Source organism: Oryza sativa, chromosome 3, assembly GCF_034140825.1.
Source record: "Oryza sativa Japonica Group chromosome 3, ASM3414082v1".
NCBI classification, from domain to species: Eukaryota; Viridiplantae; Streptophyta; class Magnoliopsida; order Poales; family Poaceae; genus Oryza; species Oryza sativa.
This window is the reverse complement of record NC_089037.1, coordinates 13,171,868-13,282,653: the sequence shown is the minus strand read 5'-3', so window position 1 is coordinate 13,282,653 and position 110,786 is coordinate 13,171,868. Positions and strand designations below refer to the sequence as shown.

General features: G+C 44.6%; 12 protein-coding genes, 1 long non-coding RNA gene and 1 other non-coding gene across 20 annotated transcripts; 8 read left to right on the top strand and 6 right to left on the bottom strand.

Annotated features, from left to right (window-relative positions):
- Positions 1 to 1,395: 1,395 nt before the first annotated feature.
- LOC4332851 (nucleolar protein 56) lies at positions 1,396 to 4,282 on the top strand. The gene is made up of 8 exons (XM_015775884.2): positions 1,396 to 1,639; positions 1,742 to 1,956; positions 2,208 to 2,365; positions 2,580 to 2,767; positions 2,865 to 3,117; positions 3,240 to 3,388; positions 3,476 to 3,628; positions 3,710 to 4,282. The coding sequence occupies exons 1-8, from the start codon at positions 1,435 to 1,437 to the stop codon at positions 4,045 to 4,047; spliced, it is 1,659 nt and encodes a 552-aa protein (XP_015631370.1). The 5' UTR covers positions 1,396 to 1,434; the 3' UTR covers positions 4,048 to 4,282.
- A 362-nt stretch (positions 4,283 to 4,644) lies between these two features.
- Positions 4,645 to 8,771, bottom strand: LOC4332850 (SAC3 family protein C). The gene is made up of 8 exons (XM_015775885.3): positions 8,457 to 8,771; positions 8,167 to 8,267; positions 6,889 to 7,110; positions 6,116 to 6,337; positions 5,912 to 5,997; positions 5,623 to 5,719; positions 5,140 to 5,232; positions 4,645 to 5,018 (listed from the first exon to the last, which is right to left on the bottom strand). The coding sequence occupies exons 1-8, from the start codon at positions 8,698 to 8,700 to the stop codon at positions 4,863 to 4,865; spliced, it is 1,221 nt and encodes a 406-aa protein (XP_015631371.1). The 5' UTR covers positions 8,701 to 8,771; the 3' UTR covers positions 4,645 to 4,862.
- A 16,746-nt stretch (positions 8,772 to 25,517) lies between these two features.
- LOC4332849 (probable E3 ubiquitin-protein ligase RHC1A) lies at positions 25,518 to 28,916 on the top strand. Of its 3 annotated transcripts, XR_010740037.1 has the most exons (3): positions 25,518 to 25,652; positions 26,509 to 28,286; positions 28,458 to 28,916. XR_010740037.1 is itself a non-coding variant. In XM_015777516.3 (2 exons), the coding sequence occupies exon 2, from the start codon at positions 26,568 to 26,570 to the stop codon at positions 27,417 to 27,419; it is 852 nt and encodes a 283-aa protein (XP_015633002.1). In that variant the 5' UTR covers positions 25,518 to 25,652; positions 26,509 to 26,567; the 3' UTR covers positions 27,420 to 27,815. The 3 variants fall into 3 exon arrangements, 2 of the variants coding, with proteins under 2 accessions (XP_015633002.1, XP_015633003.1); XM_015777516.3 differs by lacking the exon at positions 28,458 to 28,916 and having other exon boundaries at positions 26,509 to 27,815; XM_015777517.3 differs by lacking the exon at positions 28,458 to 28,916 and having other exon boundaries at positions 25,518 to 25,687; positions 26,509 to 27,815.
- Positions 28,917 to 36,415: 7,499 nt separating this feature from the next.
- Positions 36,416 to 37,570, bottom strand: LOC4332848 (uncharacterized). Its single transcript, XM_015774440.3, has one exon. It carries the CDS (start codon positions 37,275 to 37,277, stop codon positions 36,738 to 36,740), a length of 540 nt encoding a protein of 179 aa, XP_015629926.1. The 5' UTR covers positions 37,278 to 37,570; the 3' UTR covers positions 36,416 to 36,737.
- Positions 37,571 to 41,754: 4,184 nt separating this feature from the next.
- On the top strand, positions 41,755 to 41,826 carry TRNAP-UGG (transfer RNA proline (anticodon UGG)). Its single transcript has one exon. It is a non-coding gene; the product is annotated as a tRNA-Pro (tRNA).
- A 410-nt stretch (positions 41,827 to 42,236) lies between these two features.
- Positions 42,237 to 45,472, bottom strand: LOC4332846 (superoxide dismutase [Cu-Zn] 1-like). Of its 2 annotated transcripts, none has more exons than NM_001402155.1 (8): positions 45,341 to 45,472; positions 44,172 to 44,259; positions 43,978 to 44,079; positions 43,758 to 43,853; positions 43,472 to 43,503; positions 43,248 to 43,323; positions 42,733 to 42,786; positions 42,237 to 42,619 (listed from the first exon to the last, which is right to left on the bottom strand). In NM_001402155.1, exons 2-8 carry the CDS (start codon positions 44,245 to 44,247, stop codon positions 42,597 to 42,599), a joined length of 459 nt encoding a protein of 152 aa, NP_001389084.1. In that variant the 5' UTR covers positions 44,248 to 44,259; positions 45,341 to 45,472; the 3' UTR covers positions 42,237 to 42,596. The 2 variants fall into 2 exon arrangements, with proteins under 2 accessions (NP_001389084.1, XP_015632608.1); XM_015777122.3 differs by having other exon boundaries at positions 42,314 to 42,619; positions 45,247 to 45,432.
- Positions 45,473 to 57,731: 12,259 nt separating this feature from the next.
- Positions 57,732 to 62,329, top strand: LOC4332845 (tubby-like F-box protein 6). Of its 2 annotated transcripts, none has more exons than NM_001417784.1 (7): positions 57,732 to 58,205; positions 58,326 to 58,734; positions 59,312 to 59,399; positions 59,499 to 59,628; positions 60,000 to 60,179; positions 60,583 to 61,057; positions 61,829 to 62,329. In NM_001417784.1, exons 2-6 carry the CDS (start codon positions 58,390 to 58,392, stop codon positions 61,049 to 61,051), a joined length of 1,212 nt encoding a protein of 403 aa, NP_001404713.1. In that variant the 5' UTR covers positions 57,732 to 58,205; positions 58,326 to 58,389; the 3' UTR covers positions 61,052 to 61,057; positions 61,829 to 62,329. The 2 variants fall into 2 exon arrangements, with proteins under 2 accessions (NP_001404713.1, NP_001404714.1); NM_001417785.1 differs by having other exon boundaries at positions 57,732 to 58,214.
- A 494-nt stretch (positions 62,330 to 62,823) lies between these two features.
- Positions 62,824 to 64,913, bottom strand: LOC4332844 (inactive beta-amylase 9). Its single transcript, XM_015775964.3, has 2 exons — positions 64,079 to 64,913; positions 62,824 to 63,998 (listed from the first exon to the last, which is right to left on the bottom strand). Exons 1-2 carry the CDS (start codon positions 64,787 to 64,789, stop codon positions 63,135 to 63,137), a joined length of 1,575 nt encoding a protein of 524 aa, XP_015631450.1. The 5' UTR covers positions 64,790 to 64,913; the 3' UTR covers positions 62,824 to 63,134.
- A 4,365-nt stretch (positions 64,914 to 69,278) lies between these two features.
- On the top strand, positions 69,279 to 71,029 carry LOC4332843 (divinyl chlorophyllide a 8-vinyl-reductase, chloroplastic). The gene has a single exon (NM_001417767.1). It carries the CDS (start codon positions 69,582 to 69,584, stop codon positions 70,797 to 70,799), a length of 1,218 nt encoding a protein of 405 aa, NP_001404696.1. The 5' UTR covers positions 69,279 to 69,581; the 3' UTR covers positions 70,800 to 71,029.
- Positions 71,030 to 71,281: 252 nt separating this feature from the next.
- On the bottom strand, positions 71,282 to 73,857 carry LOC4332842 (zinc finger protein CONSTANS-LIKE 13). 2 transcript variants are annotated; one of them, NM_001417779.1, is made up of 4 exons: positions 73,056 to 73,837; positions 72,704 to 72,934; positions 71,768 to 72,057; positions 71,282 to 71,645 (listed from the first exon to the last, which is right to left on the bottom strand). In NM_001417779.1, the coding sequence occupies exons 1-4, from the start codon at positions 73,650 to 73,652 to the stop codon at positions 71,552 to 71,554; spliced, it is 1,212 nt and encodes a 403-aa protein (NP_001404708.1). In that variant the 5' UTR covers positions 73,653 to 73,837; the 3' UTR covers positions 71,282 to 71,551. The 2 variants fall into 2 exon arrangements, with proteins under 2 accessions (NP_001404708.1, XP_015632325.1); XM_015776839.3 differs by having other exon boundaries at positions 71,333 to 71,645; positions 72,704 to 72,928; positions 73,056 to 73,857.
- A 10,884-nt stretch (positions 73,858 to 84,741) lies between these two features.
- On the bottom strand, positions 84,742 to 86,138 carry LOC136355578 (uncharacterized). The gene is made up of 2 exons (XM_066308310.1): positions 85,478 to 86,138; positions 84,742 to 85,434 (listed from the first exon to the last, which is right to left on the bottom strand). The coding sequence occupies exons 1-2, from the start codon at positions 86,136 to 86,138 to the stop codon at positions 84,878 to 84,880; spliced, it is 1,218 nt and encodes a 405-aa protein (XP_066164407.1). The 3' UTR covers positions 84,742 to 84,877.
- A 3,199-nt stretch (positions 86,139 to 89,337) lies between these two features.
- On the top strand, positions 89,338 to 93,244 carry LOC4332841 (probable nucleolar protein 5-2). The gene is made up of 10 exons (XM_015775274.3): positions 89,338 to 89,511; positions 89,618 to 89,723; positions 89,838 to 89,879; positions 90,387 to 90,566; positions 90,640 to 90,804; positions 91,086 to 91,286; positions 91,377 to 91,676; positions 91,917 to 92,117; positions 92,200 to 92,334; positions 92,616 to 93,244. Exons 2-10 carry the CDS (start codon positions 89,646 to 89,648, stop codon positions 93,018 to 93,020), a joined length of 1,707 nt encoding a protein of 568 aa, XP_015630760.1. The 5' UTR covers positions 89,338 to 89,511; positions 89,618 to 89,645; the 3' UTR covers positions 93,021 to 93,244.
- A 3,359-nt stretch (positions 93,245 to 96,603) lies between these two features.
- On the top strand, positions 96,604 to 100,610 carry LOC4332840 (probable nucleolar protein 5-2). Of its 2 annotated transcripts, none has more exons than XM_015775273.3 (10): positions 96,604 to 96,787; positions 96,909 to 97,011; positions 97,114 to 97,155; positions 97,702 to 97,881; positions 97,955 to 98,119; positions 98,402 to 98,602; positions 98,692 to 98,991; positions 99,329 to 99,529; positions 99,610 to 99,744; positions 99,972 to 100,610. In XM_015775273.3, the coding sequence occupies exons 2-10, from the start codon at positions 96,934 to 96,936 to the stop codon at positions 100,374 to 100,376; spliced, it is 1,707 nt and encodes a 568-aa protein (XP_015630759.1). In that variant the 5' UTR covers positions 96,604 to 96,787; positions 96,909 to 96,933; the 3' UTR covers positions 100,377 to 100,610. The 2 variants fall into 2 exon arrangements, with proteins under 2 accessions (XP_015630759.1, XP_015630758.1); XM_015775272.3 differs by having other exon boundaries at positions 96,906 to 97,011.
- A 1,747-nt stretch (positions 100,611 to 102,357) lies between these two features.
- On the top strand, positions 102,358 to 104,153 carry LOC9271082 (uncharacterized). The gene is made up of 2 exons (XR_010740282.1): positions 102,358 to 103,254; positions 103,672 to 104,153. It is a non-coding gene; the product is annotated as an uncharacterized lncRNA (long non-coding RNA).
- Positions 104,154 to 110,786: the final 6,633 nt, after the last annotated feature.

Genomic DNA, 110,786 nt, shown 5'->3' with positions numbered 1-110,786 from the left:
TACTTTGGACCGTGTAACTTTACTATTTACTATGTGTTTCACTCAAGACCACATCCTCATATTTTCCAAATCTGGTAACACATCATGGCATCACCCATGCACCTACACCATTGCGTGTGTGCTCTCTCTCGCGTGCACACATTGCCATCACCAAGCATGACTATCGGTGTTGTGCAGCCCAATCAATGTGTAACTTGGATCTAACCGAGAGAGGAGAGTGGTGATGGTGGCAACCTGATCTACAAGGGAGCAGGAGTAGGGCAGCAGCGAGCGTCCCCAGTCCCAATGGGCGATGGTTTGTGTCCTGATTTGGAGGACGGAGTAGAGATAGTGGTTCATTATATCGGGCGCCCTATTTGGAGATAGGAGCATCAACGTATGGGATTAGCAACATTGGAGGGGTTTTAGCTCGAGTGTTGGCATACCAGAGGTGCTAGTGATGAACCTTGGGCTAGGCAATAGGGCAAGCAATGTTGAGCTCCTTGCCATATCTGCACAAGAACAAGTAGTGGGCTGACTCCTAATGTCGCACTACACATATATTCCCTTGTGTTCACCTCTTTCTTCTTCTATGGATGGACCAAATAGCCATGGTAGAAACTCAAGCAATAACTCAACTCAGTACCCTATTCGAAGCTACTATGTTTTGGTAAGATTAGATGGTATTATTAAGTGAAAAATTTATAAATTCTTATTTCATCGTGTAACTAGGGTAATATAAAGTGATGGAAGATGAAATTTACTCAATTTTTAGAGTAAATTTTACTTTGGACCACCTTTTTATTACTGGTGTTTCGCTTTGGACCACCCTTTAACCGGTGTTTTCACTTTCAACCAGGTAATCTTACCTTTGTTATACTTTGGACTACTCTAACTCTTATCTCAAGCATATGAATGATTTCAAGTACGCCGGCTCAAATTCATCAGTAAACCCACACCGCTTTATATAGACAATTTATTTGAAATACGACAAGTTTGATGTAAATAGAAAAAGAAGTTAAGGGTGGTCCAAAATAACATAAATGCAAAATTACCCGGATCAAAGTAAAAACATTAGTTAAAATGTGGTCCAAAACAAAACACCAGTAGTAATAAAAGGTGACCAAAGTGAAAATTACTCTATTTGTTACTATCCAACCAACCACTTTCTCATCAATAATTCAAATCATTGTAAAAAAAAATGCAATAATAAGGAAAAAGAAGGACCCTCATCAAACAAAAAGGAAAAAGAGGAAGAGAAATGAGAAAAAAAAGGGGCAATAATCACCTAATGGCTTGATCGCGATCCAACGGCTGCGGAGAACCCAGCGTGAGCCATAAATCATCCACCCCCGCGCCGTTGTCCGCCTCCCCTCGCTCCCCTAAAACCCTAACCCCCCTTCCGCCGCCGCCCCCAAACCTCAACCCGCCGCCGCCGCCGACGCCGCCGGCGAGATGGCGCTGTACCTGCTCTTCGAGTCGGCGTCCGGCTACGGCCTCTTCCACGCCTACGGCATCGACGAGATCGGGCAGAGCGTGGACGCCGTCCGCGCCTCCGTCGTCGACCTCGACCGCTTCGGCAAGGCCGTCAAGCTCGCCGCCTTCACCCCCTTCTCCTCCGCCGTGGACGCCCTCAACCAGTGCAACGCCATCTCCGAAGGTCCTCTCGCGTTCTTGCGCCGCCGCCGCCGCCAGCTCAGGCGGGATTCGTGCTTCTTCTCCTTTTTTTTGTTTTTTTTTTCTGACGCCATTCCGCGTGCAGGGATCATGACCGACGAGCTGAGGAGCTTCCTGGAGCTGAACCTGCCCAAGCCCAAGGAGGGGAAGAAGGCCAAGTACAGCCTCGGCGTCGTCGAGCCCAAGGTCGGCTCCCACATCTCCGAGGTCACCGGCATCCCGTGCCAGAGCAACGAGTTCGTCCAGGAGCTTCTCCGCGGCGTCCGCCTCCACTTCGACCGCTTCATCAGCGAGCTCAAGGTGATAAACGATTCCGCTTTATCACCACAAACCCTCTTACTAGTAGCATATAACGATTTATTTGCTTCGTTTGCTTGATAGCATAGCGACTAGAATGCATATGTGGGCGTTTGTTTGTTCAAAGAAAAATGCATGCGTTGGGCATAAGTTACAAAGAAAAATCTTGTATGTGTGCTTAAGTTCAAAATCTCGTAAAGAAAAAATGTATGTACACCCGTTTGCTTATTCTGGTTTTGTGTGATTTACTTTAGAAATCGGACTTGGAGAAGGCGCAGCTTGGCCTGGGTCATAGCTACAGCAGGGCGAAGGTGAAGTTCAATGTGAACCGCGTTGACAACATGGTGATTCAGGCTATCTTCCTGTTGGATACACTTGACAAGGACATCAATTCTTTCTCCATGAGAGTGAGGTCTGGTTTCTTCTTCCGTGTTTTGGGTTAATATGATGCATTTTTTTTTGTTGTGGACATGCATGATTGTTCTATTGATTCACCACACAATGGTGTTTGGGCCATCTGTTCTGATTGAGACATTGGGTACTTTAGGGCATATTACTGGGTACCTTGGTAGTAGCTTAATGCTCCGGTGAATATTGATTGCTCTCTTACCTTGTCCATTTTACAGGGAATGGTTTGGATGGCATTTTCCTGAGTTGGTCAAAATTGTCAATGACAACTACATCTATGCTAAGCTTGCTGATTATATAAAGGACAAATCTGAGTTGGCGGAAAAAGATATTTCGAAGTTAGCTGATCTGATTGGAGATGAAGATAAGGCAAAAGAAGTTGTCGAAGCAGCAAAGGCTTCAATGGGTAATGAGATATGATTACATTTAACTTCCGTTGTAATATAAATCTAGTAGTTTCTTTGTAGTAGTTTTTGTGGTTTATTGATCCTTTTGCTTTTCAGGTCAGGATCTGTCAGAAGTTGATTTGATGAATGTGAAGCAGTTTGCTCAAAGAGTCATGAATCTGTCTGAATATCGTAAAAACCTTTATGAGTATCTTGTTACCAAGATGAATGATATTGCACCGAATCTAACATCATTAATTGGTGAAGTTGTTGGAGCACGCCTTATCTCTCATGCTGGCAGTCTTTCAAACCTTGCTAAGTGTCCTGCCTCCACTCTCCAGATACTTGGTGCTGAAAAGGCACTTTTCAGGTTGTTAAAACTGACTGATTTCTTGGTAGCTCTCAAATTCCAAGTAACTGTATGGAAAGTTGTTTCAAAGTACTGATCATAGAGTATACGTCAACTTCTTATGCTTCTTTACTTTCTCCCAGGGCATTGAAAACTAGGGGGAATACGCCAAAGTATGGCCTTATATTCCACTCATCCTTCATTGGCCGTGCTTCAACCAAGAACAAAGGCAGAATGGCTAGATATCTGGCGAACAAGTGCTCCATTGCATCACGCATTGATTGTTATTCAGGTTAGTTGCATAGTTCTGTTTCCAATTTGTATGTCCACTAGTTACTGCTTTTGCTGAAAGAACTTGCTGCCATATTTTGGAATTCAGAGTCAGCTACCGCAGTCTTTGGGCAAAAGCTTCGTGAGCAAGTTGAGGAGCGGTTAGACTTCTATGACAAGGGTGTTGCACCTCGTAAAAACCTTGATGTGATGAAAGCTGCGATAGACAGCATGGTTAATGATGCCACAAATGATGTTGATGGTAAGTTGGCTAACTTCGGTTGCCAGAAATGCTAACATTGAGCTACATGTTACTATCATTTATAAACTGTGCATTGTGCAGATGGCGAGAAGGTCGATGCATCTGCCAAGAAAAGTAAGAAAAAGAAGTCTAAAGCTGAAGCTGACGGCGAAGCAATGGACCTGGACAAGCCTTCCAATGTGGCTGATGAAGCTGAGCCTGGAACTGAGAAGAAGAAAAAGAAGAAGAAGCACAAGCTGGAGGAGGAGCCACAGGAGCAGGAGAAGAGCGTGGCGCATGCCAATGGCGACGCCGAGGAGAACGGTACTCCCAAGAAGAAGAAGAAGAAGAACCGTGAAGTCTCGGAGGACGCTGAGCCTAAGACGGCCACTGAAGGGAAGAAGAAAAAGAAGAAGTCCAAGACGGAGGACAGCGACTGAGTGATCGGTTTGCCTACTTGCATGGCTGATCTTTCTGATTAGTGTTGTTGGAAGCAGAGTTAAAAAAAACACCTAGATTCCTAGTTCCTGAAGACAAGAGCAGTCCTGAACTATGAAATTGCCCTCCCATCCTCTTTCCCTCATTCGATGTTATCAATTTTGTGTGTGATAGATGCTCCGGAATTATTGGGAGCGAAGTATCGCTGCCGTTATAACAAAACTTCACTTGATATCTTATCGCTCTTGAACTTCCCCGGCGCCGTGAGCTTGTCCGAGCTCCAGGCCGCCGGCGTCCAGGTCCTCTATCTCCCTCGCCTCGCCGCCGGCAAGTGCTAGCAGAATCGTATCTCCCTCGCCGGCGGCAAGGGCTATCAGAATCGCACGAACTTTGTCAGGTTAAAGTGACAGGTTATCTCTGGTTTCTCTTGATTCAAACATTAGTTCGGGGTGTTAGAATCGATTGGAAATTTGGAATCGACAAATCCACTGTTACTTTTGCATAGCAGAAAGCAAAATTCTGGTAATGGCATTAGATGCGATCGAATTGCAAAATAGACGAGAATCAAATCACCAACAATACCAGCAACCATTAGCATATTGTGAGAACATCAGAAGAGAATACTGAACTACTCATCGAAGCTCACAAAATACACTTTGTTGGAGAGAATACAAGAAAATGTACTGTTATCATTCGTAATTTTCTTTTACTGGGATCAATTGCTTTCCGTATTGGATACTTGGAAGTATAGGTGCTTTAGCACACAACTGAACAAGTGAAGAATGGAGTACATTTTACATTCGCTACAATATTTTTTTCACCTTTGATTCTCCCTTGATATGTAAATGCCATTAATTTGAGGAATTGATGCTGGTACGCAGAAACTCGCCTGTTTAGGAGCAAAAGCTTTCGTATCTTCGTTGTTGCTAATTTCAAGTCCACATAATCTACAAAGAGTTTCCAGGTCCAGCTCCTAAAGAAGTTCCAAAACAAGAATCAACATCCAGCTGATGATTTTAGAACTGTTCACTAAAGCTGCAACTAAAATGCACAACTGCAGTAAAAATATATGTCGAAGGGTGGTGTCCGCGTACCTCGATCATTAGGATTTCTGATAAATGTGTCAAAGGGTGGTGTTGAAGTTTGTAGCCACTATGATTGAAGTACATTAATGCTCTAACACGAGCCTTTGGCAGCAAAGCAGGCAAAAAAAATTGATATGTCAGAACGAAATATATCCAGCAATATTAAAGCTTGTGAATAAAGAAATGTGCTGGTAACAACCACTAGCATAACACAAACTTGAGATAATTCTCATTCATACTGAAAGGATCAGAACACAATTTTAAAACGGGTGAGGAAAATTTAACTAACAATTGCAGCAATTCGTTTTTTTGCACAAACAATTAAACACTTCAGCAGTATGTGGGCAACTGGGCACCTACTTTACACTTAACAACTATGTTTGTAAAAGCTAGATAACAGATACCATATGGATATAACAGGCTCAAATGTACATACAGAAGGCAAGGATATCACCTTATCATTAAAAGGGTCAAAATTGCTGTTCGGCTTACCTCATTGAGAAAAGGTTCTAACAGACGCAGCTGAAGATCGGTTCCTTCAGCTGCTATGGCGCAGAAGAAACGCTTGAAGTTTCCTAGGTGGTAGAATCTGCAGAAAGAAGATCAGAACATATATATATCAATTAAGTTTAAAATGATGTGTCTCAATAGTTAGCACTTCTGAGTTGTCCCAAATCATACTGCTGTGCACAAAGAAGACTCAAGAAGCATGATGGCTCTTAGAGCATGACAAAAATGAAGGCTCTATGTATGTTGATACAAATAATATGCATAAAGTTACCTTAATATAGATCTAGCAAATACCATTTCCTTTGATTGTATAATTGAAGCAGATAGATGGCCATACCACAAAGAGAGTGAATCTACCTGGAGATAAACAGGAAATTAGGCTACTATTCACTAGCTGGAGTAAGAAGAAAGTATTGGGAACAAGAGAATAACATAAATTAGATTATTTAGAAGGCAATAAAAATTGGGGGCAAACCATTTTGGGTATCTTGCAGCCCAAATGTAGAAGCACGTAGAAGGAATAATATTCAGTCTCTTTACTACTCTGTGAATTGTTCTTGTGAATTACATCATACATATCAAACAGAGAAAGAAGGCACTTCATTAGCTGCTCCATGTTTAGGTAACACAGGGAAGAAGCATCAGAATCCTGGGAAGACCTAGAAAGCTTCTGATGGGATAGAATATGAAACTTTATCTGCAGAAGGCAGGGGCATGCATCAGATAAAGCTGTGAAAGAGGAATAATCTACCCTATATGCTTGCACTTGAAGCAAATATGTTCCTCCACCTTAACAAAATGACATCCGGCAGCATAACATCAAAAGATAACAGCATCTAACGAACAAAAAGGACCACTTAGTGGCTAACACAGATGCCAAGTAGAAAATGCCTGAAAGAACTAATTCATGCATAATCGGAAAAGAAACATACTTTCTCCCAAACCAATTAGAGAGAAAAGGCGAGAACCTCAACAACATTTTATGCATATCGAGTATTACTCTATCTAACAAGAGTTTGGATGAGTGAATTTTCTGGCCTCAACTACTTAAAAAGGATGGAACATAACCTTACAAGGAAAACAAAGAGAAAGTTGTTGAGTAGTAGTTCTGTGATAGAGTATAAGGATGCTCAATTCTATAATGTTAAAAGTTAGATTCCAGACACAACAATCTAAACCAGACAAATAAGTACCCTAAAATTCAGAGGTCTATACAATAAGATAAAAACATGGATGATATGAGTGTACCACATCCTCGTATATTTGAATTGCTTGGGCATTCACTATGTTCTGAATACTGAGGTCTTGCCTCACAGACCTTGTCCTATCAAATATAAAATCATGAACTATCTCAAACTGATGCTCTGAGGAATCCAATAAATGCAAAAGATAATCCATTGTTTCTCGCAGGACTGGGAGAGGGCGTATATCTGATGCCTGTACACTCGTGGAAGAGATAGTTCTGCAAAACTAGCAGGAAACCAAGTGTTAGAAAAGGAACGGAGATACACAGAATTCTCAAATAGCTACCTGATTCTCTTAAAACACACGCGGTTCATGAAATCTTTCAGACCACATGAAACTGTAGTGCAAATTTGTAATTATAACAGTGTTTTCAGGTGGCAAATTGGCTATTCTATGTGGTTGGTAAAGATTCATTATCTTACACACCTTTTATGATTTTTCAGTGGCATTTTTACTCAAGTTTGCAGTGGCAAGTAAATGAATTCCGACAGTTTCACCTCAAGTGTGCAGAACATGATATCTCATTGTATAACTATTATTTTCGTTGATACAAGCTCTTTTTACCTAATAACAATGGCATGCTAAATAAATAATGTAAAAAAAATCATAATCTGCTTTTGCACATTGCTTTCTTTTATCTGCAAACATGACCACATATTCAAGATAAAAATAAGTATTAAATGAATTGATAATCCTGTCCTTTCATCATATCTTCACCCCTGCAAAAATACTAGTACAAGGTAAGTACTAAGTAGGGTTATATTTCATCCAATAAACTATAAAAAGAAATCAAACAAAATAAATATAAATCTGACACTATCGTACATTCAATCTCTTGAAGGCTAGGCTACCCGAATAGCTTCCTTACACTCTGGCAGTGATTGGACAAGACAAGCGTAGATCAGATTTAGTGCTGCATTGCTGTTATTGCATTATTGGTGGCATATGTAACTATATAGCTACATCTAACATAAAGTGTTGATTGTTCCAACACATGCTTAACGGCAACTGATCACCCTTTTAAGCAAAAATACATGCACAGTTGCATGCACAAAAAAAAGCTTCCAGCTCCATATCAAATCCAATCAAAACAGACTAAACCACCACATGGAATGGAACCAAGCTATAGCCTGTCCATTTGCATGGAGAGAACAATCCAAGCAGATACGCACCAAAAATGACCAGCAGTGAAGCATCACCACGACCCAACCGCAAGTTCAAAAAGAAAAAAAAAATCAGGAATGGCCTCCACATGAGTACGGAGAAAAATGGATGGCTCACCTTCTTCACGGCGAGGGAAGGGGACGTGCGCGCGGGGTCGCCGCCCACCCGCTCGAACACCGCCAGGTCCCTCAGCCGCTCCCTCTGCGCCCTCTCCCTCGCTGCAGCAGGAAAAAAAACAGTAGCATCCATGAGCTAAAACGCGCCAACCAAATCCATCCAATTAGGGGCCAACTGATCGCGCAATTTCGTCGAACAGGTGGGGGGCAATTCGCCCCGCCAAACGGGGGTCAGGTCAGGTCAGCCAGCGTCGGCGTGAGCGCACGGGAGGCTTGGACGAAGCGCGTTACCTGGGCACATGTCGGGGCAGCTGCCCACGATCGGCGGGGCGTCGCCGCCGGTACCAGCCGCGGTGGCGCTGGCCGCCGCCGGGAAGGAAGAGGTGGAGGAGGAAGGAGGAGGTGGCGGTGAGGGGCCGGCGCCGCGGCTGAGACCAAGGCCGCGGCCTTCTCCCCGACCTCGCCAGCCTCGGCCCCATCCGTGGCCACGAGTGGAACTCCGGCCGCGGTGGCTCGCCATGTCCCGGCGATCCATGGCGGCCCTTGGCCTCGAGCTCCGAGGGGTAGTCTGGTAATTTGGTGGTTAGTTGAACCGTGGAGTGGAACAATGGAGCTTCAAACGAACATGCTTTTTTAGTGGAGAGAGAGAGGGGGGGAGGCCAAGATTTTTTTTTAACCTTTTAAAATTTTAATTTTAAAGTAATGTCCTGTTTTCCAATTTTTTTTTCAAATTTCTAACTTTTCCGTCACATCGAACTTTCCTACACCCACAAACTTCCAATTATTCCGTCATATCGTTCTAATTTTTTTAAACTTCCAATTTTAGAGTGGAACTAAACACAGCCTAAATCATAACAAAACTTATTTTTAAACTGAATCTTTCGACCACGTCAGCAAGAGTGGTGTCATGAAATACCGTTGCCATGTCATCTAGAACAATACTACTCCCTCCGTCCTCTAATATAAGGGATTTTGACTTTTTGCTTATACTGTTTGACCACTCGTCGTATTAAAAATTTTTTGGAATTATTATTTATTTTTTACTTACTTTTTGCTTGCACCGTTTGAACATTCGTCGTATTAAATTTTTTTTGGAATTATTAATTATTTTTTTGACTTACTTTATTATCTGAAGTACTTTACGCACAACTTTTCGCTTTTTTATATTTTCACAAAATTTTTGAATAAGACGAGTGATCAAACAGTGCAAGCAAAATATCAAAATCCCTTATATTATGGGACGGAGAGAGTATCACACTACCCTGGCTAGTGTGACGGTGTTATTTTGCCACACGCACTCTGGCTGACGTGGGCACGTGGCAACGTTCTCTTGCCAAGCCATTCATATTGACATGACAAAGCAAAATTTTCACATCAATAAATCGATTATTGATGGTGTGACAATATTATTTCGTCACGCACAGACGAAGTGGCGTGGCAACAAATATTCAGGTTTAGAAATAAGTAAAGAGATGATTTATGTTTAGAATTAAAAGATTAAGAATCATAAAAATTCAAAAACCTAAAGGCAAGACGGTGTACCGGTGTTTGAGGTTCAAACTGAGATGTGGGAACTTTTTTTTTCAATTACACAAAAAAATGTATATTCACGTTATATAGTCTACGCACTTGTGAATGCATCATCTATAAAACACTTGCCGAGACGGGGGCATAAATAAATACAAGAAATATAATTGGAAGAATGAGCAGTTCTTTTTGAAAGCTCTGCATTTCTGTCAGGGTTACGGGTAAAGTATACCCTCTACTTTTTGATATACGTCACATATCGATATGGTATACTTGCGCGTATACGGATGTTTTTGGCATACGTTAAGGAAATTCATTATGGAGTTCACAGATGGAAGGAATCCTACTCGGATTGAACTGGGTCGTCATTATATCGTATCGGGTCCGATGTCTCCGAGTCCTACTTGGAGACCAGTTGACCTGCGGTATAAAAGGGACCCCCCGGAGAGGACCTAGGGCATCGAATCTTACCGCCAACACATCCACCACAGCCTACGAAGCCGGAGCCTACAGGAGCCAAGTCGCCGGGTGATCTAGTCGAATCAACTCGACTACGATCTCGTCGGTATCGTCGAGTTCCACTATTCCCTTTGTAATCTGTGGTTTCCATCATATAATCCCATATCAACTAGATTAGGGCTATTACCTATCAAGGGGCCTGAACCAGTATAATCTTTGTTTTCTGCCTACTCGATGTCGTATTACGTAGATCCTCGTACCAGTGTACCCTAATACCCTCTATATCCGGTCTACGGGTATCCCCCGTCGACAGTGGCGCGCCAGGTAGGGGCACTTGGTGCTCAAGGTTCTACTACTATGACATCCAGCTTCGTCGACAACGGCGTCAACACCAACCTCAACCAAGGAGTTCCTACTTCAACAACACTGGTGTGGACTCAAGTCGGCGAAATCGTCTTCCCGGTTTACACCACAGTGCCGATCTCAGCTGGTCCGTCAATGGCCGGAAACGAGAACGCAGTGGCTATAACCCAGGACGACTACATGTTGAAGGATCCTCCCGCCGAAGCGGAGATCGGAACGTCGACGACATCCGAGCCTGAGAAGGATCCTAGTGCGGCCAAACCTTGTCTTTCCGACAAGAATCACGAGCCGACGAGGATGACTTCCGAGGTGACAAGGTCCTGGTGTCCTATCCACAAAACCAGAAAACACACCTCGCAAGCCTGCTGGGTTTTTCTCAACGTCCACGCTGAAATTCATGCCTGCAAAGAGCGTGGAATTCAGCGTACTTTACCAACTCGTGATGTCTATTGTCCTATTCACAAAACAAAGAATCACGACCTCTCAAGCTGCAAGGTCTTTCTCAGCGCCATGAAAACGTCACCTTCTAAGGTCCAGCAGTCACACATCCCCCTCAGGGATGAGGACAAGGAAAAAGGAGCGACGCTAATTTTAGATCGATTTGTTGGAGTAATCGACATCGATCCCCACGAACCATCAGTCTTGCACCTGCTCGAAGACTATGGCTCATCGTCAACGAATACGCCGCGCGAGGTATTGGTTATCGACGAGACCAGCACGTCAGCGCGCGCCAATGCGGAAGCAGGGAATCAAGTGACCACCGGCCCAGCACATCAGGGTTGTCAATGCAATACTGGGAGAAACCACCTACGATCCCGTTCTGAACGACGATCTCGCACGATGGACAGAACGGTTACGGGAATCAGTGACCAACCTCAGCAACGCGTTCGAAGAGGCCGCTGCTGCAGCACACCCGGAACAGCCACCAACTGGCGATGCTAATGGTGAAAACCCTGAACAGCGGGAATCGCCTCATCGAGCCACCCCTCCACCTCGCAGCACCGGTGATCTCCGCGATCACCTGAATGGCTGCCGAGAGGCGCTACGCACACGAGACAATGAGAACCATTCCTGACATCGCGTCTCTTCACGGCGTCACGATAACGAAGAACGAGGAGGCCATTCGAGCGAAGACCGAGACCGTGATAACCGCCACAACCGCCACGATTACGACGATCGCGAACGGCGGGTGCTGGGTGATACTGGTCGAGGACGTCGCCATAATGACGACGATGATGGAGATCGGCGCCGAAACAACAACGGGAGACGACGACAGGATTCTCGAGAACCCAGCCGATGTCCTCGTAATCGTACGCCGGAACCAAGCGACCCATCGTCATCGTTGTCATCTTCCTCATCCTCAACATCAGATAGACATCCACGAAGGATGTACGATCGCCGACAACCCACCGCCCCCAGCGATGGGTGTAGAGCTTTCGGTCGTTCACTTCGAGATGTCCGATGGCCTGAAAGATTCTGACCAGGAGCAATAGTGAAATATGATGGGAGCAATTGTCGATCGATGCGCTTACGCGGACGACGCACTAAGACGCAAGAACGACAAACCGAAGACCGGAGGAGAGAAGAAACCAGTCAAAGACGCACCTGAGTCGAGCAAGAAGTAAAATTGCAAGAGTAGGAAAAGTTAAGCTCAAGCGGATGTTCTCACAACAGAATACGCGGACTCTCCCAAGCGCGTAGACCCACAAGACAGCGACACGAAGAAAACATGGTGCCCTATACACAAGTCAGATAGACACTCTCTATAAGATTGCCTCGTCTTCAAAAAAGTCGCTCGCAATACACATGGCATTGGAAAAAGGCAAGCGAGTGCATGTGGTCGAGAAGGACGCTGAAGCGGCTACTCTAGAATCGGACTCAGCATACCCAGACTCTGATCTCCATGTCTCGCACATCTTTGGAGGTTCCACGACATACTCCTCAAAGCGAGAATATAAGAAGGTGGAACGTGAAGTCTGTTCGACGTGGCAGGGAGCTGCGCCCAAGATGAAGTAGTCTGAGCAGAAGATAGAATTCTCTGAAGAGGACCACCTCAAGACTGCTGTCATCCCAGGGCGATATCCGATCGTGGTCGAACCCACTATTCGGAATATCAAGGTCGCACGAGTTCTGATTGACGGCAGCAACTCAATCAACCTTCTCTTCGCCAGCACCTTGGATACAATGGGGATCCCACGAAGCGAGTTGACACCCACCGATCAACCCTTCCATGGAATCACACCCCAGTCATCGTCCAAACCATTGGGTAAAATTACATTGCCTGTGACTTTCGGCCAAGCAAATAAGTTCCGAACGGAACAGATCAACTTTGATGTCGCTGAATTCGATGCAGCATACAATGCCATCATTAGGAGAACTGCACTCGCGAAGTTCATGGTCGCATCTCACTAGCGTATCAAGTGCTCAAGATGCCGGGACCGAAGGGAACAATCACTATTCAAGGGAATGCTAAGTTGGTAGTGCAATGCGACAAGCGGAGCCTCAACATGGTCAAGCACACACCCAGCCCACCCGCCACAGCTGAGCCACCCAAGAAAGTGAGCAAAACAAACAAGACACTGAAACCGGATGGCGCAATCAAAATCTTTCCACTCTCCAGTGCCAACCCCGACAAGACCGTCAAGATCGGGGCATTACTAGGCCAAAAATAGGAACTCGCGCTCATCACCTTCCTCCACGACAATGCTGACGTGTTCGTTTGGCAGCCGTCCGACATGCCGGGGGTACCCAGGGAGGTGATTGAGCACAAACTCATGGTGCGACCCGACGCCAAGCCAGTAAAGCAAAAACTGCGGAGATTTGCACTAGATCGAAAACAAGCCATACGAGAAGAGCTCGACAAGCTTCTCAAAGTTGGCTTCATCAGAGAGGTACTCCATCCAGAGTGGCTAGCCAACCCTGTCATGGTGCGGAACGCCAACGAGAAATGGAGAATGTGTGTCGATTTCACCGACCTCAACAAGGCGTGTCCCAAGGATCACTTCCCTCTTCCTCGAATAGACCAACTGGTGGACTCAACAGCCGGTTGTGAGTTGTTGAGCTTCCTCGACGCTTACTCCGGCTACCACCAAATCAGTATGGCGAAAGAGGACGAGGAGAAGACAGCATTCATCACGCCGTTCGGAGTATTCTGCTACGTTAAGATGCCGTTCGGACTAATAACCGCAGGAAACACTTTCCAGCGCACGGTCCAGGGCTCACTTAGCGACCAACTCGGAAACAATGTCGAGGCCTACGTCGACGACATTGTTGTCAAGACCAAGTCAAGCGACTCATTGATTGATGATTTGCGGGAAACGTTTGACAGCCTCCGACGATATCGCCTCATGCTCAATCCAGAGAAGTGCACGTTCAGAGTACCATCAGGCAAGCTGCTCGGCTTCCTCGGCTCTGGCAGAGGAATAGAAGCAAATCCCGAGAAGATCAAGGCAATCGAGAACATGAAGTCGCCTACAAGACTCAAGGAAGTACAGAAGCTAACCGGATGCATGGCGGCACTAAGCAGGTTCGTCGCTAGGATGGGAGAGCGAGGACAACCTTTCTTCGCTCTGCTGAAAAAGCAAGACAAATTTGTATGGACACAGAAAGCCGAAGAGGCATTCATTGCACTCAAGCGCTACCTATCAAATCCACCTGTACTTGTTGCCCCCTAACCTATTGAAGAATTATTTCTCTATATTGCCGCCACGCCATATTTCATTAGCACTGTCATTGTTGTCGAGAGAGAGAAGGTGCAACGACCAGTCTACTATGTCAGCGAAGCTCTCCACGACGCAAAGACAAGATATCAACAGATCCAAAAACTGCTCTACGCGGTAATCATGACATTAAGAAAGCTACGCCACTACTTTCAAGCCCACAGGGTCACAGTTGTATCCTCCTTCCCTCTCGGTGAAGTAGTGAGAAACAAAGACGTTGTCGGCCGCATTACGAAATGGGTAGTCGAGCTAAGCCAGTTTGATGTCCACTTTGTGCCACGAACAGTCATCAAGTCCCAGGTACTTGCCGACTTTGTAGCCGATTGGACTATGCCTGATAACAGGTCAGACAACCAAATAGACAACGAAACGTGGACAATGGCGTTCGACGGCGCACTCAATAGCCAAGGAGCAGGGGGCAAGATTCATCTTGACATCACCTTTAGGAGATCAATTCAAGCATGCAATTCACCTCAACTTCAGGGCGACTAATAACACAGCCGAGTACGAAGGACTACTCGCCGGGATAAGAGCTGCAGCTGCACTCGGAGTCAGGCGACTAATCATGAAAGGAGATTCCGAACTAGTCACGAACCAGGTGCATAAAGATTACAAGTGCTCTAACCCCGAGTTATCTGTCACACCCCGAAGTTTTCCTCCCAAGCCAAAAATTGAATTTACAAATGACCCCAAGAAAATGCAGGTGAAATCAGGAGAAAACCCTAATAAAGTAATGCAAATAATAATCGGATTGGACATGTGGAATTTTTCTTGAGTTCTACATGTCAAAATTCATTAACAGGATTTTTAGTGGAATTTTCAGAGCTCTAGAAATAATTTTAACCAATTAAAATTGAGCAAGCAATATTGTTAATTCCAGGGAAAATCCTTTTTCTTTTTCTTTTTCTTTTTTCCTCTCTTTTTCCTCCTTCTTGTCAAATGGGCCGTCGGCCCATTTCCCTTTTCCTTCCCCCCCCTCTCTGTTGGGCCGGCCGCAGGCCGAGGCCCAGCCCGGTAGCCGGCTGCCCGCCTCCCTCCTCTCGGGGTCGCCGACAGGTGGGGCCCACCTGTCGGGCCCGTCTCCCTCCTCCCGCCGATCCCGGCGCGCCGCCGCGCCCGAAACCGCCGCCGCGCCCACGTCTCCGCCTTCCCCGGGCCACGTCGACCACGCCCGCGCGTGCGCCGCGTTTCCCGCGCCCGTTCCCCTCTCTCTCCCGCTCGCGCCCGCGCCCGAGATGGCCGGGATTCGAAAACCGAATCCCGCCTCTCTCTCCTCCCCACTCCCCCACGTCGGCCGGCGAATCCCGCCTCTTCCGGCCACGTCCGGCCCTCTCTTCCCCTATTTAAGCATCGCCGGCACCCCCTCTCGCTTTTTCCCCATTTCGCCGACCCCTCCCGAGCTCCCAATCGTCCCCGCGCCTTGCAACCACCCGCCGCCGCCGTTTTTGCTACTTCGGCCGCCGCTAGCCGCCGCTAGGCTCGCCGCCGTCTTGCGCCGTCGCCGCCGTTAGATTCGCGGGGTCGAGATCTACCTCGGCCGCCTCTTCCCCGTTGAGGTTCGCCGCCGGAGACCCGTCCCCGTCGTGCGCCGGTGAGTGACGCCATGGCCGCGGCCTTCGGCCGGCGCTCTCGCTCTCTCGCGCTCTTTCCTCTCCCTCTAATCCCTCTCCTTTTGTTCGTTAGGAGGTTCCGGAGCTCGTCCCGCCGTCGCCATCGTCCTCCGTCGCCCGCCGTCGTCGACCGTTGTCGGTGAGGCCCTCCTCCTCGTTTTCTCTCTCTCCCGCACCGTTTAGCCGCCGCGTCGCCGCCTAGCTGCGTAGCCGCCGCTCCTCCTCTAGCCGCCGCTCTCCGCCGCCGGTCGGTCGCCGTCGGCCGTCGCCTTGCGCCGCTGCCGCATGCGCACCGCCGCCGCGTGAGCGCTGCGCCGCCGGCGCCATGGTCGCCGGTTCGGCTTGCGCCGTGCCCGCGCGCCCGGCCGCGAGCTCCCACCGCCGTCCGATCTACCCTTGGGTAGATCGGGGCCGTCGGTTCGGCCGCCACGTGGAGCCGCCGCCCCTTCCATCTCCCGTGCCGCTGACAGTGGGCCCGCGAGCCGCCGCCCCTTTCTCTCTCTCCCGGGTCGCTGACCGGTGGGTCCCGCATGTCGGCGCCGCACCCCTCCGTGCTGACGTCAGCCCTGGTTAATATTGCGCAATAAATGATTTAAGGTTTTTCTTTTATAGTAATAAACACAGTGAATCTTCTAAAATTCATAACTAATTCATCCGAGCTCCGTTTAATCCCATTCAAGTCTCAGTAAATCAAGAAAAATGTGTAGAATCCATTAAAAATGGTTTTGTTCTCTGTTTCAGTAGTCTTATAGCCTGTTTGCAATGTTTGCTTTGTATGTCGCTAGATTCCGGTTCTTTCGACGCTCCGGTGTACTTCGAGATAGTCGCCGAGGTTCCTCCAGCAGCAGAGCAAGGCAAGTCATGCTTGTCACTTGATCATATTGATCCTATATTGCAAATGTCCTAATGTTTTCTTTCAAATATCGCATTTGTTTTGCAATTATACTATGGGATGGTTACCTTTTGTTACAGCCATGTTATTTTGATACCATGCTCCTTTGTTAGCTTGGGTTATAACATGATTAGAGTTAGGACTAGGGTTTGCTTAGCCATGCTTAGTTCAACTAGCACACAATGGGGAGATCTCATTTAAAACCTAGACTATAGGTTTTTATGATAATGTTGGATTAGCGGCACCGCTTTGGTGTTGGTTAATTAAAATGAATCACATGGTGGGCTGTGGGTGCATGGTTTTGCTGGTCGCACCCATGGCAGTTAAGGACCGGTTCGCGGGATGCCCTGGAAGAATTTATCGTACTTACCACAAGCCAGCGTGGGCAACGGCTGGGCTTGTAGTGTAGCTTTCCTCTAGCCGACGCATCCAGGCAAGGGTGGGCGTGATGGAGTTTGGATGGGCCCTGCGACGGCCTATGCGGCTTCCGGATTCACCTAGGCACGAGAGGGGACTGCCCGCTGCCTTGCGAGCAGTGGGGGTGAAACCTGAGGTGTGGTGTGCTTGGTTAGAGGGGGTTATGTGAAGGGTCCTGTCACGGCCTCTTTCCGGTATGTCGTGGTGGCATGTCGGCGCACGGAAACGTGTCGTGGGGCTGTGTCCTGTGGGTACAGTTGTACACCTCTGATCAGAGTAAAACTATTCGAATAGCCGTGCCCGCGGTTATGGGCGGTCAACCAGATTCACCGTGATTAGTCTCACCCTAGTGTAATTTGTTGAACTTGGATAGTTTAGGTGGAAGGTTGGGCCTGTCGCAACGTGGGTTAGCGTTGGACAGCGGATGTTTAATACTGCTTAATTATTACAACTGTTTTCGCATTAAATTCCTGTTTATAAATGCCAGTATTTATGCAAATGAACCACTTTAGCTCTTCTTTGTTAATTCCCTGCATCATACCCCTATTCCGGTATGACTTGCTGAGTACAGTGGGTAGTACTCAGTCTTGCTCTACTTTTCCCAACCCCAGAGGACGGGTATGTGTCAGATGAAGGTTTCCCCGAGGAGTAGGCTTCGTCCGTGCCGTCGAGGATGCCTGTGGAGTGGTGTTCCCGCTGCAGTTTAGTCAAGGCTTAGCTCCAGTTTCTTTTGTTTTCCGCTGCATTTCTGTAAGACTTTTATGATGTTTGTAAGACGTGGATCTGAATGTCAACATTGTCGTTTGTGTACCCCGGCTGGTCCTGGACGGGGAGTTTAATGCACATTCTGCTTGGAATTCTATTCGGGAATTTCTGGGCGTGACATTATCCAAGTATCTCGCAGAAGTCAGAAAGCTAGAAAAAAGGTTCGATGGGATCGAGGTCCGACATGTATACCGCAAGGACAACATTGAACCAGATGATATAGCACGGCGTGCGTCCAGACGAGAGCCACTCGAACCTGGCACCTTTCTAGACGTCCTGACAAGGCCATCAGTGAAAGACGCAAGCGGTGAAGATAGCCCGGTCTCCCTCAACAACAGCTCGGGGGCTACAGAGGTAGAGCGCGTCGTTGCCGATATCGAGACCACAGACGACTGGCGCACCCCACTCATCAAATTCATAGGCAGCAAAGAGTTGCCCGAGGACGACGCAGAAGCTGAGAAAATATCCTGTAAAGCAAAGGTCTACTATATGATCGGCAATGATCTATACAAGAAGGCATCAAATGGGGTACTCCTAAAATGCGTCTCGTCCGACGACGGCAGACATCTCCTCCTCGACATACATGAAGGGATCTGTGGGTCACATGCCGCCCGGTCGGACATTAGTCGGAAAAGCTTTTCGACAAGGGTTCTTCTGGCCAACCGCCCTCAAAGACTCCTGCGACATGGTTCAGCGGTGTGAAGCCTGTCAATTTCACAGTAAACACACAAGGCTACCAGCGCAAGCACTCAAGACTATCCCTCTCACTTGGCCGTTCTCGTGCTGGGGGCTAGATATACTCGGGCCATTCCCACGAGGACAGGACGGCTACAGGTTCCTATTCGTGGCGATCGACAAATTCACTAAGTGGATTGAAGCGACACCCACGGGGGAAATCAAGGCCGACAACGCCATCAAATTCATCAAAGGGATATTCTGCAGATTCGGATTGCCCCACCGTATCATAACGGACAACGGCTCCCAGTTCATCAGTGCCGTTTTCTAGGATTACTGCATCAGGCTGGGAGTCAAGATCTGCTTCGCCTCGGTTTCTCACCCTCAGAGCAATGGACAAGTCGAGAGGGCAAACGGCATAGTACTACAAGGAATCAAGACCCGCGTCTATGACAAGCTCATGTCACATGACAAGAAGTAGGACGAAGAACTTCCATCAGTACTATGGGCCGTGCGTACCACACCGACAACATCCAACAAGGAGACACCCTTCTTCCTTGTGTACGGCTCAGAGGCCATGCTCCCCACCGAGCTACGACATCAAAGTACACGAGTACAGAAATATTCCGATGAGGATCAGGAGGAGCAGCGAAATGACGATGTGAATCTGTTTGAGGAACATCGCGAACGAGTTACCGTTCGAGCAGCCAGCTACCAACAGGCCCTTCACCGTTACCACGAGAAGCGCATCCGAGCACGCACGCTTTCGATCGGCGACTACGTCCTCCGACGTGTTCAAAGCCAAGCAGGGCGAAACAAGCTCTCACCCAAATGGGAAGGACCGTACACGATCACACAAGTTCTGCGGCCAGGCGCATTCAAAATTGCAGATGGCGATTGTCGCGAGTTGGCAAATTCCTGGAACATTCATCAATTACGTAAATTCTATGTATAAGTCAATAGTATCCATACTTGTAAGACATCTTACAGCTTCAATAAAGCCTATTTTTCAGGTCCAGACCAAAATCAAAGTGTTCCTTCCCGATGATCCCTTACCTAGATGACACCTAGCGTTGAAACCTACCCTCATGTCCCTTTACGCTGTCTTAACAAGGCCTCCGAGGAACCTAAGGGAACTTCAGCTGGGGCCGCCCAGAGCCGATAAGACCTTGTCGGATCCTGTAGAGACAAAAGACCATGTAAGATCTGGTCGTGTAAGAGTTCTCGCCATGCGTATTAACCAAGCCGTGTAATCGGAAATAAACTTTCCAACTTCACGGCTGGGGGCTAGGATCAGTGCTTGTTCAACCGAGGCAGGTCAAAGGTCCAAGAGCCTTATCTTCCGAGAAGAATTCTCCGATGACAATGCTGGGGGCTAGGGAGAGTGTATAACTCAAACGACTAATCGAAGTCGCGAAGTGAGAAGACACTCATACACAATACATCCAGAGTAAGAAAGCTTAGTTGGATAGATTTCTTTTCTATTTCACAAGTACTTCTTACAATTCTATAAAAATCCAAAATTATATTACACTCTTCCCCTAGGACATTTGTCATAGGACACGGAGACTACCAGGAAGGCCAATGCTAGTCCATAGACTGGAAGACCTTTTCCGCCAGCGGCGCCATCGACTTCGCCAGGCCATCTATCTCCGTAGGAGTTCTCCGAGAACGAGAAAACCCTTCATGGAGGAACTCGAGGTGCAGCTGCGGACGATGATCTCATATACAGGCCAATACATGCCCCCGGCATATTGGCTCGATCGACGACACTCCTGCTTCAGGGCCTCGTCGATACGCTGGCTGATGCCCTCAAGCTGGGCGCAGGCCCCATTCAGCCACGGGATGTATCCAGTCGCCGATTTCTCGGGATCCCCACGGGGTACCCGGAGCTCTCTACAGACCCTTGACATGGAGGTGCAGAAACTCTTCAGATACGAGTTGAACCACACCTCGCGGCCCCGGAGTGTCTCCACGGCCTGGTCCTTCTTCACTTCCAGCATAGTCCTCTCGAGTTCCGCGACCTCAAACTTCGTCCTCCAATACTGGATGCGACGATCCTGGTCAGCAAGCGCACTCTCGAGGTCTGCTCAGCATGGAAACGACTAAGTCAAACTGCTCTTCTCTCACGAGAATACAACAAATCAAGTCGATCCAGACGGAAGAGTAAAGGAGATGAAAACAAAGATAACCAACCTAAGGGAGTCGTCGCCATGCTCGTTTCCACAGGCGAATTTTGAGCTACATCGCCCTCCGGCACATGTGGCTCGAACGCAAGTGCCGGAACGATCACTGGCAACTCAGGCTGCCCGCGCTGCTGGACATCCTCGACATCAACATCTCTACAGACGACAACAAAGTACTCAAGATCAAAATGCTAAAGAAAGCTAAGGCGATGACTGCATACACAAAGGCGGTTGGAACCAATGAAAGTTTTACAAAGCATGACTAAGGAGTACAAGAGAGTCAAAATCCTACTCTTCAAAAAGTGGGAGAACAGACTCCCCCAGATCGCCGACTTCTTCCATCACATCCTTGCGCGCGTCGCTAGCCGCCCCCTGATCCAAGATTTTCCGCAGATCGAGTTTAGGGTGCGCCAGTCTCACACACGCAAGGACATGGCACGCCCCGGTATAGATCCCGTTGGACGTCTCCTCTCCAATCCTAGCCGCGTGCTTGGAGGGGATCTCCTCCATCGCCGTCGCCAGCTCCGCAAGAGAAGTCGTCGGCGAGAACTCATCGGGATTCGCCGGGATGGTAGACTTGATACCGCACTCCCCGGCGAGCTGGTGCAGACCAGTATAGGTGACTCGCAACGAGCCACGGATTTCCGACAAGTTGTTCTCGCGCTCCGACATGCGGTGCTCGAGTCCCTGCCGTTGTCGCTTATTGCCGGCCACCAGCTCCCGCATCTTCTGGAGGTCCTCGCGAACCTCCGCCAAATCATGCGCCAGCCGGTCGGCGCGCTCATTCGCCGACGCCGCCGCCGCCGCCCTCGCCTCCGCGATCTCGCGGCTAATGCCGCGAGCACCAGCCTCAAGGAGGCACCCCATCTCAACCTGGAGCTCCTCCCAGGTGAGGATGGCAGCCGGCAGACCTCGACCAGTGGCGAGATTGCTAGCTGGGCCGCTAGGTGTTGCCTCGCGGCTCCTGGGCACGACCACGACATCCGTCGAGGCCACGATAGGAGACGCGCTGGAGGTCCCTCCAGACCCGTCTTGCGCCGCCTTCGCCCACGCCGCCCTGCGAAAAGCTGCAACTGAGACAGGCTGCAACAGTTTGACGAAGTGACAAAACCTCAAAGTCATCCACTTGCTTCTCGCCAAGCGTCACTAGCCGTTGCCGACGTGGAGGCGGGGGAGACGCGTCCGAGGCCTGGAGTATAACGGATATGATGTGAGGTGGAAGTTTTCTGACTACGTGATGAAAGAACAGGAGAACTTACCGAGGGGGTGGGTGTCTTCCGACGATGTCCGACCACAGAAGAGAATTTCCTCCCCTTTTTCAGAACGTTGCCGCCACTCGTTGTGGCAGCAGCAGCAACAGCGTCAGACACCTCCTTGGCGACTTTCTTCTTCAGCGACGCCGCCACCTGATGGTCCACGAGCGGCCCGATGATATCAGTCAGAGGGAGAGCCTACGCTTCATGAAGTCATAATGCGATCCCGGAAGAAAAATGCAAAAGGACCGCTGAGTACACTTACATTGATGGCAACGTCGCGCTCGGCTGCCCCTTTCTCGCAAAGGGGGACTTGGACGTTGCTCGCCGTTGTCGGGCCAGTGATCATCAGTTGGCCGACACGGCGCTCCACGGTTGCGCTGTCCAAGCCTGTAGATCGAGACCAGAATCCGATAAGTCGGGAAGAACACGCACATAAGGGAGCCAATTTAACTAAAAAGAAAAATACCCCGAGGAGAAACCCGGGTCGCGTCCTCCGGCCCAGAATAATCAAAGGCTGGATGGGCTCGAGCCTGGAGCGGCTAGATCCGCCTACCAATGAAGTCGGCAGCGACTTCATACCCCGACAATCCCCGTACTCGGAGGTCATCAATGATATCGATGAAAGATTGGAGGGATGGGGTCAAGGCGAGTTTGGCGGTCCAAGATGAAATCTTGTCTAGTTGCTCCTCAGGAACAATAAAAACCGGATCCGAATCTTCTATCTGAAGATAGAACCACCTCCCCCGCCATTTGCTGCGAGATGAGGGGCACTGGAAGAGGATGTATCGCGACTTCAGGCCATCCCGAAGTCGGAAACCGACACATCCAGACACCTTTTTGGGTTCCATCCAACTCAACTCATAGTAAAAGCGGAAGAGGTCAAGAAACGGCTCTACCCCAATGTAGGCCTCACAAAGATGCGAAAAGATACTCATGAAGGCGATGGAATTGGGGTTCAAATGGAGCAAGGAAAGACTGTAGAAATTCAAGACCAAGAGAAGAAATTCAGAAGGCGGAGGAAGAAAACCACAGAGAATAAAGTCCTCGATCACAACCATGCGACCTAGGACAGGTTGGGGTTCAGTACCTCCTACTTCTCTCTCCGCGGTCCCGCGACCGGGAAGGGCGCCATCCTCCTGCAACTTCTTTAGCGACGTGCTGGTGGAGGTAGACTTGTCGAGATCCATTGCCGCCGGGGATCGCCGGAGAAAGGACCGAGATGAGCTAGCTAGGGTTTTTTGCGGGAGCGGAGAAGACGAGGGACGCTTGGGGGCTGGAGAGTTTTTTCACAACAGGCGGACTTCAAATTGGATCCCCAAAACTCCCTTAAATAGACGCACTTCCGACGGTGCGAATTCCAAGGAAAGGAGAGAGATGGCCGTCGGAAATTTCTGGGTCCGTTACGCGCGGCAGTTTTTCGGACTTCAATTTAAATTCACTCATGACCGTTGAGCTTCACCTGGCGTTGTCGATCACTCCTTGTCTCTCAGTCCTCACACCGAGAACGACGACAACTTCGACATCAGAAGTCGCGATCGGTTTCACGAGTTCATATAAGCAGAAGTCGGGGGCTACTGTCAGGGTTACGGGTAAGGTATACCCTTTACCCTTCGATATACGTCACATATTGATATGGTATACTTGCGCGTATACGGACGTTTTCGGCATACGTTAAGGAAATTCATTATGGAGTTCACAGATGGAAGGAGTCCTACTCGGATAGAACTGGGTCGTCATTGTATCGTATCGGGTCCGATGTCTCCGAGTCTTACTTGGAGACCAGTTGACCTGTGGTACAAAAGGGACCCCCCGGGGAGGACCTTGGGCATCGAATCTTACCGCCAACACATCCACCACAGCCTACGAAGCCGGAGCCTACAGGAGCCAAGTCGCCGGGTGATCTAGTCGAATCAACTCGACTACGATCTCGTCGGTATCGTCGAGTTCCACTATTCCCTTTGTAATCTGTGGTTTCCATCATATAATCCCATATCAACTGGATTATGGCTATTACCTATCAAGGGGCCTGAACCAGTATAATCTTTGTTTTCTGCCTACTCGATGTCGTATTACGTAGATCCTCGTACCAGCGTACCCCAATACCCTCTATATCCGGTCTACTGGTAACCCCCGTCGACAATTTCAATTATAACAAAAATGTTGCAAGAATTGAGAACGTTGATTATCTAAAAAAAATTGAGAACGTTGATATTTAGAGCCGGCTTTTGGCATACCTTTATCCTAAAAGCTATATATCTTAATTTTGAATTTAAAATTACATTTTGGTTGCCGGCCTTATTTCCATTTTTACAAGAGAATGACTTAAATTTAAAACTGATATATAATTGTTATAAAAAACATATTTTACAATTTTAGATATTAAAAATAACTATAAAAACAAAGATATTTAAAGACCCCGATGAAATTGACACTTGTCTTTGCTTTAATTTGGACTCATTGTGACAAACTGAATTGAATTGTTTGAGAAGCGATACTTTTTAAAAGCCACCAAATAGGACTTGGACACCCTACTCCCTACTAAGGGTGGACAAAAAAAAATCAAGACCGAAGACCGACAATGAAAAAACCGTATCACGATTAAAAAAAACAGATAAATTAGTCACTGGTCTCCTGTTCGGTCTTAGCTGTGAGAAGACCAATCAAATTCTCGGTTCTTAGCTCTTATTTATTGGTTACCCGGATGGCCGAATAAGACCGCAGTTGGTCCAATGCAAGGGAAACATATCATTTGCAGTACTATCCTTTGACTTTGAGTGACTGACATATAGACCCATGCTCATTAGGCCCACGTGTCATTGACCCAAGTCAGAGGTTAATACCGCAGAGGAGATTCACCCCAATGCGAGATCTGCCACAGTGCCACTGCGCGGTCAGCTTGGTTTAGACCGAAGATCAAACTGCGGTTCGGTTAACCGGAACATGGTTTTTTAGATAAGTTCGGTTTTTCCCATTTGCGCGATTGCCCGGACCGATTTCTCGGTGAGGACCGAAATGGCCGCCCTCGACAGCTTGACGAGGCAACCACGTGACGGGACATCCCATCCGGGCCGTCCATTCCTCCCACCGACGGCCGATCTAGCCTCGTATTCCGTGGCTCCGAATATTTTAAAATTCCCCCGCTCCACATCGTCCCCGACGCAAAATCCCACCCCCACCATGTCCAAAGCCCACACTGACACGTGGGCCCGAAGCGCACTCTGGCCCCACATGCCAGTCACTGCGCTGGCCCCGGGCAGGCCGTGGGCTACGGGGCGAGGAGGCATCTTTCTCGCGGCGGAAAGCGAGGGGGACGACGCGGCTCAGGAATCGAGGCCTGTGGGGCCCACCTCCCCCCTGACGCCACTGCCATGTGGGCCCGGGAGGACAGCGTGGGCGCCACCGCAGCACTGAGAAGGGGAGGAGAGTGGGGCTCTCGGCGACTCGAGTGGGTATAAAATATGGTCTCTCTGGATCCATCCCCTCCTCTTCTTCCAATATTATTTTTTCGCCTTTTCTGTTCGTGTGTTCGTGGTGGAGTTCATCTCGCCTTCCCCTCTTCCGGTCCTCCCACCGCTCCTCGCCACCACAAACCGCCGCCGCCTCCTCCTCTCCTATCTGGTATCGTAATCGAACCAGCGGAAACCGCTATTCGTGTGCGTGTTTTTTTTCTATTCAATTTGTTTGCTCGGGCCGCGTAATCTTGGGAGTTATCTGCAATCAGTTTTCTTTTCTTTCTTTTTCTTTTTTTTTTTCATTTTGAATGGAGTGAATCGTGTGGAAAAGGTGGCTGTTGTAGAGTTTTTAGTCTTACCATGAACTGATTGATCTACGGGCGAGTGGGAATTTAGCCTGTTCTTGGATTTTAGCCTGGTTGCAGCATCTAGTGTAATTGATCCAGTTTGATTTCTTTTTTTTTTTTGGGAATAAATCAGTGTGAGGCAGCCTATGAACCGAACATAAGTATCTAGTATTAGTCTGTGAGACAAACTATCCCTGGCTCTATAAGAGGGAAACCTGATGTGTCTGAAAGAAGTTGCGAGTTCAAGAATTCCTATCTGAAAAAAGCAAAGATCAGGCAAAGATCATCAGTTTGGATCATGTATAAATTTCCCATGTTGCAGTATGTCTTAATTAGGAGGATTATTCATTAACAAATGTCATGCGAAAAATTTATATCTTCGGAAACAATCGCTTTATCATTCATGAGCGAATTATTACTTCGATTAGGCGGATTTGTGATAATTGATGAATAATTCTAAGTAATCCTTGACAGTTCAGTGATTTGGACTGGTACTGGATGGTAGGTGCCCATCTGTGTGCCTTTTTGACTTGTCTATATGCCTTGGTACCATTGTGAAACTTCATGTATTCAGTCTTGTTGGATTTTGTAAGTTGCATTGGAATGATATGCTTATGTAACATTACTAGTGGAGCTGTTGCCCTGATATGTTAGAAATTGTGCCATTTTTTGCAGTGCGGAGGAGGTATACCACACCTTTGGATTTTGGGGAAGCAGTACGTTGATTGGAAGAAATGTCAGGAGGTAGGCAATCATACTGGTGCTACCAATGTAGACAGCGGGTGAGGCCCCGCGGCCAGGATATGGAGTGTCCCTATTGTGATTCCGGTTTTGTGTCTGAAATGGATGATGTTGATGCTCTCATGCGCCACTTTGTTGGGATGGATCCTGATTTCCATCGTGATCCAAGATTCGGTATCATGGAGGCAATCTCTGCTGTGATGAGGCATGGCATGGCGGGAACGAACCGGGAAGTTGATGTGAGAGGAAGGCCAAACATATTTTCTGACCTGGAGATGGAGTTTGGCTCAGGGCCATGGTTGCTCTTCCGTGGCCAGCTTCCTGGTCATCTCTCAGAAGACAATGGTTTTGATGTATTCATCAATGGACGCCGTGGTGTTGGCATGCGCAGAGCAAACATTGCAGACTACTTTGTTGGACCTGGACTGGATGATCTGATTGAGCAATTAACTCAGAATGATCGACGAGGGCCGCCACCTGCCACTCAATCATCGATTGATGCTATGCCTACTGTGAAGATTACACAGAGGCATCTCAGTGGAGACTCACATTGCCCTGTCTGCAAGGACAAGTTTGAGCTGGGATCAGAAGCAAGGGAGATGCCATGCAAGCATTTATACCACTCTGATTGCATAGTTCCTTGGCTGGAACAGCACAATTCCTGCCCTGTTTGCCGATATGAGTTGCCACCACAGAGCTCTACTGGTGCTAGCTGCTCGCGCACAAGATCAACCAACCAAAGTCAGAGTTCAAGTAGCAATGGGAGAACCAATGGACGTCAAAGGAGAAGGAATCCGTTCTCGTTCCTATGGCCTTTCCGATCATCAAGCTCTAGCTCTCGTTAGATTAGCCTGGTAATCTGGTTGGAGTCCTCAAGACTGTTTAATCGAAGATGCTCATAAAATGGGTGTTATGCATGGCATCTTATCGTCCAATCTGTAATGTATGGCTTGTTATGATCACCACGGAATGCTTTTCCTTGCAAGTATATCCTTCCACAGCTTCATATCAGATACTTCTTTTACTATTCTGTTTACATAAAAGGTTAACGATAGTATGATACTTGTTTAGATAGCTAGAGAAGGTTATTTTCTTAATGTTGTATTACTTAATGTTCTACAGCAGAATATACTTCTGTCAACTGTCATTAAGACGTTTTTTTAGCTGTAAATCTCAAGGGATCAATGGTAGCAAGCATGATGATATAATATAGAAGCAAGTTGCCTGAAATTTCAGTTAAATAAGTACTAGTTAATGCTAGGTTGTGTCCTTGTGTCATCCATGTTGGCATATTCTGCCTGATTACTATTTGCCTGTGCGTTTTATAAGGTTGAATTGAACTGCTTACAATCCTGTTTTCTCTTAAACCTGTCTATTTGAAAAAAAAAATGCCATCTTCATACTGATTTCTCAATGTATAGGCATGAATTGATTTTTATACAAAGTTTCCCAAGAACAGTTGCGCTGTTGTGCTATGGCATGTTATTGGTTCTTGTATAGTATTGACCACTGGCGTCTAAATGATTTGCCAGACCACTTGTGCTGTGCCCTGGAATCTCTCGTTAATTAAGTAGGATTTCCTTTTTAAGTCATGGTAAACTATATATTACCCTTGTTATCTTGTTGACTCCACTAACCAATAGGGTCACTGCCTCATGTGAAGAACCAGTCAATGATGCAGGCAGCATTGGATAGTTATCCAAAAGAATAAGGTAGGCTCTGTGACAATACTGTTATGTCAAGTGTTCATCAGATTTTTGCAGCTGGAAACTTGACCTGCAGCTCAAAAACTCTCAGCTGATGCAGTTGATGTTCTCTTGATTACTGCTACTCCATATGCTTTTGCTACCTAGATTAAGATAACTATATTCTCCTCTTGATAGTTTCTTGAGCTTATCTCAACTGGACTTGGTGGTTATGATGTGAAGCCTTTGATTTGATATGAATTCATGGGGAAGGTGATGGCCCTCTTCCTGTCCTGATCCATCCGTGCTGGTTTCTTCAGACAGATCCTTGTCTATCCACAGTGCATTAATCACTTGGAAACTTCACGTGGTCCTCCTGTATCCCTGTATTATGCCCCTAGCAAATGGTTTAGTACTCCATCCATCCCATAAAAAACGTATCAGTATCAATGTGACATATCCTAATATAGATATATGTTTAGGTACTCCTTCCGTAAAAAAAAAACCTAACCTAGGAGTTCGATGGGACATAAGATTATGTCTCATCCAACTTCTAGGTTAGTTTTTTTTTTTTGGATGGAGGGAGTATCATATCTGGTAATATGTTGGTTTTTTATGGAACGAAGGGAGTACAACCGTTTTTCATTCTCCCCAACAGTGAGCTGTGATCACAGCGAGACTCTGCCTTTTTCTTCCATTTCTCCTTGTCATTTTCAGCTTGTTGCTGCCACAAGCCTACAAGTGGTGGTGGTGAGCTGGGTTCAGGATTGACAGTCCGGTCACCGAACCGATATCTCCGGGTTTTTTTTTCGGAAAACATTGGTAAACCGGCAAAACAAGATTGAGAGTTGGATAGATTTTGTCAAAACAAGAAAAACAGTTTGAATTTTTTTTTAAAAAAGATGAACAGGATATTGAGTGGTTTGTCTTATTGAACTGATCCGACCAGTTTTCGCTGGAATTGAGAACCTATCAATTGCTGTGCGTGATGCGTACGGGCTCGAATGATTTTGGGTTCAGCTGCCTGGCTCGGCATGGGCTGATGATGCAGACTGCGAGGAATCTTGCTGCGTTTTGTTTTTTGTTTTGTTCCCCTCTTCTTCCAGTGGATGGCAGTGTCGCTTCCGAAAAGGCTTTGAATTTTGATTGGGAATTTAGGATAATTGCGGCTGGAAGGACAACGACGATTTAGATTAGGCTAAAGTATCCTACGACCAAACTGCACTTGAAACCAATCATGACGACATCTTTGAACGAGCCATGTCCCAAAAAAAAATCATCTTTGTTCCTCAAATAATGAAGCACTTGTTTTGCGCTTGTGAGTTGTGATTACTTTTTCGCGTTCCGTGTTGCTTGGCATAAAAGAAGGATTCCTGCATGCCAGTTTCATGGCCCCTTTTGGGGAACAGAAATGTAGAAATTCTGCGAGATATTATGAAAGAGACTTTTTTTTTAAGTAAATTGCACCCACGGTACAACAACTTGGCAGATGGATGCAATTTGGTGTAATAACTTAAAAAATGAGCGTTATAGTGCAACAACTTGGCAAGAATGTGCAATTTAGTATAAGATCTTTATAAGTGATCGTATAAATGCAACAACTTGCAAGATAGGTACGATTTTGATACAATAAATTAAGAAGTTGTGATAACTTAATTATTTGGAGCATTTTTTTATATAAATTCAAAATTTTAAATACTTGACAATATACTAGCGTGGATTTGTATAAACATATTTATATTTTTATCCTAATAATTAATAACTGAAAGTCAATTAAACTGGATGTAGAAACTATTATATTTCGGTTGATATTTGATAAGGTGAAGAAAACAAAAAAATTCTTAAAGGTAACTGAATGTAAATTGTATGTGCAATATAATTCTTAAAAATTAAACTCAATATTATAAGGTAATATCCATAGGATTACTGTGTATTGGCATATTGACATCGTGAAAAACCTTACCTAGCATATGCTTAGCCAAATTGATTCGCCAAAATATTAAATTGTCAAGTTCTTGTACTAGAACGCAACCACTTGTCAAGTTGTTGCACTCGGACGTTCAATTATCAAGTTCTTGCACTATATCGCATCCATATGTCAAGTTGTTGTACTGTGGGTGTAATTTACTTTTTTTTTACTTCTTTTTTGGGGGTCCTAATGGTTTCTACGACAGTTTTAGCTGACGTAACGTGTTGATTAGGCTGCCTTATGTCTCGCGCAACCATGCTCCCTCGAGAAGCCAAAGAAATGGCGCCCGGACTAGCGAGAGCGGGTTTCCTAGCCTCTCCTCCTCCGAGACACTGCCATCGCCACCCGGCCGACAGCCTCGGCAGCGCTCGGCCTCCTCCAATCTCTACACCCTTGCCGTGAACAAGCTCAGAGATGTGCCGCCGTCGGCTCGTCCACAATTTGTTTGCCTCTTTCTTTGGTGTCTTCTTAATCGAACCTTGGATAACAGGATTAGGATTTGTTATAGACTTCAATTAAAACTTGAGGACTGGCTAGCATCTGACCACCTGGGCGCATAAATCAGTTGAGTACCAACTATAATTTGAGAAACACCTAAAGGTTTTTCGGGCTCCGGCTAGCTTCACAAGATGGTAGGCTAGATAACCTGGGTTCGAAACCTCACCCCTTCTTATTATTTGATATTAGGTCATTTTCTAATATTCGTGTTTCTTTTTACCAACTAAAATTTGGGGCTACAAGCTTGAAATCTCTCCCTCCAAGTAATTAACTAAGGTCAGCTATAGATGTTTTTACCATTACTGACAGATCATCTATTGCCATTGCAAAATTGAATTTATGACGGGTCTTAACTCTTGACACTTTTTATTTTCTATACAAGTGTAGGATGATAGTTGAGGTAGACTACCCTGCCTTTAGTATAATGAAAAACCATGACACCGCATCTTGTATCCATGAAATGAAAATCCTGACAATTAAGGAACACCGTCTTGTTTTCAAGATGATTGATTTTTTTTGTCCGTTCAAAAAAAAAGAAAGATGATTGATTTTCCTTTTTTTGCCAGTAAAGCATGTTTCATGAACTCCACAAAATGCCATCTAGAATTGTGAAGTCAGCATACATCATACATGTCTTATTTACAGCAACTAAAACTTCCGTAAACAATATTCTTATGTCGCTAACTATTAATTCCTTTTTCGGATAACAAATATTTTCTTCAGATCTGAATATAGTGTATAAAGTGAACTTTCCTGGCATAGAATGAAACAAGCGCAAAGATATACGAACTCTTCTTTTTTAAAGGATTAGTTTGTGGTTTCTGTGCTTGCTTTGTTGCCCTGCTTATTTGTTTTAAGTTGTCATGGAAATGAAAACCTATGATCGTTATACTTTTCGCAGAACAGATTTAGGTTAGGTAAAATTGTTATCAACTATCCCAATTGTTCCATATTTTTGGAACACAATAATGGTATTGCTTGCAAAATGGATTAAATAAAAAGTAATTTGTCAAACACCAAAATGACTAAAAGCGGTTACACTAAACGAGATTATGATAACCCACTGCTATGCCAAATGGAGCTTTACACTGTTATCTTTTGTGTATGTAATCTGATGACTTCTTCACTCCCTTCTCTATCTAAAAGAACTCAATATCTTCTCTTTGGTGGTAAATTTCTAATACATTTGCACTAACACGATGCAGCATCAGCCTCTGGCCTATTGTCCCCCTGCTGGGTCATTACATCACTCGTATACCTGTGTATGCGACTACTGTAGAGATGTTTCTCCCAGATGGTGAATTTCCTGAAAACCTTGGATCACCATTTTGCAAATGGACCTGGCTGTCAACTTCAGATGATTTTCTTTGGTGATCCTTATGTAAATACATGTATAATGCAAGCTGAAGGGGGTGTAGTCGTGGTCAAAGCCCTAATGATGTCCGGTCCTAATCGGCTTACATTCTCTGTGCTGCTTTGTACAATCATGCTGCAGATCAAATAAAGATATGGCGTTTTTGTTGAGATCTTAATGAGCTGAATTTCCTCTAGACTGAGAACATAAAAGGATACTGGTGGGGTTGGGGATATCATGTTATTATTCTACTTTTGACATTAAGAAACAGAAACATTCTTGAAGTTTTTCTTATGAAGCTAAATTTGCAATACTATAGTCAATACAGGAAGATTCATCCGGGAGCATACACAGAGATATCAGCAGCATGGGAAGCAATTTCTTTACTTCTATGATGTTGATGATTTCTCACTTGTTTTTGTGAATTCAGAGAAGAGGTCAGTAATACAGTATCACTATTTATGTCTGTTGATACTCTGGTAGCAACAATGATTCTGCTTTGTGGAAAAGCTACCTATCAATGCCAGAATCTGTGTCAAGATTTGCTGAGAGACTGAGACCCTTCAAACAGAAGCAGGAAACTGTTTGGACAGAATCCTATGAAATCATGCAAGTATTCATTGAATTTCTCAAAAGCTACTGGGTAAGTCTGTGTGCTTGTAATGAGATAGCAGGCTATTAGTTAGCTATAAACATATTTTAATGAGATAAACGATGAGAGAGAAGAGCAGCGTGCTACAAATCTGTAGCCAGCTGCAGCACGGATTCCAAGACGCAATATGTGTATGACAGGTGTGACCATATATTAATAGTATAGTAAATAATTATTGTATGAATTAGCTATTAGATTGGCTATAGATAAATTGGAGCTAGTAGTGAGCTATACTATTAAACTTGCTCTAATAATCTTCATGCCAACGTGCTTGGATTTTTTAATCTCCGGAATACCTTAATCTTCATTAGCATAGCAGATACATGGTGGTTTTCATGATGATTTTGCTCAGTGGTTCACCTCATAGTTGAAATCATTTTGTACTCCACGTGTGTGCTCTCTACTGCTTCAGGTAACTAAATTATACTACATCCCTTTTATGTACTCCAAATTGACAGTGTTGAGTGAACTATACACAGTTTGACCACAATTTTTTCAACAAAAGAATTTATATACTTGGAACTCCACAATACCATTATGGCAGTATGATGCGAAATAAATCTAAGCAGTGTGATTGTTAGGCTGTATTTAGTTCACGCTGAAGTTTGGAAGTTTGGTTGAAATTGATACGATGTGATAGAAAAGTTGTGTGTATGAAAGGTTTGATGTGATGGAAAGTTAGAAGTTTGAAAAAAAAATTTGGAACTAAACAGGGCCTTAACCTACCAACAATGACAACATAGAAATTGCTATTGGTCAAAGTTTGAACAGGATATTCAACGCTGTCATTTATCCTAAAATGGAGGTAGTAGATTGATGGCTTGACAGAATCAAGAGACCAACACATGTATATAGGTTACCTTTACATTTCAGATACAAAACATTGGCTGTACTATAGATTTGCCTTTGGACAGAATAAAGTAAGCAAGCATTCAAGTAACCTTCTTTATTTGATTCCAAATGTGGCGTGACAATCAGTTGAAACCCAAAAAACTTTTCTATCGGTTATAATAAAGTCATTAAAGAAACTATCAACATCTAGTTGTAGGTAGTGGGAGGTAATTTCAGGGCTAGAACAAGGAAGGTGTAATCAAGAAAAGTGCAGAGAACTTATCTTAAGGTCCAGTTGAATGGTGAACCATCAAGGGAAAAGCATAGCAAAAATGGAATAAACAATGACACTGAACGAATGATGACAAAAAGAATAAATGTGATTCTGCTGATCTTCTCTCATAAATAAAATCCAGTAAGTTAGCTCTTCCTACCAATTCTAGAAATTGCAAGAAACTATTTTCCTAAAAGATGAATCAACAATAACTTATTTTATCATATATATCAGCATATGATATCTAGTTGCTGGTCTGATTCTTTAAGATATATTATTCTTCAGTGCTCAAATTGCTTATTTGTTGGTGCGACTGTTATCTGTCTGACTTCTTCTTGAGACCTTTGCTGGACTATGTGTTTGAGAAGAAGGGGATTGAGGAGATTGAGAAGATACGCAAAACGAGTTTAGCCATTAGCTCATGATTAATTGAGTATTAATTATTTTAAATTTTAAAAATGGATTAATATGATTTTTTAAAGCAACTTTCCTATAGAAAATTTTTACAAAAAATACACCGTTTAGTAGTTTGGGAAGCGTGCGTACGGAAAACGAGATGCTTTCTCCCTCGATGTCCTCCAAACGAACGCTGCCTTTTTTCTAGTTGCCAGTTCATGTCATTCAAGTTGCTCGACCCTGAATTCTGAATTGGAGAACAGTATCTCCAACCGACAGCGATGTGCGGTTGTCCCATTCAGGCGACCGACATCTCAAACTGGTCCAGTGATTTGAGCGTCTCTGCGACAGCCAGCAGATATGCTTAAAATACTAAGTACTCCATCCATTTCATATTATGGTTTAATTTTTTTGTTACTAAGTTTGATCAAATTTATAGAAAAAATTAGCAACACCTAAAATATTAAATTAATTTCATTAAATCTAACATTCATAATATGTTTATTTTGTGTTGAAAATAGTACTATATTTTTCTATAGATTTGATCAAAGTTAAAGAAGATTGACTAGGAAAAATGTTAAACGGCTAACGGAGGGAGTAGATTACTATCTACTCTGCGGTGCCCAAATACAAACGGTGTTCTCCCCTACTTGCAAGAGTTCTTTGATTGGGGCTCCATCATCCATGCTATGAGAGGAACCCATTCTCTTTTGGAGGGTACAAGCAACTCTGTCCCCAGGATGCTTCACTTTCCATGGTAAGACATGATGCCATTTAGATGGTACTGTTCTATCTTTTATGCGTTTCTTTATAACCAGTTGTTCACTTGATACTACACAGTTTGCCATTTGGATGGTACCATCGCATCTTTATGTGTTTCTTTATTACCAGTTGTTTAACTTGATACACATTTTGCAGTATTTGCACAGCTCCTGAGTGGCTTGGTTGTAGGTAAGGCCATTGATACCCTGTAACTGTGAGAAAATGTGCAGGGACTTGCAGGTTACAAAGCATATGACCTTACATTGCGAGGTTGTGCGTTTCATGCATCTCCGTTGCTGGGAGAATTTGTGCTGACATAACCTGATCCTACATGCACATTTTCTATGGTCAAATCAATGATTGTAATTTCGGTAATTTTAGACCCCCACCGGCTAATCAATATATCAACCGAAATTTTCGGATTTTCTCAAATGTTTGTTGAATTTGGTCAAAGTTTATTCAAATCTAGTCAAAATTTATTAAAATTAAAAAAAACTATCCAAAGAGTGCCGAAAATCACAAAATTTTGGTCCAACCGAATTTTTGGCTGAAATCGAAAATGCAAATCCTGGGTCAAATCCGCTTGCTCATTTCAACTTCTCCAAGTTAACTTTCTTAACCTCGTTTATTCTTCTTGAACCATGCCTGACTTGAGATACTTCCCTTGCATCATTTGCAAGGCATAATGACATAATCCAAGGTTACTATTTTTTTTAATCAAAATTAACGGTAGGCTTTGAATCTTAATTCCGACGCCTCTGTCGACGTCGTATCCTCACTTACCCCTTGTTACTGTGATTACCCAGTTGTTCTTGTTCAGACGAACCAGATGAGATGTCCAGATGCAGTCGCAGACAATGAGAAACATCGAAGAACCATCGCCTCTGGTGGGTGGAGTCATGGAAGCAGCAAAATTAAGCACGTTGGCGCTTCCCACCAACCATTATTGTTCAAAGTTCAAACCATTCTTGTTCAAGTCTTCAAAGGACAACACTAGTACATGGTAGTGATTGAGCTACATGACTTACATGCATGCGATGCAAATTTGTCGTGGATTTATTTGTAAAATCTGATTTTAGGCGTCGATTTACGTTAGGGGAGGTACACTCGTGTGTATGTGCGTTAATTTAACTCTCTATTTACATAGAGAAATAAAAGGAAGTAAAGGGGAAAACACAACGCTAACACGCATTACATATCAACGAAATTTCTTAATGTTCTTTTTGTGCAAAAAAGTGAAAGAAAGAAAAAAGGGGAGAGGAACAATCTGTCCTACACGTTGATTGCACTCACGCACTATGTATCAACAACAAGAGGTTAGTTCCTAAGCAACTACTAGTACTAAGTAAGGTAAGGTAACCACCCTTGTTCTCTTTCCATCACCTCACGCACCAAACTCACATAATTGTAGCTTGCAACGTTGCCAAAACCACAGGGTTTGTTACTGATTAAAACTGTTTGTTTAATCCAGAAACACAAAACCAATTTATACTGAACAAAAAACAAGCAATATTGCACACATACGTTACTGGTCAGTTTTGTACTCCCTCCAGCTAGAATATATCAACTTAGGACTATACGGATTTGTACGTCCCATCCGACATCAAAATATATCAATCTACATCAAAATATATCAATCTACGACTATACGGATTTTCCGATATCATAATATATCAATCTAGAATTATACGGATTTGTATGTCGCATCCGATACTCGATTGCTATAGCTACCCTTTCAGGCTTCATGGAAGGCCCGAGGCCAGGCACGCCTCCCAGAACTTGCGGTCCTCCTCCTGCCGCCTCGCCGCCGCCGCCGCCGGGTCCTCGTCGTCGCCGTTGTCATTCGGCGGCGGCGGCCAGAGGAAGCTGCTGCTGCTGCTGCTGTCATGGCGGCTCCACCAGCTGCCGAACTGCTGGCTCCTCCCTTTCTCCTCCTCGTCGCGGCGCCGCCCCGCCCCGCCGCCGCCGGCCGCCGCGCCATCGTCGCCGTCGACGCAGCTGCTGCACCCGTCGTCGTCATCGTCCCATCGGCCGGCGCCGCCGCCGCCGCCGCTGCTGTCCGACGACGAGAGCTCGATCACGCCACCGTTCGCCGCCGCAGCCGCCGCCGCCGCATCCGTCGTCGGGCAGCGCGACTCCGCCACGCCCTCCTTCCAGCCGTGGCAGTAGTAGTAGTACGGCGCCTGCGGCCGCGCGGCGACGCTCACCGGAGGGGGCGCCGCCGGCGCCGGCGCCTGCACCGGAGACGGTGGCGCCGGCGGGTGTGGCCGCACGGTGGCCATGAGACACAAGAGATCGATTTGTTTGTTTGGTGGGTAAAAGAAAATGCTTGTGGATTTTGGTTAAGTTTGGGCGTGTACGTGTGCACATAGTCATATATATATACACACGTGGAGAAGCCTACTTGGCTTAGCCAAGTAGTGGTAGTTAATAGGGAATATTAGTAGTATTTCTGTGTACTACGTGCACATGCATGCACGTTTTGCCGAATATTAACTGATAATAAAAGCTGTGCTTGCTCCTGATGAATAATTAAAAGCGGCCGCAGCTGCCAAGCAAGCAGTTCAAGCTGGAGTAGCAATTTGGTTGTTCAGTGATCAAAAAACAAAATGTGTTGCTGCTTTTGGGGACTGTTAGGAGTGTAACATAGCTTGGCCCCTTACCGTTGTTTGGAGTTTGTGTTTAGCCACCGTAGTTTTCTAAGCTTCAGTTTTTTTATTTTGACTTTTCTCCCTTCCTCTGGCATAAGCCGGTCTAGCTGATTGCGTTATGTAACTAAAACTCTTTTCTTCTAATATATTGATATGCAATCTTTTTACGCGTTCATGAAAAAAAAACAAATTGTGACTTAATAAAAGACAAAAAAATGAAATGTGATTTTTTTTCAGAAAAATAATTTTTGGTAGGTTTTTTGAGTTGTCTTCCTAGCAAATTATGGCCATGTTGGGTAGCTAAGACTATCGCAACCGCTGCGGCTGTGACAGTTCAAAATCACTGTAAGCTACAGTAATTTTGAACTGCTGCAACCGCAACTATTGCGAAAATAACAGTCGAACACACCATCTGAAAGTAAACCTTGACAACGGAAGCTACATATATATATGAAGGAAAGCCTGCCTAAATTTATTTTGAAATTCAAAATGAGATACAGTTTTTCTTTTTGGTAATGAGATGCAGCTTTAGAAGAAGGGATGTGAAAAGTGTGCTCCAATGCTCTATATACTTCGAAGTATCCCTTCTACATGCACCATTTGTTATCGGCTCCATCTAATCTTGCATTTAGTAAGCTCTGACATAGTGACACCCATAAACACTGGAGTTACCATCACGTGTGCTTATCGCTGTCAAATTATATTTCGAGCAGGTCGTTAATATCAATATATTGGTCAACCATTGTTCGGTGGAAAAGCTATGTATTATTCTCGTCTGATCAGTTGGGTTAAAAAATTAGAACACGTACAGCAGAATAATGTTTGCCATATAGTCCATAGGTAAAATGTTTGCCACATTTCAGAGGAGAGTAAATGAACAAACTCTTACTATGAACTTTGTGAAATTATAGTGTTTATTTGATCATTATCTTTACTAGTACTCTTCAAATTTAGAGAACTGTTCGTCCCCTCTTCCCTCGTGCTGCGTGAATTTACAATCCACTCATTATTATGTACTCAATCTGTTTTAAAATATAACTACTTTATATTTTAGAAAAGACAAATGGATAACTTATAATTTATTAATTAAATTGCAAACAATTACTCTTCATTTCGATATGATAAATATTCTTCGAAGTAAGTTTAATAGTATAGCCAACTACTAGCTCTAAATCATCTATAGTCAACTTAATAGCTAATTTATAGAATAGTTACCTATAAACATATATTATACTATTAATGTATGTTCTCATCTATCATATGCATATTGTGTCTTAGATATCTGTTTATAGCTAGTTTATAGTCTGCTATTGTACTTGCTCTCGGAAGGCATCAGCCGACCAGCCGGAACACTGTGTCTATTAATTGTACAACCCCTTTATTAGATGGATATGCATGCATAATTGCAGAGGAAAACAGCAGGCTTTATGATACTGACAGGTGCCAGCTGATTTGATTCCTCCTCCTGATCTCCTTCTAGAAGGATACGAGGGTTAGGCAAACGGCATGTGCAGCTGTGCAGTGCAGGGCTGGGCTGCCTTCTAGAAGGCCACGGGAAGGAAGGACGGGATTTGCCTCGGTTACGTTTTCTTTTGGATTCCAGCGTCCCATCTTTGTACGTTTCCCACATGTTCCTGATTGATTTGGTTCCGAAATTAGGAAAAAGCAATGTGCCATGGGCCTCAAACTGTCCCAATGACTGTCCTTGCTGTTGGTATATAAAGATACAAATTTCACCTCATCTTTCGTCACCACGCTATCCAAACGGTTAAACTGTACATTTCGTATGAAAACTTTATAGTATACTCCCTCCATACTCGTAAAGGAAGTCATTTTGGACAGTGATACGATTTACAAAATACAACTTTGACTTCTTGTTTCTATAAAAATATTTATTAAAAATAATATATGTATATTTTTATGAAAGTATTTTTCAAGACAAATCTATTCATATAATTTTTACTTTTTCAAACTCAACAACTTGAGAGTTATTTATGATTTAGGGCTTGTTTGGTTTAGTACCCTACCAATATATCGGTAGTGCCAAACTCTAGGCAAGTTTTGGCACTACCAATATTTTGGTAGGGTAGAATTGTAAATGAGTGTCTTTGGATTGATGCCAATTGAGAGCCAAATTTCAAATTATGGTGAAGAACATTCTAGAATTGTGCCAAATTGAGTATAGGCATTACCAAATATTTGGCTTTAAACCAAATCATCACATTTACTATTTAAACTACCAAAACATTGGTATGGCAACATTTTGGTATCAAACCAAAACGGCCCTTATATTCCCAAGGTTTGACTTAAACATTGTCCTAAACGACTTCCTTTACGAGTACGGAGGGAGTATACTAGTAGGAATTGGTTGAAAATATCAGATAAATCTATTATTTAAGTTTATAATAATTAAAACTTAGTTAATCATGCACTAATAGTTTAATTTCATATTTTTCGTGCTATAACTCTGTCTTCATCTTCATTAAAAATAAACACTAACTAGCATGATCCTAATGCATATGGAGTGCAATTGATTTTGATCCCTGCACAATTTCTTGCAAGGGACTATAGACTATATTCCCTCCCTCCCTTAAAAAAAAAACACCAACTTTTAGCTATCTAGGTTATATTCAGATACATATCTAGAAGTTGGTTTATTTTGAGACAGATGGTGTAAGTAGCTATGTGTGGCTTGTTTGGACAAGTGTTCATAATTTTATATTGGAACAAAACAGACAAATTTCATGAATTTGAAGGGAAATTTTGATTTTAGAAAAAACATAACTAGTTGGAGGTATGAAGTCTTATGGTAGTTGACTTCGAAATCAATTTCATGAATTTTAAGGGAAATTTTGAAATTGATTTCAAACATCCAATCAATAAAAAGCTGAATATAATTTGGAATTCAAATTGATTGGATGAATGAATTAAAATTAAATTTTGGGTGACGGAATTCAAATGATATTGCGAGCCCTGATTGGATGTATGAAATCGTTTTTATCTAAATATTTGATTCTTCTTGCAGAAAAGAAGAAAAATTGTCCTTACCAAGTGTTGACTCATAGTGAGGTTTATGTAAAAATTATTTGCAACTTCCTCGTAAAACACTTACGTTAGTCCATTCTTCCGGTCCTCGATCTGTAAAAAAATGCCTTGTGGATCTTCATATACTTTCAGCAAAAGATCGATGTAGATTGCAGAGTCATGTGTGCACGCAAGGTATTTTTAGAGAGAACAAAAACGTTTCTTGTGCTTGCATGCCCTTCTAGATGCAATGTTTTCTACTAGGCGCATTTCGATCTGCCACGGCTAGCACCATGGCGTAGTTATAGCTTGCTTATGATCATCTCATGTGCACGAGTTTAGTGCAGGATTTGACGGATTTTTGCAGGATTTTTCGCTCTACTTTTTGACTAAGGGTTGACGCGGCTGAAGCTTCCTGGCTCAACTGAAGGTTGAGTGATTCTCGTCGTGCGTCCAACGATCGATCGCAGGCGCAGCCAAGTTGACAACAATGGATTTGCTCTTTGCTCTCAAATCTTATCCTCTACAGCTCTACTGCGACCATTGCTAGTGTCATTGAAGAAGTTGCGACGACTCCACCTCCAGTGTAATCTTTATTTGTAGTTAGAACAGATCTTGTAATGCTTGTGGATCATCTAATAACGACGCGGTTTACAAAGCAATTCGGTAACTGAAAACAGCTTTGGAGTGGTTTTGTCGATGCATAGACATGATTACATCTCCGTTATCGACGAAAACGAGTGAAACCCGAAAAAATTTTCTACCAAAAAAAAATTGAATTTCAGTTCAATTTATTTTTAAGCTTGACCGATTTACCGATTCGTACCGGCTTGATGAGTCGATATTGTGAGTTGTGACATTTGTCAAACTTCGTAGGTATAAACTGTCGTTGTATGATTCAGATGCTGGTGTCTACCAATATTACATCCACGTAAATACATTTTCTCCGCCTTCTTAACGTGTGTCAAGGGGCCGCACTAGCAGATAGGTGAGTATGTGTTTGCGTGTCCTTGAATTTTGGTTATATGTTTCACTGGAACATTGATAAATTTATATAATTTTATGTTTGTAATCTATCACACAAGGGCATTTGGTCTAGTGGTATGATTCTCGCTTTGGGTGCGAGAGGTCCCGAGTTCGATTCTCGGAATGCCCCCGGCTATCTTTTTTTTGTTCTTTTTTTTCCCCTACGTTTCGTACTTGTGTACTTATTAACATGCTGTGCACGTTCTATTCGACTCGTTTCAAGTTTCAACTGCACTTTTACGCGTTAAGCTGCGCCCCACTTGGATGGCAGAGACCAACCGGGCAACTGGCCTAGCCATCGGTGAAGAAATACAACCGTATCCCCGTAGAAAAACGCTTTTGGGCAATAGCCTAGACGATCCGATCCTCTCTTTCACCACATTGAGAAAAACTTTTATATACGTTTCCTTTGCAATTAAAAAACAAATACTAAAAAATAAACTACATTGAGAAAACTACAAAATCAACTCCAAATTAAATTTTAAATTTTAATTTTTGACTTATAAGCATAAGCGAAACACAATTGGACTCGGGGACTGATTGCCAATCTTACTTGCGTTCCGTTTACTCGCAAAAGCAGAGGGATGAAACGAGCGAACAATGACCAATCGCAAAAGTACGGACGAAACGAGCGAACAGATGTAACGACATTCCGAGGAAGAGAGCAACATCGAGTCTACAAATGGTACCCTTCAGCTTAAGGTTTAACACAAAACACATAGTTCATTGGGCGCCAACGATGCGGGCGACAGAATGGTACACCAAAAACCATGCGCAGAGATCAGGTGCTTATTGTAGAATCTAGAGTAGCCACTCAGGTAAAGACGAAACGGCTAAGAGCTCGTAGAGTTTCAGGCTTCTGGTGCTGGGAGATGGAAGGTGAGTTCACACCTCCAGGTTTCAGCCTTGAAGTCCGATGATCCCTGAAGTAAAATTGGGAAAGAATTAGAGAAAAGGAGATGAAGTGGTGAGTCGATCAATATGTGACACGAAGCTGATTTTCAGGTGGGCTGGATTGTACGGCCTCTGAACTTACCGCAAGCAACACGGCCACCAGCGTTTCCGGTGGTCTTGCTCAGCTCGTGCCCACCTAAAAGAGCACCAAAACCAATGAATGTTATTTAAGCTGCACTGATAACTGGCTCACTGCAATGAGAATTGGCACAGATAGGTTTATGGTGAAGTGCACAGATAGGAGATTCAAGTCAAATAGTTTATGGTGAAGTGCACAGATAGGAGATTCAAGTCAAATAGTGCCTGGCATAGCAGAACAACTTATTCAAATTTTCCATGTAAAGTTCAGATATCCTTTACCCCCAAAGGTAAAAATGCCTACAACACAGTCGTGTGCAACTTGGTATGATAAAACAAAAGGACCCTACACATTTCTGACTACTAACTCAGCATGTTTATGCAATCCATTCAATAGAAAGTGATTGTTGTCATCATAGACCCAACAGTAGTGAGATCTTCCTTAGCAAAAGAGAAGAAAAGGAGCACACAAGCACACAGACAAAATAAATGAGCACAAACAGTTGTCTGTAATATTACCCTTTCCAAGATCATCAGGATCGGCATGCACAACGACGGCTCTGCCAATGATTGAATTTGGTCCAGTAAGTGGAATCTGACACAGATAAATGGTTATCCATGTTAACACACAGGAAAAAGAAAGAAGGAAAAGACAAGGTAACAGCAGAATAATAAGGGGATGTGTGGTATTGGTTCCATAAATCAAATGACGGAGAATGTTCTTTTTCTGAATGTTTACTTACCTGACTGTCAACAACATGGATATTAGCAACACCTGACAGCAGAGAAATAAACTCTCAGCAACAATTATTACTACAAATTGACAATGAGTTAAGGACTACAAGACCACAACTAATATGGTTATGTTAAATCATTAACAGGTATGGAACAAATAAAAATTCGGAATAAAGTATTACTACAAATTGACAATGAGTTAAGGACTACAAGACCACAACTAATATGGTTATGTTAAATCATTAACAGGTATGGAACAAATAAAAATTCGGAATAAAGGGAAAAAGAACAAACCATCTTCTCCAGCGGTGACATTTCCAAGATCACCAGCATGGCGGGTCTCATCTTCTGGTGCTCCATGCTCCTTTCCGGCAGGATTGTAGTGTGGCCCTACATTATGAAACAAGTGCATCATAAGTAATCAATTCAACAGATGATGATAGCCTGTATCAATCCTGATGGTACATCTAGGCAGGCGAGAAGCCAATATATATGTAATAACAATAATAATTACCAGTTGACATGCAACCATTGGTGGTGTCACCAAGTGCATGAATATGGAACCCATGGAGACCAGGCTTGAGGCCAGAGACACTTCCAGTCACAGTGGTGGGACCTAAGAATCAAACATGCCAGTAAATCTCAACGATTCAAGGACTAAAATTCAATTCAAGACAATCATGAAAATGGTGATGACTGATGGCATACCATCTCCCTCTTGGACAAAGTGGATAGTGCCCTTAACAATCTCACTGCTACCAAGCACAACAACAGCCTTCACCATTGTTAATGTGATCTGTAAACAAATTCCACAAAACAGTTACTTAGCAAGTGGCAGAAGTAGCCTCTAGAGGTCCTAAAACCCAACCAAGTTCCCAAAGAACATATTGAACTATGAAATTATCCTAGTGAAGATTGAAAAGATGTTAAAGCAGAAGCAACACAGACGCATCATTTACTACTAGTCAGAAAAAGATAACAATATGGCCCAATGATCTATTGTTTTTTCCAAAGCATGTAAACCAAAGGCATCATAGAACAAATGCCACTGCCCACTGCAAACATACTAGATACAAACAAAACACACGTCTAGTATAGAGGAATTATCCCTAGAAAATCGGTTTGGGATATGATTTCCCACCCATCTAAAGGGTAAGTTTCAATCTTAGCTATCCATTCTTCTCACCCCATTTCATCCTATCCCTCCATTCATTTCTGCATGAAGGGATCGAATTCACGAGGAAACTGTCTGTTGGCTAGTCCAATAACTCCCAAATCTACAATTCTCTACATCCACCCAATCCCCCGACATATCAGGGAAGGACACTCTGCAATCAACTCCACACTTGCAGAAAAAACATGTCTAAATCTAATCATGAACATATCACAAAGCCCATCGCATCATGAGCAGCCAGAGCCCAGTACACAATTCCAATGATTATTACTAGTAATCGGCAACTAACAAATCCGTATCCCTCCGCAGCAGCACGAATCATCGCTCAAAAGGAAAAAAAAAAAAGGAAGCAGCAGGTCCACGCATCAAAACACTCTCGCATCACTTGAACTTGCATATGGATTCAAACACACGAGACGAGCCGTTCCTCCCCACCAACCAACCAATCGCCCCGAACCAACAACACCGATCGATCAATCAACATCCACAACAATCCCCCCCCCCCACCCCCAGCCCGCCCGAAGCCCCAAATCCCCGCGAAGCAGCAAGACCAACAAGGAAACACCGATCCCATCTGAGATCCACACGCAGGGAGGGAGGGAGACCCACCGCCTCCCACGAAACCGGAGGAAGCGAGGCGCGGTCGAAAACCCTAGAAGCTTGCTTGGGTGGGGGGGGGGGGGGGGGTTGTTGGGATTCCTACCTCAGGCGACCCCCGCGGCGACGACGAGGAGGATGAAGGAGGAGGCGAGGCGACTCCTGCTGGTTTGGAATCTGGAGCTTCTGGAAGGTTCCCCTCCCTCCAGCGGTGTGCGGTGGTATTTGTAGTCAAACTGGCAGCTTGCAGTTGCAGCCACCAGCCAACATTGAGGGCCCTCGTTTATTTATTATAATAATAATTTAATTAAAAAAATTTGGGGTCTCATCTTTTCGCTCATGTTTATCACAACCAAATTTTGAAATTTTCAATCTTAAATTATAGTTTATTTTAAGATTTTTTTCATCGAAGTTTTTTTTTCATCTTTGCATTTAGATCGCTAAAAACACATATATAAAAGTTTTATTTATAAATTATTTTTCGTTTGTAAATATGTTGTTTCGCTTTTTTCCCGAATAAGAGAAACGACGGTGTTGTGTATTCTTAACGATTTAAATGTTAATACTGAAAAATAACCTCTGATGAAAAGACTTTTTTGATGTTTTTGGACATCTAATGTTTGTCGGAGGGAGAGTAGTACTATAAATAATATGGTAGAATAAAGTGTTTTAAGAATATTTTTTTCGGGGAAGAAATTTCATTTTTAGAAGCACGGCAATAATTTTCGATAGATGAGCTTGAAGATTAGGCTTCAAATACTACTCGTATAATAATCTTCATCGTTGAATTTACAATTTATGCTCTACTGAATATGGCCGTAATACTGCCATCTAACCCTCTTACGTTATTACTCTCCCGAGCGAGTACCATCGTCTTGTGTGTACACCGATTCTGAAAGGACCGGCAATTTCCAACCACGTTTTTTTTTTTGACGGATTTCCAACCACGTTTTGTTGACACTAATGCTGCTGCAAGCAGTGTGTGTGAAAGGGATATCTGGCATACTCACCGACCACACCCGAAGAATTAAACTCAGCTGGGAGCACTTCATTTTAATTGACCAATAGATCCAGATCAAGCAACACAATTCATTGCGCCAGACCAATCCATCTATGACGGTCTATCTACGATGGACCAAAAAAATTTGTCTCTGACACGAGTTAAACTAAATCCCGTTGTAATGAAGCTCAAGGAAATGACTAGCCACATGTAAGAACTCATCTATGATAGATTTATATAAGGACCGACACATAACATCTCTGATGAGCTCACACACAGGCCCATCACAGATGACCTCTTATCTATGATGGGTGTTGAGTTTGCATTCATCACAGATGAGATACCCCACTCAAATATGTTCAATTCTTATAACCGTTAGTGATGACTAAAAAAAAATCCCCCCGGGCCTGCCAACCCGCTAGCCTGCTTGCCCTTTCTCCTCCCCTCCTCCCGTCCCTTCTCCTCTCCTCCTCCGATCTCTCTCCCCCGATCTCTCTCCCTTTTCTCTTTCTCCCTTTCTTCTTCTCCGACCACTTATCGTCGTCGTCGATTGTTAGGAGCTGTCTTCCCATGCCCTCATGCAACCGCCGACCATCAGCCGCACTGACCTCTTTCCCACGATCGTCAGCCATCGGATTCAGCCTCCACAAGCATCGCCGTCTCCTTCGCCTGCTGCCGATTGTCTGCTCATCTCATTCACCCCCAAGCGTTGTCGGCCGTCTCTCCGCCCCTAAGCTCCGGCCACTGCCTCCTTCACCCACCGCCCAAGGTCGTCGGCAGCCGCCTCGAGCTCTGGTGCACTAGATCTAGTCTCTAGGTGGTTAGGAGCCACTGGATCGGGATGGCCCCTCGAGCGTCGGTCGCCGCTGCCATTGTCTGCTCGTCTCGTCCATCCCTGAGCTCTAGCCTCCTTCACCTTGCGCCCAAGGTCACGGACTGCCGCCTTTCCGTCACGCCGAGCTCCTTGGCGCTAGATCCGGTGTCCAGGTAGTTGGGGACCACTGGATATATCCTCCTTTGCCCCGTGTTCTATTCTGGTTAATTTTGTGATGTGTTTCGTGTTGATTCCGTGATGCTCGGATGTGTGATTGAGAATGTGATTGTGATTATTTTTATGATTTGTGAATTTGTGAGATGAATGCAACTGAATGAGCAATAGAATGGAACAAATATTGTTTTTTCATTGGTAATCTACATCATTGATGGGCCGCATTGTGCTACCTGTCACAGGTGTTACCTGTGACGAGTTATGATGTCACCAGTCAAAGGGGTCAACATCACCTCTGACGGGTTACCATTTGTAGCTCATAAGAGGTGTCCCATAATAGAGATAAGTTTAGTCATCATTGACCACTTATCTCTCACCAGTGCCCTACCCGTAAGAGGTGATAGTCTGAGCTCATCACTGATGACCTGAACCATTGTAGTGATTGTTGGGATAGTAGGATTATTCTAGCCCTATACAGACCATGGTATTACTCATTCTGTCCTAAAACATTTATCATTATTGATTGCTTAGTGTAGATTAGGGTTTAAGAAAATAAATTATAGTTTCCTTTGTGTGATCGGTATGAAAAGGGTTAGGTTCATCCCTATTCTTTAGATGGGATAGAGTCCTATTGATCTATCCGTTTAAAATGGGGGATGGGATGGTCCTACTTTCCAAGTGATGGCTTATATATCAGCGAGAGAAAAAAATGAATTGGATTGGTTTCTTAGTTTTTTCATGGATAATGTCAACCAGGATCTTATAGAAATATCCTATATCAAGAACCATCCTATCTCACCTATCAGTCTAACTTGGCTGTGAAACTGTGCATATTGTGGATTTATAATGTGTTCTCTTTGCTATGGATTTCTATATATACTCTATATAATATTTATATATGGTTCTACTTTGATTGACATACTTCTATGGTGGTGTTCTTTCTATTGAAAATAAAGATGAAGTTAGAGCATGGAAAACAAGAAACCTATTAGTACATGATTAATTGAGTTTTAATTAGTACAAAGTTGAAAAATAAATTTATATGATATTTTAAAACAACTTCTATAAAGAAAGCTCGCACAAAATATATTGTTTAGCAGTTTGAAAAACGTGATAACGAAAACCAATATAAATTCTATACCTTAAGACCATTCCCGGTGGGTGTTTCATTTTGTTCTTTTCAGGAGTGTCGCATAATCTAAAAATATTTGGGTTGATGAATGAAACAAAAGTCTCCAATACACAGTTTCATTTCATAGTTTCTCATATGCTACCCATATCATTTAATTATTCAATGGTGTTATGAAACTATTTGGTTATAAACTTATAATGGGGTTTATTTTCTTTTCCAAGACATATGATGAAATGATTCAGTCCCAACGCAGTTTCATTGTTTCGTGTGTAATATTAATTTCATCTAAATGAAACTCATTCATTCTCTCTTAATAAATTTCATGTTATATCATCTTTTGATAAGATTGAAACTCTTTTGAAACTTGCACTGACAAGGCCTAATCACAAAAGAACAGGACGGGATCCGTGAAGGTGAAGCAGAGAGAAGCTGGACCATTTGGCAGAGGATGAGAGCCATAACAGTTGACTATCGTTGTGTGTGTTCGAGTCCTGTAGCCGAGCGGCGATGGTGAAAGTGGCCGCAGGCCCAGCCCAAAAACACCTCTGCCATGTGGAGTATGGGCCACCGTGTTTTGCTTCGATGGCCCAGAGCTGACAAATGCATCAAATGTTAACCGGTCTGAGGCTCTGTTCTTAAATCACCATTTTTCCAAAGTCTTTGGGTAAATAGCCAGTTTAGTCCTTCAACTTTTGCTCAGGGATCGAATTAGTCCTTGATGTTTTAAATGTCCAAACAAGACCCTAAAGATTATCATGCGGCTTAATATAGTCCTTAGACCCACTTAAAACGCCACGTGGACATGCCACGTCATTCGTGCATGTAAGATAATATTTAAATGTCCATTTTTAAGCTTCAATTTTCTATCAAATAAAGAAAAGAAAAACAAGAAGAAGCAATCATAAAACAAAGAAAAATGTCAATTTTTTTTATCTATCAATGCTACATATTTTTGCCAATGGTCAAAAGCTTTTTTTTTTGTGTGTTTTCTCAATAGTTTTTCTTTATTTCCTATGAAAACATAAGGGTGTAAAGGACATTTAAATATTGAATTTGCATGCATAGATGATGTGGCATGTACACATGGCATGTTTAGAGGGTCTAAGGACTATATTGAATCACACAATAAACTTAAGGTACTCGTTTGGACAATACGAAATGTTAGAGACTAGATTGATCCTTAAACGAAAGTTCAAGCAGGGGCGGAGCTAGTATATAATAGGGGGTGTCCAGGAACCTGGTTAAAAAAAAATTAGCTATACCTCATCTATTTTCACCATATATGCACCCTCCTCAATACAAACTTAGGCATCCGCATAAGCTTAAACTTGATCTAAAGTGAGTAAATTAACTAAGTGGCACCACCCTCCATTTCACTCTAGCTCTGCCCCTGAGTTCAAGGATCATGTTGGGTATTCACCCAAAGTTTTTCTGTATCCGCATTGCTTAGAAAACTTATTCTAAGCAAATTTATTTTATAGATCTATAATACATATACTAATATACAATTTGTCACTATAACATTCGTACTCTATCCAATCATCCGTAAAGAACATCGCCTGCGAGCTCACTAGACAGGGGGGACCCTTCTCCTCCTCTCTCGAGAGTTCTCTTGAATCCTTTCTATAGGAATCCTTCGTCCCCTCCGGCCCCTCTCCCTCCTCCTCCCCGGTGGCTCGCCGCCGTGGAAGGGATGGAGAGGGGTCCGGCCCCTCCACCCCTCTATTAGTTGTAGTTTTAGTCGGGTCTTCCCGTATGGTCATGGTTCTCCCGTAGTTGTTTTCGGTCTTTTGGCTTCCGAGGCAGCCGTCAGCGTCGGCTTCCCTCGTCCTGGTACCACGGTGAGTGCCGCCGGTTTCAGAACCGGTGACGGTCTTCGTTGGAGCTGGGTGTCTATTAAGCGCCTTCATCGGGGGTTCATCCAATCTTGTGGAGTCAAAGGTAGCGCCGGCCTTCTTTTCTTTCTCCGGCGACCTCCTTCCAAAGATGGCAGCCTTGTTTTCAATATTCAGCGAAACTCTCTTTCAAGGCGTCTGAGGTTTTCAAGCTCCACCGAGGCAGTTCCAACCTCCTATGCGCGGAGGCCCCATAAGGATTCGCCTCCTGGTTTCTGCAGCAGATCGCTATGTTTTTCTTGGATTTTTCGCTGGTCTGGTGTATTCATTTATCATCTTTGAAAGCACTGCCTTGGTGTTGTTCCTCTTTTTCAGCTCTGTTAGAATTTATATGTGATGATGCTGATTTCTTCCATTGCTTGTCACCATCCAAACCTCCATGTGTGTGAGGCCCCTTCCGGGATTCTGTGGTGGCTTAATCTTAAGCGGCTCATCTTGATCCAGCCTCCATCAGAGCCGAGCTTCAAGAACTCCTCGGCAGCGTTGAAGGCAGACAAAGGAGAAGGACCTGATTGCTTTTTCGATTTCTTGTTAAGTCCTTTTCTGCAAAATGTTGTCTTAAAGTGTAATTTGCCCAATCTTGAGGGGCTCCTTTGCAAAACTGGATGTATCCCAGTGACCTGTGCTCTGAGCACTGTACCTACTCACGTACTTTCTCTCTCTGAACTTTAATTAAATGCATGAGTTTAAAAAAAAAGAGTAAATCTATCACCGGTCTCTAAACTTGTATCGCTGTGTCATCCCGGTCTCTAAACTCGCAAATTGACCGTTCAGGTCCTCAAACTTGTTTGACTGTGTCATCCCGGTCCCTAAACTTGCAGACCTGTGCTCTGAGCACTGTACCTACTCACGTACTTTCTCTCTCTGAACTTTAATTAAATGCATGAGTTTAAAAAAAAAGAGTAAATCTATCACCGGTCTCTAAACTTGTATCGCTGTGTCATCCCGGTCTCTAAACTCGCAAATTGACCGTTCAGGTCCTCAAACTTGTTTGACTGTGTCATCCCGGTCCCTAAACTTGCAGATCACTCGTTTAGGTCCTCCAACTTGTTCAGTTGTGTCACCCCGGTCCCTAAGCAGGACGGTCTAAAAACTTTATATCAAAAATAATTTATAACTTTTTCATGTGAACTCTAATGAAGACAAACTTTATATCAAAATTATAGCCCTCGACGTGACCTACAACTTTGTAGTTGATAAGTTTTTGAATTAAAACTGTTTAGGGTCCCAAAATATTGTTGCATGTTTATAGATTTTGAAATTTTAATTTTAAAATTACATTGTGGGACAAAAAATGACTTAAAATAAAAAAATCAACTATAAAGTGTCGAGGGCTACAAGTTTGATATAAAGTTTATCTTTATTAGAGTTCACATGAAAACGTTATGAAATATTTTTAAATATAAAATCTTTACACCGTCCTATTTGACCCAGATGATATTCAAATCTAAGTTTAGGGACCGAGGTGACACAAATGAACAAGTTGGAGAATCTAAACGAGTGATCTGCAATTTTAGGGACCGGGATGACACAATTGAACAAGCTTGAGGACCTGAACGGTCGATTTACGAGTTTAGGGACCGCGATGACACAACGATACAAGTTTAGGGACCGGTGATGGTATTTACTCGAAAAAGAACATCGCCTGCCCAGATTTTACCGACGAAGCTCTAGAGCTAACTCGGACTGTACAGAGGCCGCTATAGCGCAGATATATGATCCCTCGTAGTATAGTCTGGACAAATTGTTTAAATTAGGAATGAGCTTGACAGTTTGTCTTATTAAATAAACTATGTAAGTTTTTTTTTTGGGAATTAAGTTTTTTTTGGATGGAGGGATTACTTATCACGCTCAGATCCTCCATCTTTCTCTTCTTTCCCGTCTTTGATTTCTGGGTGCATTTTCAAGCATAATTGCCGTTTGGTGCGATTGCAAATCATGAGCTGCTGGGAGCCTTAGGAATACGTTTGCTGGAGAAGGTGATCCAAAAATTTCACGTGCGACGCGACATTGGAGCCATGGCTGCCGTACTCAGGTTTGTTCAGCAGTAGCAGCAGCAGCGTCTTCTTGTTCTTGACTCATCCTTTGCCCTGTCTCAACCGATTACTTACGGTCACCAGCTGCATCGGCCGGCGAATTAACGAAGATGTGGACGACTCCCCAACCGAACCGAAACGGCTGGGCAACCTCGGTCGCAGGGTGAGCAATAGCACCACCGCACCTTGCATTTTCGTCTCTTTCTTCTGAATTAATTCGTTGTGTTTTTCTCTTCCAAAATACAACCCCAAAGAGAGATGAAGAGCACAGCTGTTTACTTTTACTCGTTGTGCGCACCTTCCAAGCTCCTAACCGTATGTTTGTTTTGTAAAAGAACAGTGGTATTTCTTAGAGAACTATTTTAAATGAACCATTTTAACTTTCTAATACGTAATTCATTCGTTTTTGTCTTCAAATATATAACTGCGTGAACTTAGTTTTATCCATCATTCGTCGGCACTTAGAATACTAAATAAGTAACATTACAATAGTCATGGTGAACCGAGGGTGGATCTACATTACAAATGCAGGTCAGGTGGCTTTAACAATCTTCCACAAAATATAATGTTAAGTGATACTCTTTCCTTTTTTCTAAAAAAAAATGCACTTTTAGGAATGAGCTTGACAGTTTGTCTTATTAAATAAACTATACAAGTATCATTTATTTTTATTATTAATATATTTTAAGCATGAATCATTGTTTTTATATTTTTTATTAATTTTTTAATAAGACGAAAGGTTAAACGTATATCTAAAAGTCAATTGTGTCATACACTAATATATTTAAAAATGGAGAATATATATATTTCTATACTATCTTAAAAGATACCAGTGGTGGTGGTTCTGTCACTCCATCTATATGACAAATGGGGGCCACCATCTATCTCGTGGGCTCGTCATTGTTGACCAACAATGTACTAGAGTGAGAAGCTCTATTTGCTTCAGGTACAGTGTACACAACACACTGTTTATCCTATCATCGTTAATAGGAGCTTAAGGGTGATGATTTAGTTTTAATTAGTTCATCTAATATAATTATAGCCCGGTGCAACACAGAGTATTTTGCTAGTTTTTGTGAAGATGATGACACTAGCGAATCCGCGTCGCCAAATGGAAAGGCAACTTTGATGATTTGTTTTCTTCTAGCCTGCTTTACCCAAGTCCTTGAGATACTCAAAGGTGTATCCACACTTTTTCACGGATCATGGAGTAATATACTACCAGTGGCAATATTCTCAATTGATCTCCTCCTCTTTGAGTGTGCCCCTTTTGATCCACAAACACAAGTAAGCTATAAAATTCAACAAGGCAAGTAAAAGGTGTAGTGTGCCACTCATTTTGCAACCCTTTTTTCTGTTATAAAAAAGGCACATGTTGCTATACTTTTCTTTTGAAGGAAAAGGTTCACATGTTTGTTTCGCTTCTTTAATTCGGAAAGGTTAATTATTAATGCAGGTCAAGTAGCTCATGATCTTGCTCCTAAAATAAATTTATGCATATCCTTCTTTATTAATATGTACAGTGATTCATGTTAGATATAATGGAGGGTGGAATCTTGTACAACTAATTTGGAAGGATGCTTGTGTTCTTTTAGACCATCAAGCCACGAAATGGATAAGCGCTGTCTGGACCCCGCTAAATGTAACCAAAGTGTAAGCAATTTTGGCAATACCAAATTGGTTAAATTTAACAACAAATAAATACTAGTATGCCCTCACCACATATCCAATTCCAGTCCTAAACAAAGAACTCATATCCATTTGTGATTTATAGCAGAATATTATTTCTCCGACAAGCTCAAAGCTTGAAAAAAAAAAGATGCTAGCACACGCTTAGTTTGAGAACGACATAAGATAGGATGGTCTCGTCTCTTATTTGGTTAAAGGGATAGGATCACCATTATTTTTCTTTGGGTTCTTTTTTTTAAGAACGTATTTTACTTTAGTTGGAGGTATATAAATGGTGTGATAACATGTGAGTCTCAATGACGAGCGGTGTACACAAGTGGCGTGAGCTGATACAATTGATGTATGAGATCGGTGTCATATCATTACGAGGGAATATTTTCTTCCATGAATGATTCATGTTTCCAAAACAAACACCTTAAAACCTTACAATCGTTTAAATTTCCTTTGAATTTCAAAAATAAGGACTCATCCGTCATCCAACCAACCAAACACACCACCGCTAGAGTCTTCAGGGCAAGCCCATGTTCACCATTACTACTCCCTCCATCCTATAATATAAGGGATTTTAAAGGTATGTGACATGGTCTGTTCAAATTAGGAATACTAGGATATGCCACATCCCTATAAGATCGGGAGTAGTGCTTATTCCCTTCATCCAAAAAGAATCAAACTCCATGTGTCCAGATTTATCCCTATAATTTGAGTTTTTTCTGAAACGGAGGGAGTACCTAGCAATGAAAGCGGCATGAAAGCTTTTCACTGAAACCAGGAGTTAATACTACCGTGCTGCCGAAGAGGAGAGGAGAGAAGAACTGGATAGAGCCCGTGACGACGTAGCGTGGCTGGGCGCGGTCTCTTGTCACGCCTGCTCACCCTCTTGTCATGTTTCTCTAGTTGAGGGAATGAATCCTCTGTTTTTTTTTTTGACCATTCCGATTGCGAGTGCAGGCAGATGGTCCTGACGATTTCCATCCATCATCCGGCGGCCGCACGCAAGGACGCAAGTTGCAGGGCGACCCTCCTCGGACATGCATTGCTGCACTGTCTGTCTGTCTGCGGCTCTTGCTCCTCCTGCGTTCTCGTCCGTCGGTACTAGTACGATCTCCATTACAGCTGCCACCGGTAGCACTGTGCAAGTGATGCCAGGACAGACAGCTGCCTGATCCTGTGTGCCAGCGTATATATGGGGATAGAGCTACTAGTAGTAGGAACAAACCGATGTGTTCTACCTGGATTTTTTTTTACAAAATTTAGTCCTTTCCAAAAAATTATTTTAAAAATAGACTCCCTGAACCAACTTATCCCAAAAATGGTTTTTTTTAAAACCATTTTTAAGAGTCCACAAGAACCAACCATAAAAAAGTTAAACTCAAATGGATGAAATATGCAACCTTTATAATTTTCTAAAACTCTACCGAAAAACTTCTCGCCTCAAAAACAAAATCTTTCAAGCGGAATTTGAAGGTTCTAATTTTTCCAAACCTAAAGAAGCATGGAGAATCGGATGTAACTTTTCTGTACATGTCCGTGGATATATAATTTGCTCGATTTCGAGTCCGTATGAGAAAGTTATGCCTGTTTTAAGGAATGATACTTTGAATGTAAAAGAGAAAAACTCAACAAACTCTATTTTTTTTATAGGATGTAAAAAGGGCAATGTACTATTTTTTTGGTTTTTTGGAATATAGGAAAAACAAAAACAACGGAAAACAACCTCTTACATAAAAAAACCCTCTCTTACCTATATAATTTCGAGTGAATTTGAGGAGAGCAGAGAGAGAGCATCCCGACTCGGAGCTGGGGGTGGCGCCAGAGAGGCTGGTGCGCTCCCCTTGCCACGTCAATATCTGGCCGCCATGGTGGCAGGGGGCGGCACCATTAACTCTGGCGCTCTAAAAAAGACCATTTCTAGAATAAGTTTTTTCAGAGGTATATTTGTAGAATAAGGTTTTCAAAAGGACCAAATTATGAAAAATCTAGTGTGTCCTACTCTCTCAGCCTTGGAATAAACTAACCTCGTATTTTAATTTTTCTTTTATCCTAGTAGTATGTATCATATCCTGTACTTAGTTTATTTACTTTTGGATGAAGGGGATACGAATTTGCACGAGCAATATCTCATTACTTAAGCTTTGCCGAATAAACCACCAAAAAGTAAAAATAACAAATTATAAATTATAAATAAACATGTTTATTACTACTAGCATTTGGAAGCTAAGGCTGCAAAACAGACTACGATCAAAACTCCGGAAATCAACACTAAAGTAAAGTTTTAATTTAAATCATATAACCACATGTTTTATTGCAACTTTTTACAATCTTTGCATCATGCAACTCTGTGTGCACAAGTAGTATATTTTTCCCACCAAAGCTTACACCAATGTTAAGCTAATATCCTACAACAACATACGGGGAATCATCAAGTTACAGAATAAAAGCTCTATATTTTATCTCAAAGATCATGACAATGAAGTAATATTTATAAACGGGGTGCGTATGCAATTGAGTATAAATACAGGGGAATAAACTTTTTTCTGTAAATAGAAATAGTAGTAACTTTTTTTGAGAGAAAAAGAAAGAGATTACTAGTAACTCATTTTATTTTATTGACCATTAACTATTTGTGGTTAGAATGAGAGGCAGTGACGCCGGTCATTTACTTTCTCGATTCTCCGCGCGCGACCACTGCCTTCACATGTAAGGGATGCATGCAAAAAAAAAACCCCGTTATTTGATGCAGGCCACTAACACATGTGAGGTGAAAGAAAAATAGCAGAAAAGCCCAATAAAACATCTCATGTTTTTCACCTGAACATTAAAAGGGACCTTCTACTGTTTTTCCTCAGGTGGATGATGATGATGATGCAAAGATGATAGTACCAACATTTTGCTTGGCCAAACTGGCAGAGTTGTACCTTGAAAAAAAAAAAGAAATCCTCATTTCTTGTGCTTTAATCTCACTCACACTTGGAAAGTGAGGGGCAGGTACAGTCAAGTGTCCTGCACTCCATGCCTAATTAGCACAAAGATGGAAGCAATCAATCATGAGGAGTACTAGTACTACTTGGGTTAAGCTTGAGCAATGATGCTTCCCTTGGCTATAGTGGCATCATCCCTGCCCTGACAATGACATTGGGACAGAGTGTCATGCCAAAATAATTGATAATTTGGTTTCTTCTTTTCCACAAGTGTGGTCTATTAGTATTATAATTCGCCTCTCATGCAAAGTTAACCAGTACTGTAGGAGTAAAATATAGAGTAAGTAATAACTTTTAAAACGAAATTATTATAAATATAAAACCCTATTATTTATATAATATGATTTTATTCAGTAAATTGTCCATTCTGGTTGTACCATCTATGTGTTCTATATATAGTCTTAGCTAGTTCATTTGTATATCTACTTATTTTCTTAATATTTACTCCATATTAAAGCCAACCCTTATTATAGTTTGAAACGAGTGGATTAGTACTAGTCAGCTGTACTTATACACACATTTATTAGTTAATTAATTGTGCTACAATGAATGTGTGGATGGATAGATGGATGTGTGCATGGAGGGAGGGAGGGAGAGTTGTGAGATGCCCATCTTTTTCAGCCACTCAGCAAGGAAGGAAGAGGGAGGGAGGAACCCTAATCCTACCTGCTCTCAAGCTCCATCTCCATTCCATTCCCTTTTTTGTGTAGTAGCAATCATAGGTAGTACTAGTATACTGGCATTCCCCAACCATTCCTTCCTACACCACCACCACCTATCAATCACCCATTCACCACCTAAAAATTCCCAAGGCACCTGCTCCTCCTCCTCCTCCCTCCTCACCTCCGCCTTTCGTTTCTTGGAATCTTTGCCTCTGCCTTCTTCTTGTTCTTGCTCCCTCCGCCTCCTCCTTCCAGCCAAGAATCCATTGCAGAATTTTCGTGCTCAATTTCGGATAAATGTTGGGTGTTCTGTTTGGTGGGTTGAGAGCTTGAATTCGAGCCGTTTTCTTGCTTCTTCGAGCTGGTGGTGGTTTTCTTGGCCCTTGGATTGATTCTGGGATTCAGCGGCGGAGACACCTACCTCCGCGTGAGGATTTCTGCCATTTCTTGCTTGCTGCGTCGAGGGATTTGGTCCCCGCCCTGCTTGCTTCCAGCTCAGTTCGGTGCCTTGTTGGTGTTCATCGATGGATTCCGGCATGGGCGGCGACGCCATGGAGACATTACGGTGAAATTAGCTCGGCCCGTCTCTCGGTCAGTACGGTGAAATTCCTCCCCCTGTTCTTGCGATTCTTGGCGTTCCGTTTGGTGGAAGATTTGATGGAAATGGTGGTGGTAAATTTCGTGACCGGGTTTTTCTTGGCGCGGTTGCAGCCTGCAGATTTGAGAGATTGGAGGAGAGGTGTGGATTAGGAGGGGGAATCGAGCGAGGAGGAAGATGTCGTTCAGGAGCCTGATCCAGGAGATGAGGGACGAGTTCGGGAGCATCTCGCGGCACAGCCTGCGGTCGCGGTCCCACCGCGGCGGCGGCGGCGCGCCGCGGGTGGCGGCGGTGGGGCCGGCGGAGGCGGCGGCGATGCAGCAGAGCTGCTGGGCGCAGCTGCCGCCCGAGCTGCTCCGGGAGGTGCTGGTGAGGATCGAGGAGTCGGAGGTGTGGTGGCCGTCGCGGAGGGACGTGGTGGCGTGCGCCGGCGTCTGCCGGAGCTGGAGGGGGATCACCAAGGAGATCGTCCGCGTCCCGGAGGCGTCCGGCAAGCTCACCTTCCCCATCTCGCTCAAGCAGGTTCGCGCTCTCGTTTCATTCTGAAATTCCCGGTTGCGATGTCGAACTGTTAGTAATTTGATTGTTCATTGTGTTGAAGCTTCATTGTTTAATCTTTAGGAATTATTTGTTCATTGTGTCAACACTTTATGATTGATTGGTTAGCTGCTGAATTGCGTTCGTCAAGCGGTGAAGGATGAAAGCCCTGCATTCTGTTGCGCTGTTGCGTATGTCGGCTTTGCTCTGATGGATTGCAAGCAGCCAAATCATCTTTTTAATGGATGTTGTGAACCATGGCATTCTAGTATGTTTTAATTTTTGGAAGGTGTCTCCCTTATGTGATTTATCTAGTTTTGGGCTAGAAAACAAACTGCATATCAAGAAAATGTGATGGATGCATAAATGCTATCTGATGAAGCCGTTTCCCTTTTGATTGCGGTGCTTCACATGTTTAGCATGATATTCCAGTATCAAATGCCATTTCTCTGCTGTCATTTTCGTAGAAATTGACGCCACTTCATTGACTGTAACCTTTGGTTGACAAGTTCATTTTAGTGTCATCTTAGTCCTAATTTACTCAAGTCTACGTGATGTGCAGCCTGGCCCAAGAGACGGCACTCTTAAATGTTTCATAAGAAGAAACCGGACTACTCAGACATATTATCTGTATATTGGGCTCACAGAAGGTATGCTGTTTATCCACCCCTGGTACGCCAAATTAAGTACAGCTATGCTGGCGTATAATGGATATATGCTTACTATTTTCGGGAAGTTTCTTTTTACAGCACTTGCCGATGATGGGAAGTTCCTACTTGCTGCACGCAAATGCAGGAAGCCCACATGCACAGACTACCTGATTTCCCTTGACATGAGTGATATGTCAAAGGGGAGCAACACCTATATTGGCAAGCTAAGGTGATCTTTTGAGATTTCATCACTGAAAAGCTAAAGCTAAATTTGTTCCTAGTTTCTTTAGTAGTATGTGTAAGGAAGGCCCTTTAGATGTACTATAGGCTGTTTCATATAAAAGCATCACATGGCATTTTTCCCCCTCTCCTTTTGCTGTAAGTGTTAGAATTTGGAAAGTACAAGAAATTGAAGTGCTATGCATTTCACATCTAAACTATTCATTCAACTTAGAACAAAACTGTATGTATTTGGATGTCAAGTGCATTACTCAAACTTAATCTTCAGTTATATCTTTTTTTTGTTTGTTTCTTACAGATCTAAAAATATAGCCTACAATAACAATTAAAAGAACCAGCTAACCACCTTTGTTTTAACAGGTCAAACTTTCTCGGAACAAAGTTTACCGTCTATGATGCCCATCCACCATATGATGGAGCTGTTGTCTCAAAAAGTCGGTCTGCACGTGTGGTTGGTCTGAACCAAGTCTCCCCGAGAGTTCCTGCCGGGAATTACCCAGTTTCACATATTTCCTACGAATTGAATGTTTTGGGTGCAAGGTATTGAATCAGCACTTGTGTTATGCCGAGTAAATCTATGGATAGTATTGGTAAATATTGTCATCAACACCTGAGACCTTAATATGTGAATTCATCGATAGTTAGAATCACAGTGGTGATTACTGCAATTGCATGATTGATCAATTAGACATGCTGAATCTATTTTTTAAGAAAAGGCTCTAATGATAAAAGTGGTGATAACATCACAACTCCGTGAGCCTTCTGGCTGTTATTTGAGCACACATGGCTAGGAATAATTATATAGAGAAGGCGGCTGACCAGCTGTCATAATTCCATATACGCAACCTTTTCATTGTTGATTGACTTTGCATGCTAGATTTGACTGCTTCTACAATACTTCGTAGAAAATTGCAGTGATTTTTGTGATGCATTCCTATTGCAGAGGTCCAAGAAGGATGAACTGCATTATGGATTCCATCCCCACATCAGCTGTTCAAGAGGGTGGGAAAGCTCCGACACAGACTGAATTTCCTCTCAGTGGCCTCGACTCTTTCCCATCAATTTCATTCTTCAGATCAAAATCAGCTCGAATAGATAGTGCAACTTCACAATTATCCACTCAGAAGGAAGAAAAGCTGGTTCTGAAGAATAAATCTCCTAGGTGGCATGAGCAACTGCAATGTTGGTGCCTCAACTTCCGTGGACGGGTTACTGTTGCCTCAGTGAAAAACTTTCAGCTGGTGGCGTCTGATGAAAATGGGCCAACTAACCAGGAGCAGGACAAGGTGATTCTCCAGTTTGGAAAGATTGGGAAGGACTTGTTCACCATGGACTACCGTTATCCGATATCAGCATTTCAATCATTTGCAATCTGTCTGAGCAGTTTTGATACCAAAATAGCCTGTGAATGAGATAAGGTGATCATTTCTCTCTATTCAGCTTTACTACTATCGACATTTACACATGGTTACTTACCCTGCTTGATATAATGACACTTAATACTTGCTTTTATCTAGATGGTCTTCAGTTTACCTAATTGTTTCTTCAACAGTATTATGAAAGCTGACTCACATTTTCAGAACCTTCCAAACTTCAGACACTAGATAGTCAGATTAGGAGTACTAGTAGAGCAGTAGTTGATCCAAAATCTGAGCTGGCTGTTAGGCATATCTGAATTCATCGGTCTGCCCATATGCAAATCGAGCTTTTCTGTTGGGATGTCACATCAGAAGAGAATAGATGGCAACACATGTATGCAATTTGCACCAGATGATAGCTGCCCTCTGTGTTTTACCCTTAGCTCCGTAATCACTACTGATTCAGCCTGTTCTGTAAACTACAGTTGCATACTTGCTTGGGTACGGTTTATGTGCCATGAAACGTGACACGAAGCAAAGAAAAATAATTTTAGAGTAGGGATTTTATGTTTCTACTCTTAGCGGTTTAAATAGAAAACAATAAGAAAACCACGTAGACCAATCTGAAATTAAGTTTCAAAAATTCAAATTTAGCCTTGGTTTATAGGCTGACGAGTTGCCAATGGAACTCGCAAAAATACCTCTTAAGCTGCAGTTGCGCAGTTGTTTTCCATCACTGTCCAGGCATAGCTGCATTCATGCAGCTAAATCACAATCAGATGAACCGCATCCTAATCAAGATTTTTGGCCGCGAATGCAATGTACCTGCAGGTGCTGGATGAAGGACGAACCGTGGAAGCATGATAAGCTGGATCGGCAGGCGTAGCGTGCACGAGTCACGCTTGACATTGAAGCACAAGGATTTGTTTGGATTTGGGCAGAAAAAAAAACACCAAGTCCATCTCCTGAAGTTGCTGCCCCGGATGCTGCTGCTGCAGTGTACATAATAGCCACCTGTGATCTTTCTGGCCTCCTGGCTTGTAATTCTGTTCTAGTTTGTTTTTTTTTTCTAATTGTTACACATTCTTGGGCGGTGCCGGCTGTTGAAACCTAGAGAGTTTCTTCTTCTTTTTAATCTCCCCCAATTTACATTGTAAACGGCAGGCTTGTGTAGCCAAAAATGCCAAGTTGTGTGTTGCAAGTTGCAACTTGATGTGTTCTTTAAATTAGTGTAATACATGGAGTAATAGGCTGCAGTGCTGAGAACAGTGTCAAAAGCAGTGTTGTGGATTGTGTGATTTGTTAGTAGAGATCTTCTTCAATGCTTGAAATTAATTAGGACCCTTGATCAGATATGATAGAGAGAAGGTACCTGAAAAAAGGTATTAAAAGGGCAATCAGGTATGGAAGGTGGAAGGGTAAAATGGTAATTATTTTTTATTAAATTATTTTTGGGAAAGGGCAAAAGCGAGAGAAGCTACAAACGTTTCAGCGGTGAACTTCACATTCTGACTTGTATATACTACTATATGTTGACGAATACATACGGTAATCATTTGTTGATTTGAGTCGAGCGTTTTTATAATGCCTAATGGGCCTTATAAATTCTACTGAGTAAGAAACTAGTGGTTACCATGGTATCAGGATGTATCTGAGAGCCAAAACTGTGTGTATTTGTTAATCCGAAGCAGTATTTTGTTGGACCTAATCTCAGTTGAGGATAAGAAGCTCGTGTTCTTCCAACGCGAGCTAATCATGCAGATTACGTATGTTAATCATGCATCAATCATCATCGTATAAGCATTGCAATGTCATGGACAAAAGAATTATTGGGGTACACGTCTCATGTTCTGATTCTTGAGGTAACAATGATGCAATAGCATCACTAGAATACAATCTCTCATCTCGATCATAAGATCATTACAAAATACCATTTTTGACAAATACTCATTTGACCCCACTAATACAGGGGGCATCATCCATCTCATAATTCTCAGCTACACACTGAGAATTTACCGCTGATTTTCCTAATAAAAATGGAGTAGTAATAGTAAATTGTACTGCTGTAATTACAGCAGTATACTGGTATTACTACTGCACATATGTACAGCTACGAGTCGCAGCGTGCCAGCTGCGTCTACACTGTCTGCGCCTGCTTCGCGGTGGCGTCTTCTGCGGCGCGGCCGCCGGACGGCACGGCGAGCCGGCCGCCGTCGCCGGCGGCGGCGGGGAGGTCGTCCTCGTGCGCCTCCTCGGGGCACTCCATGGCGCGCACCAGCTGCACGAACAGCGGCCAGTGGTCCGGCGAGAAGAACTCCGCGCCCATCCGCTGGTACGTGAAGTGGCACGGCCGCGTGCGCTCGGCGGCGAGCAGGCCGCCCCACGCGCCGGGGGCGCCGTCGCCGTCGCGCGCCACGGCGAGCGACGCGCTCTCGCCGGCGAGCCGCGCGCCGTGCTCCGCGCAGGCGGCCTTGACCTGGGCGAGGACCGCCGCCGCCGCCGCGGACCCGTCCATGCCCGAGGCGATCACCGTGCACCCGCGCCGCGCGAACATCTCGGCGACGGGGCCGTACCCGCCGTGGAGCCCCGCGGTGGCCTCCGCGGGGCGCGACCGCGGGAGCGGCACCTTCGCGGACAGCTCGACGGGCTCGCCGTCGAACACCCTGCGCGCCGCGGCCAGGACGCGGTCGCCGTGCGCGAGGAGCTCCCCGGCGTACCACGACAGGAAGAAGCCCCCGTACGCGGTCTCCCACGAGCCCCCCGGGGACCTGAAGAAGGTGGAGCTCTCCGGCGACTCGCCGTACCGCGGCGCGTCGTGCGGCCCCGACAAGCCCCACAGCGGCTGCCCCGCCGCCACGGCGTGCCGCTTCAGCCGCGCCAGCATGTGCCTGTCGTAGCACTGGAATTCGCCCGCGCCGCCATAGCCGCCGGCGCCGTCGCTCCCAGGCGGATACGAAGGGTACTTGAGCTCGCCATTGGGACCCAAGCTCACCGTCACATCCTACAGAATCCAACAAAAACTAGTATTAAGAAACACTGCAACTTCGAGAACGAGACGAAGGTGTTCTTGATTTCGCTTACCGTGACAGTCGAGCCCAAGAAGTCATGGAAGGCGGCGGCGAAGCTGCGGAAGAAGGCCTCGTAGGCCTGGAGCGGCGACTTGCCGCCAAGAACCGGGAGCTCGTCGACGGCGAAGGAGAGGCACCCGTCGCGGCGGTTCCCGGAGCGGTCGGCGAAGAGGATGTCGGGGTCGGCGGCCGCCGCCGCCGCGACCCAGGCGGGGAGCGCGGAGCCGTGGGTGTCGAGCGAGACGCGGAGGCAGAGCCCGGCGTCGCGGACCATGGCGGCGACGGCGAGGTACCCTGCCCACCCGAGCTCGTCGCCGGTGGGCCCCGGCTGCGTGACGGCCCACGAGACCGGCAGCTCGACGCCGTCGACGCCGAGGAGCTTCAGCGCCCGCAGCCCCGCCGACACGGCCTTGCCGCGGTTCACGGCGCGGCCGTCGGCGGTGACCACGTCGGAGGGGAGCCCCACGAACAGCCTCACCGCCGCCTCCCCCTCCTCCTCCACCACCGCCGCCGCCTCCTCGCCGGCCTCCCTGCTCCGGTCGACGGCGAGGTGGGCCCGCGCGGGGCTCAGCCTCAGCCTCGACCACCGCCGCCGCGCAAATCCGAGCCGGACCAACCCCGGTCGCCTTCCACCCACCACCTCCTCCCCGGTGCACCGCCGCCTCGCCGGCCTTGCAACCACCGCCGCCGCCGCCGCTGCCTGCTGCATCAGCACAGCCTCCATTGTCGCCGCTTACGTCACTCGATCGCGACTTTGCTCCTTTCTTCTCGGCTTCTCGCTCCTTTGCGTTCGCTCGGGGTGTGCGTGTGTTCTTCTCTCTCTCGTTTGGGTTTGGTTTGGTGGTACTGAATTTTTAATTTTTCGCCTCGTATTTATTCACAGCGAAGCGAAAAGAAACAAAAAGAAAAACACCGAAAAAAGCGCCAGTCGAGTGCCACGTGGCACGGCGAGCAGCAGCCGCAATAATACAGAGCGCGCCAGGTGGCCTCGCGTTCTTTTTTTTTTTTTGTTTTTCCTCCGCCGCTCGCTTCCTCCTCCATCCAATGACGCGCGGGGCCCGCACCGGCCTCGTCCACCGAATGACAGCGTGGGCCCCACTCCACACCAACCGGGGTGAGGTCTGTGGTCTTTGTGGATAAGGCGGCACGTAGGGACGCGGGTGCGGCCACGTAGGTGGATTTGGACGGTGGGCTGGAGGGCCCACCCGGCAGGCAGCTAGTAGTACCGCGTTGGCGCTGACTGAGATGTTGGGCCCACGCGGCGGTCGGCGGCCATACTGTGGGAGTGGATCTGGGCGGAAGAGGAGGAGGACGTGGTGCTGACTCGGCGGGCGCCGACGCGTGGCTGTGCGGCGCCAAAAACCGACGGCCCCGCGCGCCGTGCGTCGATTGGGCGCCGGTTCGCGGCGTCGTCGCGTGTGGATTGCGTTGGTTCGGGGAAAAACTACTCGAACAATGGATTGAGCATTGCTGTTTACTCCAACCATCTCCTAATATAAGATATTTTCATATTTCACTTACACTATCTATATCAAAATCTCCTATATTATCGAACGAAGGAAGTACGATTCATTTAAATAGTACGAGTATATGATAAAATTTTTAAAAAATAAACAAGATAGATTAATATATGATATATTACTCAACAAACCTGCATAATCAAATTTAACTTTTACACATTACAACGAATAAAGTAAATTTAATTGTGAATATACGTTTACTAGTTATAGTTTATTTTGTTTTCTTTGTTACAACTTATAAAAGATGAATTTTAACTTGTATGTTTATGGAGTGATTTATCATATAATAATTTATCTTGTTTTAATTTTTTTAAAAAATAACTATTTAGTAGGTTATATGTAAATAACAAGGAAATGTATTTTTGAGGATTTACAATCCACTCGTTGGTTTCGGCCGTTTTCCGCGGTTTTTCTCGGTGTTTCCGCTTCACGTGGGTTATGAGCGTTGTTTTGGTCATACGTCTGCTAGCAGGTGCTAGCTACCGACGGACTGACTGTCCCGAGGACCGGAGGACGGCAGAAGAAGGCGAAAAATTGGTATCGTGCAGCCGTGTGGGACAATGACCTATACCATGTAGTGTTCTATCTAAATAAATTTCGGCAGAAATACGTGTAGAACAATACCCGACCGGATACAGGCCAATGAAAAAAAATCTTTAAGATGATACAAAAGGAGAAAAAAAAAATAATATGCAAAAAGGAATCGATAATCTATAAGAAAGAAGAAAAAAAGAAGTCGAATTCACGCTTTGGCGGATAATAACGATATATAGGATTCTCCTTTTGGATAAACCGGTAGCTTCAAGATCAGGATTACGGAGGCCATGGGCCGGATGAATTCTACCTCCCCCGTTTCACAATGTAAATTATTTTAGCATTTTCTATATTTGTATTGATGTTAATGAATCTAAATATATAGATTCATTAACATCAATATAAATAGATTCATTAGCATTAATATAATTGTGAGAAATGCTAGAATAACTTATATTATGAAACGGAGGAAGTATCAAAGATGTTGGTGGTGCGAGTGAACAAAGGACTGTCACGTGAGAAGATGTTCTAGGCGACAGCGAAGGAGCCGCCGTTTCAAGCACCACACGAAGCGAGAGATCAATCCACGCCACCAGCAATCAGCAATGCGTGAACAACTCAGCCACGACGATTATTAAGGTCATTACGGCGCCGGTATCAATGATCAAACACTGTTTATTAAAATCATTTTGAACAAAGCAACAATTTTTGTACAGCGATAAGTTTTACTCGTATGCTCGTATTCAGACTGTGCCTGCTAATATATTGCGCATTTATGTGCAATTGACACCAATCCGGTGTATGCCTTTTCTCAATCTTTTGTTTGTTCAGATGTCATTCCTAATTGGGCTTGAACAATAGCCACCGCCCTTACCTCCAAATTTGTCTGTATAACGTTAGCTAGTTAAATTTTAAACTTGTCAAAGTTATAAAATAAACGGAGAAAGTATTAAGTTTCATAGTATTAAGATTTGTGCAACCACGTCCTCTTTCTAGTGACGAAGGGAGTAGCGGCGAGCGAGCGAGCAACCGACTGTCCCGAGAAGAAGGCGAAAAATTGGTATTGTGCAGTCGCTGGGGAGAATGGCCGTGTAGTGTTCTACTAGACTTTTACGGAGTACTATAATTTGGTCAGAAGTGTATGTAAAGGAAATCCAGTTTGCGTGAAACAATACGCTACCAATTGCTGTCCCGTGAAAAATGAACTTTAAACGAGACAGAAAAAAATATATATGCAAAAGAGGAACTGATAATCTTCAAGAAAGAAAAAAAGAAGTCGAATTCATGCTTCGGCGGATAATGGTGTTATAGGATTCTCCATTTGGATAATGGTGATATACTCCCTCCAATTTCAAAATGTTTGATATCGTTGACTTTTTAGTACGTGTTTGACCATTCGTCTTATTTAAAAAATTTAAGTAATTATTTATTCTTTTTATATCATTTGATTCATTGTTAAATATACTTTCGTGTACACATAGTTTTACATATTTCACAAACTTTTTTTAAATAAGACGAACGGTCAAACATGTGCTAAAAAGTTAACGTTGTTAAATATTTTAAAACGGAGGGAGTAGCTTTTAAGATGAGGATTACGAAGGCCATGGGCCCTCTCTTGGTTGAAACCTGGAACAGATTGTCACGGACAACGAAATGGTTGGGTGCGATCGAGGGAACAAAGGAATGTGACAGCGGAAATGTTCTAGGCAACAGCAAAAGGAGCCGTTCAGCCTTCCAGTTCCAGCAACCAGCATGGACGGATTCACCACACGAAGCGAGAGATCAATCCACGCCACCAGCAATCAACATGCAATCAGCAATGCGTGAACAACTCAGAGCAAGAATAATAGTAGGCTATAAGCAAGTTATATATTTATATAGAAGAGAGATAAACAAAAGTAAGGAGTATTGGCTATCATGCAAAAGCTAACTACACACAAGCTCCAAATATTATATATTAAATTCATAGTGAAAGAAAGAGAGAGGATGAAGAAAATAAAGATAACCTTATAGCTAATCTACTGTACATGTTAGTTTTAGCATTAACTAGTAAGTAAGTAAAGAGCTCTGCTATTATAGCATTGACTAGTAAGTAGTGAGCTCTGCTATTAAACTTGCTCTTAGGCACGACGATAATTAAGATCATTACGGCGGCGGTATGTAATGATCAAACACAGTTGATCGCGGCAGCGGGATTACCTCGTAACGATTGGAGCGATTATTTTGGACCATATTAGAACCATTTTGAACAAAGTAACAATTTTTTTTTACAGCGCTGCGTTCTACTACATCCGTCCAGTATAGTACAAATATAAAAATTAGTACAAATATAAAAAAGAATAAGTTATACTTAAAATACTGTTGATAACAAAGTAAATCGCAAACAAAGTCGAATGATTAAAAGTTATGATAAAAACTCAAAAGTACTACTGTGCCTGCAAATAAGGAGTATGTTGCGTAATTTATGTGCGAGTGGCATACTGGCATCAACCCGGTGTCTGCGTTACATTTCTCAATCTTCTGCTTGTTCAGATGTCATTCCTAATTGGGTTTGAACACTAGCTCGCCATTTCTTTACGCTTGTTATTTAAGATATGGAAACGAAGTAAGGTAAGTTGCTCAAGGGAGAGATGGTTTGGCTGGCCTCAGATTAGCATTTTGGCACATGAATCTTGGCCGTCAATAACCCGGGTTTATCACTACCCGATGCGCAGATTAGTTACTGAGGCTCATACCATACGCTGTCATCACCGGCCAACACCACCAACTCTCCAAGATTCAACAATCGCTAGATCGAAAATCAGGATGTAAAACAACAAAAAAAAAAACACACAGAACAAGAGCATGACCAATCCATAAACTTCCAAATCAAGACGATGTATTGCAGGAAGGAAAAAATAAATCACAGTAACCTCAAAGATGAACAAAAAACCACCGAGAGAAACAAATGGGGATAGACAAACAACGCCATCGATAAACCAGTGACAAAGAGGCCAAAATCAGAAAGAGGAGATCGAACGAAAACGGTTGAACACGACGGAACTTGGAGAAGCATCGATCGCCAACTGATGCGGCGGCGGCGAAGGCTAGGGTTTCGTCTCGGGGCCATCGAGTCCTCTCGCTTTAATAAAGCCTTGGAAAGACGGGCTCTGAGTGGGCCTCTGTTATTGTGGCCTTCACAGCGAGGCCCATTGAGCTTTGCTGATTTCAGCCCAGTGGCGAGTTCCTTTTTTTATTTTTTTGGGGTTGCTTTGATGAGAGGCTGCTCCTCCAAAATCCAAAAAATGAAAATGAAAATATCAAAGTGACGTCAGCGCAATCGCGCTCTCGGATTTGGTCGCGACGCCACCACCACCACAAACGCTCGCCGGCCGGGCTCTGATACTGCCGGCCTCCACGTCGCCCTCCGCCTCCCTCCCCGCATTCCGTCGAGCACCTCCGCCTCCCTAGCCGGCAGCCGCCATGGCTGCCCTCCTCCTCTCCTCCCACCTCACCGCCGCCTCCTCATCCTCCACCACGTCCCCCACTGCTCGACCGGCGCCAAGCTTCGTCTCCTTCCGCGCCGCCAACGCCGCCCCTAAGGGTGCCCGTCGGGGTTGGCCTTTCCTTGCTTCGTCGGTAGAGCCACCGCCTGCTGCGTCGGCGGCGCAGCCGTTCCGGTCACTGGCGCCGTCGGAGACCACCGTGCTGGTCACGGGCGCCACGGGCTACATCGGGCGTTATGTCGTCCGCGAGCTCCTCCGCCGCGGCCACCCCGTGGTCGCCGTGGCGCGCCCCCGGAGCGGGCTGCGCGGCCGCAACGGCCCCGACGAGGTCGTCGCGGACCTCGCCCCCGCCCGCGTCGTCTTCTCCGACGTCACCGACGCGGGCGCGCTCCGCGCCGACCTGTCGCCGCACGGCCCCATCCACGCCGCGGTGTGCTGCCTCGCCAGCCGCGGCGGCGGCGTGCGGGACTCGTGGCGCGTGGACTACCGCGCCACGCTGCACACCCTCCAGGCGGCGCGCGGCCTCGGCGCCGCGCACTTCGTCCTCCTCTCCGCCGTCTGCGTCCAGAAGCCGCTCCTCGAGTTCCAGCGCGCCAAGCTCAGGTTCGAGGGCGAGCTCGCCGCCGAGGCGTCGCGCGACCCGTCCTTCACCTACAGCATCGTCCGCCCCACCGCCTTCTTCAAGAGCCTGGGCGGCCAGGTCGAGACCGTCAAGAACGGCCAGCCCTACGTCATGTTCGGCGACGGGAAGCTCTGCGCCTGCAAGCCCATCAGCGAGGAGGACCTCGCCGCGTTCATCGCCGACTGCATCTCCGACGAGGGCAAGGCCAACAAGATCCTCCCCATCGGCGGGCCGGGGAAGGCGCTGACGCCGCTGGAGCAAGGGGAGATGCTGTTCCGGCTGCTGGGGCGCGAGCCCAGGTTCATCAAGGTGCCGATCCAGGTCATGGACGCCGCCATCTGGGTGCTCGACGCGCTGGCCAAGGTGTTCCCCGGGGTGGAGGACGCGGCGGAGTTCGGCAAGATCGGGAGGTACTACGCGTCGGAGAGCATGCTGGTGCTCGACCCGGACACCGGCGAGTACAGCGACGAGATGACGCCCAGCTACGGCAGCGACACGCTCGAGCAGTTCTTCGAGAGGGTGATCAGGGAAGGCATGGCAGGGCAGGAGCTCGGCGAGCAGACCATCTTCTAGGCCTCGCTCGCCTTCTTGGCTGCCATTGCCAGTTTCTTGGTGCTTGTAAGTTGTAAATTACTACTTCATCCAGAGTGTTTGTAGAGATGTGAGTTGTTCTTAATGTTTCAGACGCCATTAGCCATTCAATTGTACCATACAATGCATTGCCTAATTCCAAAGGAGGATAGTTTTGCTGTGTCAGATCTGGTATGATATAAATAAATCAAAGCTAATCTTTTGACAGATTACTGTGATTTGTCGTGCATCAACTATTTCATTAGCTTCTGGTATGCAGCAGACTCTGTTTTATCCTCTAGCATCACGAATTCATGATTCATGACAAACTGACAAGCCGATTACAGGGAATTAAATATTTTGTAACCATTTTGCCATGAAACGAGTTACTCATCTCTTAACACAGAATTGTCCTCTCCAATGTCAACATATCTGCGATCCGAATTTGACACTATTTTACTGATCCTCATCAAAGGAGAGCTTTTGCAGTAGTAACACAGCAGACAGTTTGCAGTAAAACCATGGGGAAACAGCCATAATGACAATATCCTTTGCATGTAAATAGTATCACTGAGTTCGATGCAACACTATATACAGAGATTCGATGAAACTAAATTCTCCTCAGCGTGGCGTAGCCACTGGGTGGGTACATAGTTACATACAAAATGCTGATATTTTTTCTTGTACTATATCTGCTTGGTCCTAATTAGTATTACTCATGTCCAAGATGCAAAATATATTACAGAAATGAAGGCTCAAATCTGATTGACTTTAGCAAAACGGCCCTTAATCCTCAGCCTGCTATCAGCACGAGCTTTGCGGGACTCATACCGGACCTGCCTGTCGAATCTGCAATAATTAGAATTTCATTGTCACACAGTTATGTTTCAAATCGAAAAATCCTGGGTAAGAGTCCAAGAGAAGCTTCAAGAGGAAATAAAAACATCATGCTTGCCATAAGCTTATGTCACCTTCTTGTCTTCCTCTTCTCTTTATAGCGAGAAATGACCAAGTTCCTGTCGGGGCAAGGAACAAATTCTGGCATTTTGGGTAGAACTTGCATTGGCGTGCCATTTCCAGGGTTTGTCTGGTGGGTTTCCTCCATGCTGCTACCATTGCTCATGCTGGGGCAAAGTTCAGACATCTGAACAAATGATGAAATACATGCTTCAGCTGAGCTGGCTGGAGGTTGCTCATATGTGAACTCGACCTTGCACGGATCATTTAGCGCAGGGTAATCGCTGTTATCCCATCCACCATTCTGCCATATAGATAAAGTTATATTAATAGATAGCCAAGTAAGCATCTATTTTGCGCAAAAGAACTGACAATCAAAATCTTAGCTCTTTATCAACTAGGCCTACTCTGCGTTTTTCATGGCCAATTTCAGTGTGGATACAATTCCCCCTATCTGAACAGGACTGTCAATAAATAATCAATGGGTAGAATGGTATCCTTGTCCAGGTTTAAAAAATTAATGTATGTGTCAGTAGGTGTAAACCAAATAAGAATCTTACACAAAATCACGAATATGACAATAGATAGGAAAAGAACAGAATCATATCAAATTTGGGGCTTCTTCTCTCTGAAAAAGAGAAAGAGAATTTAGGGGTTCTTCACTAGAATGACTTTATTCTGACTCAGATGTATCTTGAGTTGCTAGCGCTTGAGTTGACACTACAGAATAAATTCCCCATCAACATAGGTACAGCAAAGCATGCCTAGGAATATCTTCACCGCATATGATACAGAATCTGTATAGTTTCTACCGTTCAGACGAAGATTCTGCGGACACTACCAATCTAGTACCATTTATCGCTTGACTAACAATTGCAGTGACAAAAGTACATCCATAGGGTAAACAGCACTGCAAATTAGTCAGATATGCTGAAGATTGTAGATCAAACCTCATAACCAGGCGTCGGCATGGTTGCAACCTCATTGCTGTTTGCAGTACCGAAATTGCCATGTCCAGTGTTGTGTTGTGTTGTTGTTCCCCATGAAGGTAACTGATGATCGCCGGCCTGCGCCGCCTCGCGATGAGCCCAAATCTGCGCGCCGCCGCCGTCTGAATTGGCGAGCTCGGTTAGCTGTCGTATGACCTCCTCATTCACCTTCCCATCCGGCGAGTTCTGAATCTTTTGCAGCAGACAAGAATTAAGCCGGATAAATGGGAGTAAATTAAATAGAAGTTGATTCAGAAAAGGGGGGGATTTTTTTTTTTCGGACAGTGAACAGTAGAAGGCTGTAAAAGCGAACCTTGGGGGAAGATGGCGTGAGGAGAGGCTCGAATCCATGGCAGGAGGTGGTCGGGACGATGAGATCCTCGAGGCTGAGCACCTGGGGCTCCTCCCAGATGGCCCACCACCCACCGTCGTCGCCCCCCGCCGCCGCGGTCGCCGCCGCCGCCTTGTCGGAGTAGGAGATCCCGAGGAGCGCGGCGAGGTCGAGCGCGGAGGGGCACCCGGTGTACGGGTGCACCGTGGAGCGGTCGTGGAGCGGCGCCGCCGGGTCGCGCTCCCCGCCGTGGCGGTGCCTGGAGAAGTCGCAGTTGGAGCAGAGGAAGCCGCCCGCGCCCCGGCGGAAGACGGCCCCCGCGGCGGCGCACGCGGCGCAGAGCGGCGCGCGCGCGTGGCGGGAGCACACCCCGTTGGCGCCGTGCACGTGGCGGTCGCATGGCAGGCAGAGCCTCGCCGCGTCGGCCCTGCAATACACCACCGCCGCCGCGTCGCCGCAGTAGTCGCAGCCCGCCGCCGCCTTCTTGGATCCCTCCTCCTCCTCCTCCTCGACCACCTCCACCTCCGGTAGTTCTTGATCCTTCTTCTCCGCACCTACCTCCACCTCATCTTGACCCATCTCCCCGACCACCACTCGACGACCTCCGCCGCCGCCGCCGCCGTCAAGCTCGGAGAGTGAGTGGCGCGTACAAAGTAGAAGAAGAAGAGGACTAGAGGAGGGAGAGTAGAAGATGACGAGAGAGATGACGCCTCGTTATTGCTTGGGGGATAAGAAGCAAGAAGAAGGGAGGGGGAAAGAGGAGTGAGAGAATTGTGCAAATGGCGAAAGAGACGGTGGGGAGACCAGCGCGCGAGAAGATGCTACACTCGCTACTACTTCGCTAGCCTCCGCTCGATTCGTTCACATCTGGACAGGTGTCAGGTCACGAGCTAGGATTAGAGAAGCTTTTTTTTTTTTTTTACCTGTGACTGCCTCACATGGATTATTTATCACTGTCTTTGCGGCCCATTTGGTCGGAGGGAGTTTTTAGAGCAAGTTCAATAGTATAACTCACTACTAGCTCCAAATCATCTATAACCAATGTAATAGCCAATTCATACAATAGTTGCTTACTATACTATTAATACCTGGTACCACATGTCATACACATTACGTCTTGTAGTCCGTGTTGCAACTAGCTACAAATCTGTAGCTCGCTGCTCTTCTCTCTCTTCCTTTATCTCTTTAAAATATATTTATAGCTGGTTTATAGCCTGCTATTGTACTTGCTCTTACAAGGGATTGAGAGTTTAGAAAGATGAGGCTATTAAATACCCCCTCCGTATTTTAATGTATGACACCGTTGACTTTTTAACCAACGTTTAATCATTTGTCTTATTCAAATTTTTTATGCAAATACAAAAATACTTATGTCATGCTTAAAGAACATTTGATGATAAATCAAGTCACAATAAAATAAATGATAATTACATAAATTTTTTTGAATAAGACGAAAGATCAAACGTTTGTTAAAAAGTCAACGGCGTCATACATTAAAATACGGAGGGAGTATTTTGTTTGGTTATGAGACATGTGAATTTTGGCGTGATGGGATAGGGAATTGAGAAAGGAAGTCCCCCTTTTCAATACCTGGGTAGATGTGGTAATTGGGAGGGAATTCCTCCTTTACTTTGCCTAAACAAATCACAGCCATCCATTTTCATTAATGACCTAATCTCCAACTAAACTTCCTATCAATTTCCACCACCTCCACCAAACAAGATATTGGGATAAAAATCAAATTCCCATTTTAATCTCATCATCAATTCCCTCGTGTAAACTCTCAATCCTTTTACCTCAAGTTGCCAAACAAGCCGTTGTTGTTGGTTGGAGACGACGACGTCCGGGGGAGTAGGGTCAGCGTGTCAGGCGCCCAACATCTCGAGGAAACAGATCCCCTAACTTTGTGCAGGGCTATAAGGCCCACATGTCGGTGCCACAACTGCAAACTGCACAAAGTCAGCGGAGTCTCGTCCGCATCTCGGTTGGTGGGTAGTACCATTTCCGTTTGTCGTTTTAATTTCAAAGTCAAACCCATTTAGATTTAATCAAGTAACATAAAAATAGTAACAAATTTTAAGATATAATGGCATTAATTTGATGCTATATGAATGTTAATGTGTTTTTATAAGTTTGATCAAACTTTTGTATAAGGCTGTGTTTAGATCAGGAGTGTATAGTTTTGACGTGTCACATCGTATATACGAACATACATGTGAAGTATTAAATGTAGACTAATAATAAAACAAATTACAGACTCCGCCTGTAAAACTGCGAGACGAATTTATTAAGCCTAATTAATTCGTCATTAGCAAATGTTTACTGTAGCACCACATTATTAAATCAAAGAGCAATTAGGCTTAAAAGATTCGTCTCGTAATTTACACGCAATCTGTATAATTAGTTATTTTTTCGTTTATATTTAATACTCCATGCATGTGTCCAAACTTTCGATGTAACAGGGTGAAAAATTTTGCCGGCATCTAAACAGGGTCTAACAATGAAAACGATTTATAATGTAGTAAAAAGGAGGGATAGTAGCGAGTTGTCAAGAGGAGTAGAGATGGTGATGAGTGGTCGTTGTCGAGGGCGTACTAAGGAGCGTTGCCGGGGAGGGGAGGGAGGATCAAGGATGACAGGTGACGGGAGTCGAGAGGGAGGGAGGAGCGGTGGCTTCTCTATGGTTCGACGGCGACGGCGACGGCGACCGGTGACGTATGGGGTGACGTAAGAGATGATGGTTCCTGTGCTAAACAAAAAGTACAGAATACCTAACTCCATTCAACAAATTATCCTCATCATATAATTCCATTATCTAAAAAAAATCCTCATCATATAATTAAAAAAACACAAAAAAAACTGATGCCACAAATCTCAAACTAATATAATCCATCTCCCCGTAGTTTGTTTGTGTGTACGTGGCCTCGTATGCACCGTCGATCTAGTACGTACATCATATGGAACGGATCGGATATGCGTCGAGAAGAAGCCATGCGTGCGCCGCGATGTTCTCCCTGAACGCGAATCGCGACGCGTCGGACGCGAAGATGCGCCGCCGCGCGCCCTCCTCGCCGCCGCCGCCTCCGTCGTCGTGTCCAGCACCCCCGTTGATATCAATGCGACGATGGGTGGTGAGCGCCGCGGCGCGGCGGTCGTCGATCGACGTCCTCCCACACGGCGGCCACGGCGCCCACCGCATGCATCCTTGTCCTCGAGCGGCCGCCCACACCCCTGATGACGAGCGTCGTCGTCGTCGTCGTCGTCTCCGGCGACGGCGCGTCTGGTGCAGCTCCAGAAGCATGAGGTGTCCCGTCCGTCGACCAGCTCGAACAGCAGCACGTCCGTGTTCCCCACCGCCTCGTCGTCGCCGGCGGACGAGACATCAGCCGGAACGCCTCGGACGACAGGATCTTTCTTGCCAGCGGAAGGCCCGTAGCACCATGGATCCCGGTTGTCCAGCTACTGTAGCTTTTTCTCCGACGGCGACGCAGAGGCGCCCCCCGTGACGTGGGATCAAATTGGCTTCGGGTGGTGGGCGCGTCGGCGTCGAGTCCCGGGGTTTGGTGGCGCGTGATCCGTGTGCAAAAAAAATTTAAACGAACCCCTATAAATCGGGCGCCCGATTTTTTAAATCGGACGTTGCTTCACCCTATAAAAAGCATTATTTCATCAATTGCGAAAGAATGTTTCAATTGTTAAAAAAAAAGAGAAGCACGGTCAGATCGCTAGATGAAAAAAATTAGATCAACATATGCAACAAACGATTTAAAGTCATTGAAACACTTACCCCATGTACAACAATAAACCCCGTATCCGTCAAGATGATATTATTAAACAACGATTTTGCTATCCATCTCCCGTGTGAATTTTTCTATGGCATTTCACACTTTTTTTTTTGGCCGCACGCTATGCACCACTTGTGATGTGAGCTGCAGCTCACGGTCACGGACTGTGTCAGCTAGCCCACGCGTGCACCATGATAGAGAAACATGGTGGCAAGGTGGCCTCTGACCGGCGAGCCGGCCACCGGCAGTACGACCAACGCTATTCGGCGAGCGACACCGTCCCTCTCGTCGTCGTGAAATATAAATTACAATCCTATATAACTAAATTTGCATTTGTAAATTTAGTTGATATGACATGTAAGTGCAATGTAATTTTGATAAAACTAATGTGTAAGTAAATATGTATTTGTTATTTTCTTTAAAATATAAAATTACAGTCATATATAACTAAAATTATATTTGTAATTTCAGTTGATATGACATGTAAGTGCACTGTAATTTTGGTATAAGTAAATATGTATTTGTTATTTTTTTAAAAAAAATAAAATTACAGTCTTATATAACTAAAATTATATTTTAAAATATAAAATTACAGTCCTACATAACTAAAATTACATTTGTAAATTCAGTTGATATGATATGTAAGTGCACTATAATTTTTTATAAAAATAATGTGTGAGTAAATATGTATTTTTTATTTTCTTTTGTAGTTCGTTGTATGTAAATATAAAGGCAGAAAAAATTTGGGTGATTTTTTTTTGTTAGAAATCACACGACAAATGAATAGACAGACCCATTAAACAATATTTAAAATCCACTGCAACATTTGATCCATACATAGAAAAACATCACGAGTACACTAGCCGAAACATTGCTTACGCGCGGAGGAAGTTCTTGAACATCCAACCCTTACCCTTGAGAACGGCAACGGACTTCTCTGGCAAGCCGCGCTGCGGCACCATGACTGCTGGTCACCTCGACGGACTTCTCTTGCAAGCTGCGCTGCGGCTCCACGACTGCTGGTCACCTCGCCGGAGCTGTTGCATCGCCGGCTAAAGAGGCCGTTAAGCTTACGCGCGGAGGAAGTTCTCGAACATCGAGCCCTTGAGAGCTGTTGCATCGCCGGCTGAAGAGGCCGTTGAGCTTACGCGCGGAGGAAGTTCTCGAACATCCAACCCTTGAGAACCCTCGAGAACAGCGACAGACTTCTATAGCAAGCCGCACTGCGGTCACCACGATTGCGGGTCACCTCGCCGGAGCTGTTGCATCGTCCAGTGCTTCTGGATGAAGGACGACCCCCAGCTCCGCTCCTTCTCGAACGCCGTCACCAATGACCTTTGCATAGCTGCCGCCGCCATAAGCTGGCCCATCATCCGCCTCCTCACCCTCCTATACGACGCCGCCGCCGCCACCGACCACCCCGCGAACAGCCGCCGGCGCTGGAACACAGATACGGGGAACAGACGAGAGAGAGACGGGTGCCCGATTTTTCCTTTCCGCATCGGTTTTTTCCATCATGCACAACTCTCCAATAGTCACAAATTTAAAAGTTCTAGGAAAAAAAACTTGGCGAAGTTTTCTGGCAACTCCGATTATTTTTCTTTAAGATGTGGCCAATAAGTATTTCGGAAATGCTAACGATCTGTCGACAGAAAATCTACCTCCAAATCTTGTAGATTTTGGTCCACCGGATAAACTTTGTGATTCGTGCTCCAGGGCCTTCTCCTCCAACTCTGGCGACCTCCTCTTCTTCTCCAGCGCCGGCGACACCCTAGACTCCGGTAGAGGACCCTACGGGTTAGGGTCCCGGGTTGAGGTGGGGGTGGGAAGGGTGGGAGGGGGAGGGGTAAGAGGGAGGAGTTCCGGTTTTAGAGGGATGGCCGTGAGAGGCGGCAGCCCGAAGGTGGGCGGCGAGGCGGCGGCGGGCGCCGCCGAAGCCGCGGGGTCGGAAGCTGGCGATGGGCCGGTGTAGGCGGCGGGGGCAAAGCAGAAGGGTGTATTAGGAGGAGGCGGCCGGTGGTGGTGCCCTGCCGCCGGAGACGGGGAAGACGGCGGCGGGGACAGTGCGCCGCCATCCGCTTGAGGAAAGAAGAGGAGAGGGAGGGGAAGGGGCTGGCCGGGGGGCCTCGACGGCGCCGTTGACGCCCTTCGGCCAGCCGGCGAGGCGGGGCGGTGGCGGCGGGGGATCGGGCGGTGGCGGTGGAATGCGTGATGGGAGGGAGTGGCGGCGGCGACATGAGCGAGGGGAGGGGAACGAGAGGAGTGTTAGGGTTAATACCTCTGCACGAATCTCAAAGTGTATCCGATGGTTCAAAATTTGAAAGATGGGAAGTGAGATTTTCTATCAACAGATATACAGACAATCCCAAAAACAATTCATGTTGAAACTTTTTTTTCGAGCAATGAAATATTGCAACATATTTTAACATATAATGCAACATCATCAGGAGATTTGCAAATATCCGGACGTCCGACGCGTAGCCCTCTCCAATCCTTTCCGCTGCTAACTAGCAGTGATACGTGACACGCAATCCCAGGGAGATGGTACATGACAATAGAATCAACAACGGCACGTTCTATCGGGAAACTCTTGATTGTTCACCCATTTAATACATGTAATTCAAATAGTTATGAAAAAAAATTGAAAAAAAATTGACAAGATAGATCAATATGTAATATATCACTCCACAAACATGCAAATTAAAATTCAACTTCTATAAATTGTAAAAATAAAGCAAATAAAACTTAAATTAGTATATGCATGTATAGTTGCAGTTAAATTTGTTATTTTTGTTACAACTTGTAGAAGTTGAATTTGAACTTGTATGTTTATAGTGTGATATATTAAATATCGATCTATCTAGTCATTTTTTTTGAATTTTTTTCATAACCATTTATTTGACATACAATAAACGGGTGGACGTCCACTCAAGTTATTAGAATCCGTCTCCCGTTCTATCGCCATTCTTCCAAGTGGCTAAAAGAAAACGTAGGTTACCATGTTTTTCCTATATTTACTTGCTTCGATTCACATTCAGCTTCAAATATTGTTGCCATTATTTGGGAAACTACTCCATTCATACCTTTAGGATTTTTCATGTCGCTTAAAAAGTTATCAAAAATTTAAAGACATTTAGTAACAAAGATCAATATATGATATATTACTTCACAAATATGTGTATGTTCAAATTCAATATGTAAAAGTAGAAGAGAAACAACAAATTTGAAATTTGACTATGAATATAATGCGTAATCTGTGGTCAAATTTGTTATTTGTTTGCGTTGTATAATTCAAATTTTAACTTGAATGTTTGTGGAAAGATATATTATATATTGATCTATTTTGATTTTTTTTTCAAAAATTTTAAACGCTATGTACAAAACGAGAGGATATCTTCTCGGGGGCAAAATCTACTTGGCCATTATTTTGTCACTATAAATTGGCTAAGTTCGCTAGACATTCTTAGCTAGCGAGCAACAATACGTGGGATTTCATCGGGGTAAGAAGATGGCATTCTCTGCCACAAATATCAAGTTTCGATGACCGTAGAAACATCAAAAAATTTAAAAGCTTTGAAAGTGTAGCCAATCTAGCCAGCTTGGCTTCTCGTCGTGACAAGATGTCGTTGGTAGGAAGCACTAGCAGCGCGAGCACGTCGATGAGAGGATGCTCGATGTTAGAGACAAGTATATAGTCTATAAGACAATACAAAAATTATTATTTAGAGATCATATCTTTATAATAATTCACCATTAGAAAATGATTTTTTATGGCGTTGGCTTATTATTTTCGTTGGCGGAAAAATGTAAAAACCGCCAGCAAAGTCGTAACAAGGGGGTGGGGGAACCGACCGCCAGCGAAAATGAATTTTCACTGGTGGCCCGTCTAAAGCGGCCGCCAGCAAAAAAATGTCAATTTTTGGTGGTGTCGACGTTTGATGTTGCGATTCCGGTATTTGCATAGTATGGAGATCATTGGTACCAGGGTATACGCGAGACTGAGGTAAAAGAGACGGGAACAGGGATTTTTATACAGGTTCGGGCCCCTGAATTGTCAGGTAATAACCCTACATCCTGTTGGCCAAAGCCGATATTACTCTTATTCACCATAATCACACCAGTACAATATTTTGGGTAGCCTATCTAACTGTTGTCGACTTGGCGGTCTGAAGGTCTGACTCATAGTCGACAACAGGGTAGTCTTCCTCCTCGAATCCATGCCCGGCGAGATCAGAGATAGCGCTTTAGTCTCTCCTGACAGTATCCGGAGACACCGTAGGGGACTAGCCGTGCTTATCTCCGAAGTCGATATCCGGCGTCTTGTCTTGGCGTATGTTGGCTTGTATGTTGTGGCATCTGTTGTTCCATGTATGTTGATTGTGGGTGTTGATTGTCCGTGTCCCCTCTCCTCCTAGGGGGCCTTGTATTTATACCCATAGGTGTCCCCTTGTCTAAGTAGAACTAGGAAAACCAATATGGATACAATCCGAGTAGTCCTTGTCGTTTCCATGTAGAACTCTGGTTGTCTTTCCTTATTCGGAACTCCTCCTATATCCACAGGTTGTTTCCGTATAGGACATGGTATGTGGTGGGTCCTGCCGAGATTTACTCAACTACTATTAGGTATGTGGTATCCATAACCCTGATAGGTGGCGGTCACTTAGGTGCGCCGCCAGCGAAAATATATAATTCGCTGACGGTCGAATTTTTCCTGGTGGCCAATAAACAGAACCGCCAGAAAAAACCCAGCTCGTACCCAATATCCCTCACATTAAAAACCACTCACCTACCTCATCCTCTTCTCCTTCTCTCCACATCCCCTCCTCTTCTTACCCCTCCTCTTCTCTCCTCCTCCATCCCGGCCTCCCCACCGGCGACGGCGATGGCGGCTCTGGCGGCAGTGACCAGCGGCTCCCCGCGCCACCCCTGCCCTCCCATCCCCTCCTCTCAACACTCCCAGATCCACTCTATCCTCCAGATCCACTCTTCCCTCCTCCTCCCTTCCCAACGACGCGTAGCCCTCTCCTCCTCCCTCTCCACCGACGGCGCAGGAGATGGAGGCTCCGGCGGTGGCAAAGGGGATGGGTCGTGGCGGTGACCGGGCTCTGCAGCGGGGACGGTGCTGGCGCGACGGATCCAGCAGGCTCGGCGACGTCTAGTCTCGGTGACGACGACGACGCAGGCGACGGATCCGGTGGCGAGCTCTCCTTCTCCCTCTTCCTCCTCCACCGCCACCAGCTATCGTCGCCACCATCGCCGCGGGCTGCCGTCGCCTCTACTGCCAGGAGATCGGGGCCGGCCGGATCCGGCCGCCGCGACGACGGGAGAGGCTGGATCCACCGCCGTGACGACAGGGGTGGCCGGATCCACCGCCGCGATGACCTGGGAGGCCGGATCTGCTGCCAATGCTGATGGGGGAGGTGCCGCGACGACGACTTCAAATTTTTGTGATGCTTGAAAGCTTGGGTGAATGGAAATTTTTGAATGTAAATTTTTGTGAATTTTAGAATGCTTGGGTAAATTTCTGTGAAATTTTTGAATGGTGGAGCGTTGATGGAGGCGGGCGGAGCGGTGTCGCTCCGTCCATCATTTTTTAAAAAAATTTGGCCAGCATTTACACCAGCGGCTGGCATGGTGTAACCCGACAGCGATAATTCATTTTCGCTGGCGGTCGTCTTATGCCTGTTGCCAGCGAAAATGGATTTTCGCTGGCGGCTGCCTTAAGACGACCACCAGCGAAAATGAATTATCACTGGCGGTCGATAACCGCTAGCGAAGATCTTGATTTTCACTGGCTTTTTGCTTTGTGACGGCTTCAAATTCCGCCAGTGAAAACCCAAAATGGCCGCCACGAATGATGGTTTTGGTAGTAGTGATGGGAACGGAAATATATTGTTTTTTATTACTATTCTTTCAATTCTTTTCACCCTCATGCAAGAGTGTTTCTATGTTCTAGAGGCTAAGTGTCGTTGTTAAGCCGTTGTTACCAGTAGCAACAATTGTTTGCCTCTTTTCTTTCTCTCTCTTCCATATCAACGAACACTCGTAATTAGGAAGAGTAAGAGATCACTATTCAGTGCCACACAAAGCGTGTTAGTTTTGATTAAGAAATCTGGCACCTATTGTCGGTTCCCAACTAACACCTAGCAGTGGCACCTTTGAGTCACCTCGAAGATGCTAGTTTAGGAACCGGCACCTTTAAGGTTCTCGGGATGAAAAACAGGGGGGGCACCGAGCACATCCACCCTGCTTCGCCCCCAAAATCAAACGCTTTGAACCATTAGATCAATCCACAATGAACTCTAGATCATAATCATCGTCACAACAACACAACAACAACAACATCATCCATAACAAGTTGTCACCGCCGCCGGATCTGCCGTGCAAGAAGCTTGGGACGGAAGGGGAATGGAGGTGGTAGAGGACCTCCGGGAAAGCCACCGCCGCCACTGGATCCGCTCGCTGGAGCAACGATGCCATCGCCTCCATTGGATCTGCCACAAGAAAATCTTGTTGGTGGAGAGGGAGAAGGACCACTAGATCTGCCGCCAATGAGGGCAAGGGAGCAGGGTCAAGAGAGAGGGGGGGTTACAGGGATAAGGACAAGACGGGATATATGGGTGGTTGATAGGCTCGGCTCTTTTTTTTTCATATAGTTTTTCTAATTAACTGACACCTATAATATATTATAGGTGTTGTTTCTTCTAAGTAAACTGACACTTATAGTATTGGTGTCAGTAGTATTTCTTTATAACCGGCATCCATAGTTTTGAAAAGTGTTGGTTCTATTTTTTTTTCCCGCGGGGATGAGAAAAAGTGTATAGGAACCAGTTTTAACTGTTCCGCCACCTATAATACCATATCATTTGTGTGTGTTTTAAGTAGTGATTAACAACCCTTGTACATGCCGTTATGTCCTCGTGGTGCAGGCCTCACCAAACCCGCACTTCAACATCCCGGTGTAAGAGAGGAGGAAATGCCAGAGGCGGCTAGGTGGAGCATTTTTCAACAAAAATAATGAATAGTGATGGAAATAACATGCTTGGAGACATTGATCATTTCATCAATTTAAATGCCTAATGCTTAGTCGCACGATAAGCATGTGTTGGATGAAAAGATGCTTGCATACAACAACCTCTGCTGATCGATTCAATCACCTGAAGACTTGGTTCTCATGTGAAGCGAGAACATGCGCTTGTGGCCGTTTGGCGGCTGCGTTTCTCATGGAGCCGATCCGGCTTTGACGCGGAGGAGCAACGGATTGAGCGTGGGCTGCCGTTCGGTGTTAGCTCTATATAGGAGTGAAGGAGACGTCTTTGAAGGACACAGAACACAACAGCCATCTACTCTGAAATTCCTCAACTACCGCCGTGTTGCGTCGCCGTCGATCCAAGCCGGCCGTGGTGCTCATCGTGCAACGAGCATTCCGGCGAGCGGTGTCTCCGAGCCTTCGCCGCATTCGCACCTGCACGGGGGCGGTGTAAAGGTTTCTGGGCAGCGTATTTCTACACGGCCGCTCGACATCATCGATTGACTGCAGTGCTTCGACTCGCTGATCTCCGTCGATCCATTCAGTGAGTGAATTCTTTCGTTTACAAAGGAAAGGAACCGGTGCATTTCTAATCTAGTTTTGTTCGTACCTGAGTTTTGTATATGCATGGTACTGTTCATCTAGATTAAAATATTGCGGCTAGATTACCATTGTGATTAGCCTAATAACTTACTTGGCTTGGTTATTTATGTCTTGTTTGATATCTAGCATGATAGAATTTATGAGTTTTTCTTGTCCTATCATGTCGCAAGTAGGTTATGCTTGCTGTATATGCTAAATTAATGGCTAAGTATGCACTATTTCCAACAAATAGTACTTGTGCATGTTAAAAAACATACAAAATTAAAACTGCATGCATACATCTAGTCTAAAAAATATAAATGAGTCCAGCAATTTTCCATGTGCAATAAATTACACACCAATTCCACTCGTGCACCGTCGACGATCATCGCAGCCGCCTCTCGAGATCAGAGAAACCCAAACGTGCGCACGGCTGGCGACGGATGCATCTTGAAGAAGGCGTGCGCCACCGTGTTCTCCCTGAACGCCACCTGCAATAACCCGCCGTTGCGCGCGCCGCACGCGAACACGTGGAGCGCCCTCCCCCTCGCCGCCGTCTCATCCACGCCGTACAGCGTGATGCGACGCCGGGTGAACGTGGCGCCGCCGGCGTCGCCGCCGCCGCCGCCGTCGTCATCCCACACGGCCACGCTCGCCGGCGTAGAGACTGGTAACATGCAGCTATATTTGCATTCCCAGACAGGTGCCCACTGCTCGCCGGCGTCGCCGCCGCCGCCGCCGCCGACGTCATCGTCGAGCACCCACAGCTTGAGCGTCGACATCGCTCCGCCTTTCAGCACCGCGAGTGCCCCGTCCAGCTCGAACATCAGCACGTCGTCGTCGTCGCCGTTGTTCGCCGCCGTCTCCGGCGACGGCGCCACCAGCCGGAACGCCTCGGACACCGTGTCGAACGCCACGAGCTTCGCGGGGGCGTAGGGGTTTAGGTGCGGGTGTCTGCCGGCCTCTACGAGGTCGCCCATCCAGTAGAGCTTCCCCCCGGCGGCGACGTGGCCCAGGTGAGAGCACGGGTGTCTCTCCACGAGCTGGTCGGCGGTCGCGCCGCCGGGGTTCGCCGCCGCCGCCGGCCGAGATGACGAAGTACGACGAGCTGTGCTTGCGCGACGGATCGGGGCCCTTGGACAGCACGCGGTACTCGCCGGACGGCCGGTGGAGGTAGAAGCCCAGCGCGGCGGACGACAGGTGCGGCGGGAGGCCCGACCACCGCCGCGTTGTCGGGTCGCAGATGACGCGGAGGCGCCGCCGGTGGTCGGCGAAGAGGAGCAGGCCGTCGCAGGACGCGAGGAGGGTGCAGTGGGTGTAGCCGCCGGGGAACGACGCCGTGTAGCGGGCGAGGGGGCGGCGCGCCTCCTCGCCCTCGGCGCCGCCGGAGATCAGCGGGGCGGGGACGACCACGCTCAGCTCGGCATCGTCGTACTGCCTGCCGTTCGAGTCCGACGGCCGCCTGGAGACGCGGAGGAGCTGGAGCGGCGGCGCGCGGCGCTCGCGGGCCGCGAGGAAGGTCGGGTCGGCGGCGACGCGGCGCCACTGCTTGCACACGGCGGCGAGGCGGCCGACGGAGTTGGCGGGAACGAGGAGGAGGATCTCGGCGACCATGTCATCGCTCAGGCTTACTGGCCGTCTCTCGCACGGCGGCGGCGGCGGCGCCATGTTTGGAGAGCGTGTGCTGGCTGCTACCTAGGGTTTTTGTTTTTGTTTTTTTTTAAAAAAATAAGGTTTTGTTTTTAGTTTTGCTTAAGGATACGTAAGCCCATATATAAAACGTATTGCCCCAAGGGCCCAAGAGATAAACATGGAGATCATCAGTCGAACGACACGAGATGAACGCATTGAGATAATCGAAGGACATGCAGAATCAGACGTGTAGAATCGCTTGGCAGTGCTTTGAGTTTTCCTGCTACTTTGTTTTAGAAAAAAAGAAAAAAAAACGTATGCACGGCACACTATTTTGATCAAATTCGTACAACACACATAATGTACCGTTCAACAAAGTCAAATTCAGTATACGAACGGTAGTGGTATTAAGCGGAATTGCTAACTATCATTTGACAGATTTATAAGCCTTCCATCATTCGTTTTTTAGCCGTTAGATGGTTTTTGAGATCCATGCTAGCATCCCTCCTTTCTATAGGATAAGGGATTATGAGTTTTTGCTTGCAATATTTGACTACTTGTCTTATTAAAAAAATTTGTGTAAATATAAAAAACGAAAAGTTGTGCTTAAAGTACTTTGAATAATAAAGTAAATCACAAAGAAAATAAAACAATAATTCTAATTTTTTTTTTAATAAGATGAATGGTCAAGCAGTGCAAGCAAAAACTCAAAATCCCTTATATTATGGGATGGAGAGAGATGTAAGCTAGACTGTCTTAACCAACGACTTCTCTTGTTGCTACTAGTACACTCAATAGTGCATGTTTTTTTTCTTCTTATAGAATTTTCTTTTAAATCACTCATCCGATCTATGATCCGATTACACCGTTGTATTCGTAACAATTAAATTTTTACAACAAAATCTCACATGATAATATTTTTTTTATGAAAAATACAATTTACTTTTATAATATATCTAAATTACTTTTAGATTTCATTAAATTACTTCTTAGATATATAAAAGTAAATTCAATAAATGGTAAAAGTAATTTACATATATTATAGAAGTAACTTAAAAAAGTAAAAAAAGTAACTTGTCACGATATCAAAAGTAAATCTATTATGGAGGTAAAAACCTAAGTTTATCTAGAAATTAAATCTAATCAACATATTATAGAACTAACGATAAAGTAAAGTATATTGTTCAGTGAATGTCTAAAAAGTAACTTAATCAAATTTAAAAGTAATTTATACGTATGGTAAAAGTAACTTACATATATATGATAAAAGTAATTTACAATATAAATATTTTTTATTATAATATAATCATGTAAGATATTGTTATAAATATTTAATTACAACGAACACAATGGTATAGTCATATTGTAGATCGAATAAATATTTTAAGAGAAAAATCCATAAGAAGAAAAAAAAGAGATACACTTTGTGCAATAGTAAACAACTAGACCATCTCTCACGTACGTCTCTCACGTAAGTGTACCAACTAACACAATGGTGTAGTCATATTGTAGATCGAATAAATATTTTAAGAGAAAAATCTATAAGAAGAAAAAAAGAGATACACTTTGTACAATAGTAAACAACTAGACCATCTCTCACGTAAGTGTACCAGTTGCAAGTAAACCTTCTCTCACGGATGCGTCGCTCTTTAATACTAAATCGAGAGCGCTCTCGGTTTAGATTGTACTTGCTAATTAACTAGGTCCACGTTACTGTTCCCTGCTGTTCTCCGGTTGAATATTTATTTGTCGACAGCTTGCGTTCCGCTTGGAGAGACGATTTGATTTTCCCCGATTTCTGCATAGATTTGAGTTCGCTTTGCCTAATCTTCGACAGGCTTCTTTTGATTGGAGGCGGCAAAACTTGGAGCATGATTTGGTGAGATTACTGGGCTATTTTCTTTGCATTTCCTTCGAATTGAGCAGTGTTTTCCGACCTACTTTTGTTTATGATTCACCATTTCACCGGAGTTGTCGTTGCCGATTCGATCTGCGAGCAATGATGAGATTTCTGGATCTCAACTCCACCTGAGCCCAAATCAGCCGTTGCCGACTCCATCATTATTGATTTGAGCCGTGTTTTTCAATGCTATTTTGTTTACGATCCCACGCGTGCTAATTACATCGTGCTTATACTATAATTATATATGTAATTTTTCAGACTTACATCATAAATGCACTAAAATTATATATATAATTTACGAACTTACAATATAAATACATATCGACTGTTTTTTTAAATATTATGACGTTATAAATATAATTACTCTCTTAATTTAAACAGATGAGATGATATTTGAGCTTTAATGGGTCACGGATGATTGGTGGCCTGTTTAATAGTGGGTTGGTCATACAGGTTTCGACCTGTTTTTTACTTTTCGTAATGGTTTGTATAGACTTTTTGATAAAAAATATAAGAACGGTTACGAAAGAGAACTCAAAACCCACAGATAGAACATAAAAGTACTCTAGTTACGAACATAACCAGAAGTTTAGGAGATTTGTAATGTGAAGTGAAAGAGGCAGATTAGAGTGAGTGCAAGAGGAATTCGAAGGGTAGACAGGGATATGTTCACGGAGTCAAGGAAGAAAGGAGATGGAGGGTCTGAGCACCGAAAAGAGTTGAGGATATTGAATTGAAAAAACTCACCAGGTCAAACTCGCAGGGATGATATAGCAGAAAGAATGCTCGTTGGAGTCTCGCGGTGGCAGAGGTTCACCGACGTCTGTAGTAGTGGTGGTAGAGCCACCAGGGTAGATGAGCAGCTGGAGATAGGTAAGCAAGCGGGTCGACATGTGAATCTACTTATATATTAAATCTTGGCTTCCTTATTATGGTCTAGCTTACCGTATCTTACCGTATCGAAAGATATAAGTGGGTCGTCCCATAAACATATTTAGGTCAAATTAATAGGTTACCCGCGTGAGTTGCCCACTATTTTAACATATAAACGGGTTCGCGGACTTGCATCCATAACTGGAGAGACTCGCGCGCCCGGCGGTGGTCGTAGCCGGTGTCGCCTCTCAGCTCCATTCTAATTCTAAAGTTCCCTCCTGCGAGGAAGAAGCCCATGCGGGCCCCGCAAACCAGAGTCCCACTCCCACGACCTAAAATGAAAAAAAATCCATCCAACGGCCCACGATCTCCACCAGGCCGAACCAACGGTGAGATGGGCCACCAAGTCTCGCCCGCTCCCTCGTATAAAAACTCCCCCCAAGCCCAAGCCCTAAAACCCTCTCGCCGCCGGCACCCCCTCTCCCGCCGCATCCCACAACACCTCGCTCTAAACCCTCGCGGCGGCGGCGGCGGCGGCGGCGCCTACTCCCCCTCCCCACCATCTCGCCGCAGCCGGACCTTCGCCTCGCGCTCTCCTCCCCCCATCGTCGATTCGCGTCCAATCGAGCCAAGGTTTGCGCCATTTTCTTTTCTTGAGGGTGTATATATCCTAGCTGCTCGGTTTGACCCAAGCTTTCGATCTTGTGGTTTTTTTTTTTGATTTGGGTTTGTGATCCAGGTGTAGGTGTTCTCGTGCGGTGAGAGAGATGCTGGTGCTGTTCGAGACGCCCGCGGGGTTCGCCCTCTTCAAGGTGCTCGACGAAGGGAAGCTCGACAAGGTCGAGGTGAGTCTTCCGCCACCGCCTCCGCCTCCGCGGTTTCAGCTCTTCGTTTGCTTTGCTGCTGTGGAGTGTTCGGTGGACTAATTGCGCTACGCGTTTGTGTTCATCCTTTTTTAGGATTTATGGAAGGAGTTCACGACGTCTGACTCGGCGAGAAAGGTTTGTGTTTTTTCTTTTCACGTTACTCCCAGGACAAAATATTCTTCTTCTTTTTTTATTTAATAATCTCGTTATTGCACAAGATATCTCATATTTATGGAGTTAAATAAGCCAGGACCCATGGCTTCAGTAGGTTGATTCAACATAGGTGATTACAACCTTCTTTCTTTTTGGGGTTTTGTGACTTTGAGAGAAGCAAAGTGATTTTCAGGAATAAAAAAATACAACTGAGTAATAATTCTCTGATGCTCTGAACCGCAGTTTTGTTTTGGATGTGTAATTTGTATGGTGAGAGAAGAGGGTAATGGTTAGTTCAGTCTCCTATAATATAAATGCCCTGATGCACATTGGAATGACATGGTGTGGAGAACAGTATTATATACATAAGCTGTGTTACTTTTCTACTTTGAATTGTGATGAGCATCTCCATATCTTCCTCTTACTACTGTTTATTTTATTATTTTGAGTTGATTTTCTTTCCTGACCAAACAAATTAACTATATTCAGGTGGTCGAGCTGAAGGCTTTCAACAAGTTTGAGAACACCTCCGATGCCCTTTCAGCTGCAACCCTCATTATTGACAGCAAGCCTACCAAGGGTTTGCGCAAATTCTTGCAGAAGCACTGTGAGGGTGAAACGTTAGCTGTAGCTGACTCTAAACTTGGAAATGCTATAAAGGAGAAGCTGGTTAGTAGGTTCCTTGGTTGCTTTGTTTATGTTGAACAAACAATCATGCTTATAATTTGACGTGCTTTTGCAGAAAATTGATTGCCTTCATAACAGTGCTGTGATGGAGCTCATGAGAGGGTTAAGGAACCAGCTCACTGAACTTATATCTGGTTTGGGTGCACAAGACCTTGGTCCAATGAGCCTTGGATTGTCCCACAGCCTGTCTAGATATAAGCTGAAGTTCAGTCCTGAAAAGGTTAGTCTTTTATTTATTCCACTATTCATATTTATTGATCACGCTATCCAGTGCTTCTTCCTGGCTCTGAGTCATATGAATCAACATCATTATCTTTTGTTAGTTTCCAAACTAGATTTTTCAATGCCATGCTTCTGTTAACTTTACATTTAACTTCCATTTGCAATTAATTAGTCTAGCACTTCAGCATTGTGATGGACTGAGGTTAACGTTACTGTTTTTATTTGTACATGACCCCATCCTGACAAGCTAACTGAGGTAAATTGTTTCTGGTTATACAGGTTGATACTATGATCATTCAGGCCATTGGATTATTGGATGATCTTGATAAGGAGCTCAACACTTACGCCATGAGGGTTCGTGAATGGTATGGGTGGCACTTCCCAGAGCTCACTAAAATTGTAGCTGATAACATACAGTACGCAAAAGTTGTGAAGATGATGGGTGATCGGACTAACGCAGAAAGCCTTGATTTCTCTGAGGTAAATTCTGGACATACCTGATCTGAATTTAACGGCCATGACTATACACCACAACTGGTTCTTGAATATGAAGCAAATGCTTTTTTCCAGATACTCTCAGATGATGAGGTTGAAGCACAGTTAAAAGAGGCGGCAGTAATATCCATGGGAACAGAAGTTAGTGAACTTGATTTGCTAAATATCAGGGAGCTGTGTGATCAGGTGTTGGCTCTTTCTGAGTACAGAGCCCAGCTGTTTGATTATCTGAGAAGCAGGATGAACACTATCGCACCAAATTTGACTGCACTTGTGGGCGAATTGGTTGGTGCTCGACTTATTGCACACGGTGGCAGTTTGGTAAATCTGGCCAAGCAGCCGGGCAGCACAATTCAGATACTTGGTGCAGAGAAGGTCAGTTGCTATTTGTGAACCTTGAACTCTTTAATTATTTTCCACTCTTTGTAGTTTATGCAAAATTGTCCCTTGGATGATGGGTTCTCTAGGCACATGGGGAAGGGATGCTTGATTGTTGTTTTGTGTAACTTTCCTTTTTTTCATCTCCTTATATTTCTGTCTAAGTCTGGGAGGTAAGTTTGATTCAAACAACTCAATTTTTCTGTGTTGTGCTGACATCTGTTTTTCTTTTTTCAGGCTTTGTTCAGAGCTCTCAAGACAAAACATGCTACGCCGAAGTATGGTCTCATTTACCATGCATCCCTAATTGGTCAAGCAGCTCCAAAGCACAAGGGAAAGATTTCTCGTTCTCTTGCAGCAAAAACTGCTCTTGCCATTCGGTATGATGCCCTTGGTGATGGTGAAGACAACTCCATTGGTCTAGAGAGTCGAGTCAAGGTATTTACTTTGTGGAAATACATTTCCTTTGTCCATAATATTTTCTGACCCATTGAGATTGACATGTGATCCATTTGGACAGCTTGAGACGCGGCTTCGTGTTCTCGAGGGTAAAGAACTTGGCAGGTCTGCAGGTTCCACTAAAGGAAAGCCCAAGATAGAAGTGTATGAAAAGGACCGGAAGAAGGGTGCTGGGGCTTTAATCACTCCTGCTAAGGTAGGTGGTATCACGAATTCTCTCTTGAAAGTATTTTCAGGAAGCTTAACGTCTTGTGTTATTCTTAACCAGTACTTGAAGAAAAATACTAGTTGTCAAGGCAGTTGTTCTTTGTTAGATACCTAACATTTTGACCGGTCACTGTAAAGATGTCTTGTGTATATTACTAACATTTTATACTTAGCAAACATCTGTTATTGGTACCAAGGCACTCTTTTTACTTGTGTAAGCATCTGTTATTCAGAAGTCATCTCAACCTGATGCTTTGCACTTGATCCCAGACATACAATCCTGCGGCTGATCTGGTACTTGGACAATCCACTGAAGAAACTCCAAAGAAGCCTGAAGGTGCTTCGAAGAAGAGGAAACATCAAGAGACGGAGCCTGCACCAGCAGAGAAGACCACTAAAGAGGATGGTGACCAAGAAGGTGAAAAGAAAAAGAAGAAAAAGAAGTCCAAAGAGAGCGAGGAATCTCCTGCGGCCGATGCTGACGGTGGCAAGAAAAAGAAAAAGACGTCCAAGGAGAGCGAGGAACCTCCAGTGGCCACTACAGAAGGTGAGAAGAAGGAGAAGAAGAAAAAGAAGAAATCTGATTCACAAGATGCCGAGGATGTTGCCATGGAAACCGAGGAGTCTGGCAAGAAAGAGAAGAAGAAAAAGAAGAAACACCATAGCGATGAATGAAGGATACACTGGAGAAGGACATGTTATCTTGAGTAGCATAGGGTTGAAGAATCGCTGCTCTGTAAAATGCAACATTCCGAGTTTTTCCATGCCGGTTAGTTGTAGGATAGGCATCAAGTTTGGACTTGTTACTCATGGATCTTGTATTCAATTGCCTACTGAATTTTGGAATTGGAGAGCATATGATGCTTTTGCTCATTCTATGTGAACTAAAGTTTCTTGTCCTTTTGGCTGGCCAGATCTCGTTCTCGCAGTTGCTGTTGATGTCTTTCAGGTTCTTACTTCCCAACAGTAGTTCGTGCTCTTTCGTCTGATTCTGAAGTTGTCTTTTTTGTTAGTATGTGCTGTGGTGACAATGTTGCTGGTCGCCAAGGCAGCACTACGCATGCATGATGCTATGGGTGACTCGGAACTTTTGGATCAACTTTGCCAACCAGATTGAAAGCCTTGGCTGCTTGTCTGATTATCTCTGTACCTGCAGCAAGTCAGCAACGCTACGCATGTTGTATGTACTCCCTCCGTCCCCAAAAAAAAAAAAACAATTCTGGACAACCAAATCAAACACGGGGAATTGCACCAGCGCACCACTAACTAAATGTTACTCCCTTCGTCCCGGATTTTGATATTTTGCTTGTACTGTTTGACCAGTCGTTTTATTTAAAAATATGTGTAAATATAAAAAACGAAAAGTTGTGCTTAAAGTATTTTGGATAATAAAGTAAGTCAAAAAAAATAAATAATAATTTCAAAATTTTTGAATAAATTGAATGGTCAAACATACAAGCAAAATATCAAAATCTCTTATATTAGAGGACGGAGGAAGTATCATTTATGTGGACGGCATCATTACACCACTAACTAAATATTTTCTTACTACTACTACGTATTCTAGGCTGTTGTTGGTCCAATACTCCAGGATGTTAAGTATCCCATGCATGAATTGTCAAAATCCCTTATATTAGAGGGCGGAGGGAGCATCATTTTATGTGGACTACATCATTACACCAGTAACTAAATATTTTCTTACTACGACTACGTATATTACACTGCTGATGGTCCAATACTCCAAGATGTTAGGCATCCCATGCATGAACTGTCAATGTCCGTACGGAAGTTAATATTTTCTTACTACGACTACGGGTGTGTTTAGTTCACGCTAAAATTGAAAGTTTGGTTGAAATTGGAACGATGTGATAGAAAAGTTGAAAGTTTGTGTGTAGGAAAGTTTTAATGTGATGGAAAAATTGAAAGTTTGAAGATAAATTTTGGAACTAAACTCGGCCTACATATACTACGCTGCTGCTGGTCCAATACTTCAAGATGCGTCTCATGCATGAACTGTCGATGCCCGTACGGAAGTTATTAGATTTGATAAGTACGTAAAACCTAACTGATTTTCTTCTGGTGACATACACACGTTGGTTAAATAGACAAGTTTATCGAAATCAGGGCTGCTGCTGCTTCTTTGGCCAGATACGTTAAGCAAAACTCAAGACCAAGCCGTTCGTTTTCGGTCATAACTGAGATTTGTGATAATTGAAAAATCAAATAAACCATAACAAAATTTGGCAGCACCTTCCTCTTTTATGATTGTTTGGCAAACAAATAACATAATAGGAAACAATATATAACACACTAATTTACCAAGATGGATCGTAGTAGTTTATTTTTATCAGGAAGGCAAAAACCAGCCGAAGTTTATTAAGAAGGGGGAGAGAAAAAACATTTACAATGCTTACACCAGGCTAACTGCGGTCAGCAACGGTGAACTCCTAGGTAGCTCAACTCACGTTGAAACACATGCTTCCACTACCTAAGTATAGACTTACCTTAGCGCCTTCTGGTGTCCGCCAGCTTCAGCAGGCCAACCACCTCCCATGTCTTTCACTCGTCCGCAATCGCCGTGCATAGGGCCCTAGCCGAAGTGGTCTTCCGTTCACAGACATGCGCATTTCGCTCCTTCCAAATGAGCCAAGTTACTGAATTTACATCCGTATTGAAGGATTATTCGGTCTTGTTTTGCCAATCTTCTTCCATGCCTCAATCGACCAATCGGATAGGTTAGGAGAAGGCGGCGGGCAAGGAAAGCCAAGACGGCTTCACACCCGCTCCCACACATGCGCTGTAAACTCACAATTGTGGAAGATGTGTGCACATGATTCTAACTCTCTGCCATAGAGAAAGTAGCAGTTTGCCAAGTGACATGCCACCCGTGTCACTGCAAATTGTCGGTGGTGAGGCAAGCTCCACGCATAGTGAGGAACATGAAAACTTTGCATCGCTTCGGGCTCAGGCCTTCCAGTTCCAGATGATCTTGCCCAGTGCACACATAGTTCGCCCACAATAAAGCATCGGATAGCCCGATTTGCCCGAGAATTCGCCATTTATCGTTACTGCCCATAGGAAGGGAATCAAGAGTGCTGGGCTCCAACACCACCTCCGCGTTCATATCGAAACCTTGAAGCACTCCACGAGTACCTGAAAGGACAACTCGCTTTTGATATCAGCAAACCATGCATGGTCCTAGAGCACGAATGCCACTGTGCGGCCTCCTGTTTCTTGACAAAGGAGGTGAGAATAGGTGTCCAACTCTCGATTGAGCTGCCCTTGGGCAACCAACGATCCTTCCAAACGGATGCAAGTCTTCGTTTCCTGAGGATCAAATTTGACCCCGCCGCGAGAAGGTGAGTAACCTTTGGCGGTGACGCTAGTGCAACCCATGGGCGATTGGACAATGTTTGACGCATCCAACACCACCTAGCGTGCCACACGACTCCCATGCGTCAATAGATTCTAGACGCTCTGACCATCACACTCTATCGACAAGTATAACTTCTCTTGTGCCACCAGGCAAGTTTCATCGAAAGCTTATGCATCACCCTTCCAAATGAACCTTTTGTACTTCTTCTCAATCTCCTTAATTGCCAGGCTAGAAGCTCAAGGACTGACATGAAGTAGAGGGAAAGCGCCATAAGAAAGTGATTGATCAACGCAATGCGAGCATCTCGAAATAACATCTTGGGTTTCCACCCCGTAAGTGCTTGGAGTTTGTTCATCATTAGCTGAATCTTTGCCTTCGTTGGTTTGTGTATGGAAAGGGGTAGGCTAAGGAAGTTGTCGGCAAAGGTTTCACCGGGCAACACAAAACGTTGTTCTTAATCTAGCAATTTTAACTTTCAACTTATGACCAAGCCATCAAGACTAAGATACTCTTACTATTTAGGCTTTCCCCTCTAATTTCGGTTAAATTCGGTCATTCAATTAACTGAGAGCGATGACCGAATTAACCTTAATAGTTTCAGTTAGTGGAAAAACCTGGTCGAATTTCTCACCGAAAATTTCGGCATCGATCATTTCCACTGGTTTTCTGTTTGTGGTCACTTTTGCCCACCCGTCACATGTTCCCCATTTTTGCAATACAGCTGTCTCCATAATAATCAAACGGATTGCAACCCTGAGTCCCCGACCTAATAAGCCATCCAACGGCTGACGATCTCCGCCCCACCAAACCAACGGCGAGATGGGCCCCCAGTTCTCAACTACTCTCCACTATAAATTTCCCCAAAGCCTAAGCCCTAAAACCCTTGCGGCGCCGGCTCTCTCCCTCTCCCCTCTCCCCCGCCTCGCCGCAGCCGAACTCCTCGCGCTAAACCCTCGCCGCGGCGGCGGCGGCGGCGGTGCCATCTCCCCTCCATCCCCGTCTCACCGCAGCCGGGAACGTACGCTTCGCGCTTTCCTCTCCCGTCGTCGAATCGAATCGACCCAAGGTTTGCGCGCGCCATCCTTTTTTTTTTTTTTTTTTTTTTGCTGCTGCTGCTGCTCGGTTTGAGCGTGGAGGTTTGAGGTTGGGGTTTTGATTTGGTGGGGGGGGGGGGGGTTATCGAGTAGTTGCGGGACACGGGCGGTGAGAGAGATGCTGGTGCTGTTCGAGACGCCCGCGGGGTTCGCCCTCTTCAAGGTGCTCGACGAGGGGAAGCTCGACAAGGTCGAGGTGAGTCTTCCGCCGCCGCCGCCGCTTCAGCTGTTGGTTTGACTTTCTATGGAGTGTTAAGTGGACTAATCGTGCTAACGCATTTTGTGTTGTTTTTTTTAGGATTTATGGAAGGAGTTCACGACGTCTGACTCGGCGAGAAAGGTTTGTGCTTTTCTTCCTTACAGCACAAAATTTTCTCTTTTTTTTTGTTTATTAAGAGCGTTAATGCATGATTTGACACATGTCGATGGAGTCAGTTAAATTAGCACAAGGACCAATGGCTTCTGTAGGTTGGTGAGTACTACATATGTTTTAGCTTAGCTGATTTTGCCTTGCTAATTGGGGATATGATTTTGATAGATGCAAAGTGGTTTTCGAGAAACAAAAAAAAACTGACTAATCCTACCATGTTCTGAACTGTAATTTCCTTTCCAATGTGTTATGGTTATCAGGGGAGAGAGATGTAATGGTTTAGTTTGCCTCCTATTGTGCACATATTCTGTCCGTCCGATGTCTATAGATTGATTCGACAAATAAATTTGTGCACATTGAGTTTATGACATTATGTGGAGAACATTGTCATGTACAGAAGTCATGTTACTTTACGCCGAATTGCAATGAGTCTATCCATTTGTTCCTATTACTGCTATTTATTTTGTTCTTTTCAGTTGATTTTCTTTCCTGACAAAACAAATCAACTATATTTAGGTGGTTGAGCTGAAGGCTTTCAACAAGTTTGAGAACACATCTGATGCCCTTTCTGCTGCAACCCTCATTATTGACAGCAAGCCTACCAAGGGTTTGCGCAAGTTCTTGCAGAAGCACTGTGAGGGTGAAACATTAGCTGTGGCTGACTCTAAACTTGGAAATGCTATAAAGGAGAAGCTGGTTAGTTAGGCTCCTGGTTGTTTTGTTTATGTAGAACAACCAATCATGCTTATAATTTGACGTGCTTTTGCAGAAAATTGACTGCCTTCATAATAGTGCTGTGATGGAGCTCATGAGAGGGTTAAGAAACCAGCTCACTGAACTTATCTCTGGTTTGGGTGCACAAGACCTTGGTCCAATGAGCCTTGGCTTGTCCCACAGTTTGTCTAGATATAAGCTGAAGTTCAGTCCTGAAAAGGTGAGCTTTTATTTATCCTACCGTTCGCTTTTATTGAACATGTTATTCAGTACTTCTCCCTGGCTCTGAGTCATATGATTCAATCATTTTCCTTTTGTTAGTTTTCATGCTCAATTTGTTACTCTTATGTTTCTGTTAACTTTATAACGAATAACTCGCACCTGCAATTATTTAGTTCAGCATCAAATGGATATACAAGAGGTCTTACTATTTTTAATTTGTACATAACCCCTTCATGGGACGGTAACTGAGGTAAACACTATATTGTTTCTGATTATACAGGTTGATACTATGATCATTCAGGCCATTGGCTTATTGGATGATCTTGACAAGGAGCTTAACACTTATGCCATGAGGGTTCGTGAATGGTATGGGTGGCACTTTCCAGAGCTCACTAAAATTGTAGCTGATAACATACAGTACGCAAAAGTTGTGAAGATGATGGGTGATCGGACTAACGCAGAAAGCCTTGATTTCTCTGAGGTAAATTCTGCACATTTGTGATCAGAATGTAATGGCCGTGAGTATCCACCACAACTGGTTCTTTATTAAGAAGCAAATGCTATTTTCAGATACTTTCAGATGATGAGGTTGAAGCACAGCTAAAAGAGGCGGCAGTAATATCCATGGGAACAGAAGTTAGTGAACTTGACTTGCTAAATATCAGGGAGCTGTGTGATCAGGTGTTGGCTCTTTCTGAGTACAGAGCCCAGCTGTTTGATTATCTGAGAAGCAGGATGAACACTATCGCACCAAATTTGACTGCACTTGTTGGCGAATTGGTTGGTGCTCGACTTATTGCACATGGCGGCAGTTTGGTAAATCTGGCCAAGCAGCCTGGCAGCACAATTCAGATACTTGGTGCAGAGAAGGTCAGTTGCTATTTGTTATTCTTGAAAGATTTAACCATTTTCCACTCAGATTACTTGATGCAAAATAGGTAAATGGAAGTATGGGTTTGTTTTCTAGTAACATGGGGAAAGGATGCTTCATGTGTGGTGTTTGTGATTTTACTTTGTTTGATCTTATATTTCAGTCTATGTCTGGGAGATAATATGTTTCACACATCCTGTACTTGGTCCCTAATGCTAGGATATGCCCCCATCCTGTACTAGGTTGCTATATTATGGGACGGAGGGAGTAGCTTTTTGCGGTGTATTATAATTTGTTTCCCACAAAAATAATAAGTAACACAATCTTTCCCTCCAGGCTTTGTTCAGAGCTCTAAAGACAAAGCATGCTACGCCAAAGTATGGTCTCATCTACCATGCATCCTTAATTGGTCAAGCAGCTCCAAAGCACAAGGGGAAGATTTCTCGTTCTCTTGCTGCAAAAACTGCTCTTGCCATTCGGTATGATGCCCTTGGTGATGGTGAAGATAACTCCATTGGTCTTGAGAGTCGAGTCAAGGTATGTACTTTCTGAAATACCTTTTCTTTATCCATAATATTGTCTGACTCCTTGGATTGACATGAGATCCATTTGGGCAGCTTGAGACACGGCTTCGGGTTCTTGAGGGTAAAGAACTTGGCAGGTCTGCAGGTTCTACTAAGGGAAAGCCCAAGATAGAAGTGTATGAAAAGGACCGGAAGAAGGGTGCTGGGGCTTTAATCACTCCTGCCAAGGTAGGTAGTATCTTGATTTTTGTCTTGAAAATATATTGAGGAAGCTTAATGTTTTCTGTTAATCTTGGCCACTCTTCAAGAAACTTACTAATTTTCGAGACTGCGTTGCACCTAACGTTTTGTCCAGTCACTGTAAAAGCTGTCTTGTGTATTTTGCTTACTTTTACTTGGGCAAACATCTAATTCAGAATTCATCTCAACCTGATTATGGCACCTGAATTTGTCAGACATACAATCCTGCGGCTGATCTGGTACTTGGACAATCCACTGAAGAAACACCAAAGAAGCCTGAAGGTGCTTCAAAGAAGAGGAAACATCAAGAGGCGGAGCCTGCAGGTGCAGAGGAAACCATTCAAGAGGATGGTGACCAAGAGGGTCAGAAGAAAAAGAAGAAAAAAAAGTCCAAAGATAGCGAGGATTCTCCTGTGGCCGATGCTGATGGCGGCAAGAAAAAGAAAAAGAAGTCCAAGGAGAGCGAGGAGCCACCTGTAGCCACCGCTGAAGGTGAGAAGAAGGAGAAGAAGAAAAAGAAGAAATCTGATTCACAAGATGCTAAGGATGTTGCCATGGAAACCGAAGCGTCTGGTAAGAAAGACAAAAAGAAAAAGAAGAAAAAGCATGGTGATGAATGAGGGATACACTGGAGAAAGACAATCTTGGGTAGCATTGGGTTGAAAACTCGCTGTTCTGTAAAATGGAACATGCCGGGTCTGTTCCATGCCTGTTAGCCATAGTATAGGCACCACTGTTGAGACTTGAGACTTGTTTACTAGTGGAACTGTATTGAAGCACCTAGTAGTACTAAATTTTGGAATAGGGAAACATGTCGTGCTTGCTCGTTCTATGTGAACTGAAATTTTTGGTCCTTTTGGCCGGGAGGGTCTTGTTCGTGCAATATTGCAATGGCTGTTAAGGTCTTTCAGGTTCTTACTTCCCTACAGTGAAGTTCATGTTCTTTCTTCTGAATTTGAAGTGGTCTTTGGTATTTCCTGTATATCTGTTAAGACTGTAGATTGCTGGCCAAGGCAGTACCGTCTAGTATGCATGATGCGCTATAGGTGGCTCAACTTTTGAGTTCCTTAGAGCCACCATCCCGTTTTTGGTGCATGGAGGGGAAAAACATCGCTCTAGCAGAGGCTCCATCAGATGCGCCAAAATTGGCGGATCGCCAAACACGGAGAGAGAAGTGCCAAATTTGGCGCTTCTCCTCACGCCATCCCCAAACGCCCGCTCTCATCCGGTTCTCCTGCCCCCATTTGGATCGAGCATGAAGGGTGAAGGAAGAGAGAAGAGAGGACGTACCGGTGGCTACCTTCGCCGTTTGACCGCCGTCGGCCAACGGAGGGGAGGGGAGCGGAGGGGATCGTTCGACCGCCGTCGGCCAACGGAGGGGAGGGGAGCGGAGGGGAGGAGACCTGGATCTAGCCGCCCGTGCCGCCGTCCCCGCCGCTCGCCTGACACCGCCGCCCGCTCGCCGCCGCCTGCCTCCTCCGCGGCTCCTCCGCCCGCCTCCGGTCGTTTGCCGCCGCCCCTTGCCCGCCTGCCAGCTTGTCGGTGGACGCGCAGTGCCCCGCCACCTGGTGCTCCGGCGCAAGCAGGTCGGAGGCCATGGCGGCGGCGGTGGGTGGTGGAGGTGAAGGGGATTCGGCGAGAGAGGAGAAGAGTTGAGAAATGAGTAGAAGAGAGAAGAGAAGAGTTAATATAAAATAGATGGCAGTTGAAAGATAATAGTAAAATATAGGATAGATGATGTAATATGAATGATCTGTTGGAGTAAAAATAAATATGAAGTGAGAATTTTTTTTTGTAGGACCATTCAAATAGGCATATGGAGGATAGAATATAGATGAGCTGCTAGGGATGCTCTTATGACCATGGAATTTTATAGGAATTTTAAAGGATTGAAATCCTATAAAATAATATAGTTCTGTGAAGCTCGTTGGACTACAAGAATATGTTTCAAAATTTCTCCCATTCATCCACTTTTTGAAGTATTTCAGACATTTGATCAAAGACTAGTAGCAGCATGGTTTTCATTGGGCTACTGCTTCCTTCTCGAAAAGAACGAGTGGACAGGATAAGCATGACCCGAAAAAAAACAGACTAAAAGAAAAATAAAAAAAATGAATGCATACGGATACGTGTGTAGATGATCTAATACAAGATTTGTCCTAAAATATAACTACTTCTCCACCAACATTTTTTTCCCAACCAATCACAACTCTCCACCTACCTCCACTACTCAATCAATCACAACCCTCCACCATTTACTTCTAACTACTTTCTTAATAACCGTATCCAACTCTTAAAATGCTTATATTTTGGGACGGATGGAGTAGCTATCTATTGTATATATACTACTCTTACTAGTTAACTTAAATGCTTGATGTGGATATTATTGGAGCTAATAGCAAAGCTATGTTATTGGAATTGCTCTGATATATTTTGTCTATTTTAATCGTCTGAATCAAAATTCCTATGATTCTCATATGCAGTAGCTAAACATGTCTTTTACCAAATTTTCCTATAGGCTTCGACCAATACGATACTTTATTTCTGTATTTCCTATTGCTGTATTTCGAAGGAGTCGAAGCTTGCAGGAGAAAAATTTCCGTGAAATAATCTAATTAAGAGAAGGCCCTCGTGCCGCTCAGCCCCAGGGCGGCACGGGCGGCGACCAGACGAGCGCGCCGCCGCCAACCTCTTCCTCTTCTCCCCTCCACCTTGCCGCCGCTCGAGCGCCCGCCGGCAAAGCCGGGGGGACGCAATGACAGCGGCGGCGAGGCTCCCTACCTCCTCTCGCAGGCGCGGCGGCTGGGGCGATGCCATGACCGGAGAGAGGTCTCGCGGGTGCAGCGGTCGCCGGCGGCCAGATCCGGCGTCGGTAGGACCGGATCCGGTCCCCACACGGCTGGATCGGGCGTCTCAGCCGGTGGCGACAGGAAGGAGGCGCACGCTCAACGAGGAGCGCGGAAGAGGCGGCGGAAGTGGCGACGTGCGAGGAGGACGACGTTCGCGCGCAGGCCGGTGACGCTCCCGTCACCGGCGGCCCAGGTTCCCGTCCAGATCCGGGCCGGGCGAGGCGCTGGGAGGTGGCGGCTAGCGGCGGGGGAGAGGTTAACGTCGGGGCTGGAGAGGGTGCGAAGACCGGTGGCAGGCAGGGGTGGCTTCGCGGTGGGCAGCAGCGGCTTGCGCCGAGGTCGCGGTGTTGACGGGAGGTCAGCAACGGGGCTGGAGACGACGCGGAGATGGTGGCAGGCAGGGGCGGCGTCACGGTGGGCGGGCAGCGGCGGCTCGCTCGCGCCGGTCGCGGCGTCGGCGTCGGCGTCCGTCCGCGCGGGGTCACAGCGGTGGCGATAGAGGCTGTGGCGGCGTGGTGGTTGCGACGACGACGGAGCTGCAGCGGCGCGGATGTCGAGCCGGCTTGCGCCGCCCTGGCTGGATCTGGCCGTCCGCGACCAGTTCCGTCGCCTCCGCGCCGGAGGGCCTGTCTTTGCCGTTATGGTCGAGGTATGAATGCTTGTGAGACGTCATGGACTATTCTGTGGCCGTCATTGTGGGGGTGCTTGTGTGGGTGATACGAAGACGTCGGCGAAAGCCTTGCCGTGCCTTTGGCCGGTTCGACGACGACGGCGCCCGTGGGCGCCGTTTTCCTTCTTGGAGGCGTTGTCATGGCGTTTCTTTCATATCCCCCACAAATCTCCAGGTGAAAACCTTGTTCCGGCTTCGGACGAGCGGCGGCGGCGGAGTTACGACGTCGTGTCCTCCTTTGGGGCGTCGCTTCGGAGAAGTTCCAACACATTGACGACTGTTGATGGTCCTTTTCGGTTCAAAAGCTCTCATACATTGTGTTCGGCGAGGCCTTCGCCTTCTTGGGTCCGCTTTGTTTCTCGTGGTGGGTGTCACGCTCTTTGGTTGTTTCTGCAGATGAAGTCGGAGCTACTCGCTGATGGGGTGCGGTGACGCCTGGCAACGATGACATGTTGCAGTCTCTTCCTAGGAGTTGTGGTGCTGGCCGTGTAAAGGAAGTGGCTCCTCGGTGGCTTGGCTGATGTCCATTGTTGGATGTCGGAGCTGCTTTTTGCTTTGGCGACTTTCATGGCTTTAGTGTCGCTGTGGTTGTGAAGTCGGCGCTGCTGGGTCGCTTGGGCGGCTAGCTCGGCAACGATAACACCTCTTCTGCGGTGTGGGAGCTGTTGGGTGGCTTTTGTGTTTAGCTTGGCGACGACGTCCTGCATTTGGGCTCCGCCATCATGGTTAGTAGTGTAGCGGTGGGTTTTAGCCGGTTTTCCTGTAATTAACCATGCGGATGTATGGTTTTCGGGTCCGGTTATCCTTATAAACTGGGTCAATTCTCTTCTTCTAAATATAAAAGTGGAACGAAGTTCCGCCTTATGTTTCAAAAAGAAGCTTGCAGGACAGCAACTTAAGCACATGTTATGTAACCAAACCAAACCCGGGAAATACAGTACACCACTAACTAAATCTTATCATTGATGTGCATTAGATCAGTACACCACTAACTAAATCTTTATCATTAACGTGCATCAGTGAACTCGATTGTGTTTTGCCTTTTTTAGCTATAACAACTTTCTATTGTAGTGCAGAAGTCCCCCTCCGTACAACAATTTTAGAAAAAGCTACTGCCTTTTAGGCTTTAGAGTACAACAGTAGGTTCAACTTGTTAAGCATCCCATGCGTGAACTGTCACTGTCCATATGAAAGTTATTACCCTTATCATCCAAAATAAAGCAACCGAGCTTGAGATAAGATTTCTAATACAATGAATCTAGACAACTTCTTGTTTGGATTTGTTATGTACTACGTACTGGGAGGACCTATCTAATTCGTTGTGTTAAGAGTCCTATCTCAGCGGTTACTTTAATAGTAAGTAGATTCGCTACATGACTCTAATATCGACGAAGTTCCAATAGTAACTGATTTTTTACATATACACATGTTGTTGGTTTAAAGCAGACCAGTACACTGCATGATGAAAATCACAGCCTTTTTTTGTCTGACGCAAGACGCAACTACGCAACTGCATGATGAAAATCACAGCCTTTACTTGTGAACTGCTTTGCCTGACAGCCGTATATTGTGGCACTAGACTTAACAGCTTGGTCTTGCAAGGGAACAGATGTAACAAGTTTCTCAGCGACAAATACCTCGAAATGCACAAGTCCAAGTTACTGACATGTGACAAATACCTCAGAAACATTTTCTTGCACAAGTCCTCGTAGTAGGCTGTGTTTAAATCTAAAGTTTGGATCCAAACTTCAGTCCTTTTCCATCACATCAACCTGTTATACACACACAACTTTTCAATTACATCATCTCTAATTTCTACTAAAATCTAAACTTTGCGTTGAACTAAACACAACCCTACTTCTATTGTAGGTAACATGTTCGTGGTCTTGCTTTTCTCGAACACCGGCAACAGGAGCGTGGCAGGTTAGATTTGTTTAGTGATACACATGAATGACAAACGCAATATCTCAAAAGGCAAAAAAAAAAAAAGAATAAAATTTAGAGCAGAAAAAGGAAGTCTGCTATAGACAGAACATACTCCCTCCGTTAAAAAAAACTCAACCCAGATTCATTGTACTAGGAGGGGTCCCCTCCTAGATTGAGTTTTTTTGGACGGAGGGAGTAGGTTGGTTTATTTCAGAACAGAAAAAAAAGCAAATGGTTGATATGCACTTTTTTCAAGGCTGCAAATGTTGGGTTTAGTCACACATCGGTAATTGATGATGGGACAGCACGACTTAAAAGGTGTGGGCAGTCCTTACCCATCAGACTAGTATTTTAGGTTGTGTAGACACAAGACCTAAAGTTGTGGCTCCGGTTAGGCCTATGCTGTAGCAGACCCAATGTGACCTAGACGGCTCACGGTTGGTGGGCCGGGCTACGCACTCTAACAGCAAAAGCTGAATGCATAGAGATGCATCAAAATATATAGCTTCCTCCGGAACGTAAGAATTTAGAAACACATGGATAGACAAAGATAAGTCTTGTCATCTGATGGGAGTTAGACACAATTGGATTTTTCAAGAGATTGGATCTTACGTTGAAAACCCTTTAAAATTCTTATGATTTGAGGAAATATAAGGAATTTCGTATGATTTTGGTATGGCTATTCGTTTGTTTCAAATGGGCATGTATGAATTTTATTATAGGATTTGAACCATACAAATTTCTTTTGTTCTAAAGAAGCCGCTGGTTTAGAGTAAGACTTCACCCTCCTACACGGACACGTTCGTTCAGGGGACATTGAGTGAGAAAACACGTCGTTTTCCACGCGCACGTTTTCCAAACTACTAAACAATGTATTTTTTGCAAAAAAATTCTATAGACAAGTTTCTTTAAAAAATCATATTAATCTATTTTTAAAATTTAAAATAGATAATACTCAATTAATCATGTGCTAATTGATCGTCTCGTTTTACGTATCTTCTCGATCCCCTGCTTTTCAAACTCAGCCGGATTGCTTGTATTTGCACAAAACTAAATGCCCTTAAATAGATTTCTATGTTGACTTGAAAGTGCACTTGGATGGGATGTAACCCACTAAATTTATTGGATAATTTGGCCTGTTAAAAAAAAGAGTAGTATGACCTCAGGAGATAATTAACACCTTTTATTTAGAATACTAGATGATACCCCGCGCGTTGCTGCGGAATACTCATGTGCAATATGTGTAAACTTAAAAACTATATCAAAAGTACATTTGTGTAATAAGAAAAATACATGATTCATATAGTACAGAAATATTATGTGATAGTCTGAAGCATCAAAGTACCATTCATGGGTGCAAAAGATTGGTGATGTTGTGGTATAATCTAATGCATATATAGATTAGATTATTAAAGGAAATAGTTTTTTAAGTGAATTATATTATAAATCATGTCTAAGTGGAATAAGCAGATTAAACTGTAATTATTTTTTTAGCTCTAGGGCTAGTGCCTTAAAACTAATTAAGCTGCCATCTAAAGTACTAACTTTGATCTGTGGAGTTGGAGCAATGTAGCAAGTCTACAGATGAAACACCGTGTTAAGATGACACAAAAAGTAGGTGCCTGCAACATGTAGAACATATGCAATAACAACAAAACAAAGTGCAATTCCATGAAATATTTTCATGTTTTGAAAGGGTCAGCTTTACCTCATGCTTGAGTACCACATATATATTTTACTGACTAAACAGATATATAACTGAAATTATTCCTGATACAACATTGTACCTTAATACAATTTTAATGAACTAAAGAGAAAATGTGATATCTGACGGATGACTCCGGAAAGCAAGGAGAAAGCAATATGTAGCATAAACAGAAATTAATGACCATAATATCAATAAACTTACCATATGGGGGGTTGGAAAAAATCTGAGATCTAGAAGTTGGCGAGAAAAAGTTTTGAGCACCGGGATAATCAAATTATTATATGCATTACTGCCGATGGCGATCAAGGGCATTTCTGTTTTGTGGTTGATCACATTGGCTGATGTGATTTACATTCTTGGACTACATTGAAACCTCAGACAGAACAAAATCCGAAGAATAAAGTTACATCAATCACAAAACTGTAGCTTACAATTCTGAACTTAAAGTAGAAACATCATATAGCAAGGAAGGATAGCATGCACAGATCCAGGAACCAATATATGTACCTAAATTAAGTTCATTGTTAAAATAATCACACATAACCTTGCACTTGCAATCTATGATAGTATATACATGAAAATCCTGACGGTGTTTTTACAGAAGAAATGCTTAGTAATATCTTGAAAAGAAGATATCGTAGGATGATCATATAATAATATCTTGAAAGCCGGTGACCATGAACGAATATGAGGTACCAATATATTGGGATATTTTCTTGATAGAGGAATCATATGGAAAAACCCAATCAGTCGCTGCTTTGGATGGGAATGTTATGGGTACTGACCTCAGTAATAGCCCATAGCTGCTGCTACAATGATAGTAGGCAATAGGTGTAGGGACGAACTGCAATAGGAGTTTAGAAACACAACAAATTATAGGTACAGCAAAGTTGAAAAAATGGTTTACATACCATGAACAGGCTAGTAGAAACCTTATAAATACCATGAATTGACTCCTTTAAGTATACAGACCAAATAAATTTCAATCTTGCTAGTAGAAACATAAAGAAGGGACAAAACCAAATCCATCTGTCTGTTTTTCTATTCTTTGATAACTTCAGTGGCAAGAGGAACAAATAAATCTAGCGTCCATGGAAAAAGAAATAAAGGCCATAAATTGAATGAACATATATGTGATTCAAGAAGAGGAGGAAGCAGACCTTTGGGAGAAGATTGTATACTCGTGTGATTTCTTAAAGGTGAGGGGCTGCTCCAGGTTTCATGGGAGGGAGAGGCCGTTTCCAGTGACGGAGATGAAGTAGGAAACCAATCGAAGTAATGCGAGAAGACTGTTATGCTGTGGAAGACGGTTTCTAATGAAATTTTACTCCATGTGCGGCGACGATTAGTTTTCTGTCTCTCCAAATACCAAGGAGGCGAGCAGTTTCGAGGAGGCGGGGAGGCGCGCGGGAGGTAGGGAGCCGGCGCGTCGGCCGTTATTCAGGTGGCGCGGGTAGATGGAAACGCTCGGCAGTGTAGTGGGAACGGGCGAATTGGGCCTAGGCAGTGGATTGGGCTTGCCCATGTATATTGGGCTACTGTTAATGGAAGGGAAGCTAAGTAGAGACTGCAATCTAAACTGTTGCTATTTCATCTAATGGCTATGGTAATTTGAGGTGACGTGACTTAACCACATATATTAGCTTTGGGTCTTAAGAAAGAAGGGGCAAGTCAGGTTTGCCTCCTCAAGCCCTCAAGGGCGAGCTACGCGTGAGTCCATGCCACCTTCACCTGGTTTGATGCTGCCATCAATTCACATCACCAAGCTACTAGTAGTAGGAGGTATAGGAGCTCGTAATCACCATTGTCTCATGAATAAAGGAGGGCTAAGGCTGTTCTTAGATTAAGGGTGAAATTTTTTGTCGTGTCATATCGGATATACAGATACTTATTTGAAGTATTAAATGTAGTCTAATAACAAAACAAATTACAGATTCCGCCTGTAAACTGCGAGACGAATTTATTAAGCCTAATTAATTCGTCATTAGTAAATGTTTACTGTAGCATCATATTATCAAATCATGTAGTAATTAGGCTTAAAAGATTCATCTCGCAATTTACACGCAATCTGTTTAATTAGTTTTTTTTTTCTATATTTAATACTTCATGTATATGTCCAAACATTAGAATGTGACAGGGTGAAAAAAATTACCAAGGATCTAAATATACCCTAAACAAACAGCCGGAGGAAAGAAACAACATCAATAATTATCCTCATTTTCTAAAATCAATCCCACACTAACTTTTCTTAATATTTTTTAAACATATTTAACATTTCCCAAAAGATATAGCTTTTTTACCCAATTAAAAGTTCAAAAATGAAAAATTATGCACATCCTTACGGTTAAAGGAAGCAATATTTTACATAAACGGTGTCCAAAAACTATTGTTTTACTTCTACTCCTCTAGTTAAAAAGAGAGAAGACTTTTGCTACCTCATTAAAAATGCTTATACTCCTATTTTGGGCATCACAATGCGTCGATGTGTCATTTTGCCTGAGCATGTCGTAGAAAATATTCCACACCATGTTCGCATCTACCATTTCCATGCCAAGAACATGGAGCTAAAATGGGATACTCATTCTCCAAGCGAAATGAGGGCGTGCGCTGTGAGGAGAGAGGTGTGCGGCGACATTGTGGAGGATGTATCCTCTTTGTGTCTTTCCCAGGTACTTAACGCTACACATTACCGTGAAACTTGTGTCCTTTCAGATTCCTAGATCGATCTAGCTGGTAAGTGAGGTCAGCAAATATGTGTCCTGTACTGCTAGTTGTCTTTTACGAATAGATGAAGTAATACGATTTTAGCCCCTTAGAAAATAAAATTGTTCACCTCAAAACCCGAATTTCTTATTTATAATAAATAATAATCCTTGAATTAAATAAATAGTAATTTAATTTTCATTTTAAAAAATAGGTTGGATACTGGGACGAACAACGTCTAGTCTTGGATGCTATTACATATTTCGTCCCGCTGTGGACGTTGTTGTCGACGGCGTCCACCATATGGCGGGGGTCAGACTTGTTGTATCACAAACAATTCAGAACCGAACATACTTATGATCACAAGCAAGTCATGTAGTGGCTGCTTGCCCTAACCATTCACATGTCTTCCACGTCCGACATATATGGATAGTGCGTTTATTAGCGCTCCAGTCGTGGCAGCCTCCACGCCCTCCATGGCTCCGTCCGCGTCATCGCTGTCATCGTCAAAGGCTTGCCACTGCACTTCTTTTTTTTTTTGCATGTAGATAGGTTTCATTTTTCACATCCACCTGTATCATTGGCGGATGCCGACTAGATTGACCGATGCTCATGAGCACATCATGGGCTAGCTTATATTGCAAGTGTCTTCTGCCATGCATGAATGAAGGCATGAAGGATAAAGCTAGATCATATTATTCACTATGTATGTACAAATTTACGATAGCAGCATGACGTTACTGAAGGCGGATCTGTAAAAGGACACGCGCGACACCCAATCAATTATAGCCCCACATCGACATATCCCAATAGGAACGTGTTTCATTACTTTTTCGTGTTCTCTTCTTTCATCATAGATCGTAGATGGGGCGACCGGACAGATAGACTGAACTAGTCAAAGGCCGCATCATCCTGGACACCCTTTGTCATTCATGAGATAGTCTACACCTGGACATCGTTCGTTCAGTGTCCATCCTGTTTGTGAAAATCCATATTAATACTTACTCCCTCCGTCCTACAAAGAACATATTTTTGGTTTCCGTCCAACGTCCTAAAAACATATTTTTGGGTTTCTGTCCAACGTTTGACCGTCCGTTTTATTTTAAAAAATTATAAAAAAAACTTAAAAAAATAGTTACGTATAAAGTTACTAATCATAATTTTTTAAATAAGA

Bases quoted from the DNA above. Each gene is read 5' to 3' on its own strand.
- LOC4332851 (XM_015775884.2), top strand. From the start codon at position 1,435: ATGGCGCTGTACCTGCTCTTCGAGTCGGCGTCCGGCTACGGCCTCTTC. The intron at 2,768-2,864 runs GTAATGAGATAT...TTTGCTTTTCAG, and splicing joins AGCAGCAAAGGCTTCAATGG to GTCAGGATCTGTCAGAAGTT. The intron at 3,629-3,709 runs GTAAGTTGGCTA...TGCATTGTGCAG, and splicing joins TGCCACAAATGATGTTGATG to ATGGCGAGAAGGTCGATGCA.
- LOC4332850 (XM_015775885.3), bottom strand. From the start codon at position 8,700: ATGGATCGCCGGGACATGGCGAGCCACCGCGGCCGGAGTTCCACTCGT. The intron at 5,998-6,115 runs GTTTGCCCCCAA...GTTTATCTCCAG, and splicing joins GCTGCAAGATACCCAAAATG to GTAGATTCACTCTCTTTGTG. The intron at 5,233-5,622 runs GTAAGCCGAACA...TTGCTGCCAAAG, and splicing joins TAGAACCTTTTCTCAATGAG to GCTCGTGTTAGAGCATTAAT.
- LOC4332849 (XM_015777516.3), top strand. From the start codon at position 26,568: ATGTCAGGAGGTAGGCAATCATACTGGTGCTACCAATGTAGACAGCGG.
- LOC4332848 (XM_015774440.3), bottom strand. From the start codon at position 37,277: ATGGCCACCGTGCGGCCACACCCGCCGGCGCCACCGTCTCCGGTGCAG.
- LOC4332846 (NM_001402155.1), bottom strand. From the start codon at position 44,247: ATGGTGAAGGCTGTTGTTGTGCTTGGTAGCAGTGAGATTGTTAAGGGC. The intron at 44,080-44,171 runs GTATGCCATCAG...TTTGATTCTTAG, and splicing joins CTTTGTCCAAGAGGGAGATG to GTCCCACCACTGTGACTGGA. The intron at 43,324-43,471 runs GTAAGTAAACAT...TATCTGTGTCAG, and splicing joins TCCATGTTGTTGACAGTCAG to ATTCCACTTACTGGACCAAA.
- LOC4332845 (NM_001417784.1), top strand. From the start codon at position 58,390: ATGTCGTTCAGGAGCCTGATCCAGGAGATGAGGGACGAGTTCGGGAGC. The intron at 59,400-59,498 runs GTATGCTGTTTA...TTCTTTTTACAG, and splicing joins GTATATTGGGCTCACAGAAG to CACTTGCCGATGATGGGAAG. The intron at 59,629-59,999 runs GTGATCTTTTGA...TTGTTTTAACAG, and splicing joins ACCTATATTGGCAAGCTAAG to GTCAAACTTTCTCGGAACAA.
- LOC4332844 (XM_015775964.3), bottom strand. From the start codon at position 64,789: ATGGAGGCTGTGCTGATGCAGCAGGCAGCGGCGGCGGCGGCGGTGGTT. The intron at 63,999-64,078 runs GTAAGCGAAATC...TGGATTCTGTAG, and splicing joins TCTTGGGCTCGACTGTCACG to GATGTGACGGTGAGCTTGGG.
- LOC4332843 (NM_001417767.1), top strand. From the start codon at position 69,582: ATGGCTGCCCTCCTCCTCTCCTCCCACCTCACCGCCGCCTCCTCATCC.
- LOC4332842 (NM_001417779.1), bottom strand. From the start codon at position 73,652: ATGGGTCAAGATGAGGTGGAGGTAGGTGCGGAGAAGAAGGATCAAGAA. The intron at 72,935-73,055 runs GTTCGCTTTTAC...CTGCTGCAAAAG, and splicing joins TCACGCCATCTTCCCCCAAG to ATTCAGAACTCGCCGGATGG. The intron at 72,058-72,703 runs GTTTGATCTACA...TCTATATGGCAG, and splicing joins TGCCGACGCCTGGTTATGAG to AATGGTGGATGGGATAACAG.
- LOC136355578 (XM_066308310.1), bottom strand. From the start codon at position 86,138: ATGGCGCCGCCGCCGCCGCCGTGCGAGAGACGGCCAGTAAGCCTGAGC. The intron at 85,435-85,477 runs GTCGCCGCCGGG...GCGACCTCGTAG, and splicing joins CGTGCTCTCACCTGGGCCAC to AGGCCGGCAGACACCCGCAC.
- LOC4332841 (XM_015775274.3), top strand. From the start codon at position 89,646: ATGCTGGTGCTGTTCGAGACGCCCGCGGGGTTCGCCCTCTTCAAGGTG. The intron at 91,287-91,376 runs GTAAATTCTGGA...GCTTTTTTCCAG, and splicing joins AAAGCCTTGATTTCTCTGAG to ATACTCTCAGATGATGAGGT. The intron at 91,677-91,916 runs GTCAGTTGCTAT...TTCTTTTTTCAG, and splicing joins AGATACTTGGTGCAGAGAAG to GCTTTGTTCAGAGCTCTCAA.
- LOC4332840 (XM_015775273.3), top strand. From the start codon at position 96,934: ATGCTGGTGCTGTTCGAGACGCCCGCGGGGTTCGCCCTCTTCAAGGTG. The intron at 97,882-97,954 runs GTTAGTTAGGCT...GTGCTTTTGCAG, and splicing joins ATGCTATAAAGGAGAAGCTG to AAAATTGACTGCCTTCATAA. The intron at 98,120-98,401 runs GTGAGCTTTTAT...CTGATTATACAG, and splicing joins TGAAGTTCAGTCCTGAAAAG to GTTGATACTATGATCATTCA.